General features: G+C 40.4%; 1 protein-coding gene and 1 long non-coding RNA gene across 17 annotated transcripts; both read right to left on the bottom strand.

Annotated features, from left to right (window-relative positions):
* Positions 1-24,118: 24,118 nt before the first annotated feature.
* On the bottom strand, positions 24,119-34,847 carry LOC129095133 (uncharacterized). The gene is made up of 3 exons (XR_008531375.1): positions 34,763-34,847; positions 32,277-32,388; positions 24,119-24,420 (listed from the first exon to the last, which is right to left on the bottom strand). It is a non-coding gene; the product is annotated as an uncharacterized LOC129095133 (long non-coding RNA).
* A 10,690-nt stretch (positions 34,848-45,537) lies between these two features.
* On the bottom strand, positions 45,538-138,677 carry adgrl2a (adhesion G protein-coupled receptor L2a). Of its 16 annotated transcripts, none has more exons than XM_054603394.1 (24): positions 138,240-138,677; positions 117,460-117,644; positions 99,069-99,282; positions 88,290-88,399; positions 80,685-81,485; positions 69,604-69,900; positions 68,829-68,932; positions 68,066-68,251; positions 67,444-67,482; positions 65,289-65,472; positions 64,454-64,576; positions 63,838-64,043; positions 63,019-63,192; positions 61,977-62,186; positions 61,004-61,224; positions 60,340-60,406; positions 56,330-56,421; positions 53,766-53,934; positions 53,418-53,546; positions 52,462-52,558; positions 50,726-50,854; positions 50,000-50,017; positions 48,761-48,799; positions 47,991-48,080 (listed from the first exon to the last, which is right to left on the bottom strand). In XM_054603394.1, exons 2-23 carry the CDS (start codon positions 117,533-117,535, stop codon positions 48,762-48,764), a joined length of 3,684 nt encoding a protein of 1,227 aa, XP_054459369.1. In that variant the 5' UTR covers positions 117,536-117,644; positions 138,240-138,677; the 3' UTR covers positions 47,991-48,080; position 48,761. The 16 variants fall into 16 exon arrangements, with proteins under 16 accessions (XP_054459360.1, XP_054459361.1, XP_054459364.1 ...); XM_054603395.1 differs by having other exon boundaries at positions 48,051-48,080; positions 48,747-48,799; XM_054603385.1 differs by lacking the exon at positions 48,761-48,799 and having other exon boundaries at positions 45,538-48,080.
* Positions 138,678-144,179: the final 5,502 nt, after the last annotated feature.

Below are 144,179 nucleotides of genomic sequence, written 5' to 3'. Positions count from 1 at the left end.
AACAACAGGCATCTCATAGTAAAGCAGAAATGATGATCATCCTCTCCTTGGCCAAGCACTCTTGAGCATGTGCTTTTACAGCGCTTGTGTGACTGTGAAAATATACTATTTAATGTTGCAGGCATGCTGTAATGAAAGGAGCCCTCTTGAAAATCAACATCTCATTCAGGGACAGCAAAAAAACACATGACGTGATTCAAGGCTAGTCAGGGTTGCTCAGAAATACAGGGTGGGAGTAAAAATAGGGTCTTTAGTAGCAGCCTTATATCCTATGTGGCATGGCTGTTTCCATGGACTTGGAGAGTATTTTCAGTTAAACTTTGACTGCAGTTGAAGTTATATTATGTGGGTTTTACAGCGCCAGCCTTGCTCAGCTGTCTGGTTAATATTATCATCAAACACTTTTTCTTCCAAAGATGGAATACACACTATGTCTGGTGCGAATCTCTCTGTCTGTTTTGACAGAATGTTGGAGAGGTTAAAGCTAACAAAACTAACAAGCAGGTTTTCTCAACAAACGGCACCCTGCCTGTGTGTGTGTGTGTGTGTGTGTGTGCTTTCATGCTTCTGAGCAGCTATACACGCATACACCTGTGATTGTGAACGTTTGTATTCATCCTCCCACAAGGCATGTGCAGTGCTGGAGGTGTTTCTATACAAAAATGATCCCGCTTTTCCAGTATCAATAGCAACTTCAATATCAGCTGCTATTAAGTTAGATTTCCCACGTCTCCTGCTCAGCACAATTTTGGATAGATTAAAAAGCAACGCAGAAGGTGCCCAATAAATCATGTGCAGTGCAATGCAATGACTCAGGCTTTTGGGTGCCAGAACCTGCGTGCAGGATATGAAGAAAAAAAACTAATGCGCTTGATAGAAGTTAGTTTAGCTTCTACAGCCCCAGCAGTCGCTTCCCCGCAAAGAAACAATTAAAGCAGGCAGGAACATGAAGAAAATAAGAAGCGCTTTACTTACTAGATAGTCACTGCAGGGGTGGTAGGTGTAATGTGGTTAGATAACCCGTTAGTATCAAGTGAGGTGGTGGTCAGTCTGTCCATGGATAACAAGAAAGCAGGAGACAAGAGAATTGTGTGCTTTTGCATGCGTGTGTGGGAGTCCAAGTGGGTGTGTGTGCGAAACAATTAATCCAACTTTCTTTCTAGTTATATTGCATTAAGGTTCATCAATTTTGTATTTTAAAACCTCCTTAAATCAGGGAAATAAAGAGTCATAAATGAGTACTTAGTGAGGACTTGGTGAACTAAATTGGCTCGAAATATGTGTGGGTGTGTGTTTTTGTGCGACTGAGTGTCTAAGGGAGAACAATTGCGTGTGAGTGTGTGCTTACTGCTGTCGGGTGCACAGCAGGTGACGATAAGGAACCATGACAAATACCCACACTCACAACCATTTTCAATCTGAATAGTAGTCATATACTGTACATTTCAGCGACTAGTCGGGTGCTTACACTGGCATCCATCATTGACATAACAGGTGGCCTGGAGCTGACCAGGACAGACTTGTGAATATCAAACTCAAATGTGTCACAAATAAGCATTGGATTTTACATTCCCCTCTGCCCAAACTCAGCATTGGGCTGCAGCTTTTTTTGCTGCAAGGCTGAAACCACTATTCAGATTGATTGCAATGTGAAAGGACTCCTAGAATGACTATTTGCAATTCTAGGATGACTGCAAAATACTCTGTGAAACTGTGGAAAACCTCAGTTCCACCTCCTTCGCTATGTAGCAGTTAGATATATTATGAGCAGTCGCTGGGCCAGAAGATAACCGGTACCCCCACCCCCAGCCTCTTTTAGGAGAGAAAAACTTCTTCTCTCCTAAAAGAGCTGCCATAAATATCAACTTGATTTACACTAAAATGTACACCTGTGGCATTCTAAAGGGCATTTAGTGAGACAGACTAACGGCCCAATGAAGTGTTCATGAATCTCCCCATCTCCCCCATGGATGGAGGGGGATGGAAATTCATGGTAAACTTTATACGAGTGGAACAGCCATAGAGTGGCTGTATATCCAGAACTGCCATATGACATTACACTTTCCCATATGTTTGGTGCTGTTTCTAGTCTGGAATCCCGCCGTGTGGTGTACTTTTGACCTCCTCCTCCATAAAGGCCCATGTTAGTGAGGAGAACTGCGTATGTGTAAGTGTAACTGTATGCGAACAGTGGATCCATCTGGTGTGTGTGTGTGTGTGTGTGTGTGTGTGTGTGTGTGTGTGTGTGTGTGTGTGTGTGTGTGTGTGTGTGTGTGTGTGTGTGTGTGTGTGTGTGTGTGTGTGTGTGTGTGTGTGTGTGTGTGTGTGTGTGTGCAAATGCTTTCTATATATGTTATTATTATTAGAGCTAAAACAATAATCAGACTTTTAAATGACTTTCCAGGCCAAGCTCTGTCATTGAAATAAGTCACTTTAAAATATATTTTGTTTTATTTTGCATATGAAACAATTAATCAAATAATTCAGAAAATAATCAATGAATATGATAAGGATTTTCAGATAAAGCCCTTTTATATGTTACATTCTTGAATAAGTCTAACAAGTCGTAAAATGTGCACTTATAAGAAACCCATTTCCCGGGATGACACATTCAGGTTGTGATTCAGCCTAATTGACCTGACGCTGCATCACTAAACCATTGTTTTAATATAGAGATGATGTTGAAATATGCATGGCAGGTAGTTTGGTCTGCTCTATAAAGACAGGTATAGACGTCGCAATAAAGCAGAGTGATTGTAAACAAGACGATATACAAAAGTATTTTATCCATGTAGACAGTTCTCAGCAAACATTTCTCTACGCACCATATTTTATCCTGTATGTGCTCCAATGATGCACAAAGCAGCTGTCTTGAAAAGATGTCTAACACGAAACTGAGTTTTATACCGTGCAGTGCCGTGTGTCTGTGCATGCGCATCTCACCGTCTATTTGTCTACTGAATGTTTTGCTCTCTCTTCTCAGGAGGCTCGGCAGACATTTGGTAGGCATATTCACCATTAAAAAACAGGACCACAGGGGACACTAGCTAAAGATAGGTACCAGGAAACAGCCTCAGCAATCCAAAGCATATGTGGTTTGATATTCCATTTGATAAGTTTCTACATCCTGAGCTAAATAATTTCATATGCTTAGGGAACACTGAGAGATTCATTTCTGTGGAACCCAAAGGAAGATATGTGTACTGGTCATAAGTAGCACCACATGATTTCTCTATTACATCCAGTATACTGTGGGCCAGATTTTACATTATGATCATGTTGGTACAAAAATGTAATATTCATTGACGTTATGAAAGCGCTTATTTATTTATTTTTCATCTAGTTTCAGGCAAAAACTGCAAATCATAATACACAAAGGCCGGAGCAGAATCTGTTTAGAATTGGTTAAAAACTCAATTAAATGTGCAGGACTTTGTCAGTCATGTTATACTGATACGGATACACTTGGCTCAAATTCAGCTACAGCTCTTTCACTCTCAATGCAGTACAGCACATGCATTCAAAATTGTTTATATGAGTGCATTTCAGCCGCAGGAGACTATATTAAAGCAGATGTGGCCAACATGGCTGACCCGGTATGATCAGAGGTAAACCTGCTCTACTTCTTGCTCTTTAGAAAGACACAATAATGAATATATGTGTATATGTAAATGCAATATACTAAATAACTGTATATATCATTACTAATGGTTCAAGTTATGATAACCACAAGTATTGTTTGTGAATTCTCTGATGTTCAAGAGATTTTCCTTACTTTATATCTGTTTGTTTTGTAATGATTTTGAATGGCAATGAGTCACAAACATCATGTGACCTGGGTTTCCAATTTTAACTCAAAATTGCAGCACAGTCTCCCTAGAGAGAGTAAGAGAAAATCAGTAGGCTTACCAGCGACAATATGTTTACATCAAACCCGGAGTTTAAAACATTATTGACGTTTTTTTTTCATGGCTTAATCAAACTTGAGCCATAAGTATAATAATAATACATTTTAATTCTATAGCGCTTTAAAAAGGTACTCAAAGGCACTTTACATGGTAAAGACAGATACAATAAAAGCAATAACAATGTAAACAAGGCAGACAGATGAGAAACAGTAATAAACAAAACAACAAAAACATTTTTACCATACATACGTGTGTGTGTGACCTTATCAAGTTTTTCAAAAGATTGCACTTACTCAGACATATCCAGGTGGCTTGAATGCCACTACTGCAAATACTGTAAGAGGGATGGTTATAAAAATAATAATTTTGAACAGATAGTCCTAAAATGAGTCTCTGACTGCATGTAAGCAGCACAACTAAGAACTTAGAGTTATATTATCCAGAGGTGACAGAGATTTTGGTGTTCATAAAATGACTACTAACCGTGAAATCTGTGTGGATAAGTTTACTTGTTTGAAGAAAAGCAAAGAAGACTGTGTATCTATGTTGTTAGATCGCGATGCAGTGTCTGAAGACTTAACTAATTAACGAAGGTATAGATGGTGTTTGACCAATGCATAATTGCACATTCCTCAAAATGAGACTGCAGATGGAATGCACATTTCATTCTTGCAGCTGTAGAGTAACAGCTTCAGGTATTTAATCAATGCAAAGGACCTTATACATTTCACAAGCAGCTTTGAACACACTGTAAAAATGACATATTACTCCACAGATTCTTTCTTAATTACATTACAAATTGAAATGGATTTGTACTAGATGAAAAAATGTAGCAAGATAAAAGAAGAAAAACTAACAGTATAAAAGGCTTTTTTTTTTGTAGTTTTGGAGAGGTCTGTGTTTGTGCCTCCGCAAGATCCCAAAACAGGAAAATCGTTTTTGCAGTTTTCATCAATTTCATGCCAAAGTACGACTGAATTGCCTGTTCTGTATAAACAAAAACTCAGATGCACCACTCCAACAACTTAAGCTACTGCAGCCCACACACACTTAAACGCACCAACACACACACCAGTACAAATGTATCGGCAATCGGCAGTTCATGGGCTGCCAATGGCCGGTTGGAAAATTTTAACACATCGCTCATCCCTACTGGGCAGCAGAGTCCTTGCGGTTTAGACAAGGGGGCAATTGATCCTTCGCTAAGCTCCGCCTCAATATACCTTCAGTAACCTGCGTACCATAGAAGTGCTAACGTTAGTTAATGACGTGCTAACGTACTCTGCTAATGTTAGCTCCACAGGCCTTTACCTAGCAAGGTAAAGTTTCAGAAACCTAAAAAAAGTACAATAAAACAAGCCTGAAAATGAAAAATTCTGAAACAGTTGCATGAGAGTCTACTCGGCCGTAAAGTTGCTGGACCCTGGTTGGGGATGGGGGATGCAACACTATGATTGGCCAGTCTGCATTCAAGAAGTGGGACTTAGAAAATGGTTAACTGTGGTTTGTATTAATTTAATCAAACATTACAGCAGTGGTTGATGCAGACATTCCGAGCAGAGATCTGCACTCTATTAGATATCTTTACTAGTTTATATTTGGTTTAGTGTTTCTTTCTTCTGTTGGAAAGTGAAGGCCAATATACATCTTACTATAGTCTAATATGCACCAGCATATTGTTTTCTGATTATCAGAAAGCACAAGGTGTCTCTAACCGAGTTCCTTCACGTACAAGTACAGTGTCATGTAGAAAACAAGTGTTGAATCTCTTGCATTACTTAATACATATGCGATGTTTGAACAATTACAGAGCAAAGTTCTTTGGATACGCTGTTTAATTGACATTGTATACAGTGCAAAGTTCTAAAGATGACACCATGGTATTGTTATTCACAGAGCTGCCTGCCAAGACCAAGATAGTCTGTCAAGCTCTTTGGCAATTGCCAGTGTGTAGCAGAGACATGTGTGGCTGAGGCTGGGTTTCACCACGCCGGCTGTCTGGGAAACCACTTCCAGAAAGACGTTGTGAGTGTCTCAGCGTGTATACCTTCCCTATCCTGCTGCCATTCCACAGTAAATGGCTATTTATCATGGCAGGGATGGATTTGACAGCATACCTACCTCTTGAATTCAACAGCATTCTCTGGCACTGCACAAGGTAAATAACGCCCTCTATTCAGATGGAATCAACCTTATGAGGGTACAACTTTTGGGTGGCAGATTGGTCTATAGGTAGCAAGGCTGTCTAACAACTAAAAGGATGTTGGCTCAATCTCTGGCACTGACAGGGGGATTTTATTCCAGGGCTAGGATGACAACTGGTTGGTGTTTGCTTCTATACTATACATATATGAGACTTGCCGAGGCTGCTGAAATGCTTTTAAGCCAGCGAGCAACAGACTCCTCAAAGAGGGTAGCGTTACAGCTGACCCTGAGCCGTTTACCTTCTCTGTACTACTTTATTTCAGTGTCTCATTCGTTATTTTTTTGAATGTTCAATTAGTGCTTATACCACATAAAGTGTTGCTTTACAGCTGACCCTGAGCCTTGATTATCAGGAGTCGGAACATTAACACTTACCAATAGCCTTTTATTAACATGTGACTGATCATTAACAATAGATGCATTTTTTTATTTTGTTAATTTTGTTTTGTTTTACAAAATACTTATATTTTGCATATATCTTATTAATAATTTACTATTGATTAAGCAAAACACAATGATACGAAATAAGAAAAGGTAGAAATCTTAATTTTATTAAAAATGACTGGCCTTAAACTTAACCCATTATAATACATTCTATAGATTTGATTATGCATTAGTGCTGAGATGCTGTAGAATAAACCACTTACTGTAAGTAATGTGTTGTAAATTGTCAAAACCCAGCAGATGTGTAAGAGAATAAATTACATCTTTCAAATGAAGGTTCAAAGATGTACTCATTGTATACAGTCTTTTTCTTTATTCAATAAAATAAAAAATAAAAAAATTCTAACCCTATACAATTCTTCATTAGCTACATTATGCATGATTAATAGTAGTTACCTTGTCATTCAAACTTTTACTTTAGGTCCATCAGTCATGTTGGACTTGAAGGATTCCTGGACCTTTAGTTCAATCAGAGCTGCAGCTTTAGTTTCAAAGATGTGTCCAGTGACACATCTAGAGAGACCAGACAGCCAGCAACGGCACGTTCCGCCACGGCTTTATTTGGACCGGAGAACTGCTCTCCTTTTATTCTTTTCCTCCTCATTTCTCATTCCTCTTTCCGTACTCTCGCGTTGGGCTCATTCCCCAGACTTATTAGAATGGCTTTGACCTCATTATTCTGCATAGACCCAGCTGCTTTCTGCTTTTTAATATCAGCAAAAGCTACAAAGAATGAAACGTGTGTGTCGGTGTATATGTCTGTGTGTTTGTGTGTGTGTAGGAGGTGAGTATTGGTCATCAAAATGTGTCCGAGTCCCACAAGCTGTGAGTCAGATAGAAATGAGAAAAGAGGAAAGAAGAGGAGGTGCACTGGCCATCAGGGAAGTGTGGGCAGACCTGGGGAGACAGGAAGATGCAGGTGTTTGGCTGGTTTCTGTGGAGCAGGTGTGGTTTTGTGTGTGCGTGTGTGTGTGCATTCTGGCGTAAGGGTAATGCTAGCCAGCAAAATATTGAAATAAGCACTGACACCACTCAGATTGTGAAGAATAATTTTGACAAGGGACTGCAAATGATTTCCGCATTAGTGTCCCTCCTCAAAAAACAACACCTGCACACCTCCGGCTTCGCAGGCTACATCACACACAGAGGAGATGGATGTGGATGGCCCTGCTCCACTCGCTCTCTCTTATCACACACACACAGATGCACAAAGAATCATCCTTAACACACACCCATACTTCGGTGGAGGTGGCATGGAGAATGTAGATGAAAAAAAACAGAGTTGATAGATTAAAAGGATCTTTGATGTAACGTTCTTTTAAATGTATAAATTAGAGCCTTTTTGTCTCGTTATGAAATAATAAAAAATGTGTCAAAATGTAAATGAACAAAGACATTAAATATGAACACAAAATGCATATAGGATAGCCTGAACGTAAGAATAGGTGCTAGAGTGTTGTTATACCGTTTACCTTCTCTGCGCTAGTTTATTTATTATCTTTTATTATTAATTATCTTTAATAATCTCTATTTTAAATTCATGCTTATACCACATTTTCTTAGACATTTATCTTCAGTAAAATTTTGGGAAATAATAAGCCAACAGATTCACTACAGCACTCTCATTGACAAAAAAACTGGAAGTTAGGAGCCCTGAGGTAAAGTAGTTTAATACCCTTCAATAAAGATAGAAGCTGACCAGGTTTGTCCCCTGCCAAGCAAAACAGTGAACACCTTTCCCCAACAGTGGGGCTGCTGAGAAAATGAATAACCGCCCTCAGTCTAACGGTGCAACTTCAAACAGGATCAAGAGTCAATAACTTGAGGTCAGAATCAAAATTAAAAACTAAGTCACAATAATTCCAGTTGAATAATTTATCAATTTCAAATGAGAACACACAGATTCAAGGAAGAACACGCAATCATGTCAGTGCTCGTGCTATAAATAGGCATTTTTTCTTGCTGTAGCAGCTGAGCCCATTCAAAAACCATGGATATTCGGCGGTCCCAGGAGGTAGGGAGAGAGAGAGAGAGAGAGAGAGAGAGAGAGAGAGAAAAAGAGGTGTCCCTGGATCACAACATTAGAAATAGACAGTGGTTACCATGTAGTCTTGGTCGTGGTACCCAGCAGTAAACATCTGTGCCATTACGGGTGTGAGCTCCAAAGGATGAGGCCTGGAAAGAATCCGAACAGGCAATTAGACAACCTCAGGCCAGCTGCTCTCCATCCCTGCAGCAGCGGGGCCTTCTTCTCTTGGAGCTAATTACATAACAAAGACAGTCTTTAATCAGGTCTTGCCTATCCCCTCCCCTACCCCCCACTCCCCCAACAGCTTCCTTCCTCCTCCTCTTCTGTCCTCTATCTCCCCTTCTCATCCTCTCGCAGACTGCAGTTTCTGGCAATCTGTGAGATGAGCAAGAAAAAGAATAAAGGAGGGAAAAGGCCAGTGGTTGCTCTTACTCATGCTCAGCCACACTGCTGTCCAACTTTGCTGGCTTGTTATGGTCAGCCTGCTGACCTCTCATGTTCACGGCGACCCGAATCCTAAATTAATTGAAAAAAAAAATCCCCAACAAAAAAAAATTGTGTTGGCTGGTTCAAACAGCATAGAGTTTTGAACGGATGAGATCTGTTTATTTGTGCTACTCCATCGAAGAGGATGCAATTATAATCTATCTGCTTTTGGTCGGTGCCTTCATTTAATTATTTTACACTTTGATAGAAAAATATGTGTTCACACGTGAAAAAACATGAAATGATTTTACATTTGGTGTAAAATCTATGTGTTGTGCTCAAACGTGTATTCACTTATCAAATCTCTGAGTGTGTCAAATAAAATGAACATTTTCCACATATTTGGTTTGATCTTAAATATAAAAAGGAGATTATTGCAGATATTATTTTCATTTCTACAGATACAGCAGTCTTTGAGGTCACAAACATTGAGGAGGTAAAGCCAAAATCATCAAAGTTTGAGGAGTTAGAGATGTTTTTACTTTAATATGAGTGAGTTGTCTCGTTGAAAATACTCCCTCCCTCTGTTTCTACCTCTAGCTCTGCCACTCAGATATGTTTTGTTTATTCTCACCATTAAAAAACTCAAGTGGCTATGAACAAAAAAGGGTGGGTTTGATAACGATTCATTTCCATTCATCCCTCTTACTGGTAAAGGTCATTTTTTGTTCCAACCCCACAGATAAAGTGGATAACATGCTGGTACAGACTAGATTTTGATTTGTTAAAGTTCCTGAAGAATAAGTGAAAAATAAAGTAATTATAGAAGTCCTTGATTATTTTTCTATCTTCTTTTTACTGCAGATATAATGCACTAAAGAAATATCCATAATATAATAATAAATGAAAAAAGATTAGCCATTTATCGATTGATTCATAAATGAATCCATCCTCCTGACCCTTATCAGGTTCAGGGTTTTGGTAACAAGAGGGACACTTCTAACTTCTGTTTCCATAAAACTTAACAAAAGAACATAACGATGTTTGAGATTTACTTTAAAGAATTTGCCGAACAGCATCACAGAACTCTTAACTTACTTTGTCATCTTTTCATTAGAAAACATCAATAACCAATACGCATGTCTAGAGAACCTGAGTGTAAGGAAAGGACATTAACATATACAGCACTTATGCACAATGTTTAGATACTTGTACTTCAATATTTTGATTTTATTCTATGCAATACTTTTTCTTCACCACAATTAATAGGCAAATATATTTTTGCTCCATTACATTTATGTGACAGCTAAAGTTGCTTTTCAGTTTTAACACACTGACAACATACTGTATGATGTATATAAAATAGCGCCACAATGACGTTCTACATAATTAAAATGTTGTACATCTTATTAGTTATTAAAATTAATAATGCTATATATGATTTAAAAGTATAACACTGTATTCTGCTAGTGAGTATTTCTACTTCTGATACTTTAAGTACATTTTGTTGCTCATACATGTAGCTATACTTTTATTGACTTTTATTTGTAAGAGTGGTGCTGCTACTTTAACTTTAATAAATGATCTGCATTCCTATTCCAAATATTTTTATGGCCTTTTGCACCATACAACACATGTAAAGATATTGTAAAGGAGGGCAAGTCCGTCCCATTATCCCAAGTTAAGTCCTGAAGAAGGCAATCCTAACCCAAAGTACATACATATTGTGCGCTAACATGGTTGAGAATCCGAACTCCACTAAATGGCATCACTGGGCATCTGTATCAGATTCCGTCTTGGTTCTCTCTTTTTGTCACAACAGGAGCTCTTTTCCTCTTGTGTCGTCAAAGCACAGCTTTACTAAGTCAGGGATGAAACATCCATCACAGTTAATGTTCTTAAGGAAACTCTGGGTTATCCTAATTATCGCAAACACAGACTAGCACAATTTACTCGTTTAATCAAATCGTGTGCTTTGTTTAATTAGCTGGATATGTGCAGAGAGAGGGAGAGAGTTTTGGGAGGGAGGGAGAGAGAGACTGAGAGAGCCAGAGAGAGAGAGAGAAGGCTATGCACGTACAAACATTCTTTGCCTGAGGACAGAGGGAATTAGAAAGAAAATTACCAAGCCATTGTAGAATTTGCACTCAAAGCACAAAAAATTTGAGACATTTCACAAAAACTCCTGCATCGACCAATTCAAGGTACAACTCAATGTGCTCAACAACCAGGAATCGACAGTTAACACAAAATGGTTGACATCATGACACCATTAGAGTGTATTCCTTTGTCTGCCATAACCGCATCATTTCACAAATTATTAATAAAACTGGTTTAACTTGCATCTCAAATGTATTGACGCCTGTTCATATTTTCTTTTGATATTATTTGTTGGGTTACCTTTCTGAAAAGGCCTCATCTTTCAACAAACTGTAATGCTTATAATTTCCATGAAGATGGGCTAATGTCGATGTCAGAGGTTAATTGCATCTCAACTTTTTCATATGTGATCCACCTTGACTTTCCACTTGTATTTGCTTTGTTTGACAAATGAAGCTGTGGAAAAGGAGAAATGATTTGCTCCTTTGAAGTCGGAGACAATTTTCAGAAAAAGGTCCACAATCGCATTAGTCTGACATTACTCACTATCATAATTACTCTGTCCTCTCAGAATCGAATATTTAACTCCCTGACCTTTGCTAATAAAACCACTGAGTCTCCATTTAGAATGATTAAAACAAAGGACAAAATCAAGACTATTGCACCCCATAAACCTAACTTCATAATCTAAACTAATGCTGTGAAGCAATTCTATAAATATCTATCTAAAGAATATGATTAAGAATGATTAAAAAAGGCTGGTTAAATTGAAAGTTATCTAGTTTTCAAAAATCCTTTCTTTTGTTTTACAACTTATTTAGAATTTAACAACTCTTAGAATTGTTCAATTCAAGCCAGCAAATGAGGGAGTACTTAGAGGCAGAATGAGCAGGATTTTTTTTAAACATAGAAATTAATCATTAAACATCACTAATGGCCCACTAGAATTGTGTGGAGCTGTGCTCGGAACATTTCAGAGCGTCAACCTCTATAAAAAAAAAGTAACAACCAGGTGCCAGATTGTAAGCACGTATCCAAGAGGAAGGATGAAAATTACAAACAAAGTGCTGAAAAAAACACCAATATAGCGGGTCGAAACTCCATGCGGACAATGCTCGTTCCAAAACAAGAGTGAATGTGAGGTTGACTTTCACTTGCTGGAGAGAAACCTACAGTTGTCAGGTGTGCAGTGGTGTGTCACTGGTGTCGTTCAGCCTGGAAGGAGGGCCAACTTTTAAATGTTGTATTTACTGCATCCGACAAATCCTAATTTAGTCAGTCTTTAAAGAAAACCAGGCTTTTCATTCTATTATATACTGTATGTTTGCATCATTTGAATCAAAGGCAGTATAGTGACCATTATGTCAAACCATATTCTTCACATACATTCAAAAGGTATTTTTAGACTGCATTTATTTCATCCTCATTATTAGATAAAAAAATATCTCACTGTTATCATCATTTACAGAGCAGCTCAGGTATAATACCAGGTATACCTGTCGTGAAGCAATACAAGCCTAGCTTGCAGTTAAATCTAACTTTTTAAAATGAAAGTAAAACAATATTGATCAAAACTACAAGGGCAAGTACCTGTAGTCTGTCCTTAAGTCAAGTGGAAGAGTGTGTTCTTCTCTCTGGGACACAAGTGCAAACATGATCCACTCCTCATCCTGTATTGCATCGCCCGGTCCAGCTGTCTGAATCTAACCTGCTACAGAGTCAAATGAGACCAATTAGGTCTCCCACCAATCAATCGTTCCCAGCAACTGAACCAACATCAAACTCATTGATTGAGAACAAGGCTACGGTCGACGTAAGGTGATCAACCCCTCTCAACTGCTCTCTGCCATATTGATTTTTTGCCACTGCACTCTGGGCAGTTAAATAGATATTGTTAGATAAAGAACAGTAGAAAATACCTACTGTGAAGCGTAACTTCAGAAGGTTTTGACCCAACTTCGAGAAAAGTTACTGTGGAGAGAAACAGAGCTGGGCTGCTCTCGGGAAGCTCTTAGCAGATGAGATCATGTTGCTACATGTAGACCCACACACTGAGAGGAATACAGAATGTTGGCAGTATATTTGTTTCTACACATTCTGCATTTTAAGCAGAACAGCACGGTTGTGATGTGATTTCAGATACGTATCGGAAATCACATCATCTGAATAATAATGTAACATTAAAAATCCATCAACCAAATCAGTGATGATAATGTAGTTTGGTAGTCATAGTAACAGTTGAAACAATCACAAAATGAGCTTACATTAGTTACATTTCTGTCCATACATTTTGTACATTTAATGCATACATAAAAATAGAACAGGAGTAGAACTGACATTAAACTGATTCATGTGGTTCTTTGACTTTTACAAGAGAAAATGGCAATTGTTGTTAGTTGTTATGGTGACAACCCACGTCAGAGGTTGTAAAGTGTTGCAGCTTACTGCAAAGATAGTGGATGCAGCTCCAGTTATGGATGGCTGGCTATACCAACTTTTTTTTGTGTGTTGCAAACGCTTCGGTTTTGTTCTTCAATGTGAGTGGTAGGGAGGAGAACAGGGTGGATTGTTTGTATACCACATGCAGGGTATTTATGAGCAGAGACCAGGGTTTGCATCTGTCCAGTATCTGGTTTGATTGAGGCGACAAAGCACTTTAGACATTATCATACATTATCAACTGTAAACATTCTGCAGATCCATTAAGCATCAACATTTTGGTGTTGTCAAATATGCTAATTAACAACCTTTTTATCATTATGTTAATAGAAAACGTAGTTGAGGCAGCATTATGTTTCAGTCTAAATGTGTTTGCTGTTGCAAGTTAGTAGTATATGAATGACATTTGTAGAGGACACCTTTGTGCTTAGAACATTCATTTTAATGTATGGGTGAAGGAATTGTATGGCACAGAATAATTGAATTATGTGTAGGGGGGATTAAATCAGTTGTTTGTACAGTCTTTCCAGTTTTGTAAAATAGTCCATTTAGCCATGGTTCGCTAGTGGGTAGGAAAATTTGAGGTTGTTGAAATTAGCAAGGATAACAGCAGTCAAAGACAGAGCAGCACATACATTTATAAGTTAAGGTCTGTGTAGAATTGAGTTTGATAAGAGCCAGAGGAAAAAAACAAACAGCTATATGTTTTTTCCTAAAGCTAAAATAAGCTACAAGTAGAGAAGAGGAGGTGGGCGAAGGAGATATGGGAGAAATATATATGGGATTTTTTTATCTCATTTCTAAAGCTTAATACCTTCCAAAAGACACATGTGCAGTATGTTTTTGCCATTTTCAACAAGCTCCACTATGTGTTTTTGTTTTGTTGTTGACGATTAATCTAATTTCTGATTGATAAATAGATTACATATAGCGTAGGAGCCAAACTTCTCCCTAAACTGCTTACTTAGTGGATTCAGAAAGTCATCAGTTACTATGATAACAGGTCTATTGGCCAACAGTGAAAGGGTTAACAGAGGAGTTATTATGTGCACACAAACACAATAAGTAAAGGCTACGATGCAGAGACTATTAAATAATATGCGTGTGTATTAGAATTTCATATACCCAATAACATTTCATTGCATTTTGTATGGCGGTATAAATAATTTCTCCTGCTTCCTGGATGGCAGGTGATTGTATTAAATATGTCTATTGTTACCTTCATAGACTTTCTACCCTCTACTTTAACAAATGTCTATCCCCATTGCTCTTTCACTTCTTTCAAAGGTAATATTTAATAATGCACTCTGAGAATTGTCAACCTTGTCATTCAAAACAATCGCAGTGACTTTCTGCTACCAGGATTTATTTTTTTCTGCTTTGCGTCTGTATGGACTTAGGAAAACAAATCTCTCGCCCTTGTTGCGGCTCAAGGACACACAATGCAGTGTGACCAGTATTATCAAATTGTTACAGAGACAAACCTTGAGAGCCTTAGGCTACAACTGCCTGGAAGGTGTTTTGAATTTTTTATGAAGCGTACCTGAAGCAGAGCGCTGGACTCTGTGATAATGTGACAATCACAGGTGGGCGCATAGTAACTAAGTTTTACTTCGGAGTCAATATAGATGATGTTTATGATTATATAGAATATGCACACCACTTTAAGCCGATGAAAGAAAAACAGCTTTGATTATTATTTCCAGGATTATCACCATTGTGGTTATTTGGCTAATTGTCAAAAAATGTTTCATGAGGCGAGAAAAAGCTAATTTGCAATTATTGTTGGGAGAATTGTGTCACTTTGATAAAATAAATTGGTTAAAGTGACATATTAGAGCATCAAATGTCCAAACTGAGGCAAACTTTTTACAGTATTTTTTTGCTAGTATCTCAAATCTAAAACCAAAGCGTAAAGCAATGGGACATCTGCTTTCAGGAAAATAAGTAGATATACGTCATGGGAACCTTGTGAAAGTTGTTTTCATTGACATTTGTATATGTACATCTATATGCAGAGGAGACACATGTGATCAAACGGCTGGAATCTGATCCCAGGCTAGTTAGGAAGCACATGCTGCTTCAGAGGTGGTAGACTGAAACATCTCTCTTAGTGCACAAAATGCCTGATATCACATCATGCAGATGTGAACAATAAAGTAAACATCTGTAAGAGATATTCCTCCAACCTACATTTCCAGGCTGCAAACAGACTGTCGCTGTTAGACCAAACAAAACCTGAAGAACTTCCTGGCCTTTATTTTCCCATGGACCATTATCTTATTTAAGTGCAATTCCATTTGAGCCTGGAAGCTGTAAAACTGGAGTTAATTTGGATATTCTGGGACTGATCATAGAAGTAGCAGTCAAGTTTTCCTTTAAAATCTATGTCTGCCAGTCCACCAAGGTGGCCTGAGATGCATTGTTCTCACACATAGGTTTGCCTGAAACTGTGTGATGACCACATTATAACAGATAAACCAGATGAAGCACTCAAAGACAACATTATCTGTAATAACAGGAGGAAAAGTGTTGGACTAACAAGTATCAGATAAACGGGTGGCATAATCCTCTGTCTAAGCCAAAGTTAAATCCTCTGTTAAAATAATCCCCTAAAATTGTACTAAGCACACTTTTCTGATAGATTACGCCTCCTTATTCTTCAAAGTCACAGTGACAATAAGTAGCAGAGCATTCGTACAGATATTGTCTCAGTTCTGTTATCAGTCACATTGGACGTGCAAGTTATTTAGTCCCACCCTGTATTCTTTGACACTTCAGTGGATCTGTATTTTTGGGGGGGGTTCAGTAACGGTTGGGCTCCATTGTTTCTTCTTTTGCATGTTAAATGATTAGATGTCCAAACATCAAATCACACAGATAATGAGGTCTCCTTTTCCTTAAATCCTAAAGAAAACGGTCCCCCCTCCGCGAAAAAAAAAGCATTAGTTGTTGCAGCATGAAGCCCAATAAAGACATAATGTTTACGTTTAAGTGAAAAATACGTTACCCCTCGAAACATAATTCACATTGCAGTTTCATTGTATGGGAATGTAATGTCTAGGAGACAGGGCTGAAATTATGTATTTTGTCATTTAACTTTAGGATTGCATGCCTACAACATTGTCAGACTCACGATGAGCATGATTCAATTTGATGCAGCAGAAACAGATATATTGTATATTTAATTCAAACTCTACTGTAGTACTTGCTAATGTAGCCTCGAGATGCTTTTAGCCTAAAGCAGAGATAAGAGGTGGACTACAGAGGTCGGATATCTATTTTTTTATCCACATTCCCAGATTCTTTAATTTTCTAACTTGTAGTCTTGAATTCCAACCAGCGTAGTCAATTTACCAGACTTCACACAGCTCTAACAAGAGCCTCAAAAGGCTTTATACAACTTTCTTCACATATGCAGTGCTCCCAAAGACCTGTAAACTGACTTTGATACACTAATATATATATATACACTATCGGCACACTGCAGGGTCAAGAGCTGATTGATTACCCTATTTTGAATCTAACGAAAGCAAAATCCTCTTGTTGAAACCACAGTGTTGTTATAATTATAAACACTAATTCCAGTTTTTAAGCAGCAGGGAATACATTGTAACTCACTCGCATGTGCTACCTTTTGTTTTTCTAACTTCTCTATCTGGGACAGAATTAACTTCGTTAGCTGGCAAGGGGTGTTGCATGTACGAGAACCTATTAAATCTCTTGCTATGTGGCTGAACAAATACTGCATATAAAATTGACGACCCAGACCTAGTGGAAACAGAGCCAAAGAGTTAAATGAATCACGGTGAATGGATTGAAAAAACGGTCTCAGGGATAACGGTCAAAGTATTGAACTCTATCTCTTTCTCAGAGATTTCCTTGCTGGTAGTGCTTGAATACAGTCATGACACATATGAAAATAGTTTCCATGTCCAGAAGATGATGAGTTGAATTGAGGTCATATTCTTGGCCATGTCATCAATGTGTAAATGCACAGTGGCTTCTCACAACGGTATAATTCCCCTTTTTGTAGATAAGGAATTAAATAAATCGTTGGCCAAAGAGATAAATGAATTTGGATGATAGGAACAATTTATCTTCACTGCTTCACTGCACTTATTTACCAAATCTTTGCTTTTACAAAGGCCTGCAATGCTGGCTTTAACCAAGAAGGACATGTCAGTATGGCTTCTGCGGCAGCCGCGGTCATCAGTCATCTCAGCTGGATTTAAATACTCCAGAGAGACCCATACATCTGAAACGGTTGAGGGCAGAGGCTTATGGTGCCCTACAACTACTGTGCTATTTATGCACAGAATAGGGAGTGATCTCATGTCTGATGGCTGCATTTCCATTCACACAACCTTTACACATTTTCTGAAAAAGTTGGAAAAACCAAATTACGGCGAGAAACATACATTATACGATTGAACTACATATTAATTTATATCATTGTGAAAAAAATGTAGTTTCATAACAGGACTGGTCTTTTAACACTCTCCTCACTCAGTCGTCTAATTTGTCCTGACGTATGGGCGGTGGATCATTTTACTCACTTAATTAAATGATTAGAAACAGGCACTGGAACTGGCAGTGAAGACTATTCTGGCATCCTGATGTAGAAATACACCCAGATGAAACATATAGAAGAAATGTGGACTGATACAAGTTGTTTAAACATTTAAATACATTTGTTTATACAGTATACTGTATTGTTTTGTTACATAATATTAAATGCTGCACCATGGTAGTGTTGTCATTGTTAAAGCCCCTGAAAACATAGTATCAAATCTTAGATCTCCATTACCTTAAGTATTTGTAACTGACCAGGTACTTATCAAAGATAAAGTTTGGAATAACTGTCCATTGCTATTTATAGCTGATAACGCCGTCCCCAACAGCTTCATCATGGAAGCGTTAACTCTGTCAGTAGATTTGCCTTTCTTTGCACTTTAGCGTTTTTAGCACTGTTAGCTGCTAGCTAACAGAAAGCTAACTGTTAGCTTTCTTTTACTATGTCTCTTGTGTGCACTTTACCCTATGCTGCTGTAATCCTGCAAATGTCCCCGCTGCAGGACTAATAAAGGATTATCTTATCTTATCTTATCTTATCTTATCTTAAGCAACAGGCTCAGCTGTCACTATGCTGAGAGACGTGTGAAGGCACTAGATATGCTATGAATCTCTAAAATACTGGTTAATTCTGATTGGTGCACAGTATGTGACATCCCTTAAAACAATAAGAAAGGCACAAAAAACAACGCAATTACGAATGAATCTGTCATGTGATATAACTAAATGTGTTCTTGTCGGCCATAGTGAGAAGCTGATTGAGAAAATGTTCAGGGCCTTTAAATATACATTGTTAACTGTAAACGGATACAGTGCCTCAGTCGTCTTCACAAAGGGTTCAGCTCACTGATGTGTGCCCTTGATGATACAAGTGTGTGTCCGATGCAGAACTTGAAAGAACAAGCACATGCCAGGGCGTGTTAGCCTTATCAAAGATCTATTGATCACTTTGTGTGAACATTTTTCAGCCAAGAACGGCAGCTTGCCAGGGCTTCACCTCCTTCTGCTGACAACACAACTTTAGCAGCACCACCTCCTCCTAAATGGATGAAAATCGGTCTTCTTTTTTTCTTTTACAGTCGACCAGGCTCCCTACATTCTCCACCATAAATCCTGCCCGTCTTTTCTGCACCCATTTGTTCAGAGGCCTCCCTGCAGCAGTGCTGGCAGGGGCCCCAGTCCTGAGGGTTCGATTGGCCTCACCAGACAGATGGCCTTCGTGCTGCAGTGGCAAAGTTCTTAGCAGAGCCTTAAGCTTTCATCAACAAGGCCTTGACTGATGAAGACACTCATCATTCCAGGTTCAGGGCCATTAGTCTAAGTTTGTGTCATTTATCTTATCCTTGAAATGCCTGCATATTTTACATGATGTCTTGTGTTTTCATACTCAGAAAATTAACTGTTCTTGGCAACTGCAGATGATCTTGCGAGTGAGATCATCAACTCTTACCGGATTGCAGCCAAATCCTCTACCTATTTATATGTTAAACATTAAGCAGAACTCTGTGTTTTCACTAAAAAGCACTTACTCGATTAAAACACTCTCTTTCCAGTTTAAGCAGCCTTTCATCTGATTTTACCACATGTTTCTTGTGCTGCAGCGAAGACAGAAACTGAAACATGCCGTTCAATAAAAAAGCTTTTTCTGGCTTTAATGATAAAAGCAGTTTATTTCCTACACACATCCACAGGGTATTTACTTCAGTGTGTATTTACGATGTATGTGCTGTTCTGTCAACATGGCACAAATAAGATAACGGAGTGATTTGTGTAAAAATCAAGATGTTTTTTGTGATCCAACTAAATAGACACCTCTGAGACAAGGAATTTAAATTATTTCCTACTTGTTTTAGCCATAATCCTCACTTCTCTACATCCTTCAAGAATTCACAAATCAGTCACCTACAGTGGTCTATGTCCTTTAAGATGTTGAAAAGCCAGCATACCATTTTTGGATTTGTGGCTTTTCCTGCTCAATTGAGTCAACTATTGTCAAGACAAAGTAGATTAGAGTGAAGCCTGACATTAATCTTGTTGAATGTCTGCAAAAGGAGAGAGGCAAACGACGTCAGGTCAAAAGGTGAGATTAGTTGTTGGTTTCTGTGGGAGGAGAGAGGGATTTTGTGAAATTTTAAAAGTGCAGGTTTAGGGCATGTTCAGTAAGTCGTCTGACCTGCACACAAATCTAAATCATCATTCAGCTCATGTTTTAGCTGTCAGACTCACTAGGGTTTTAGATACAACAGCCATACCATACTGATATAACATGCAACCAAGAATTACAGCACAGAGTAGACCCCTCACATAAAAAATAGATTCAAAGAATAAAACCAAAAGCCTTGCAACCCCATACCATGAACTCATTTAGGAAACAGAGAAGCTCCAAAAATCAGTGAGACTTTGGAGTTGTCAATCTGTGACTACAACATAATTATCCAAAGATTACAAAGCCAAGAGTCAAGAGTTGATCATCGGGGGTTATGGGCTAATTTCAGTCATCGACTGATGACTATCTTTCTAGATAGATAAAGAAAACAACACGCCTCTCTTGATCATTCTCAAACTTTTGGCAGAAGTTGAAAGTCTCAGTGAAAACTGCGGACTCCTCTTAATCACTGGGTGGTTTGCATAGGGATGCCAGTGTTTACAGAGAGGAGTCTGATGAAAAACCTTTGATTGCATGATGTGCATCCAAATACTCAGTCAATGTTTTGGCACTTCACTATAACTCCAACTTTTTAGCATCCAATGAATGTGAAAAATAAACTCTAAAATCATGAGGGATTCCTTTCTTACTGTCCTGATTAGTGGTAGACAAACGCAAGAGCTTAAACCAAACAGAACCTTTTGCGATAAAAAAATAAATAATCACGTGAGTCGAGTTGGCAAGTTGTTTATCTTCCACTTCCTTTTGTACCATGACATCACTGGAAGAGACGCTAACAAACGGAGTCTTTGCCCAAAAACCCTTATTACTTTCAAAATCAGATATGAACATAACACTAAACATTTCCAAAAAATCCTCACTTTAAGGTGATGTACAACATTTATATTTTAATTGATAAACAGTGCATTGACTGTTAACTGCCTGTTCACAAAGTTTAAAGGCAGATATATAAAAGCTGAAGGCACAGTCCATGTATAAAGATTGAAAAGGTGGTCACACATCTTAAAAAGTTGCTGCACCTCAGGGAGTGAGAAAAGAAGGGCTGGCTGCACAGCGGAGCCACCAAAGCTCTGCAGTGCTGAATCAAGAAACAACTTTGTGTTTATTGGAGGTGGAAGTTTAGTATGACCTGTATACAACATAACAATTCCAATAATAGGCAATAAAAAGGAGAAATAGCGTAATTAGTTTAATTACTCAGACCTCGCAATTTGTCACAATTGTTTGCCTTTTCGGTTTACTTGAAATACAAACTCGTAATCATGCACACTTTTATTTTCATTTTATTGTAGTATTGTTTTGTATTGGAGTTAATGATTCTATCAAATCCCTCTGTGTTTTGTTGTGTAGATGTGTTCTTTAAATTAAACTAGAGAGAAGCATGTCTTATTAACTTGAGGACACTAATGGGTTTTATCGGTCCACCACACTTCTGCAGCATTTATTCTAATTTCCCTTTGTTTTTTTATTTGTGTACATTGTGCACCTTGCAGCATATGAGCAAATAAACAAATGGGATGTACAGGTGAATTCACCATTAACAAAGGCTCAACAATAAGCTGACTTGCGACAGTGCACTTAAGGGTAGCAGACCTTACAGTTAAAACACCTCATGTGATCATAATAACTAGCTAGCTAGCTATTTCCCAAGTGAACTGCTACTAATAGAGGAAACAATCAAGAAAGTAAATGCAATTTAATTTACCTAGTGTTCTTGTGTCAAGAGGAGAGAAAGAGAGATTGAAAAAAAAAACCAGTGATAACTTAAGGGTGAATACAACTACATCTATAAAGTCAGTGATTGGGCCCCTTATATTTGCTAATGACAACAAGTACTAATTAAGTCGATTGGCATCACCCATTTTGCAATAGTTATTAATAAATTAATGCTGTGTAAACAAAGTGGCATCAAATACAGACTTAGTTGATTAGACATAGTGTTGAGAAAGTATTTTTACTGTTTCATCATAAAAGATAAAGTTTAGCTTACTAGGTATTACATTTATTCTAAATAATGAATGTGACAAAACAGTGATGACAATGTCTTAAATTGAGTGAAATAGATTGTGAAATTATTCTAAATTTCCAATTCTCAGCAGAGACACCTCAATAGCAACTGTTACAAGATATTCTTTAATGCATGAGTGCTCCTATTCTCCAAAATGGAATATAAAGTGGTTCGAATGCCTGAACACACCATTTGCTGTTAGCCAAATCAGACACTCCTCCCAATACATGGACATTTACAGGTCACCTCCTGATCAGCCTCCATCGTCATTAATGATCCCTTCAGCTGAAATATCATTTCAAGACTTTGACAGTGTGTGCACCAATTTTCAACACGTTATTAGGGGGGCTGTCGAAACAGAAACATAGTTCCCCAAAAGCAAATGCCACTGCAAGTCATGTTAGACTTGTGAGGCCCAAATGACTGGGTGAGTAAAAGTGGAAGGACTGCAGGAGAGAGTCATTATTTTAAAGCTGCTGGATATGAGCCCAGATATTCTGAATTGGTGCCTAACAGGAGATTAGGACAGAACCTATCAAGGTCTTGTCATTTCACAGAACTTTTTTATGAGACTTTGTACTGTATGGTGAGTGATGAGCAACTTTTGCTGTGGGCTGACTGGATGTCAGACTAAACCATATTATGTCCTAGCTTGACAAGCACCTGCCAGCATACAGATGTTGCTGGCAACGGTTTAGGGTTTCAACATCAACACTTAGATTTAGAAGATGACCAACTCTGACAAAAAGTGCAAAATTCTAGAGTGATGTGCCATCATTAACAGCACCTTACAGCTTTTAGTGCTTTCAGAAAAATCCTTTTAAAAACATTTTCAGACACATTCCATAAACTGTAAAAGCAGTGGACGTAGCAACTGGGAGGTCACCCATTGTTGCCTGATGCTGTTTTGAAGCCTTGAGGTCGGCATTTTGTCTGTAGCCATCTTTGCTTTTGGCCGTGGAGGGGTCCAGAGGGCGCACGAGGTAGAACGAGGTAGAACTTGCTGCAATGCAACCATGCAGTCATCTGGCTGAACTGCTCAAAAGACTTCCCACCAGGAATGTGGCTTATACTTCTGTGATAACATGTCTCTGGTTTGCAAACCTCAACTGGAAATAATGTATTTTCTATGCATTAAATGAGCTTCTTTAGATGTTCTCATGTTAATGTTAATCATACTAGAGACACTTTAACGTTTTTACCATCAAGGTACAATCACCATAAACATGTTGGCTCAAGTACTTGCATTATATGTTCCTTATTCATTAAATATAAACTATTTGACAGCCATGGTTAACTGTTATAATGTAGGTTAATATTTTACAAAATACATTACCACTTTAAAAATAAATTATGTAAATAAACTGCACAACAGTGAATAAATTATTTAATATTACATTAAAAGGTTGTTAACACAGTAGTGCACATGATAATACAATCATATACATACAATAATATGGCCCTCTAGAAGGGGCCACTCTGCATACCAAATACTTTTGAAACTTTAACATTCTGCTGCTTGCTTACACTAAATTTGGAATAGAGGACTCTTACTTTAAACAGAGAATACTTCATATTTCTATTTTACGTCAGCAAGTGATTCCAATTCTACTTCCACCTCTGTGAGAATTACACTAGATAATTCACAAGAACAGAAAAAAAAAAATATTTGACCATAAAAGTCTGTCAAATCTGTGATCCATGGGAAGTGGAAACTCGAGGCACACAGAAGCTGAACAAACAGTCCTCCCTTTGACGAGGAAAACACAGCTTTGAGTTTGATATGAATTATAATCCCTACCGTACTCCGTCCCTATTTTCAAGACAGATCCACCAATATTCACACACATGGATGGATCCAACATTGAACAAAATGAGACACAACAGAAACCATGATGATTATGTTGTTTTCCCCCCCATCACATTGAATAACATCCTTCATGCCTCCATTTCAGCTCTCAAATGTCTCCACTCCAAGTTTCTCCCCGTCAAAGTCATACATCCATTGCTCTTCTCATGTGTGATGGACACTGTTTACCATGGCCATGATAAACTATTTCCTCATAAACGATTTTGTCACGGCCTTCTGCTGGCTGTCATGTGGGATTCCGCCTGCAGACTAAAACAACCATAATTCACTGGGTGTATTTACCTCCTCAGAGGACAGAAGCTTGACAGATGATAAATGGCCACTGCTGACAATCATCAACACATACCGCCCTGTGTTTGCCTTGAGTATAAGTGGCGCCAGGACATGGAAATAAGACTTTGACATATCTATGGGGAGAGCAACATGGAGAGAGGGGAAAGAAATAGAGAACAAGAAAAGAGAAACTGTGGAGACTATTAGCGACTGCATGAAATCTCTGATATGTATATTGAGCATGTTTGTTTCTCTGTTTCCTCTTGTGTTGACTGTGTAATATTTCCCTACTGTGAATGGATTGATGCTGTACATGCAGACCCAGCAGGGGAGAAGCGCAGCTGTAAATTGAAGAGGTTTTTCTTCCTTCTGCTGCTTCTGTGCGGCATAGTCTTTCAGCATATGAGCGCATGACTCAGAAGATAACACAGTCAGGATGATGAATGTGTGCCTCCTTACAGCATATTTTCAAATAAAGACGTTTCCACATGGCCTAATGACATGTAGCAAAGTCACCTGCTGCACTGCCAGTGAAATATGTTGTGTTTGTTCTCTGTATGTGCGCTTGTTGACAGTGTGCATGCATACAGTAGCTGACTCTGTGTGTGTGTGTGTGTGTGTGTGTGTGTGTGTGTGTGTGTGTGTGTGTGTGTGTGTGTGTGTGTGTGTGTGTGTGTGTGTGTGTGTGTGTGTGTGTGTGTGTGTGTGTGTGTGACAGGGTGGGCTGATGGTTACAGAGACTCCCCTGTAACAGAAAGCTCTCTAATCTCTAAACAGTAATTGTGTCCATCAACTTCCATGCATTCTCGAGGAAAAACTCCAATTCTGAATGTAACCTCTTCAACATCAGCTAGAAGTTACTTAAACTAAAAGCTTTATCAAATTCAAACAGATACATACAGATTCAAGGGTTTTGACTATGTGGCGTATTCACACATAAGAGAAGTGGCAAAGTAAAGTATGCTCAAAGCAGACAATATGCATACTAAATACTCTCAATCTTGTGTCGGGTGTTGATGCACACTACTCTCCCACAATGAAATGCACAAAGGAAATGAAGGAGCATCTCACAGCAGAAAATATTTCTATTCATTGGTTTTATTTCAAGTTTCAGTTTAATTGACATCCTGTTTGTAAAAAAGTGGTAGAGTCTGTATACTATATGTTAAAACAGTATAATATATGGTTTGCGTCTGGACAAACATGCTCACAATGACAATGCTAGCATGCTGATATCTAGCAGGTATAATGTTCACCATGGTCACCATATTAAACAGAAAGTCTGCATTCCAAATTGCATAATTTTTTACAAAGTAGGTAATGTTGCATGCAGAATGCCTTCAATTGGGACATACAACCTTCCTAATAAAAATGCACCTTGAGCTTTGACCCTCTTGCTCATACATCCACTGCGCAGAGGATTGTGGGTCAAAATACCCAGAATGCATGACAAGATACAGTAGGACATTCTGATATTTTCCTTATTTTGCATTTGAATGTAATGGGACATACTAAATCTATAAAAAAGTATGGTAGTGTGGGTATTGGAATGGTACATCTGAGGCTGATAAGTCAGTTTTGCAGGTATTTAGTTATAAACGAAAGCATTGGACAAATTAGAATACTGACCTGATGGTGGAAATTGAGATATCATTAATGTTATGTGGGTTCATCCTAACGTGAACATTCTTCCAATAGTTGTTGAGACATTTCACTTGACACCACAAATGGCAATTTCATGGTGGTGCCTGAGGAAAAGTCAATGGATCACCAAAGTCAGCTGGTATTATCCTCCAGGGACCAAGAATTTCTGCTCAAAATTCCATGCCAATTCTTCCCATAATTTAGATATTTCAGTCTGGAATTATGTGGTGGACGGACTGAAAAAACTGACATTGCCATCCCTAGAGCCATTCTGCTACTATAGCTTGGCTAATGACAGTAAAAAGAAGTTATCTTTGTGTCACAGTGGTTTCTAACTAAGTGATTCAAACTGTAACCACCGATAGTTAAAGCAAAAGAAGCACTATCGGCCATTCTATACTCATGACAAAAATATGTAGTTAGTTCTACTTTTTTGTCTGAAAAGGCTTCTTTTAAAAACACAACAACGTGTTTATTTTTCTACCAGTAAACATGGCTGTGCAACATGTCTTGAATCCCTCCTGCACATGAAACAAGGATAATTCCTAATCATGAAGCCTTTCATCCAGGTAAAGTACACCCCTGAACACAATATTAATTAGCACCAGGTCTTTGATCTTCTTCTAACAAGTAAGTGTGCAGTGCTGTGGCTTGAATAAAAAGTGTAGAAAAACACCACTTTTTATGGATTGAGGTCTTATTCAGCTGTCTCATTGAAACTGCAGCTTCCCTCCATGTTGTTTTGAAGATGCATCTCGGACAGACTAATGTGGCCTAGGGTGGCATTTAGTGTTTTGCAACGAAAAAAAAAAAGACAATTATAGTTTTCATCTATGCAACACTTCAAAAACACTACTAAAGCTATTGCAGTGTCTTTGTACTCTATCCTCCTTCTTCTTCTTTGTGCAACACATTATCTACTTGTCAGAGAATTAGGAGATTAGTCATGTCAGACCTTGCTTCCTTTGTGGGCTATCTGTGAATTAGGCGCTGTGAAGGACATTTTCAACAGCCAGCAGTGAAAGAATCCTTGGCATATATTTCCCACACACATACTTTGCTTGCTAGTTGGGCACACATGGTGATCCTACAGCTGTTCCCCACCCTCAACCCTGCCAACTATCATTACGATGGATCCGAAACCTAACACTTGGTTGCATTAGGCTTATGCAAGAAAATGTATTCCTTGTTTATTTAAGTCTAACAAATACAGGGCACATAACATGGTGTGATTTCAACTTTCAAACTTTAGAAGAAAAATGCAATTCACCCACTAAATTGAACTTTTCCAACAAATGAAACTCAATCTATCCCTTTAGACAGTTTCAATAGGGTTAAAGTCAACAGCATGACATGCGGAGGCACTTCTGACGAAAGTTAGTGATGCATCTCATACCCAAATAGTTAGAAAAGGGCTCTGAGGATTTAGATCACTGTCAAGATACAGTATATTTGATTTGTTCAATATTACCCCTGTGAAAATCCACAGAACAGGCTGTTTTCAGAATGTCAATGTTGTGTATCACAGCCATCATAATGCTTACATATCCTGCTTCAGGACTCTAAGGTCTCTTCAGAATCCCATGCACATGGGGAAACGGATGATTCCCAGAGATATCCTGAGGATATTGGATTTCCCCGGCAGATGAAACTATTTGTGACCAATATGTCAATTTTCTCCAGTCTGTTTGCGAGGGGCAGGGAAGGCAGGTTGTGACATCTCTCAGCATAAGCAGACACATGTTCTGCTGACCAGCGAAAGCTTCACATCTAGATATGGAGAGGTTGCTCTGTGGCAATTTATTAACATCCTGTCCAGGTGACCGGGTAAGCTCAAGACCAGGCTCACATTTGGAGCAAATTTAACCGTGGCACTGCTCCCTGCCATCAGATTTGCAGCACAAATCCACTACAGTGTTTTAGATATTATGCTAGCTGTGATTAATATGCATGAGATAATTTTTTTTTGAAAGACCGGCTAACGAACTGAAATGCACTCTGCTATCTCGGGTCGGTGTTATATTTGCAAAAATTCAATTCAGTCAGTGGAGATATGAAAGATGTTCCAGATTTCATTAAAGTATTAGAATAATAATTTAAAAAATGCAGACAAAAATAGCTGCCTCCAGATAAATCATCCAAAGATAACATTTCCAGATCGATCAGTGCTGGCAGCGGCCCAGCACACAGTGAGCTTATTTACCACCCACAAGGCATTTCTGTTCAGACTGATGTATATAGGAGCAGGCAGGCAGATGCAGTCATTGTCGGCTCCTCTGTGTCATTCTCTGTTCCTCTGTCTGACTTGAGAAAAAAAGAAAACAGGACTTATTGGCTCCGTAAATGAAACCACTTGCTTGTGACACAAGTGTGCCTTCCAGAATTAGTTTATTGTGCCAAGTTTCATTAAATTCACTTTAAAAGGAAGGGATACTTGCAGTGTTGCCCACTAAGTCACATCACTTAAAATGGTTAATGCTGAAAGGTGACACCTGCTGCTGTGACGTGTCTGTGGACCATTGTCACGGCTCAGCTTTCTGTCAGTGTTCATTTTCAACAAGTTTCTTATTTATTTTAAATGGGGACAGATCACCACCACTTAAAATGAGTTCTTGAGCATGCCACTATTTAGCATAGTAACATAAACATGTTTTATTCAAATGACGAGCGATAAGAGCACGGGAGGAAGCCATATTCCCTTCAGTGCCAGCAGGCAGGCACAGAGACAGATCTAGCCTCGCTGACTAAATTGTGCCTTTTTTCAGAAAATTGGCAAGCTCTGGCTCACTAGAGGCACACTATGGTGTTGTCAATAACAATGACTGCCTGTGGCTTATTTATTTTCTTATCAGCTTTAATCAGTCTGTGTTGACAGTGACATCTGCGCTCAGCAATATCCAAAAGCTACCGGTTCAGATCCATGTACATATTTGTGTTGTTTTGTGTCATATGGCTGTGGTGTATAATTGGAAATTTGTATTTGAAGATACAATTGACCATCTAATTTAGGGTATAGTCACATATGTTCTTAAAGAGCACCAGTTACAGTGTATATGGACAGTGTGTTCTTAGGGGGTTTTCTTGACCCACTGATACAAAAAATACAGGACAAGTTTTTCTATCAAATCCTTTCTATCTTTCATGTTTTGGCCTGTCATTCTCAAACCAATAGGTCACTGTTTGAAAACTTTTTACATCAAGAACATAGTCATCTTAAATCTTAAAGTGGGACTTATTAAATTAAACTATCGAGGGCCATTTAAGAGCAGTTATTTCCTGTGAAACCCCAAATGATAAAAGGTTATTCACTTTAGATTTCATAGCTGACAAATGACTGAAAGTTGAATAAAAAGACTCTGGCCTTTTGCCCTCTGAACAGATAGCTGCTGGTTTTGGACAGCTGTATGACTGACTGAATCTCCACTGAGGAGCACATTTTTCCACTTTTCTGCCCGGCTCAACTGCCGGGTATGCCGAGAGGCGTTTGCCTGTCTAGGGAAGCGACGCTGGACTTGTGAGCAAATGTGTGTGTGCGTGTGTGTGTGTGTGTTTGTGTGTGCGTGTATGGGTCTGTGTAATGTGTGTGTGTGTATCGTCCATGTCTACCTCTCTCACTTGCTGAAACATATCCGTCCAAATTTGACAGCACGGGGGCAGACAGCCATGTTGCAGAATTCTGATCATTTAAATGCTCAGAGGCCCGGTTGAATAGCGGAGTTGTTAAAAAAGAAAGAAAGAAAGACACATGAAGAGAAAGATCGAGAGCAGCCCTCTGCATGCCTCCACATCACATGAGGGACCGCCTGCCACTTTCCTGTGAAAAATAATGCTCACTTGTCAATCTTCCAAGAGCCAGTCAGATAGCCGCAAGTCCCATGGAGACCTATTGAGGTGTATGCTTTGTTTCATCTGGGGCACGCCTCAGAGGAGATCAGGACTGTTGTATCTACGAATTGTCTCCAAAATATAGGGTAGGAAAAGAAGGGCACTTTTGATACAACCCTTGAGCTGATGTGCTATCTAGCTTTGGTATTGTAAACAAAATATTTACTCAATTGCTTGAACAGAAAGAGACAAATAAATGTGATACAGATTTGAAATGAACCTGGGAGCTATGTTAATTTTTCTTTATTTCCTAACGATGCTATTACCACATCTTAAAACTTAAGATACATGGCATTGTCGTTCTGCAGTTGCTGCTTCTTTGTGTAAAACACTCCTTAAACTTCTATTCAATAGCACATTATTGCCCCTAAACCTTTTAAAAAATTAGATTTATCACTGCCCTAATTACTTAAATTACTGTCTGATGATAAATCGACCAGCACACGGTTATGTACACAAAGGTACTGCATTCTTCCAGAAAAAAAGCAATTCTCTATAGTCCATAGCACAAACTATAAAGGTGTCAAGTGATTTATCTATGCGGCAATGCAAATAAAGAAAAACATACCCAGTAGCTTGAGCACGAGGTCTGCATATCTGTCCACACAAACATTTCCATGTCATTTTGAAATACACTTCCTATTACAGTTTCATGATGCGTAGCACTGAAGCAAGCAAAAAAAAAAACTCACTTATATTACTGTTGGAAACATTACTTTACCATAAAGGCTTATTTTATTTTTTCTAAATAAAGTAAAGAACTAATGACAATGCTCTTAACAAGCCCAGAGCAGCCGACCGTGCCTCCAGCCTGCAGCGACCGCATTGAAAGAGATTCTGCCCTGAACATCCCACGAGACGTCTTAAATGAGGAGGTTTATATCAGTGTATCTCGTACGGAGAGAGAGATTGAACGTTTTGCAAATTATTCACAGGGATTATAAATCACAGCGGTGTCAGTGTTTCCAATGATGGGAGAGGATGCTGCCTCATTCCTTAATACAAATGACATGGAAAACAACAGCTGCAGCAATAAAAACCCTCTGCCATAAAATAAGGACAAATAAATGTACAAAAAGGAAAAGCTGTGGCTCATCATTAAGCATGTCTGCGAGTATCTCAATGTCATCTCAATGACTTGATGCCTGTTTTATTGTTGTATTTGCTTGTTTCAGTCTTGTGCATTCAATTGTCTAATTCATTTATCTATTTCATGTCTTCTTTATGTTTATCTTATTGGATTTTAATTGTTATTGTTTCCATGTCTGTATAGTACTTTTACACACTCTTGAGAAGCCCTGTGGTGATGTGAGACCTAAAGTGACTGAGGAAGATTTCAGCAACTTCATATTGGTCAGTCAAAGAAAAATGCACTGCATTATGTGACAGATTCATATTTATCAAGCACCCAGGTGTCTTAAAGTGACAAATTGTAATAATGATGGTGTTTCTATAAAAAGCGTATTCCCAGAAACACTCAGAAAGACATATCGGCTGAATAGTTTCTGGCAGACAGAAGACTGTTTATGTTCAATACAGAGTTTTAGAAAGAAATGTAGGTCTTCTACATGGCTGTCACTTTCTCAGTATAAAAAAATTATTTGCAGCCTTGTCCTTTGTTATGTAGTTCAATGTACACTGTTGTGTTCATTTCTGAATGACAAACTTACAGTAAATGTGACATCAAATCTGTTGCTGCTGTAATGTGAAATGCTTTTACGTCAGCACAGCTCGCTAGTTTCTTCCATTTGTCATTAAAGAGAGAAAAAGAGAAGTGACACAGGATGGTGGAGCAAAAAGTTACTTTTGAGTTAATTAGCTTCTTCCACTACCAACATAATTACCCAACTCATTTTTATTTTTTGCCATCTTTTTTCAGGGATTTTGCCTTCATTGGGCAGCTGACAGTGTAGACAACGGCCTGAAACAGGAGAAGAGGGGAGTGACCCTGGCCAGTGTCAGACCATGGGAGTTGCGGTTGTATGCCTCTTAACCACTAAGGCCACTGGAAGCACCAGTTTTTGGCAAGTTTAAACAGCAAACCTATTTCTCTGTCATCTGGTTTATTTAAACTATCCATGGATTTTACGCTCTACTGGCTCAGTATTGATGCTAAAGTACTATATGTTGCCTTTCTGTCAAAGGACCAGAAATATACTCATAAAAATAGTCAAACATCAAACACAAACTTAGTAAAAGGATAACAAGGACTGATGAAGGAATCTGAGAATCTGGTCATTAAGAAAACCTTGACCATGATGTGTGTGCATACAACAATCTTTCCATTCATTCATTTTCTCTACCTGCTTATGCATGTTCAGGGTTTATCCATTGTGCGTCGATCTCAATCAATGCTGAGCCAGTAGACAGGAAAACACCTAAGATCAGCTGCCGATCCATCGCAGGGGCCAACACCTGAAACAGAAAAAAACCACATTAAAAATCAAATCTACAGGCCATGTATTGATTTCACCAGGACTTCATCCATCATGAATGTTTGTGATACAGTGTCGATAACTGCGACACCTATCACACTATATTTGGATCTTAATTGACCTTAATCCTCAAGTCTGAATCAGAACATAAAAAACTCTAAGAAATAGAGTTACTGTAGTTTTTTTTTTTTTTCTATGACAGCAGTGATAAAATGGCTAATAAATGACTGATGAGAGATGATGTTCTCCAACAGCCACTCCCTCCCAAGGCCAGTGTCACCCCGTGTCTCTCTCCATTTACTGCACTTTGTAATTATGCACAGCGGCAGCAGCGATGGTTAACTACACTAAGGCCAGGTGAGAACGTGTGGTGACTCTTGCTAATGAAGGTGAAACACATTGACACTTCATTTCCACATTAGCCTCCCCCTTTCCTCTCCTCACTTTACTCTGTGTGACCCGAACCTCCCCGCTCATCTGTGTCCTGTAACGGCTTCACACAAGCTTACATGCACGCACTCATGTTTTTATTCATATACTTATAAGAACTGGCTATATTCTTTATCCAGTACGCAAAGACATTTGCAGCCAAAATTCACTGCAAACAACGAATCACATCCTTCAACTGACTATGACTTTCTCTTGAATTTTAAAAACAATTTAACCTTTGCTTTCAGGTTGTGCTGTTGTTGGCTTGTGGCTGCAATGCAGGCTTTTTTTTTTAGCAGCAATGCAACCTAAAGAGGCAAAGCTGCATGCTGTGTGTGATCATGGGATCAATGCTTGAACTTGTGATTTGCTGTGTTTCAACTACAGATATCTGCAGGTTCTAACCCTGACCTTAACCTGATGCTATTTATAATCTTAAAGGGGAAGTTTTTATTTAATGTAATTTTCATACTTTGTGTTTTTTCCTCACCTGGGATCACACTCGCATGGAAGTGTTGTGATACTAGTGTGGATGGATTAAACATGACCTTAAACAAGGTTATATTTGCATCATGTATATATATTTTCTTTTAGATATTTACACTGCAATATTGAGCATTACTATGCTAGAGCGGCTGCGAACGTTAGTTGCAAGATCTCGCAAGAGTGTGTTACTGAGAAAGAGAAAGTTATCTAACAAAGTTAATATTCTACAGATTTGTGTGTTTGAAAAAAGCCATTTTTTGTATCAGAATGTTAGTTAGATATGTGGCTTGTGAAAAATGTGTCCAATATTTACATTGGGGACTGTGGAGCTAGTAAGAAAGACAGCCATAATCTGTACTCACGTAAACCTCTGCCATTGGAGATAATAGACCGCTAATCTCTTAAAGGGGAGGGGCAGTGGAGAAACACTCGTGACCGATGCAGGAAACTGACTCTCAGTGTACCGTCGCGTTTCTGAACTGTCTCTGCTCCAAGTAATGAGTTTGTGTCCTGACTAATCAGCGTCCTGTGAGGAGCTACTGGCAGCTGCAGCGTGGTTTAAGTGTGTGAGGGGACATGGAGAGTCGACTGTTTGTTCAAAACAACAATGGCGGCTTCCAATGAGGTTAGCATAGATGCTGCAAAAGCATCAGTTATATTAAAACCGGAGAGTATTTCTTAATCGAGAGAAGAGCAAAGAATGGCCCGGAAGGTTTTCCTTGATAGAAAAGATGTTTTTCGCCATTCTCCTGACTGACTTCAGCCAGTGTTTGGAGACAGATGACAGATGGATGGTTCATCAAATCAACTGCAAAGTACTTTTTGAAAGTCCCTGCCCTTTTCTAACAGTATCCAATGACAGCTCCTCTGATTGTTCTGTGTAACAAACCATCTGGTGCATCAGGTTAAGTGCTTATGGCAGCAGGACAATATGTGTGGGATTAAATAAATCAATAAACTACAGTGCTCAAGTTTTTTGGATAGCAAACCACATCTAAGGGACAGAGAAATAAGCTTTACTGTATCAGACTTTGGATACATACTTGTTAGCTGAGTAATTAATTGTTTGTTTGCCTTCTCATGGGAACAAATTTATCCTTTAATAAAAAAGATTTCATGAATTGTGTAAGCAAAACCTGCTTGGAGTATTCCACCCAGGTGGCTGTTAAGTGCCAAATCTGAAAGAAACTGAATTGAAGAAGTCTGGTTTTGTACTTGTGTCAATGTGTAAGTTTTGGTTTAGGGTCTAGGATGGAGCAGCACTGCTTTGAGTGAAGCAAAAGGTAGATATTTGTGTGAGTACAAATACAAAACAAGTGAGAATATCTAAAGTATTTACATTAAATACTGCCACAGGAAAATGTAAACTCTAATCTCAAGTAACAAAAGAGTTGACTACACATTGAGAATTTAATGAAGAACTAAAGAAAACCACTTACCACTTCTAAGGTGCTGGCTTGCAGGTTGCCATCTGAGGAAGGGTTGAGTTTTATATGATCCAGAGTTTCAACAGACTTCTTTTTCTCTTCTTTCAAAAAGACACTTCTTCTTCTGATACTTCTTCTTTGGGTTTTTCAGTCAGTTGGTATCCTTGAATTTGCATTACTGCCTCCTACTGGGTTTTATCATCCACTGTTATCCTTTACTCTTGCAGCCATGTAAATAGTCTGGCTGTTTTCAAAAACATCCTTTTTCTCTCCTCCAGTTAGTCTCCACTGTCAGTCACCTCTTTACTCTCGACCTCTCCTCATCTTCGCCCCTGTATTCCTGCAATCAGAGCTCTTTTTTACATCTTTATACTTACTGCTTGAAATCAGGACGTGTTCTACTGTCTCCTTTTCGTGACACTGACTACAATGACGAGTAGGAATACTACTAGTATACGATCCAAGTTGCTGTGACCAATTCTTAATCTACTCATGATTTCTTCTTCTTTCTGTTGGGTCCACCTCTTCTTAACCCTCCTATTTTATTTTGTATTCCATGTAAGTACCTTCCTTTTATTGCACTATCCCAATACTGTGATCTTGATCAACATAGAATCAGAATTGATAGAGAGGCCATTCAACGAACAAACACAGATAAATCATCTTGAGAAGTGCAAAGTGAGGGCACACTGGCTGGTCCTCACATCTGAACTTTTGAATGTAGCACAAACTGTTTGTTGGTCTAAAACTCGTCGATCCTCACAGAGATAGAAAAGGAAAACACACAAACACAGCCAAGTTTGCCATTTGTACCCTCTTTGGGAACAAGCCGTTATATTTGTCAGACTCTGAATTTATGTCCTAAAGTTGAGATGTTATTTGCCCCGTTGGTCAGAACCTTTTCCCGGTGCCAGGTATTGATAACTCCCCATTCACCCATCACATTGAAATGTAAAAATAAAATACAAAGAGTTTCCATAACAACAGTCAATGAGTGCTTACTCTAGAGATAGCTGGATACACAAACGTGGAAACGTTTGCCCTTCTTGTCTCGTTAACATCCATCATACATTTGTACATCACATGAAACGGACAGGATGACATGCAGAAAAGGTGCCAAGAATGCTGAAACACAAAGCTGTGTAACTTTTCTTTTAATCCACTATGACCAGTTCAAATGCTGTAGGAATGAGTTGTTGGAGCGCCCTGTCACCTGCTTGCACTGTTACAAGATTAATTTTTCTAATCCCCGCTAATACTCTCGCTTGCAAACATTTTTAAGTGGCTAGCACACGGCTCGGCTGTTCTAATATTCATTGACTGCTGTCAACATTTTCTAAATGATATAATGGATTCTCCAAATTGACTCCGAGCAGACTCCTGATACCATGTACATGATATTATAAAGGCTGGGGAATTAAGCATGGAGTATATGACCCCAATTAGCGCTTATCTCCGTTACTTCGAGCGCTGCAATCCCGTGAGGCGGATTTTAAACGATCATTGTCAGTCAGTAAGAGACGTCAAGGAACTTTGAGAATGACACCGTCTCACGCCGTCAACTTTATCTTGAGAGATTTGGCTTACTCGTAATAAAAAGTCATTTTTGCATGCAGAGAAATGTGGTGTTACTATGAAAGGATAAGTCAGCAGTTTCTTTTACTGGGTTGTGACTTAATAACACTGAGTTGCTGCTGAGGGTGTTGATTAGATGCAAAGGTGAAAATCTAAGATGCTGGAAAAACTAACAAACCAATATATATTCATGAGGTTAATTACAGGAAGTGCTAAAATGATACCTTTTCATTATCGTGCCCGCTGTCAAATAGCAACTAGCACTGAAAGGTGTCATATTACAAATCAGAGCCAATTATATAGATATTACGAGTCAATACTTTTTCTTAGGTTGGCAGGTTTGTGCTGTTATTGAACTGTTGTGCTTTACAAGTACACTAAATTGTTTTGAGTCTGATGTCAGAGAGTGTTTTTATTTACTGTTTGTTACTTTCACTGTGAATCAGCTTGCATTGGGTGTTATAAGATAAAAATGAGTTGTGGGGACAGCTGTTGGGTAAAGGTGAATACACAGTAATTCATAGTACTGACTGTCAACTGCAGAGCATTTTTCAGTGGCTACCAGGAAAGACAGGATAATAAAAGCGATGTCAGGCATGAAATTATTTATACAATGAATACTAAAGAAAAAAGCCCATTTCATAAATCATGCAATGATAATCATAATTTGTGGGGCACAGTGCTGCTGCTAAAACATTCAGTCAGAAAATTGTGTGTTTGGATCTGAGTTATCAGTCATACTTATTTTTAAAGGAATCTAACTAAATTGCAAAGCAAATTGGACATATTTGTTAAATAAAGTTAAAATTCCGCAAAGAAGGAATCAAATGCTAAAATGTGTTTCTGTTCCTTCATTTCTTTCCTTTTTTTTTAAAGCAATCTCTGATTTCTTGCAGGTGCTACATAAAGCCATTAATCAAATCATGTTTTCATGGAAGGATCACGAAGGTAAATGAAACACACTGATTGCTCACTGATTTACTATTGTGTTTCACGATTGGTGTTGTTATATCACTTTCAGCCAACAAGTGGCTTGTAAACCAGCTCATGCCAAGAATCCCCAACAAGAGCGGCATTTCAATGCTGTATAATCACCTTGCTTATTATTCAGAGTAGTCTATCCACTGTTGATTAATGCCTCGGAGCAAATTTGTACAGAGGGTCCCGTTAATCTACAGTGCCGTTTTAATCAAGTGGACCTTTGTTTTGTCCAGCCGTCTAGTTTGCCCACCAGCCTTGCACTTTCACATGGCCATTATGTATTGATCACAGCAGAGTGAGAAATTCTGCAGAGAAGAAATTCGGTTGTCTTTACTGCTTGTGTCTCTCCATCTTTCCTTCGTTCAGGCGCATTCAGAGTCGTAAATCCTCTGAGCATTTCATCATGCAGTGGCAACAGTGGGCACCCTTGTCAGCCGCCCTGACCCCAGCGGACCTCTGCCAGTATCGACCAAGTGACCCAGTGTACTGTTAAGGGAAAACAACATTTCCTGCAATCGTGGCGAGGTCCCTGAGCAGAGAGAGAGGAGGCGGCAATGTGAGTGACACCGGGTGACAAACACTTTGAACTCAGACAACAGGAAATTAATGCAGGGAGTGCAGCTCAAGGCACAACACATTGTATGCGGCACACTTAAATTGACACGTCTATCCAGATGACACATGTTGATACCATGGCCGTGGCCTCAGTTCAACTTGTGATTCTCTGCATCTGGTTGTCTTCCAGTGCTGCTGGCGCACTGGCCACATAAAGACAGACCCTGCAGATACTGGAGCTGCCCTGAGAATACAAATGTAAGTGACTTAGCTTTTCCATCCCACGACAAATCTCAACATGGCATCAGCAGCTCTACAAACTTAATGCAAAAGGGGTGTTGGCAGTTGTGCGATGAAATGGCCCCATTTAATGCACAGATTGCAATCAGCCGGTGAACAGTCTATGCCCATCAGTCATTACTTTTAAACCAAGTGTGAGTGTGGGCAGTGACAGCATCTGGTTTTTGGCCTCTGGAATTTAGGTGCTTAACCTTGCATGCCTGCTGGGCTAAAAAAGCTGCATGTTAGTCTTCTTCACTTTGTCCCTGCTCAATAAAGACCCACAGTTTTGATATGAATGTTTCATTTTAAACTTAGTCTATCCCACAACAACTACTGAATTTAAAACACAAAAATATGGCCTCCCTATGGTTCTTCCAAATATCTACTGAAGATCTAATTTCACTGATCTGCAAGCCACAGCTGTCAGCCATAACATCAAACTGAGTCGTAATGTGGCTCCTACCTGATATCACCTTCAAGCTGAAAAAGCCCCCAATGTACTCAAGACAAAACAACCATTCAACATCTGTTGGGATCCCTCTGGCTCTGGCTTTAATGCATTTTAACAGTGCATGCGCAGGGAGGAAATATTGTAGGTCCCCACAAGAAAGACAGCACAATGAGCATTTACCATAATGATTGCATTGCACCGTAGGCTCATGCATCCAGTTGCAAAGTCAGGCCAGTGCCTGTCATTTAAATGCTATCCCAGGAAGGACATCTGCAGTGGCGGCCTGACTCGTGCTGTACATAAAGGGTGAAACGAATCAATCAGGCGGCAGCGCTTCCATAATCCATTACACTCAACGTTATTGAAATACATTCAAATTAAAAGTCTATTTCCAGGGTCTCTGCTAGAACATTTAATGGGCACCATTCATAGCATCGAGTGTCAATACTATGATTATCACAAATAAACTCAAAGCAATTTACCCTTCTGTATTAACAGAGAAATGTCTGGGAAGGTGGAAGCAAGCCTGACATTAGACCATCTGATCATTTAAATCTATTTTTGATTGTTGGAGATATGAAACCCCAGCTCAGATATCATTAATTGCTTGTCCTCCCTTTTTCAGTCAACATAATGCGTTTCCCCTCTTCCTATCTGCAATGTGATCCATTGGATCTGAGATGTAATTTACATGATTGGTAAGACATCTTATTGTTATTTGTAAGACATCAGATGGATGAAGTTTAAAGAGGTAATACCAGTAATTTCATCAGCTAAGAAATTTACCGTGGATTGATTTCAGGGCTATGCCTCCAACAATGAAACAATGGCACTGCACGGTTGTTCTCTCCTATAGCAACATCCTACCACGTCCAAAAGGTTTTGCAGTCATATTTTCAGGATAATTTAGCATATGATACGCAAACGATGTTTGATTCAGAATCATACTTACCTTACATACCTTGGATTAGAGAAACTTCTATACATGATATGCATGAAGTATTTAATCCTTACTTTAAGCTGCCTCTGTTTCTATATTTTCCAAATTGGTTATTTAAATAAAATTTGCAGACCTTCAATTAAATCTATATTTACAAATAGTCAAGTGACAGAACAATGCTCTGGTACTCTGGTACCAGTAACTCTGGTACTGCAAGCCATGAGTGAAATTAACTGTTGATATGAATCAAAAAAAGTGCAATGATTCCTTGAAATGCATTCTCATTTTAATAAAAATGAAAACAGATTAGATCTCACAACACTTCACTCATGCTATATTGAAAGTGACCTGCAGTTCAGTACACATTAAATTATACAGCATGAAGTATAATCCTCTCTTTGTGTTCTCAGATGGATTTATCCATCCATGTTTCATGCTTTAGGTAGAGGAATAAATGCATTTGAGCATATGAACTAGATGAATATTCATTAATAAAATTAAACCTGAATGCAAATTATTTCATAACCAAGAGGAACAATAGATGAATCCGTACCGATTCTAAACATTATATCTGCCTGTTTTGACAGGTCTTTCAGTTCCTATCCTCTTTTACGTGAAAAGAGAAGTGGAGCAAGCTGTGGATTTTGGTGTCTTAACCAATTATTTGACTAAGACAAACTACTACACAAATAGGACAATGACAACACAAAGGCAATGGAAGCAGTATGACAGAGATCAGAGACCAGAGTTCTTCGAGATGTATGCTCGCTCACAGTTGCATGGACCCTGTGGGACCACTTGGCCAGGATTAGCATGACAAGGTTCCTCCTGCAAAGGCCCTCCTGAATCCTAATGAGAAACAGAGTCCAACAGAGACATTCATAATATATCTTATATCTTGTCTTCATAGTCTCTTTTCACCTTTGCCACCAGCAAGGAAACTCTGGATCAATATTCAGTTGCATTGCACACCTGTACTCAAGGTTACAACTGTTTTCCCTCTACCTATCAATTATAAACAGTACCGGGCCCATCGCCTCAGATATGGATCCCATTTATGTCCCACTGTGAATGCTTGTGGTTCAGAGGCAAGGTGGTTTGATCCTTTGATTTCATGGCCAAAGTCCAATCAATTGATCTTAACGCCTTAATCATTTTAAATAGAAACTAAAATGCATCATGCATAATGTTTTGCATATATATTGCACCAACAATTACAGTTCACACATTCATGCTTCATTAGACATTATAATAGCATGCAGTTAAAATACTTTTGAGCAAATAATGTATGGTTTATTCCTGAAGTAGGTTGTAGGTATTATTAAATCTCTTTTATTTGGCTAATGTATAAGACAAGATGCATTTTAGCGAGCAGAGGAAACATGAAATGTCTCCTTGATGCTTTGAAAAAGAGACCTTCAAAGAATTTCTTTCAATTCTAAAGTAAAACCAAATGGCCGGCAATAGCTGGTAGTCAACCTATATGGTTGCTTCATTCACATAATCCCCATATAATGTGAGTTGTATTTAATACTTGTATGAATATTTTAAACACGTCCGGCTCTTATGAAGGCCGTCAGTGCAGAGAAAGAACAGGCAGAGGCTCAGAATTGATTATTGATCCTTTGATTTTCCAGATAAAGGACGGTCTCTCTTACATTTCATCTACACTGCAACTGGAACAATGTTCCTGCAAGAAAGAATAACAAACTTCTGTTGTGTCTGATGGTTTTGTTCAAATGTAGATATCTGAAATTGCAGGTCCTCTTCAGCTTGAGAGTTAAAGTGCATTTTCTGTTATCTCTGAACTTGCTTTTTTACAATGACAACAGCGCTTTGAATGTAAAGATGGAGAAATATTCACCCCCTAAGAAGCAAATAGTGTAGGTGAGCGGCCATTAAGTTGTTGCTTCCCCTTCTTGCTGAATGATGAATGGAGATGTTGATGCTGTGTGATACGGCAGCATAATGGATTAGTTTGCATGAGGTTCAGCATACAGTAGGTGCCGTGTGAGTTATCTCTATTGTTCTGCAGAAGCTTGTACACGGCAGGAGATCCTGTAGTTATTGCTCAAGGCTTCCCTCCAGCGAGTGCCAATGAGTTTATCAGACCAAAGTTAGATTTACTGATAAGACAGAGTCTCTCACTGCTGCGAAGGAACCGAACACGAAGTAAAGAAGGCATGGTGCCTATTTACCGAGAAACAATGCGATAACTCGTACCATCGCGTAGGGAAACTGTGTTATAGGCTATTTGATGTTTCTGATGCATCATTTTCTGCACATAGTCAGACATATCTGACTAGAATGAAAGGAATCTATGTCTTTATGTGCGTATGTGCATAGACCTTTGTGTGTCTATTCTCGACGACCGCTCATCTGATCGACTTCACACTTCACACTTGGCGAGTTCACACTTAGCGGGTGTATTGCTGAGGACCCAAGGAAGTGCACTATTGAGTGTGAGCTTTTGAAATCTACAGGACATATTTATAAGTAGTGTGTTATGTTCAGATAGATGGACATACAGACAGACTGACATATTCTCAATAGCCTGAAAGGGATAATTAAACACATTCTTTCTGACTAATTATGTGATCTAAAAATAAATGTTAAGTTATGCAGTCCACTACATTTTCTAAATATTTCCTGTTTCATTTTATTGTGAATCACTGTGTGTCTCTATTAGACAAGACGGAAATGTGTTTGTCTTACAGGATGATTGAAATTGTTTATTTTGGTGTTTGGAGGTAACCAGCCCTGAATTTATAGTAGAGGAATCAATGACTTTTTATTATTTTGTATGTGTGCTACAGTAGCTCGGGGTTTGAATGTTCATTGAGAATTGCAAAGAAAGGGCCGGCACTAAGGGCAAGGTAAGACACGGTGGCTCAAGGATGAATGGATAACTGTTTTGCAGGACTAAGCCTGAAAGTCTGGAGCAACAATTTAAACTAGTTGTAAATGGATGAACAAATTATGCATCAAACTGTATTTATTAAATTTAACTTTTTAAAAAGTTTAAATGCAATAAATAAACTTTATACATCATGTACATTGCCATAAACTGTACCTCGCTCGGTGCTGCTCATGACCTTGTTCTTGTTGTAATTTGAACACCCTGAAGAAGGCAACAGAAAGATGAAATTTAATACTCACAGTCCTCCAAAATACGTTGTTATATTCCTTTGAGTAGTCTAGACTTATATGGTTGATTTATATACTGACACTTCAAAAGTCTACATGCATAACAGGCAAGAGTCTATCCATTAATCGCAATGGAAACACCCTCGTGTTTTTGTTGGGATATTTCTTATTGTGATTACAAGGGCTTCTGCAGGTCTCACCTTCAAACCCAGTCAGAAGAATTAGCTGTTCCCCCTTGAGGTAAATTGGAACTCTGTATACTGGCTGAGAATGGTTTATTTCATCTTTTTTTCTGAGCCAATCGCTCTCATCCCTTTTTCATTTGAAATCCTGCATCTGGTAATTTCATAATTATGGTAGGGAATTATAACGGAGGCAGCTGGAGCTGCAGGTTAATTGGATTTTTCACCTCGACGAGACCAGATCTAAGTCGCCCATGGGCCGCAAATCTGCACATTTGAAGTTGGGGACAGGACAAAAGAGGCTGGGGGAAGAAAAGAGTGAGCCGTTGAAGGGTCCCCTTTGACTTCAAGAGTTTGGAAAGTTACTTTTGCGCTGCCAGTTGCTGTTTGTGGCTTGAGAGGTTTTCCTTTGCTTGTACACAATCGCTTTCATCCACGTTGATGGCATCTATAATTGGCACTGTTTTCCATTCACAGGAGTTACTGCGGAAGTTGCTTTTGCAGCCGCTATTGATAACCTCACAGAAATCCCCAAGGGTTTGAAATTGAACTTCTTACACTTGACTTTCAACAAATACATGAATGTAGACATGCAAATATGTCCAACAACCTCTACAATCTTTAATGAATTATTGCACTATTTGGATTCTGTTTAATAAACATTTATGTTTTCGTTTTTAATGTGTGGATGTAGACTCAAAAAGTCATGCGGTGGTGATGGTGTGCCCATAATTATGATTTAATTAGAGTTGATGAAGCTTGTCATAGTTGATCTTGATGATTAGTTAATTAAATGTTTATTAAATCTGTGTGACTGAAATACAAAGTGCTTTTAGATAAAGTCTCGTTGTTATCTGTCTCCTACAGAGGACGCAGACACATGAGGGACCTTCAGTGCATTCTGGGATTGATCTAAAATATGCTCAAACACGTATAAAATCTTTCATCAACAGGAAAATCTCTTTCATGCAATTGCATCATATCCTACTGAAATTCCTTGGATCCTTAAAATTACTCCTGACTCGACATTCACAAATATCCATGTTTGTTCACATATTAGTCTCATTCCTCTGTTTAGTCAACAACACATCCGTCTTTGGCAGTTTCACCACGATTCTGCTGACAGTATTCTTTACCTCGGTTTCCAGGGGCCGGCTCGCTCCTCTGAGGGAGCAGCCGAGCTCTCAGCCCCTCGGCTCCTGGCCTACTTCTGAATCAATGTTTGACAAAGGGCGAGTCTCTCCCCGAGCAATAGACGGGGAATTAGAGAGGCTGTTGCCTGGTGAGAAGGCCTCACGCAAAGCTAGAGGGTGCCGAGTCCACATTCCCTGTCACAGACAAATAGCCAATCCGAGCTCATATTTCCCAGCCCTTAATAAGGAAAATAAACCTGCTTACCAGCCACGTTTATCCTCGTCTAAGGTCACAGTGTTAGGATAAACAAACTGTGGTTAGAGACAGGGGTGAGGAAAGGGCTGGCAATTATTTGTTTGTCTATATTTCAGGAGAGTGACTACCTACTCGGGGTGTAGAAATGTTAGATTCTGCTGGTGATGTGGACTTCATAATATAATTAATTTATATATATATTTTTTTCTATTTCAGGTTAACAGAAAATGAAGGTGAGAAGGGACAATTGTAATTTGTGCTCTAAGCAACAATGGACAAAGATAATGATAATACAGCTTTTCGCCAATGACACATTTCCTTTAGTGTTTACTGCAGTAAAGGTTTTGAAGTTCAACTCATCATACTGCAAACACAAAAACAGGTTTGTCTATGTCCTCTCAGCGCACGTTAACTTAGATGTTAAATGTTAAATGTTGTGTCTCTTTATAATTTTCTTTAGTTCTGATTTACAAAACAACTTGTTACTAACTATTTTTTATCATTTGTAATTATAAAAAGAGGATTCTTTTAGAAAACGAATTGCATATACAAACTTTTGTGCTCTCACACAGATAGAATGGTGCTTCACGTTTAACTATTCAGAATGGAAATCAATATGATTTTTCCCCCCATTATTATGCACGTCATTATGTCTGCCATTTCAACAGTCAACAACCACCTCAACACCTGATTCCTAACTGACATTCAAAGGGTCTGTACAAGAGATCACAAAAAAAGAAGATAATTCTTCTCTGACAATTTGTAGCCTCAGATAATTGCACATAATGTCACGTAATTGTGGAAAAAGTCAAAACAACACGCAGCCCACACAGCATTATGTGCAACGGCTCTGACATAAAGTGCAGTTTTGATAAGTTCTGAGTCATTTCCTTCAATGCCAAATGGTAAACAGTGCAATTTCCAGCTACCCTGCTGAGAGCTGTCACTCCGCCTCAACTGGTGTTATATTAAAATGCTTCGTAAATTAGCATTACCTGAGGCATAAACCGTACAGGAAGTGACTGTGGGCTTCAGCAGCAGACATTAATTAGAGCAAATACGTGTCATACTCGGACATATTATGTGTAATATATTTATACAGCCGCAGCCAAGTGTAACACTGACCCCTTGTTAGGTCCATGGACACATTTCCACTCCCACAAAGGCATTAAAGCCAACGTCTTACAAGATTTCTGTAGCGCCGGGCTTTTTAATGGTGCCAGGACTAGTGCTCATTCAATAATATACTAAGTGGACAATGCTGTGAACCAGTGTCATTTCCCAACCTTTATTAGTGTTACAACCACACAGAGGAACATTTACAATGCAATTTTCCTACCTGAGTATCTCATCTTTGAATCACATGGAAAGATTTGGCTTCTCTAACACATACGGTGAAATGAGCTCTCTCTACTCTGCAGCGCTTTGAGAAAAAGCAGAACAAAAAAATCAAATAAATGTTTACCTTTCAAGGTGCTCTGGACTTACTTATAACCTGAGTCAAAAGCAGATTTTGTCCATGGCAAAATAATAAAAACCTGTTTTTTCATATAGTACCAAAAACACAAAGCATTAAAAAGCAACTGGCAATTGACAAAAAATCTCACATTTATTTTATTTGTTATACAAGTGTTGAACTTTACATCAGTCTTAAGTGATGAGCCCCTTGGTAACATGTTTACATAAAAAACATGAGCTACAGTACAGCATGTATACCAGTGCTGGAAAATATTCACACATTTCCCATTTTTTTTTTGGAAAGATTTTAATAAATAAAATGTCCAAACCCAGGCGGAAGAACTACATTTATGAAATAAACTTTATTGTCAAAAGTCCTTGCCCATCACTCTGCCATGACTGTTAAAAATATCTATTTCATTCAGAATTACACAAAAAAAATGTGCAATGCATAAAATCACTTTTACTGGGATTTTGCATTCCCATTCTACTGAAGTTAATGCCACTTTGGCAAAATCATGTAGCCATATTTCAATGGGCGATCAATGGAACTCAGAAAGCTAAAAACACTGTTCACAAGTGGAAAAAAGTGATAATGCATCTTTGTAATTTGTTGAATCCTCCTTTCTTTTACGTTCAAACATACTACCATGAATGAAGTGTTGGAACCATAAACACACTGTATAACATATGTGCAACTTCTACACAATAGTTTCTCAAACGTTAAATTTTGCAATTAAAAGGTTTATTCATATTAACGTTTTCCAATGATTTATTATTTTACACTAGCAATACAACAAAATATATATTTTAGCCATTTTCCTTGACAACAGTTCAATGTACAGTTGAGAAAATATAAGGCCAGGGGCTTGATTGCTAGTGGTTATACAATCCAAACTTCAAGGTGGCGGAGAGCGACGCTGGGCAACCAGGACCTTATATTCCTTTTCTGACAGTCTGATCGGGAACATTTTACAAACAGAGTCCACAGTCCACATCCTGGTCCAGGGGTGTTGTTTTGTTTACAATAATAATAAAAAAAACAGGCTTCACAAGGATGTTGGGAAGTGTATGTACAACCTTTTAACCGGGAAATTGCTGATATGATGGAGCCAGTAATGTTTTTTTTTTTTTTGTCTTTTTATTTTTATTTTCGTACCTTAAATTTTTCTCAATTATTCAACAGCAGCAGCACATTTAAATACATAGTTGGCTTGTCTCTTAAAATTGAAATTTGACTCTGCATTTTATGTACAGTCTCATTAAAACCTTGCACTGCCATCGCTGTGCATCAAGTCTGTTTGTTCGCAGGGAAGGTAGGAAGAGTGGCATGTCTGGAGGGAAAGGAGATTACAATGCAGCTGGAGGAGGAGGGTTTGTAAATGGCTAGTGTGTATGACGGGGCTTCTCAGCTCTCTTCAAAAATAAAACAATCACTTCCCTTCCCTTCACTGGTGTGTCCTCCAAGAGGTCGGGGTTGTAAAAGGGCAGGAAGAGGTTTGGGGATGATTTAAATAGCCTACATTTAAAGGCTTGTCACTAACTGCATCTGTCCTTCCCGTACATCGCCTTCAGGGATGCAGCCATCTTTAGTGATAGGAATAATGTAACCATCACTGCCCCCTCGCCCTATCTGGTAATAGGCCTGGAGCTGGTGGCCAGCCCCTAAGTTAGGCATGCTCTTGTAGTAAACGTCCTCATTCTCACTCCCCTTGCAGGGGGACAGGTCCTCCACCACGTCGGGGCTGCTCTCGGGCAATGGAGAGTCCCTCAGATTAGGCATACTAGTGTACAAGGAGTCTCTGTTTGGGGACTGCAGACTATCGTCGGGGTTGGTGGGTGTCAGCTCGCTGACAAAGGTTTCAACTCCCCCATCGGTCCTCACCTTCTTCTGGGGTGTGTACAGAAGCGAGTGAGTCCGCTGGGGGATGAGCGGCGCCTCCAACTCCTGCTGATGGTGCAGCTCAAGACCCACCGTGTCGCCCACAAGCACCAAAGACGAAGCGTCGGCTACGATCGCGTCGTCTTCGCTGCTGCTGCCCACCATCGTCACCTTGGGCGGAGCCCGCTCCGTGTGGTGGTGATGGTGGTACTTCGGGGGCTGCTGGTGGTGGGGTGGATGATGTAAACTGTGGTGCTGCTGCTGTTGCTGATGGTGGCTTTTGTTACAGGCACGCAGGTTGTTGTGTACTAGCTCAGAGATGATCATTTTCTCGAAGGCAGCATCGTCCAGACTGAGGCCGCAGTCCACTACCTGCACGCTGTCGCCAAAATCCCCATTGCGGAGTGAGTAGCTATTGTTAAAGTTACCATTTAGCGGTAGAGTATCCATTGCACTTGTATCCCTCACCACATGGTTCAGTGAGTGCCCTGGAAAGAGGGGGACATGTAAGGGGACGTTACGTTAGTCAGCAGCAATAACCATGATATCAAAGAGCAAAAGTGAGTTTAATGCTGTTTAGGATGCAGTTTCACATCGAAACTCAAGTCAAATTAAGCCATGCTATAAATCTGTTAGTTAGGCACAATTCCTAATATATATGTATATATATTTATATTTATATATACATATATATTTATATACATTTATGTGCATGCATTATTTCCAATGAGAAATCATTTTACTTTCTCACATATACATTTTGACTGTCCCTTTTAAAAATTGCTTCATAATAAGCAGAGCATTGTGAGTTTTAATCTGCCACAAAAGTGACAAAGCAACAAAAAAGATCCCAAACAACATTAAGACACAAACTTGAACAGTAATCACCATCACAACACACCGGGCAAACGAAGATGTCCACAAGTATGAAGCCACAAACGGGCAAGCTACAACACTTACAGGTTGTCTAGCAACTAATAGGTTGGATGTGCCGAGGGGGGGGAAAAAAAAAGACAGAGATGGGAAAAGATGACATAGACCGAGCGGGGAAGTAGTCATGTATCAACATGGGACAGCCATCTTTGTTCTCACTACAAGGGGAGCCCACAAGCAGCACTCCACCATCACCACACACAGCAGGTGAAAAGACTCACTTTAGACAACTCACATCATGTCTGTCTGCTCAGGCTTACTGGTCTAAGAGCAGCTGATGTACAAAAGAAAGTAAAATGATTTATTGTAACATGAAGAAGAATCACTCAAAAACACAACAAAACGTAAAGTAAAAGTCTTAACTGCAAATTAGCAAGAGCAAGGGTTCAGCAAATGAAACAAACAAGCATTAAATAGCTTTTACTTTGTGAATTAGCCAACAGCTACTTTTTTGTGGATGAAGATTTATTTTTAAACACTTTTTTGTGCTTGTGTTGGTACACTTTCTGTCTATTAGTTGGCAGCTTGTGTACCCAAAGCTCGCAAAGGTCAGAGCTTGCCAGCAGCCCAGCACTTGGCATCCGTCACAGTGACAGTTCCCAGTGAGACCCTGGTCACTAGCAGAACAGCTCAAGAATAACACAGCCACTGCAGAGGTCATGTTAGGAATTTCTCAAAGCATGGAGGTCATGGAAAACAGCAAGAGGAGAAAGGAGATAAAGGAAAACTGTGCTCTGCTATGGCTTACATGCCTCCTTGAAGAACACAGATGTAAAACATTAAGATGAAGACTAATAGGAGATTTCACAGCAAGGTTTGTCTTTGTCTAAAATAAGGGGGGAGTAATTGTGATTGTAGGAGGCATGTTCAAAGTGCAGCTTTCACAGAGCCTATTGGAAATTACGGGAAATGACAAGAACGATGTGGAAGAAAAGGAGAAAGGGGAAAATTAAACAGCTGCTGCCATGACATCCATGTGTTTGTGCCTTCCAGGAGGCAATTTAGTGTCCAGACAGGTGCTGCCTGGATAGGTGTGAGGGGAATACTCCTGGACACTGAGACTAGTGAATGCCACAGGAGGACAGACATTTTGGGAGAAAAGAAAAGAAAGAAAAGAAGAAAAGAAAATGAAACCTGTATAATAAATGCTTCTTTCTGCCAGAGAAAAGCGACACATTTTTTTGGTCGGATAAAATCCCAAATTAAGCAGAAGAGAGAGAAGCAGAGTAGTGGGCATTTGCGATAAAGCTGTCAGATCTGGAAGATTTCTTCAAATAACAAGATAAATCTTTTATTTCTCTTTCAGATTAGAGTAGAATTTTGGTGGATAATTTTGTGAACCACTTGCTCACTGAGTGTGTGTTAATGGCCTAAAGTAAACCAAGTGATTGTGCCAGGGTTTTGGTTGTTTTTTAAATAAGCATGCTGAAAAAAATTTACATTTGATAGGCAAAGTTAAGTTTTACTCCCATACTTGTCTCTCTGAAGGTCACTAGAGGGAAGCACAGGGGAAAAGCACAAAACATGACAAAAGATGCCATTTTAGTTTCAAAACAGAATAGCACAGAAAATCGCTTTAACAGTGATACGCTAAAATGCCATGTGCAATTGAGATATAGTGACTTAACTTTTTTTTTTGAGAATATCAGATATTACCAAATATATCTATACACAGAAAATGTAATGCCAAAGTTGCATTAAGTAGATCTGCATTTAAGCAGCATAGATTCTGATTGCACTGGAACACGCTTTAACGGGAAAGCTCCCTCTAAAAACACACACAAAATAACAAAGCACCCGACAAATTCAGGAGCATAAATCTTAATAATCATGCAGTTTAAACTACAGCTTTAGGTCAACACCACTGTTTACATTATCTCAAGGCAGAACATGTAATATCTCTTCCCCATCTTAATCATTATGTCCCGCTCAGAGTTTGGATAAGAGAAATACGAGAACACAGAGGGTGGGTCTAGACAAGCCACAATAATCTCTGTTCTACATGAAAACATGTGCGCACAGTATGTACTGTATCGAGTGTTTGGGAGACAATGATTCAGACGGAAAGGCGATACTGCAGAACATCCTGCTTTTTCATTTGGCCTCTGTATACTCAACTAAAGAGACAAAGAGGGAGATAAAGAAGGGTGGCAAAGAGAAGAAAAGCCTGAATGCAGGTGAAAGTATTAAGTAAGCACACCTGGCGAGTTAAACACTGGAGCCGTGGGGGTGTTACACACGACTGTCTCAGCCAGTAAGGTGTTATAAGGGTTGTTAGTGCCTTGTGGTCGAAGAAGAGGATTTGTTAGTAGATAATTCCCGGTCATTCCTGGAGTGGCAAGACAGAAGAGGAGTTAAGTGTGGCGCAGTCAGTCGACAGTGATTGAAAGTTTCATGGAGAGGAAAAAAATGAAATTTTCAGTAGGTTTGTTTTTGGAGGCGTGTAGTGTCACACAGGGTGTCCGGCAAAATCGGAAACTAGGGTGTTTGTTTTGAAGTTGGGAACGCAGATTTAAGTTTGAGAAGCAAAAAACTAGCTACTTATGCACATTTTGACATTTAGCAACCATTAGGTATATATTTCTTTCAACGTTTCACGTTAATGTATTATGTGCTTTGCAGGTCGTTTCTTACCCATTAATTTAAAAAAACATTTCAATCCATTGTGCTCATTACTGTATTTTCACAAGGCCTATTTACTTAATATTTATAGCACAAACCATGGGCAAGGCTTTGACTGTTTGAACCAGGTCCAAATATAAAATACCCCCTACGTTTTTATTTTTATTGCAAAAACTTTATTGAGGTAAACATTTGGCCATATCCTTACAGACCTCGTGTTACTTTCAGGTTTTTTCACCCCCTGTGTTTTAAGGATCTGAGGTATTTCCACTGCCATTTATCACCTGTGTTAAATGCCATCTGTCATGTTGGGAAGTCTCCAGGGATGTTTTTAATGACAGGGAAGTGCTTCCAGGAGATAAAGCCCTCCTTTAGTGCACTGACACTCCAGGCTAACTAGGCTACTACACCCCGGAGTGATCAATATCCAACCTTTACATTAACATATCCAGGAAACTGTACTGTAGGGGATTAAAAGAACAGCCCTACTTTTAAATGGTTACAGTTAAAGTCACAACCTGCTTTAAAGTCCTGGTTGTAATGTTTTCCTCGTGTGAAGTGGTAGCAAAAAAAGAAAGGGAAGGCAGAGAGCGGCAGAGACAGGAGTCGGTGGAGGAGGGAGGAGGGAGGAGGGAGGGGAGTTAAACCACCGCGGTGTAAACCCTCTCTTCCCTTGCATGCTTGGAAAGCCATTTCAGAGGCAGCAGAAAGCCTAACATCACACTAAGCACTCCAGGTCAGTCAGAGTTGAACATCATCTTCTCATCATCATGTTTGTGCTCAAGCTAAATAATAAATGGCAGTTTTTTTTACCCTCCCTGCCTCATAAATCCCCCTGTAAAGTAACAGAGGTCACCTTACATGCCAGGCAACAAATGGCCTCTCTCTGCGTGTTAAGATTTTCCTGAAATCATTTTTTTTTTTTTTCTTGCCTTTTTAGTTTTGTCTACGTTTCCCCTGAGTTTGGTTATGAACTTAAGACAGCAAGCACTTAAAAAACAAACAAAAAAAACAAAACGCTCCTCTAGTCTTGCCCCAATTTGAGACTGACGTTAGCAGCCAGAATGAAAGAGCGCAGAGTATTTGAGGACGGGTTTCTGTAATCCTTTGTTGGCAGAACAGGGAGACTATACTAAAGGTCTACACCTTTTTTAAAATTTTTTTACCTTACTGCTCTGTCTTTTAAAACTGACGGCGTTTATTACGATCTTTACTGCGGTATGATATCATTGGAACTTGCAGGAGGTATTTTTAGCCGGATGATGAAATGTGTGCATAGGTGTGCATGTGGAGAGACATGAGGTGTGAACTGACCTTGGTTAAGGGTGGAGGTGCTGTTGATGTCACCTGAGATAAAGGAGGACTCGGATTGCTTTCTTACGGTGTCATTCCACATTCTCCTGATACGACTCTGTCAGGTCAACAAGGGACAGCCATTAGGACTCTAAACAAGCCCGCTCACTTCTCAGGTCAACTGTCATTGATTTTCTTTGTACATACTACTGACTTTTCCACTCCTCACATGCATACTAGTATGCAGTGAGGCAAGGGCACCACTAATGCTCACATTCTCTGTACGTCTTTCAAAACTAATAACTGTGACTGAACTTATGAGCAATTTCAGCTCCAGCCACAAGTACCTTGAATAAGGCGGGTAAAGTATAAAAGGGATGTTTCTTTATAAGCGCAATACATCTGGAGGTATTGTCTAAAAAGGACTTTTAGCCTTTAATAAGAAAGGGATAAAGGAAATATCTTTGTTTCTTTTTTTTGTTGTTGCTATTTCGGCTCTCCTTGCAGTAAAATGTGCCTGCAATGCTCTTTAAACAGTGCAGTACTATTTCCCATGCACATGACGTTAGTGAGAAAAAAGATAAAAGCAAGTGCTAAAGGGGGCAGAACAGAAGAAAGGTACTCATGCAGTACAGCAGATGCTGCTTGTAAAATGTGGCATTGTGTTTGTGTCACTTTATCTACCTCTGAAGCTAAAATGCACAATGTGCATTTTTTTGGGTGATGCTAATGATCACAGTACATTCACATAAGCAATATTTTTTAACCTTTTGGGATCATAACTGTAAATGAGCTGTATGGTGAGAGTGTGTGTGTGTGTGTGTGTGTGTGTGTGTGTGTGTGTGTGTGTGTGTGTGTGTGTGTGTGTGTGTGTGTGTGTGTGTGTGTGTGTGTGTGTGTGTGTGTGCAGGAAACACTGTGCTGGTCTATGTTCTGACACTCGGCGAGTCTCGGACTGTATGGAGCTGCTGGTCTACCTGTGTACCAGACGAGTAGCGAGCGCTGGTCCGTGTGGTGGAAGTCTTTGCAGAACCGTGTGAGCTCTCGGTTGGCAGCCCTCCGCAGCAGTACGTGTGGCGGAAGCACTTGCTGTACTCTTTGCGGACCTGCGTGAACAAACAGTTCAAACTTTACCAACAGTACGTTGTTGACTTTACATATGACTTAGCCAAGATCTTGAAGCAAGCAGTGTTTGTTCTTTATATCAGCATGTGGTGTTCTGTGTATTCGGCATTCTGGTGCAAAGGTCTGTTCAAATTCAGGAACGTTTCACCTTGAAAGATGAATCACTCGTCTTTGAGCACTGCGGATGACGAGAAACTTACTTTTTTTTGGAGAAGACAGTGGAAGATGAAGATGAACATTCCCTGGAAGGAGTTGAATATGGTGAAAAGGTATGCCATGACAATCGAGGACTCATTGATGAAGAAGAGACCGAAGGACCAGGTGAGACCCAGCAGACACAGCAAAGCGAAGGCACCCATGGCCCAGGATCTGAAGGACAGCAAAAAAAACAAAAAACAAAAAACAAAAGGAGAGGACGAATCCAGCATGAGAGGCATTTAGTGATCAGACAGGATGATGAGTGGGATTTGCAATAACCATAACTAGGAAAAACTAGGAAAAAAAGCTGTAAACCAGGTGGGAGGAAAACAATAAAATGACAAACGACACCTATGCCATCCTCAAAAACCCTTTCCCTTCCGTCCACACACACTCTCAGCCTAAACTCGAAATGCAGTCCCTGCCTTCAAACAGACAAGAAGGAAGCAAAACCTTGATCTGGTTTTCTGTAAATAACTTATGTGTTAGGACATACAGACCAGCATAATCAGAAAGCACAGCGTGTTTAAAAATAAGCAGAAACAAATCATTTGATGGCATCATATACTAAATATTTATTTAGTGAGTGTGTTATCAGAGCTGGAGAAGTAGGCAGATGTGGAAAGAGTTCAAGGAAAATAGGAGATTCCCCGCCTCGTGTGTGAAGGTCCTGTGGAGCCTTCAGACACCAGCAGCGGTCACAGGTCAGCGCTCAAACACACAACAACAACAACACTGGATTTCAAGATGATGGACACGGTGAAAGTGAACAGTCACAAGGACAGTGGATGAATACGCTTTGAGGCTGGAGTTTGGGAGAGGATGAACCGGCGGATACATGAAAAAGAAAGACAGAAAAGGAAGGACAGAATAAACGAGGAGAGAGGTTCAACTACAAGCTGAAGAGGAGACTTCTGGGCAACGTGTCCTTACTTGATAAACCGTTTATTATCTTCATAGCTAGAGAGCATGATAAGCAGGAAGAGAGAAACACAATTAGATCAGAGCGCATCACAGTGTGCGTTAGTCGGCATTTGAGTACGATATCTTCAACTTTGATCCAAGAGATATCACGGGAGGCAAAGAGGCCGACAGAGTTGTATTTCTTGCTGTTGATGATTCAATTACAAAAGTCAGAGCCCATTGTCTGCGGTTGAATTTGCATTGATGCTATTGGATGCGTGGGTGGTGACGTGTGGGTGAAATAAATTATCTGAGGTATATAGTAGAAGCTTACCCAGGCAAATCTGTATTATAGTAGCCGTCACAAACGCGATAATTACTGGTGAGGATCGCAGGACAGAGAGAGGAGGAGAGCGACAGGAGAAGAGAAAGGACAGGGTGTGCGTTAACTTTGCCTTCACATGCAACATGCAATGACACTGGTGCTAAACTGACTTTCAGACAAAACGAAAAAAACAAAAGAAAAAAACCCACAAGGACCAGCTATTAATACACTATGTCGTTCTGCAGTATAAACATAAGAGGAATCATTTCATCCAAGTACAAATGCACACCATGTTGAGAGCCACCACGTTTAGTAAATGTGTTCTGTTGTGGTTTCCTTGATAAGGGAGTAGTCTCTCTCAAACAAACCCAGAAGTCTAAAAACAAAGTTTTCTGTTTCTCCCAGATTGCATTTTTACCACAGTGCTGTAATGTTGCACACATTCATTAAGGAAAAAAAATAAAATAACAAACACTGGATGAAAATAGCAACACCGCTGCTCCTATACAGAGTGGTTGAAGTTGAAGTATGAAATACATTTTCTGCAGACTGACATGGGGCTGTGCTATGGTGAGCAACAAAACCATATAACCCCAAATGGAAGAGGCCCTGAATTTCAGCCTGCAATAAAGAGCAATAAATATTGTTTTCACTGAAGTGCAAAAAAAAAACAAAAAAAAAAAAAAAAAACAGTCCGTGCTTCAGAAAAACTTCCAAAAGCAGAAAACGTCATAATTGCTGAGGCGAGTCAGAAGGCCGTAGCTCGAAGGGGATGGTGAGGTGGTGGTCGGGTGGTGGCGGTTGTGTAGGGAAGGAAATATTTCTGACGCTGAGATCTATAAAAAAAGGTCTGACATGTTCCAGAGGCAAACACGCATGGCAGCTGTTCCACTGCACCCCACCCTAGCAGAACTAACAGCGCATAGTTAAGTTGCAGCCGTAAAGTGATGAGTGTGTGTGTGTCATGGCTAGATGACAAAGTATGTGTAGTCATCATGACAGCTATGGCATGCCAAAAGTATCATTACCAAACTTTGCAAATTTCAAATCTTTGGATTAAAAAAAAAAAACCATTCCTCTGTTGGATTCTTCTGATCTGGATTATTTCGGACTGAAAAAAAAAAAAATGATTGTATTCTAATGCCACCTGCTAGTACAGCACCGGAATTTGGTTTGGAGGTGGGGAAGGTAAAGCCATTTAAAATGAAACACTAAAAAATTATTATCTCAAGAGTAAAAGAGCCTTAGTTTTCCTGTGGCTGGTGGCAGAATGGCACCAGTGTTAAATAGCTGATAAGCAGGAGAATGAGGAGCTTCAGCATACGACCCTTTACTTACTTTATATTCTCCAGTCGGCTGGAGTCTGGTTTCAGGGTGGTAGAGTGCTTCACCATTTTGTACATAGTGATGACCAGGAAGATGAGATTGAGCTGTCAAAACAGAGTAATGGCAGTGTTAATACATGGAGATGTATGACGCAAGATATAGCAGGCACAGAGAAAAAAAACTGTTAATTTGTCTGTAAGTATTAAAAGAGGAGAGCCTTCAAATCTCTGCATGTCCACAGACTAATCCAATAAACATCTATCGTTCCAGCCAGGCTCAGACGGGGCCGACTGGCGCCAAATTTAGTGTCATTCTATATCAATAAGAGCATGGAAATGCATTAAAATCTATCACAGCAAAAAAAAAAAAAGAGAAAGAAAGAAACAGCCACACAGCAGCAGTCTGGCAAAGTCTGAAGGGAATGAAATGAAGCAGGAGAAATAAGAGACCCTCTTGTTGTACAAAACAACTGCATATCATTTTATGCACATAGTGAAATATTATAAGGTGTAACCAGCTGCAAAAGGCTTGAGGGAACATGGTACATTTTGTTCAATTTTTGTGTGTGGACAGATGAAAAGAGAGAGAGAGAGAGAGAGAGAGAGAGAGAGAGAGAGGGAGATGGAGCTTGCTTGTTTTAATGTATTACATCTTAAGGGAGTCAGTGGCACATATCAGGTTGAGACAAGGATACCATGTGCTGTGTTTCAGAGCGCATTTATTCGCTACCTTAAAAATCAATACCGGGATATAGAGACACAAAGGCTGGATGGGCCAGCAAGGAGCCGCTCCAAATAATTTACTTCAAAAACATTTATTTTGGGGGCGAAGTAGTCCCTGACACAGCACGTACATGCACTCACAGCAGAGGAACCAGACCCTGTTTTGTACCGCAAGCCATGCATGTATAAATAATGCCAAGGAATATCCAAGAAATCCAAGTGTGTATCGCTAATAGTGCGTATCAAAGACTCAGAAACACGGAAAAAATACAGCAGCTACAATACCAGTGGCACGCAAATACATTTGCAAATACCAAAGCTTTTTTTTTTTTTTTTTTTTTTTTCAGGTGAGCCTTATAAACAGTGGATTTCAGCGGTATCTTGTTGTCTTTAGAACAGCAAAACGTTGGCAGGAGAAAAAAAGCAGATGCTTTGCCAGTATGAGAGCATGAAATAAATGAATGACCTTTGTGTGCTGGACTCAGACCATTCACTCTTGAACATAAATTGTCCGTGTTCTGGTGCACGCTGCTATCAAAAGACTGCCTGTGATCAATAGATCACCTCTCCACATGCAATCAACTCACAGAGCTGCTCACAATAACCCAGGCAGTAAAAGGAGAAGGACGAAGGGGGAGAGGGGGGGAGAGGAAAAAAGAATGGAAAAAAAAAAAATCCTGAATTGTGAACCTTTCTTTTATATCACAGACGGCACTGAAACTATGTTTTGTTTCGAAGCTATCAGCCATTATTTCTATCAGATGCCTGCATGAGTCAGACAGTGGGGGAGGGGAGGACGGACGGGAGGGCGAGGACTTTTGAAAAAGCCTTTCACACAGCCTGGAGTGGTGACATGGATCCAATGAGACAGAGGAGAGGGCGACAGTACTTTAAAGTAACCCAGCAGCACGGCACATGTTCCCTCCCCCACCGACATGCTCTCGCAGCCCTTCCTCGGGGAACCCCCTGCTAGAGCTAAGTTGCCTTGCTTCTATCCTTCACTCTGTCTCTGAATCATCACTGCAAGCCATGCAGAAGCACCTTGCCACACTGGGACCGAGGAGAAAGCTTTTTTTTTTTTTTTTTTTTTTTTTTTTGTACCGAAATGGACTGTGTGTGTACACACTGAACTCTAAATGAACTGCTGGGGATAAAATATTAAAGGTGCAGATGGAGCTGTCCTGATGATAAGAACTGCTCCCGACGTGTCATGATCCGAGAGGCCTTGTGTTGAAGCCATCTCAAGCATACTAATGGCTCCCCCCCACCACTCATTACTTCCATGTTCCCCTTTCATGGAGCTAATACCCCCTGTGCCCAGAGACAGGGAAACCTCTGCCAAAGAACAAGAATCTAAATGCCTTTCACCAGCTTTTGTTTGCAGTCAGTATTCAGGGCCTGTTTCAGCCAGGAGCAAAATAAAAATAAAAAATACAAACAGGAAAGAAGAAGAAAAAGGGGAAAATAAACAAAAGGATGAGAAAAAAGCATGACCACCCTAGGTCAAAACCGATGTTATTTGGCACAAACGTGGCTCGGGTGGCGGGTGGGGATAGAGACATGAGCCAAAGCAGAACTGTTTTCTCTCCTTTTTCTTTTGCTCGTGTGCCTTTTCTCCTCCTCTCCCTCTCCCTCATTGACAAGGACAAAGCCAATTTGTAGAGAAACCAGGGTCACGAATGGTGTAGACAAACCTCGCTCCTGCATTCTCCCCTGAGATGCTCCTTTCCACAGTACTTTGTCTTTTTGAGTCAATTGTTGCACGGAATCAGAGGAGCAGTGTGCTGCGATGCCCGAGCCAGTGCTGCAAAACCTCATTCCTGTCACACATTAGCTCTGCTACAATACATTAGCTCCTCACAGGGTCATGATTCTATCTCTCCGGTCATCACCACCGGGATCCTGATCATCATTTCCACTGCAGATGCATTTTTCATGCAAATCATTATGGAGGCAACACACGATTGGAAAACAATGAGGGCCCAATTTAGGGGGAAGAAAACACATTCCTGCGTGGCTGACAGAGCATTTGTTGAGACGGGGAGAAAGGTATGTTTGTTCTAATACAATGTTAGCGTTCCCTCAATTATAAGCTCACACATTCAAAGCAGGGTGCAGAGAGAGAAAAAAAAATCAATGAAAACAAAATAGAAACAGACATTTCACAATTTAGTCAAAGACATTCCAATCCAACATCTTTGCACTTCCTTCTCCATTTTTTAAAATGCTACATGGAGTGGCAATGTCTCTTTTTGACAAAACTGTGAAATGCAGTCCAGTGAGCAGATTCGTCTTTCATCTATTCTGTTCCAACTAGACAAAGAGCTGTACTATGGCTTTACTTTGAAAGCTGCTAGCCGTCTGCCGATAGTGTGCAGAGACTTGCTGGAATTTGACATGGGTGCCCCCTCTCCCCGGTATATTTTCAGTGTCAGTTTGATGTTCAACAGAGGTCACTGCATCTGTAGATACAGTACCAACCATTATGCTGGATAATGAACACAGCGCTGAACAAATACCACCCGTCCGCCCTGCACAGCAGCAAGACAAGTTTGCAGAGCTTCCTCTTCCCTTCGTGTGCACGAGGGCAAAGCAATACGCGGCGCGGCGGGCTGAGAGGATATATCTGAGGAATACCACCTGCTATTTCCTTTTTTTGCACGGGTAGGGAAGACTCCCTGAGGTCTCATTCTTCTGAGCCTCTCTGATGGAGCGGGAGATAATAATGTCATGACCAGTAAATAATTGCATGTCTCAATGGGACATATGTCATTATGATATGCTATGTGTCCTTCACCCCTGACGGTCCTTGACCAAACAGAGAAGTGCCTTTGCTTTTCTTCTCCTCCCCAACAATGTCACCTGCTATTTACTGTAGGCAGAAATAAACACATGGAGGCTGTTGCAGAGGAGGGACAAAATGGAGCTACAGTATGGGCTGTAAAATGCACACCTTAAGGCCATGTTTTATCATATTTTGTTGTTCCTTCATATCATAAAAAGTCTAAATGGAGGGCCATGAGGTGATGCCCATAATGTGAGACTTCAAGGGAATTGTGAGGAAGCGAGGTTAAAGTGGACTAACAAATCCTGATCCTTGTCAGTTGGTAAGAGGCAGAGAGGATTGTCGGATGCCTCGAAATCTGTCAAAATTAAGCTGTCATCACTGCGGAGCAAAAATCCTGCTGACTTTTTCTTTCAGTTCAACCATCTCTCTCCTTCATCTCTCTCATCTCACCCTCTCAGCCCCTTCCTCACTCTGTCGAGTCGCAGTATTCAAAGAAAAATCAAACAGCTTACCATGATGATAAAGGTGACAGGTCCTATAAAACTCCATATGAAGTGATTGTCCACACTAAGCCAGCACCTGTAATGAATAACAAGCACACATTTAAACTTGGGGCAGCATACACTCGAAAAAACAACATCACCCTGTGGCCAAATATTAATGCAAAAAAAAAGTGTGTAATTTCTATTCAATATTTAGCTTGGAGCGCTTTAAAACACTGCTGTCACAATTAAAACAGTCGTTCAAAACACAGTCAAGACCCACAGTAGCCCCTCTTGATAGCTGGGTCTTAGCTGAGATGTGGCCATTAATCTACGTAAAAGCCTTTTTCGGCACAGTGCTCTTCTCTTTAAGAGGGCATTTACAAACAAGAGGTCACAGGAGGGTCTTTAAGCAGAAAAGCATTAATGTAGCCGCGGCCCCCCCTGAAACCACAGTGTTGAGTCTGTTAGCCACTTTCAAATGACATAAAAAATTGAACAGCTGCCCATCCCTGGCAAAGGAGCTCAAATGTTTCAGTATCTCCGGGGATGCGCATAAAGGCCCGGCAGAAATGATGAGGAGATTTCTTTTCAAAAGCTGCCACATACAGTCACAGCAGGTAAGCCCGCACAGTGTAGCATCCAGCGTGTCTGCTCTGCATTTCCAAGGATTTGTTCAGAAAGCTGCACTTACGCTTTCTTGGTCCCGTAGCTCCTGTAGTCGATAGCTGCGGAGACACCGACCACAATGGCGGGGAAGAGGTAACCGGACATGTAGTAGTACTTTCTCCGTGAGTATTCGCTCTCAAAGACCTCCACGAGCATGAGGTAAAGCTGGACCCCCTCGAGACACATCCAGGTGAAGGAGGCCAGGAAGAAGAAGTGGAGGATCCCCGCAATGATGGCGCATCCAATCTGAGTGATGACAGTAACTGATTTAAACCATCCGAGAATAAATATAGAAGTAAAAACAAGAATAATTGATAACTGTGCGATAACAGTTTCTATAAAACTGGAAGATTTTTTTTTTTTTAGATTAACTTGTAGTACAAAAATGATTTAAACATGACAAGAGGAATCTCCATAGCACTTTCTTTATTGAAAATTGTATTTCATATACCCTATCTTTTATTAAAACCCTCTGAAAAGACACCGCTGCTGCCTCAGCCATTCAGTGAAATTGATGAAAAAAGTAATGAATATTCATTCACCACATGGGCTCTGACTAGGCAGAGGTTTTAGCTTTCCATCAGTGCGGCAGAAATTTAAATACCATTTGTATTGTAAGGGTAGAGTTAGTAGATTTAATCATAAAGCTCAGCTATACGCAGGAAAACGTTTTTGTTCTTCTAGAGACAATGAATGTGAAAAAAAAAAAGATAGAGATGGTATGGATGCAGGGTCAGCCATGACACAGTAGCTTTAAGTGAAAGAGGAAAAAAGAGCTGTCAAGTGGAAGACATGGCCCCTTAGTAATCTATATTAATGGTGCCGTCCCACTCATGTCATGTCAGGGACAAGCAGAGAAGGTTAGAAATAAACAATGCTTAAAGTCTCATCCATTTCACTCTGAAAGGGTCTTTTGTTTTGTTTCGGGGGTGAACGGAGATAAAGTGAGAGAGAATAAATCAAACTCAAATCAATAGGGTGCAATTGTTCCAGCTTACCCTGGGTTCCGTCATATCGATACCAATTAGGAATATTAACTCTGCGATGAAGAGATTGATGCACAGGTTCTTGTGGATGGTGTTGCGATCACTCTGCAGGCCCCGGAAGAAGCAGAAGGTGAAGATGCTGATCATGAGGCAGACGAGGGACACCACGATCCCGACTCGAGTGATGACAGTCAGGAGCAGTTCATGCACTCTGTCGTTAACCTGGAAGAAATAAAAGATAAACAGCGAATTTAAAAATATGTTTGAGAGAAGAAAAAAAAAAGACACCACCATGTTCTTTTTTCAGCTCTGTGAGGAATGTGTGAAACATTTTATGTTTTAAATCTTGGGACCTAATTAGAATAACTAAACTCCTTCACATATTCCTTTAATGAGCGATTAACAACTACTTGGGAAAGTAACATAAAAAACGAATAAAACCTAATTCATGTCACTTTAAAATTATCATTTGTGCTTCGATAAGAAAATATATAAATCTTCTACCACCGAGACTGAAAAGGGAGCAAACGCCTCCTACTGTATGTGTACGAAACAGGTTCCAACCCCAAAAGGGACCAAAGATATATCTAAGGGGGCCAAAAAATAAATTATGTTTATTATTTTTTCTTCTTTGTACTGTATACTTTCACCAGTTCAGGGCTTTAAAAATAATTCTGAGAAGCAAAAATCCCTGATTGGCTGAACTGGTCACAGCTCATGTTTATATTGAGGCCATTATCTGAGATGGAGGCTCACAAGTGCACATTGTTACATTTTAGGGAATCGCAAGCAAAAAAATTGAGGTTTCGTATTTACTGAGGGTAAGAATGCAATGTGTGTTTTACAAAATGAAGCCTCTAATAAAGAAAGTCGTCTAAACCCTCTGAACCACGATGTGATTGCTGTGATCTTGTAAGATTGCTATTTAAACCAAGAAACAAGGATGTTAGAGGTTTTGGGTTTGCTTATGAAATAGGAAAAAGTCTACAAATACTACAGGTGAGTTTGAAAGAAAACTGGATGATGTAAAAAAAAAAAAATAGAGGTAACATACTGAGATTTCACGGTGCGCCATGAGGATGGCAAAGTTGGTGAGATGGCTGCAGGAGCATGTGGTGTGTGTTTTATTGGAGTCCAGGAGTTTGCAGCCTTGGGTGGACCAGTAGCCCATCATACTCCTCTCAGAGTAATTCCAGAAGGAGCAATTGGCGTTGAAGTAGTGCTCCATCTGCAGATAACAAGAGATATGGTTAAGTGTCCAAATAATTGACTGCCTGAAATTGAAGTACATGTAGAACACAAGGCCATTTACCCCCTACTCATAGAAAGCCTTTTTCCGCACTGATATGGATGAGGGTTTTTCACTTTACAGCTGTTATGAAGCAATTCATATGTTGTATATCATTTGGCACATGCTTGCCAAGTCAACCGAAGCATAGTTGAGGCCTTAATAACAGAGAGGCATAATTGTTTGACGGCATGTCTTCGGAATTGCACAGTTTCTCTGATAAAGAATGGAGTCACGCATTGGCCCTCTGGGAACCTCTAGTGACAACTTTAAAAGACGAAAGATAATTGGTGCTCCAGTAATTTCATCCTAGATTGTACGGCTAATCTAGGAGTTAATTTACCCCACTATAAAAGAAAATGGGTATCATTTATATCCCAATGTTGATTAAAGAATTAGTTTTCATTAAGAATTCACTTAGGTTCTAAAGACTCCTTTAATTTGATGTTCAATGACTTAAATAAACTGCCGACTGACCTAGCCAGACATTTACAATTCAAATTGTACATCTCTGTCTACTCTGGATGTTCCCTCCTGGTGTTTTTTTAATATGACCTCTCCATTCACTCTAGCAGGGAGACTCACATCGATGTGCTCCAGGGTAAAAATCACTGGGTCATTGATGAATACACGGCTGGACTCCTTGTTGAGCGAGGCGGCGATGATGTCAGAGTTGACGGCCACGGACACGTTGCGGCCGTAAGCCTCGTTTGCCATCTTGATGGTGGCGTTTTCTGCGCTGAGGAACTGGCCCAGATTTTTGTAGAGCACAAAGACCAGCTTGGCGACTCCTGTAGAAAGTGAAAGACGAAGACCATAATAAAAAAAAAAAAAATCAAGCTTCCAGAACAATTAAAACAATGCATGAAGATAAAAACTGTGGTGACAAAAAAAGTGGACTAAATATATTTTAAACACTCAAACAATTTATTCCAATGTAATTCCATTAAAAAAGTTCAACAAAGGAACTGCAAGAATGAGTGAAAGATGAGTGAGAGATAAAGACTTGACTTTGAAAGACTGCTTTCAAAATCCTTTCATTTTTCAGCCAGATTCACACAGCTTGGAGTTTTTGAGATAAACAGAAACAAGAATAGGAGTAAAAGTCAAACGCACACATTGAATAAGCACTTCATTTTCTTTTAGAGAAGGCAGAACTGCGTGGCCAATTTTTTCTTTTGGTATGTTTAAGAGAGCTTACCATTCCGACTGTGGAGCTTGACAGTGTTGGCAGACAGCTGGATTGAGATACCGCTTTTGCTGGATTGTGGGAATTTAAAATCCTGGACCTGGCCATCGGTGCTGAGTACATACACATCCAGAACTGCCAGGTGCAGAAAGAAAGAGGATGGGTTGATGGTTAAATGATGAGAAAATTAGATATTGGTTATTACAGACTGTTTGACTTAGACACAAGGGCATACAAACGAAACAGTGGAGAGCATTGAAAGCTTTCTTCCTGATATTTCTATATAAATCTTAGCACGGACCGAAGGACATTTCAATGTCTCAAATACTACATCTACACAGAGAAAAACGTCAGTCACAGAGTGACCATTTCATCCTTGAGAGACTCTTACTAGTGTAAATAAAACAGAACTGTAAGAAACAACTAAGGAGAAGCCTTCCTTATATGGTCTAACAGCAGAAGAAAATGAGAGACGGAGGCTGTGGATAAACAATGTGCTTTTCATGACTCCACAGCAGGCTAATGTTCACATTAATGTATAGAGTTACAAGGTCTAGACGCATACATTTATAAACTAAGCGTGCGCAATCAGAGAATCCAGTCTATTTAATTGTCTGATATTCATCACTTTGTCAGTAAGCGACTCGTTAAACCTAATATGCGTTGTTTTTCTTTTCCCCCGAGGTTTAAACGCTTATTATGAAAACAAAGTCCCTTTTTATGTGGCGGCCTTGTTTTCCTATCACAAGAGTTACCCTCTCAATGAATTGAAAGTAATCGAATTAAATGAGCTCGCATCCATCAAGAACCCATGTCATTTGCTTACCACAAACTCTTGTTTACTTACTTATATTGTCGGCAGGAACTTTGACGATTGCCGGTTCCATGAGGTTGTCGGCAAGGACAAAGGCACCTTCCTCCAGAGTGTCTAATAACATGGTGGCCGCGTGCGTTTGCTCCGTGCTGTTCATGTCTTGCCACGACTTCAAGGCCTCTGGTCGCAGAAGGTTATCTACCGTGTCCACAATGGCCTGTGTCAAAGCAGACAAACAAATACACAGACAAACACAAACAAAGCTGTTTGGGTTAAAAAAGAAAACTAAATGTTTGCAAGCATAAGCAGAGACATGCAGACACTGAAATGGATTAAAGGTTGTGCTGTGGCATCACATCTGTGAGCATTCAAATTAAAGTGATGAAAAAAAAGAAGAATCTAAAGGGACATTTAGTCTTTGGTTGTATATATGATAAGCTTAATTATAGGCTTTTACAGAATAAGAAAGCAATTGTATTGATTCAGTTTGTTTTTTTCAAGGACGCTGCATCAGGGCAGACACTGCATTAGGTCTGTCTAATAGCAGGATGTTAAGAAATGGCCAGATTAAAGTCAAACTGCAAAACAATGTCCTCAATTAGAATTCTCTATTTGCAACGCAAACTTAACTTTTGACCTGCAGTCAACGTGTCCTCAAGTTCAAATACATAACTGTGCAAAAAGTCATTAAGTCACTCTGCAAAAATCCCTTAAAAAAGGAAAAGGAAATATGTACAAAATGAAGCAAAACAATTACATGTCAAATAGTTGAATTGAATTGTATCCTTCGCGCAAACATTTTTCCAGCCACATGAACAGCTCAGGACAGACGGAGGAGAAATTGGACGTTGGCTCCAGACGACGCAGAGTTGTCTTCAGGAAATAATCAGATCAATGTGTCTAATCTGGTAATCAATGCCGGCGACGGCTGGTGGAAAGGTTGGGGGGCAGCTATAGTGATGTTGCGTCAAGTATGGCAGATGTCAGATACTGCTGACTCAACAATCCCTATCCCAAATCCTCTCATGCTGTCATTAGTCAAATAAATGCTGACATTAACATAGACACAACCTCTCTGACACTGTGTCTCCTATGGCAACAGATTTACTTTGACATTATGACGTGACATTAAAAACCAAATGGTGATGAGATGATTTTGGGGAGGTGGTGAAAGCACAAATGTGTATATCTTCCCTTTTCCTCCTTTCTTTTATGAGCGTACGGCTGTTGACTGGCTAATTAGCTCGATCCATTTTAATACCCTCCCGAAGGAGAGATTTGGATGGAGGGGGGTGACTTTGTTGGCAGGTGGAGGACACTGATCCCCCTAATGGTTGAGGGATATATATATGACCAAAATACTTTTGATGTATGAACCCAACCAGCTTTCAAGGAAAGAAAGAAAAAAAATAGTTTGACTTGACTAACCCTATTAACCAGGTAGAGCTGAAAAATTGCACCTTTAATTTATGGAACAAATGACTTCTGTGGCCTCAAACGGATGTCCTTGTTAAACAAGAGCCACAATTGTCACGGTGAAAGGCCAGGTGATCGTCCTTGAAAATTAAGAAAACGATTTGAATAAAATCATTCTCCGTGAACCTTGGAAGTAGGTAAAGTTGTGCCAGAAGCCCTTGCTCTGCTTCTACAATAATTCACAAGTGAACTGTGCTTGGTGCAATATTCTGGAGGGTTTTTATACTGAATGGAGCTCGCGTATAAAAGCAAAACATATAACAATGCAGGAAATCCTTCAGCAAATGAATGATGAGAGGGACGTGGGAACAGGTTGTTTGTTCGAGTCGTGGTGTTATGCATCCAGACGTGCAAATCTTGAGTAAACACTTAGAGAACATACAATAGGGAGAAACAGAATGAAAAACAAAATACACCTACACCTCTGTCAACGCATAGAGGGGGTGGGAAATAAACACAGAGACGCATCCATGTAAGGGAGCCACCTCGGTAATTGGACGTGACTTCTCTTTGACTTTATAAAAGCACTTTGTGTACGATTGTGTCAGTGTGTAAGGCATTTACTAAAAAAAGCAGGAAGCACAGGGAGGAGGGAGTACATGACAGTGCAGAGGGTACATGCTGCTGAACGTGGACTGGGGCATATACAGTAGCACAGGAATGGAGGAGGGGACGGCAGCAAGCAGAACGGGCAGAGGCATTGCTCCTGTACCTTCATGTACGCCCTGCATGTCCTTTCTCGTTTTTGAAGCTTTTTTTTTTTTTAATTAGAAAAGAAAAAGAACAGATAAAAAATAGAGACACATCATTTGCACAAGTTCATGAGCTTTGAGTAAAAGGCTTCGTGGAAACAAGGCCCTGACTGAGAAATACAAAGTTACTGCTGAATGACTTATCGAGTCGCTCCTCATCTCATGTACCTCTGACCTGGAGGTTGAAGTGTAAAAGTGCTTAAGCTCACCTTTTTGACATGCTGTATTTTCCCCTCAGATACTCCTTATCATAATACTACAAATGTACCATTAATACAGATCTCTGAAACATGCCAATCTGACATAACATAATGCTTTTTTTTCTTTTCTTTTTTTTTTTATCTTGTCTGTCTGTCAGCTTTCCTGAACTTGAAAAGAAAAAGGAATGAAAGGCAGGCTACATTTTAAAAAATAAAAACAGCAATATCTACTACCTATCATACTACTGCATTATTTTGGACCACACTGTAATCCATTCTGCATTTGTCATTATTAACTTGTGAGTGCAGAGTGAGAATTGGTGAGAGAATGATTTCAGTATTTCTGTAACATATAGTGTCTTAAGTGTTACAGGATTTCTACCTTGTTGAAGCTCCGCCCTGCTGAATCCTTCTCGCTGGGCCTGAGCTCCTGCAGCTGAGCATCCAGGATGTCCACCAGCTGCTCCATCAGGCGCACCGAGGAGCTGACGTCACCGGCAAAGATGGGGCCTTTGGTGTGCTTGGCTAGCTCGTTGGCCAAGTTAGCTGCATTTTCACCGCTGCGGATCTTCGGGGAGGGGGGAGAGTGAATAATGTTCACAAGAATGCAGACTTGGAGGGTTTCTTTATAGCTCCGTTTCTCACATCAAATCACACTTGAGTGAGTTCTTGAAATGGCAGTTATGAAAAGGGGGTTTAATGTTTTTATTCACGTAGGAGAAGTTGCCATGATGGCAGTTTTTTTTATTGTGTGCCAAGTTTAAAAAGAAAGTGCACACAGAGCTGCCTGCTATTACTAATTTATCCCCCTTTCATGTCATATTTGTGCTTTACTTCTGCTCATTTTGGCATAATTTTACTTTAACAATCATTTTGCAATTTTTTTGGCTGATACACCTGCAATTTTAACACACGCTTCACATGTGCAAATTTTTTGTTGCTTTCTTAAAAACCCACATATCAAATAACTAATTTCCAGACCTGTTTTATAGCTGATAAATGCAACTTTCTAGCACATATCACAGATCTTTCCAGCCATCTTAGTAACAAGGATGTATTTCCATTATTTTGTTTATCCCCCTCTGTTTATTTTAAGAACCACATTCCCCTTACAAGAAAAACAATGAGGCAGAGCGCATACAAACCTTTTGTGCTACTTGGTTGACCCAGTGGGAGGTACAGTTGCTGAGATCAGGGCCTTTTGGGTGCCAGGCCCCAGTGGAAAGGACACATGAATAAGAGGCTGTGCCTGACAGGGAAAACAAGAAGAGAATAGTCAACTTTAATCAAGTCAAATCAAATCAAATTATAAAATGAAGCCAGAGAATGTTGGCTTCTGTGTACACACAGAAATATCAGCCCTGAAGGATATTTTTCTAAAGCTAATACTGTCTGAATGCCGTCAAAGGGCAAATTCAATTGAAATCATTGAATACAGTAAACTCCAAACATGTAAAGTCATCAGTTTTGTTCCTGCACAATTATTTCGGAGAATATTTTTCAACAGCCCTCCCCTGTTTTTGCAACAATCCTTTCCCCCGTTCTAATTATCCCTGTGCCTGATGAACTCTGAGCTCTAACGCGATTTCACACACAATCAAATGAGGGATTCGCGTCTCCAAGCGAGCTGGAGGAGAAGCAGCTGAGCCTGCTCCTCTGCAAAGCAGCCGTTACAGATCGCTAAAGCATGTTTTCGACCTAGAACGGCACAGCTAAAAACCTAACACCGTTACAAACAGTCTTACACCGATTCCCCAAACACCTACTTCAACTGATGCTCTTTACAGATTAAAAAGTTGTATGCAAGATTATCAGACACATCTCACAAACTCTTAACAAGGGACGCTCTCTTGGGACGCCTCGGGTCATATTGAAAGCAGAAAAGCACACGGCCCAGCGGTGAGAGGGAGCCATGTTTACCTCGTGTTCCCTTGGGGCAAGGTCGCTCCACGAGCATGCCCCTCTGGGTCTGAGGCCACACTATGTCTCTTTTCTCGGTGGCCTCGCAGAAGCGCTCGGGTAGAGGGAAGGACTCGAGGGGCGGAGGGGAAGTAGTCTGAGGAATCACGGGAGGCAGCTTGGGCGCTCCCCTGCTGCCCTCCTTGAGCCCTGTTGTGGTGGTAGTGTTGGCCACACCCCAGTGCGCTGTGGTTGTTGTGGTGGTGGTTGTAGTTTTCGGAGGCTGAGGCGACGTGGTGACTTCTGACAGTGGTGGAGCTGTGAAGAGACAAGAGGGTGCAGAGGCATCATAGTCCGTGCAGTCAAGTGAGAAAAAAAACGTTATCGGCTCCATGATTTATGGAATTTGATTCTCTCAAGGACACATTTATATTTATTACCAGTCTTTATGGAAACATGATGCAGTTTGACCTGTGGTTGCTGTGGGAGGTCAGCTAATTAGTTAGGCAGCCCTGGGGTGCATTATGTGGACTATATAAAGTATTTTGCTTTGGCAGGTATTCAGACCTTGACCTTCTAGTGGGCAGATGCCCTCATGTACCACTAAACCATAATATTCTCCCCTGTAACTAACATTCATATCTTTTTTTTTCCTTCAACTTGTTCAACAATGTCATGCTTATAAATCCAAGTATCCTGTTGTGTAAATTGCTGCTAAGTGCTTTGTGCAACAAGCGTATTTGCATTCCCGGTGACTATGGCTTATCCAAGGCACTCAGTCTGCAGCGAACAAGACAATAATTACAGTAACATCCTCCTGCCTGGCAATCATTCTTGCCTGGGAGATTTTGTGGCATGGCTGATTAAATTTCACTAACACAGAACCTGTATATGTAGCCACGGTGCCTGAACATTCATTTTACAGTTCTTTCTTGCTACAACTCATACTCTGATAAAGCAGGTGTGCAGTAACTCATACAATGCCCCGGGCAAAAACAATATGTTTCAGTCCTGGGAATGAGAAAATAGTGCACTCCTTATATTTAACATGAGCCACTGAGGAAAAACTACGAAGACATTTTTCATGTGATATGCCAGAGAAGTGTAGGTAGCACTGCAATTACATTTCATAAAAGTTGAACACAAGAGAATGTCATAGATGAAATGTTGACAAACACTAACTATTTGACATAAATCTGCTCCACATCTACAAGTACAAAACCAACAAAAGATGACCCCCCTCTGTTGGTTGAATTCAAAAGGATGAGCTATATCAATCGAAAGAGCTCCGATTGGAATGCAACGTGCACACTGAATCTAATCGCATTTGAGTTCTTTGATTTCCTCCATTAGGCTGCCTGTAGAGCATGCAGAGAATGTGAAGAGGTGCGGTTACACTGCTTGAGCTGAGCACAGTCGTCCTCAGCGGAACAACCGACATTGGAGAGACAGAGCGGAAGAGAGAGCGAAAAAAAGAGAGCAGGGAGTCTCGGGCTGGACAAGGGGGAATGGAGGTGTAGAGAGAGAGAGAGAGTTAGTGAGGGAGGGAGGGATGATGGAGGCGCACATAGAAGACGATGACAGGAAGATTCAGGAACAATGAGGCTGAGCTGGAGACAGTTTCTGTCTTCCAGTGGATTGGAGGAGAGGCAGCCAGACCCCAGGCAGCAACACCTCCATATCTATTGCCTCCATTGGATAATGGGTCTTGCTGATATCTCTCACACACACACACAGCATACACACCACCACTACTATCACCATAGGCCCCACGGTGTGGATGAGAGGCTTCGGCACAGTCGAGCTGAAGGGAAATCACCTTTGAGGTTGGCTGCTACCTGTGGCGAATTAGGCTGTATTGACCAGACGAGATGACTCTGTGCTCCCTCCTGTTGGGGGCTTTAGAACTACACACACACACACACACACACACACACACACACACACACACAGACACAGACACAGACACACACACACACAGACAGACAGACAGAGTGGTGATATGAAGGCGTACACAGCTGACTGGCTGTTTTGACACTGAGATGAAGGCAGATTTGGCTGGCTGGCTTCACCTCAGCCTCCTTTGCTCTTGTCCCTCCTCCCCTACCTTTATCCTTTTACTCAACACAGTGAAATTCTGGGCTGCACGGCCTGTCACAGCAGTTGAGAGACAACCTGTGCTTAGTGTCCTTTCAGCACTAGCGTTTAGCTGGCTGGGAGAAATGCCTGTCTCTATTCTGCACCAATACCGTTTTATTGCTATACCCCTTTTCATGACTCACTGAGAGGACTCAGAGGTGAAAGCAATAGGGACAAAAGAAAAAAAAAATGCTTTTATATTACAGCATGTAATGTTGAAGCCCAGTGTAAAGAAAATGAATGTTTCGACATATTGTGTAAATAACTACCGTTGTTTCTCTTTAAACATCTGGGTCTGGGTTGCTTGGCAAACTTCCAGAAGATTCCCAAGAATCTGTGGGGCCCTTTATAGGTTTCTCTTTTCCTAAGTATGAAAGATGATAAGATAAGATCCCAGTCTCTGTGAATGGGGAGTTTGGAATGACGACAGAAATAAAATGAAAATGAATCGCTTCTCGACAGCATGATTTAAGATAAAAGGCCCGCGACTCCGGACGATAAATCAAAGAGGCATCTGCTGTAATCCAAGCACATTCCTTTACATACTGTATCTTGTCCACACCCCTCACTCAAGAGGGCCGCTTGTCATGGCTCGCTGGGATGTAGAGCTCCATGCTCTAGTTACGACATACAACAACATGTCCTACAATTAGACGTCTTTGAAGTTTTTATTTGTTTTTTCTGCTGCCATCAGCGCGGATGATTAATGTTGGTTAATACGAGGATAGAACTAATGCGTTTGGCTCTCCTAAAGCCTTCCATTGGAGAGGGATTGCCCCGTAGCAAACCGGACGGGTTTTGCTTCGGGAAAGTGGTGTGGGGTGGATTTACCGAGCCAGTGTCTGTGCTGCATGAGGCAGAACAAAGCTGTGTTGGTCACTGCTAAAAAATATTTTTCTCAGTGAGCACAACATAAAGCTTTATGTTAAAGAGCTTCATTAACAAGAACTATTGTGTAAGGGACATAAGTTAAAAAGGGTTCAAATAATCCATGTCTATGATGCAAACTAATCCTCTTTCCTGTGTGAAAAAGAGGCTAATGTTAATGTAGGCTACACTTCCCAGGGATATTCGTGCATAAACAATGCAGCCCTCTCTGACCACTGCTGTTCCTGTGTACATAGCGTGTCAGCCCGTAATCCTGCCAGCAACACAATAATCTTATTACCTTTATGCCATAGCTTGGTTTAATTTGATCCGATGCGAGCAGGGAGGAATTAACCCAAAGGTATTAAAAAGGACACTCCTCTCAGGCAGTCACTTCTTCACAGAGATGTCTAAGTGGATAAGTTTATAAGCAGCCACTGTGAGGGATGGGTATCGATCTGTTGGTAGTGCTGCAGCAGCCTTTTCCATACCTTTTGTGATTCATAGCATGGACCAAATATTTCTGTTTTCCACCGTGGCAACACACGCCTCCTACCGCTGAATGCCTTCCCCCGTGCAATATTCATTTGATTACGACAAAAGAAAGCAAATCCCATGTTTGGGCTATATAGCAAAAAACCAGGACAGGATCCTTGATTATTATGTCTCCGCTGCACTCAGCCCAGGGGGAACCTTCAATTAGCTGTCACAGAGTGTGAACGCATAGAGTGATATTCTCCAAAGTACAGCCAATAGTCGGGACAGACTTATTCATAACCTCTTTGTGTGATGCGACGCCCACACTTTGTTGCACTTGAATGTGTTTCAGTGGTTGTGTTATTACCGCTGGGGTTATAGGTTCTGAGATTGATGACAGACAATGAGACAGGAATCCAGGGGAGGAAAAGGCGAGAGGAGCACGGCTTGCAGTGTGTTGTCAGAGCATATGCACACGCGCACACACACACACACACACACACACACACACACACACACACACACACACACACACACACACACACACACACACACACACACACACACACACACACACACACACACACACACACACACACACACACACACACACACACACACACACACGACTTTACCAGGACTCAGTAGTCATGTCGGGGTGACAAATGAAAACCGACGGCGTGTGTGTCTTTTATATTATGCTTAATGGCTTCACTTTCAGTAGGCACCGTATGGTTGTTCATCAGGGTAATGTTTCATACACATTACCAGGTGCTGTTTATCTTGTGAGGGAGGGGGGGGGAAGAGGAAGGGAACAACACATTTTGCATTTGTTTCAGCTAATTTGCCACGTAAAAGAAGTTAAAAGAATTAATAGATCTCACCTGTCCCCTGCTCCTGTCATGGAATAATCTCTTAATGATGGGAAGCGAGGCTGCTTTAGGAGATTTACCTCTCTGTTCCCATTTTGTAGGAGCCTAACTCCTTCCTATGGTTAAAAAAAATAATGTCTTTTGTAAACTGTGAAAAGTTGCTTCTGGGTGGCTATCACCTCCTAATGGAAGAGGTATAGCGAAAGTTAACAAGCCAGTTGAAACTAAAACAATGAAAAGTCTGTTTTGGCCATCAGAAGGGGGGCGGCACGCTCAGGGGACCAAGAGAATCTAGTGGATGGAAAATAAATGAATAACTCATCAGCTTTCAAGTCATTCAGCACCGAGCACAGGTTAATAAGTGTAAGTGTAATGAGGTGTTGAACCGCGAAAAAACGAAGAGTAAATTATTTCCTCTGCTAATGCTGTCGCTGAAATATCTCAATTTCAGACATGCATTTCACTCAGCCCTGTCTGGATGCAGCCAGAGAGTTCATATGGAAATAGAGCTATTCTTAAGTATGAAATAGTGTGATGATTTATAATACTTTTGCGAAGCATTTTGATATCTACCAATAATAACAATAATACACAAAGGAAATTGGATTACACGTCTTTCGGTCGGCGCTGCATTTGTAGCTGTGCAGTGGAACACGGTGTATGATTGCTTGTGTGCCAGCAGTAAATATGAAGAAAGCTGAGTGAAAATTCATATAATTTCCCATGAGTCATGTCCATGAGAGGGTGTGTACAGTATAAGCCCATGTCTTAGGGAACAAAACCTAATAGCTGGCTTATGTTATTTACTGCTGTCGCCAATATTTCTCTTTCCCTCAATACAAACACATTGATTCATATGGACAAAAGGTAGGCAGGCATGCAGAGTGCACTCCCACACTGGCTCGCACGCTTGCACAGACAAGCTTATAAACACATGTACACATTCATATACACCCTCACACACACAGAATGACACCAAAGTATAGAGAACAGACACAGCAGCTGCCAGACTACAGCCTGCTTTTTTTCCCCCTCCTTGCAGCTTTCTCTGTACTGTACGTGCCTCAAATTTCAAGCATTAACTCTAAGTGTGCCGAGCGGACGGATATTTAATTCCTTGCGCACAGGAGGATGTGTCTATTTCAGAGGTGCTCGTATACACACGCATACGGATAAAGCACGCGAGCACACACACACACACGTCAACACAGCTGTGTAACACAAAAAAGCATGCACAGCCACATAAACACAGATTAGAGAAACACACAGACACAACAATCAGGTCTGTGTGAAATAAATCTCCTCAAAGGCGTGTGTCAGGGAGTGATGGGGGACCATTGTGATGTCTAAGTAATAATTCTTTTAATACGCCTTGTTTCACAGTCAGACTGTAATCAAACAAGAGACTGTGGATCCCCTTGGCTATTGGAGCTCAGTGCACCCATAATCACAACCCCTCCTCTCTCTTTTATGTAAAACAACTCTTTGTGACATTCTAAATCATAACCCCGGGTTTGCTGTTGCCCACATACTTGTATGCTGTCAGCGCTACGTTGTACAGTAGTTGTACAGCAGTTGTACATCAGCGGGTAGGACTTTCCAGGAGAAGTGGTGACTAGCAGCTTGGGAATATGAGAAAACATTTTCTCGAGGTGTGCTATTGGATAACGGGTGAAATGTTCCTCCTGGTTGGGCAACAACTGGCCTTCGTGTCTTACGAGGAGCGGCAGAGATCGTGTTCAGATTTCAGAAGAAACAGGTGACCTCCTGACCTCATGTGCTGAATGGCCACCAGACACCGCGCTGGTTAGGTAATATCCCACGATGTAATATCAGATATGTTGCGAACAGGACTGTAAATCCCCGCCGTGGGACTTCCCCCTCCTTTTTTTATCACCCCAGTTAAATTCACCCTTATATCGTAACCAAGAAGGAGACCAGTGGGTCACGAAGTGGACCGAATAAGGTCACAGTGTATCATAAAATGGTGGTTAAAAAGCTACATGGGAGGAATAAAGAAGGGAAGCTTGCATATAGGGAGATCCTGTAGTCTTTAAACAGAGAAACACTCCCCAATAGGGCCCCTTCCAACCCAGAAATTCCATATTATCAGTAAGATGGACACATTTCTGGGATTTAGCGACACCTTTAAGTACTAGAGACAAGATAAGGGACATGCCGAGTTAACCCGACATGGCTACCAACCCACAGGTTTAAGGCTATAGGTCACCTCTGGGGATTTTGCGAGGCTGTTTTCTGCAGATTGTTGTGTACAGCGAGGTGTTTGATTTGGTCTGGTCTTGGCTGGCCAGGCTTGTGTAGTCAGTCAACATCAGTGTGATCCTGACAACAGCCAACAGGAGTTTAGTTCAACAGGAGAGGATGTGAGAAGGAACCAGAGAGAAGTCGCTTGTAACAACGGCTTACACTTAAATAGGTAGTTAACCTGTGCAATCCGCACTTAGGCAGAATAAGCTACATGCTAAATTGTTCAATGGAATAATGTCTCTTAAATCTAAACACTGTTATAAAGTGTTCCCCCACTGGGAAAATATTTCTGAAAGTCATCACTGGGGAGAGTGTGATCCCTGATCTTCCCTGATCTTCATGTACGTGAAGGCCATCTTTGTCCTGTTGCCGTGTGTGTACGGTTTCCCAGAAGGCACAGCAAAGGATTTACTCAAATCCTGTCATTTAGCGTGCAAGGCTCTCGTCGGGCATGATTTGAACAGTCTTTAGCCTGACTTCTGGAGGGAAGCCAAACAGACGCATATATGTGCAGACACGCACGCACACAAATGCAAATATCCAGATTTAAGGCACGGTTCATGGATGATCGTGGAGGAGGACTACGGGGAAGAAACAGTGGGAGACGAGAGGCAGAAGAAAAATCAGAGACAGACTGAAACAGCAAGACTGAACGCAACAGAGAGATAATGAAAGAGAGAGACAATAAGATGGAAGCAGATGGGGGGGGGAGAACCACAAGAATATGACAGGAGGACAGAAAAACAAAAACAAAAAGCGTGATTTTCCACATCAATACAGTCTCCTTTCACACCGCTGCGTCCACTTGGGCAGCTGACAGGGGGTCGGCGAGAGGGAATGTGGGGGGGGGTTATTGTTAAGGCAAACAAACAAATTGGCCGTTTTTAACACATCCTGATCCTTCCTCCTGCACCGCTGCTGAGCACGTAGGAGGGGAAAAAAGTCTCTGCCATTTTACCCGAGCACCTCGGATGGCTGTGAAAGCTTGATGTTGACGTTAAAAGTATCCACGTCTTTTCCTCCTCTCTCCGTTTTCCCTGCTTTCTCTCGGAAAAAAATGTTGCGGCGCACAAGTTGACCTCTGTGTAAGCACAGCACAAGACAGGAATGAATCATAGTGGTGCTTATTAGTGAGATGTATATTCATCAGACTATAAGAGGTAGGCTCTCTGGGGTGACTGCTAATGCATGTGACTTACAAGCATCTGTAACAGCTGAGCATTTTCTGCATTGCAAAGCACTTCCATAACACACAAACTACAGGGCATTGTTTTGACCACATGCAGAGCTGTGTAAGCTAATTGGCAAGTCGCGTCCGTGGTCCCTACCTTACAATTTCAAACAAATTGGGTCATTCCCTTCCTTACGACCCCCACTCGTAAATGTATAATTTGAGGGTGCAGCAAAGACTGAAATTGTATGCAAATGTATTGACGTTTCAACAATTAAAGAGGAGGTCTTGATTTGTGTGGGTGTTAACTGCAGCGCCGGGGGCTTTTATACAGAAGTTATTCAGAATCTAATTTTACGACGGGGGATAAATAAAAGGTTTCCGAGGCTCACCTGTGTCCCATTGAGGCGGTGAATAGAGTCTGTTTGTGCATACTTCTGCTAAGAAATGTATTTGGATATGCTTACTCAGTGGTTTGAGGCCGAATATCAGAGCTCGGCATGAATAAACGGTCCATAGAAACGGCTGCATAATGAGTTTTCTCTGGGAATACCTAATTTAAATCAATTTAATCATCTCACTTACAAGATGCGACAAAGGAATATATATTTTTACGAGTTTTTTAGATCTAAGAAGGAAAACAGGCATGGAGCCATTGTTAAATGAGTGGATTATGGGGCTGCTGGTCAAAGCCAAGAGTGGGACTTACTGACCCATTTAATGTCCACTTCAAGTGGAGCCGCATGTTGGATGTGACTCCATTCACTCCCCCATAATCCTACAAGAGATGATCTTGCCTCGATTGGATTTGACAAGAACTCAACTGTCTGTCACACAGGGTCCCAACATCACTTTGATGTGATTGCATTCCATGACGGAGCGAATCATGTAACCGAGTTGTTTGTGCACTTCAGAAAAACTTGGGGAAAAAGGGAGAAGGATGTGCGGTCGACACTTTGCATGCTTTGAAATTGTCTTGAAGAAGAAAAATCTGTGGTTGAATTAAAAGATAGTTGGGTTGTTGTTTTTTTTTTTGAAGAAAAAAAAGCTAAATTACAATTTAACAACTAGCACAGCTCTAGCGTCTACATTATTAATAAGCTGTGTTCTGTTGTACAAACACGTTGCTAAGCTTCACATGTGCTTGCGATTATTTGGGCAAATCTGAAATGTTCTTTTCATTTTATTTTGCCTAGTGCCGCTCAAAACACGTACCTTCAACTTTTTACACTCGAAAAGCATTCTGATGGGTTGTTTCGTTGCCCAGTGAAGCAGGCACTGAAACGAGCATCAAGATATAACAGAGAAGGCATCTAGTGACAGCCAGGAAAAAGCGCCATCATTTATGTGTCGACATCGGCCATGTGGGAGGACAAGTTTATTGACATCTTGATGATCATCCTGGACCATTCTCCCTCGCATTCATCGACTGCAACTCAACATACATTAGTCAGCAGCAGAGCCGGCCTCATGTCTCATTTGTCAAAAAAAACATGGAACATGGACCTTGTTGACGTTAAAAATAAAGATGTGTGAATACAGAAGCCCTGAGGAGCAAATGCAGTACGTCAGGCAGTGTATGTTTCTAAACATAATCTAAAGGAAGGGGAATAGGTTCCTTTGGGTGCTTGGGGGGGGGGGGGTCTGACTGTGTGAATTAACACTTAAAAACACTTTCTTAAGGTGTGCTTTCTCTCTCACACACGTACACACACACCAAATTACAGTAATGATGTCTTATTTTAGGGCGGATCCTGTTCAAGCCTAATTTCTGTATCAGTAATCAGTGTCCATTCAGCAAATGAATAAATCAATTGAGCATGCAGCCTGTCTATACACAGATAATTCTAAGAATCCGTGGAAGCTACGCTGAAAATAAATGCTGTTGTGGAGGCTGTTGCTTGACTGCTTAACAATCAGTTTACCGTGTATAAACACACGATTACATGTGAAGACATGCTCCAATTTTAGATATTTATTAGATGTCACAAAAGGTGATATCATGACCATTTATAAAGCAGCTGTCTGCAAGTGCAGGGAACTGCTTAGAATCAGCTCATTTGTATTCTCCCTCGGTGACATTATGTTTTGTGCATGAATAAAAAAAGGAAACACCTTGGCTGTAGCGTGTTCCTCAACTGCTCCAAATTTACTTGTGATATGCAAATATTTAATTAAAAAAATCTGCCTCGTATCTGTTTTATTGGCAGTGGAGATACTTCAAACAAGTTATTCAGAGTTGGAAAAAACATTTTTTATCTTGTTCTCCATAATTGTTGCAGTATTCTACTCAATGCCACCTCTGCATATTGATTTTGCTTTCCAACCTGGATCCTGTTCTTTGTTATAGTAAAGCGTGCCTTGTTCCGGCTACATTGACGCTGTTCCACTGTCTGAACCCGATTTAGCAGCCCGTGTCCTATCAATACCAAGGTGGATGAGCAAACGCGTAATAAATATTGAGCTCTCGGATAATCTGTGGAAAAGTTGCTTGACCTCCGTGGCTCATCACTGACTGCGATGAGCATTACGTGGACTTAGGACTCTGGGTGTGGAGGGGATTAGGATAATTACTGTTATTATATTCTCCGGGTAAGGACTATCGCAGGCCTAGGCTAGCCTTCCCTCAGCTCTTGACAGCTAAATTAAAAACATACGCTGCTGATGTGACCCTGGATGATTGATCCTTCTCCCTTGTGTCTACCATCTTTCTCTCTTAGACAGAACCTTGAATCCTTACACTCCGCTTACAGAGTGTGGAGTACTTCTTTTTTTTTTTTTTTTTTTTTTAATGACCAATGGAGATTTGGAGTTTCAGTATCACTTGGGGAATGATCTAACCTTGCCCCGGGCAAGACTTTGCACCTGTCCGGGCATGTATGTTTCCAGAGGTGAAAGTATATCTCTCTCTTCCTGTCATACTCTCTCTAAAAAAAGGGATATGCTAGCAGGGGTCCCTCGAGCCTTAGCACCAGGGACTCAGGGAACGCCAGGATGGTAAACCTCCTCAAATCCCCTGGATACTGATCCCTTATGATATGGTAACTGGCTTCGAGGTGTTGTTTACCACAGAGCCCCACTCACTTCACCCCCCCCGAGATGCTTTCCTACACTCCAAAGCTTCCGTAACATATCTAGCACATATTAGATTCTAAATTAAAAATCAGTCAGCTGTGACACTTGATACATAGACGGGGAATACCAGAGGAGTATCAAAGCGCACTTGACAGCGACTAAAATCACCATTTCAGCGATGCAATTTGACAATATTGTCTGGAAAACAAATGATCGGGGCGCTGGGTTCTTACCATGTGCTGGATCAGGTGGGCCAAACTCCAGGTTGTATCTCAGAATGTAAAAATTATTCCACACATAGAGCTGGTTATCTCGCGGATTGTAATCCACAGCTGCAATGTACTGATACTGGTTGGGAAAGTGGATATCAACGTATTCCCCACGGTTCTGTTTGGTATTGTAAATGTAGTCGATCAGGCTCTTGCTGACCTCGCTTTCATTGTCTTCATAGGTGGAGCGGACCACATACAGTACTCCACAAACCATGAAGGCATTGGAGGCTGAGCGCTTATCATAGGTGGTGTCCCAGGTAGCCTCGAATCGTAGCGTGTAGGGGTTCAACTGGCTGATTACGATCATGCCGTTGTTCTGCTCGGTGGCGTAGATCACCCACAGCCCGTTCTCATCTACTGCCAGGTCAATGTCTGTTTTGCCGCCCCACTTGTAGGGCGAAGTGTCGTGGTAGTTGGCGTTATTGATGATCGCCTCACCACTTTTGATTCGAGTCCGCAGGTCAAACTTCACAATGTTGCGGGTGCGCTCCTTGTTGAAAAACACGGCGCCATCGTAGACCACAAATCCTGTCCCATCCACCCGGTGGGGCAGCTTGTAGGTGATGGTTTGCCGGGCATTTTGGAAGTCATCCAGGGAGGAATACTCAATGAGAGTGTCTGTCCTATAAGGAGTCCAAGGCATGAAGTAGATTTTGTCGGCAGCTTGCAGCGGGTCTTTGCACCAGGCACCAGCTTGTTGCTCCGCTTCAAATAGAAAGGAAGGATCACCGACAGCTTTCAGAGTCCCAGGACAAAGAAAAACTAGCAATGGGAGAAGAGTAGAATAAGAAACAGACACAGGTTAACATGTGAAAATTAAAGCATACAAAAAGATATGCAATGTCCATATTATCTCTAATGTCTTCATTTTGTTTTACAGGTTGTCCACGAGGGAGTAAGGACAGACACACATTAAAGAGTGGCCAAAACACAACTAACATCTATAGCCATGTTCACAAGCAGAATAAGGATTTTGGTTTTGTGCATAGAAAGAAAAAAAGGAATAGGAAAGTTATTAAGCATAATGTTTAAATATATAAAGTAGTCTGAAACAAAAAGAAGCTGGGCCTCATAGACATTTACTGTAGGGAGTAGAACACAAATGAGGGGAAATAGAACAGAAACAAAACTTAACAAAACAATTGGTCCTGTGAACAAAACAAAAAATGCAGCCAACTAAAATCACTTGGCAACAGACGGGAGAGGTTATGAGAGAGCAGGAGTCAGCACAGTCTGCAAAATGTTTGCGTGTACTTAGATGTGTCTCAGTTACACCACCTATTCTACGGTATATACCCGAGAGGCTTGTCATTACGAAGTGGTGCAAATGTCACAACCATTAAAACTTTAAAAAAAACTTTCAGTAGGGGTCTCTTGAGGTGTTTTTGGCTGGTGTAGGAGGCATAAGAATCAAAAGAGAAAAGAGCAGCAAGTGGCCAGGTGAGAATAATGGGGAGAAGAGTGAACAAGGGGGAGGCGGGGGGGGAGGGCTCGGAGAGAAAAAAGGGACAGTAGAAAGCAATAGCTTGAGAAAAAGGGCCAAGAAACACTGTTACCATGGCATGCTATGGAAAAGGGTTTGGAAGCCAGGCAATATGAGATTCTGCTGAGTCGCAAAAGCACCCAGGGAGAATGAGGAGAGGAAGCCCCTTATGGACTGCAGCCAACACGCCCCCATTTACATCTTTTGGCTGCTTGTGTGTCGTCTTTTTTATGGCCAGCCCCACTTCCCTTGTTGCGCTACACTGGCCGTTAACATTACAGCTAGGGGGGTTCTGACGATAACGTCTGCGATGGGTTTATAGGGGCCACCATGGGAAAATAGGTAGTTTACAACCAGATGCCACAAAACAAGGAGCTAGGGTTTGGATCGTGTCTGTTATTTACCTTTTTGCTCCACTTCTATTTTAAGCGTTGGAAGAGAGAATGAAAGGGGTGCAAGGGGAAAAAAAGAGATTAATATGAATTAACTGTCATAGCTATGTTTACATAAGCAGAAACACGTTATGAGACATGGACAAAGACGGGCAGACCTATTCAGAGAAAGTAGGAAAGTGGTTAGAAAGGCGTCACACACACACAGCCCTCAAGGTCCTGTCTTAAAAAAGGGGCTGGATTAGAACATTGAAAATGATAAATTACACATTTGGTTTATGGCACAGTGGTGGATGGATTTTGTCTTTGACCGACTGGCAACTGCCTGCAAGTATGAGCTATTGCAATGTCATAACTTCTGACATTTATAAATTAAATAAATATATTATTTATTTTTATTTGTTAAATAAGCCGGACATTTTCTGATATTCACAATGAAAAATTACAAACAAATAAAGAAAATGATTATCCTTTAGTCATAGAAAATATTGATTATAAGTAACCTGTATAAACTGAAAATAAAATGATTGAAAGAAAGAAAGACAGACTCAAAGCCTCTCTTTGGATACTACAGTAAAGTGTAATTTATTGCATCATTTTATTAATTTATGTTCATTATAATTGACGATGTTGCTTTCAAACTGGGGTCTATGTTAATCCATCCACCACCATTAACCAAACCTTTTCTAAATTGTATTGTTTAAAAAATAAAAAATAAAGTGAAATAACTAGCAGTACACTTTGCTATATTTAAAAAATACATTTTGATTTAAATACAATCAGGATGCCATTTAACCATTTACGATAATATAACACTGACTAATGCCTACAACAATCTTGGTGTAACACTGTCGTCATACTTTTACAATTTTGAATCTATATGTACACAGAAAAAGAAATGTGGCCTTATCAACGGAGGCTGGTAATCAGTGTAAGTCAATGGATCAAAATACGTTAAAATAGCTTATGTGCACTCACTGTTGAAGCATGTATTTAATTCCACTATACAACGCTACAGTTCATTTGTTAGTTGTGTTTGCCTCTGCTAGAAACTAGCCAACATGTGCACATTCAGACTAGTAACCAGTGCTAAAAAGTATTAATCAGTCCATTGATCTGAGGCGTTTACGGCTGATTTGCAAAATATATCATATCAAGACTCAAAAAGTCAAATGTATTCCAAATGCATTGGCATAAAATGAAAATCACCAGCTTAGTTTTAACTGCAACAACAAGACTGAAGATATTTAAAAACATATTTTCAACAAATGTACAAGAATTTTGTGGAAAAGACGTTTATCAGGTTAGCCTAAAGCCTAGGTCAGACTACAAGACCGTCTTTTCAAATTGGGACAGTTGAGACAAACAATTGGTCCTCCTGCTGTTCAATAAGCAGGTTGTTGATCAAATGTGACAGGACAATGATGGGCGTCACAGAAAAAAATATTCAGACATTCAATGACACTTCATGTGTCAAGAAAAGCTTGGGAAAGAAAAAAAAAAAGAAAAATGCAAAACCATTTCTTATTAATAGATGGCACTGAGGCTAAGGGCTGTCTTCGACCAAAGAAATTCTAAGTCGACTAAAACTCTATTTTGTCGACTAATTGATTAATTCATTTAATTTCCCCCACAAATAATCACACAAATTAAACTACATTAAATCTTGTGTTTACCAGAAATTAGCTCATAGGTTTCTTAGACATCACAACAGTCATTGAGCATGAAAAGATAATAAGGAACGTATTATCCTCAGTCGAGCCCAAAACAATCAATAGTTGACTTATCGACTAAGAGGGGGCAGCCCTACTGAAGCTACAGTTTACATTTAAACAGGAAATTTAATTGTTAAAAAATGTATTTGACTTTAAAAGTAATTTCTATTAACATGGACTTATTCAGACATATTGCTATCAAATATTATTTTAAATGTATTTTTTCAACAAAATAGCAACCTTTTTTTAAATAATGGAGATCTTAATCTCCAAAGCACAGACTGCATGCGTCAGGTCTTTTGCCCTTGATCTAAACCTGTATGGGTTTTTCACTTTCTCAGATTTCAGTCTCAGATGGCCTCACAATACAAAAGCTCAACCACAGCGAGCTTGTAAAGATCAATGTTGAAACATAAAATGTACACGTTTTGGGCCAGGGGAACAATGGGATAATGTAAGCAATCGAAATGAAGTTCCCCTTGATTCCTGCAACTAGTCAGTTCCAATTAGAGCAGGTTGATATTACAGTTTGAATCGGTTATAATTGTTGAGTCTGACCAAGGCTTCTGTGGCAACAAAAAAAAAGCAGTGGAAACTAGAGATTCAGAAGGATCCATAAATGAATGCACAGTATCTGTAGAAGAAATTCAAATGTGTTGCAACTAACTAAGAAACACTGATAGGAGGCAAACAAATGAACAACAATTGACTTCTCAGTGTCAGCCACATAGAACAGAGGAGACGAAAAGAGGACAGGGAGAGACAGCTGAAGAAAACCTGGAAAGAAAAGGAGAACACGTGACCAGATGACGTTAGTAGAAGTGTAAAAGATAGAAATAGCAATCAGTGTGATCAGAAATCAGTCAGTGGATGAAGAGAGTGAATCAGATAGCCGAGGAAGTTTCCTGCAGATTGCACAGGGGAAGGGAAGAGAGTCAGTCACTTCAAATATAGCAACATTAAAACAAACAAACAAACATGAGACACATGCCAACCCACACTAACCCCAAAGATGATTAACTTCCTCCACTAGACATTGTAGACTTTCTAAATCATATTCTAATGACTATTGAAGATCAGGTGCACCGTCTTTATATGAATGGATGTCTGCTGTCAACCGCAGACTCCGCTAGTGGCTGCAGTGTTTAATACAAATTAAAGCATAATGTAAGCTACACTGAAAATGAAAAACAACTGAACACAAAAAACGAAAACACCAAAGGGGACCCGAAAATCATGCTGTTACAACTTAACTTCAATTTTCATAATCTGGCCATCACTGTCACACGGAGCTGGGGGGTTACTGACATTAGAATGTGATGAAAAATGGAAATAGTAGCATTAAGGACTGTTTATGCCCACTGGCAGCGTCTCTACATTTTTGCAAGGGTAGAATAGGAATGGAAACCTTTTTTTCTTTTTCTTTTTCCTGGTAATTTTTTTTCCAAATGGCTTGCACAGAGCAGTCTTAATGAAGAACCGTCTCTGCTTTTATGTTGCCTGATTCAAGCAATTACTAGAGCCAACTCAGAGGGTGACTCAGTGCCAGGTGAAGGCAAAATTTACATCCTTGGCTGGAACATGAAGATAATGTTGCTAATGAGGGCAGTTCATGACAAGAACCAAATTATGAAGCCAAAAGGATGAAAATGGTGGAAATGTAGGCAACTTGTTGCAAAGGCCACTTGCACAGGAGGGAAAAATCCCAAATTGCTTGTGTGATTATGGAAAGGCTTGAACAATACAATGCATTAATGAAGTACAACATTATATTCAATCAGTCATAGAGACAGAAAACAACTGTTTGTCATATTATGTTATTCAACGGCTGGCCATATTTCGTGGCGCAGACAGACTTTGAGGGTCAGCAGTTACAAGTCAGAATGAGGACACTTGTCCCGTCTTTGATCAGCTTAATGGAGATTTAATATGTTGTCTTGCAAAACAACTTCTCAAATCTTGTATCCCAGTAAATCCAGGGGATCCTAAGCTCCTGAACCACTGCAATGTTTTTAAATCACAAATCTTGGTATTTGGCACATGATCTATTCCTACTGAAAACTAGAAAACTGTAGTAAGGTCTTTGCTATCCCATGTGATAACTGTAGGAAGGGGTTTGCTCTGGTGTGGAAAAGCTCAGTAAATCTTCCCCTATGACTGCCTTTTTCTGCTTCAGTCTGACTCTACAAAATGATCTAGGGTATGTGGATTGTATTTCGGGAAGGAGACAGAGGATTGGTAAGAGGGAAAAACAAAACACGAAACTTGCCTATAAATCACAATCTATCACAGTTTACAACAGTTTGAGTGGGAAAGGCTGAACTGGGCTTGTGTGGACTGGGTCAGACTGGGAGAACACTAAGCACTTACCAGGGCAGTTGCGATAGGATACATTCTGTGATCTTGGTCCTATTCTGGTTGGGCATGGACCTTGAGAAGCAAAAAGATGGGGCTACAGACATGCATTGTTTGAAACTCCTTAGTGTGAAGTGAGGACCTGTTTGGATTTTTTGTTAGAAAGACTTTGCTGGGACTGAGAGTCCTTGGGCAGAAGTTCATTTTTCACCACATTACACCAGTCTGGACTGTTTCCTTGGTGCAAGTAGGAGGCAAAAGAAACATTGGGTGTACATGAGTGCACCTTGAGGCTATTCCTACTATTAAGTTTTGAGGTAACACAGCAAGACATGAAATCAATACTTCACTTAACTATGAGGTGTGTATAAAAAAAATAAAAAAATAAAAAAAGAAAACCTGTTAGCCATTTTAGGTAAAAGCTACATGACTTGGCTTTGGCTCAATAAGGTGGACTCAAATACTCATTATTGCCGATTCCATTTTTAATTACATGTCCTCAAAGCCTTAGAGAGGTTAACCTTTCAGTTGTAATGAGTTTCACCATCTAATGGTGTTAACTAATGTATTCTGATTCAACACTGAGGGGAAAGGTATACTGTTAATGAGCAATGTAAGAGAAATGTGTTAATTTAAAAAAAATACTATAGAATAAAGACACTTTATTTATATTTGGGCTTAACTTCCCTTTAGAGTTGATTCAAAAGTGAAACACATCTAAAGACAACAGTGTTCAAAATAGTCATTTGAATCTACAAGAGCTGCCAAACACTTCTTCTCACCACTTCCGCTGTAATTATTTCAGTTCCACCTGATTAGTGATTCTGGCAATTCATCTAAATCTTTGTCATTAATCAGTTTGTAAAGGTTACCAGGGGGAACTTCCTTCACAAATTGCAAATGATCAGCATCTTAAAGGACGAAGGGGGATTTTAATTCAAAGGGCAATCTAAAGATTGTTTGGGAGCAATGAATATTTTAGCATCCACAGAGGAGACAAAATGTTAACACTATCTCTTTAGATGAAATATTACCTTGTTGACTTACGAGTGGAGCCATTCTGTTCTGTTACATAATGAAACATCTGTTAACATACTTCAACACCTGTTGTATGGATGTATATTAAGCCATCAAGGTGAGCTGTGTTTTGCACCCGATAGACTTCTCCGTACAAGACTAGAGTAATGAAACACTCGCTTTGCCATCACGGAGAGTCAGCATGACTTCCTCTACCCTCGCTCTATTCTGCTACCTCATAACCAGGCTCGTCGGTCGGCTGGAAACACGGTGCGCACATCAATAATAAAGGCAGTACAGAAAGAGGACCGAAGGGGTTTTACAGGTCATATTTCATGAAAGGTTCATGGAGTGACACAGATGGAAGAAGAGACAGAGGAAAATGGTGCTAGAAGGTGTTGCACAGAAAGATAGCAGACTGTCTGGACAAGGCAGGAGGAAGAAATGAGACAGGATATGATATGATACAGGAGAGGGAGAGAGAGAGAGAGAGAGAGAGAGAGAGAGAGAGAGAGAGAGAGAGAGAGAGAGAGAGGGTGGGAGTGTTGGGGGGGGGGATGGAGGAGGGAGGGTTTTCAATACATGACAGAAGGGTCAAACTTACTGTAGGGCACACACTCATACTGGACCTCCAGGTACTTGTAGGTCCCTGGGCAGGGGTCAGGGAAGACATCTGAACCTGTGATCACAATGCACTGGGTCCGATTGTTGCATCTGGAAACGAACAAACGGGAACAAATTCAGCAAAAACAACCGACATTCATCCACACTAGTGTTTTCAAACACAGTAAATAGTAAAGGGAATTAAACATGTGCTCTTTGCCCAACGAATAAATACTTCAGTTACCACCAACTCCATTGCTTTTCACTCAGTGCTTGTGTTGGGTTTTCTTCGCTATGTGTTTGGTGTAAAAGAGGTCCTTTGTGCGCTGTGCTATTGCGTGTGTCTTTTTCAAGAGCTTGGATAATATGTCTGAATGTGCGTTGGCCAATGAAAAAAATACAAAAAAAGTCATTTTTCACCCTTTGCAATAATGCAATATTACATAACTAGTCAATAACTGGCCAAAATATTATTACATTCCTGGTTTTCGGAATGAATCTTGCAGTTACACCCAGTTTTCTGCTCCATCTGTTCAACATTAACATTGTCCCTGCAAGTTGTGATCAAATTGAATCAGAACTGGCTACTGCAGATGTGTGTGTGTGTGTGTGTGTGTGTGTGTGTGTGTGTGTGTGTGTGTGTGTGTGTGTGTGTGTGTGTGTGTGTGTGTGTGTGTGTGTGTGTGTGTGTGTGTTTGTGTCTTTGAATAAAACTAAATATAGAAATTAAATGAACACAAACTGCACAAATCAATGAAACAAATGTTGGTGGAAAAGAGATGATGACTTATTCACACTACAATTTCAAAGGGACCTCATGTGATTTGGGGATTTGACCCCCCACATCGGTGTTTGGTGGGAAGCATTTTCACATAATAAACAAAGTCTGTGTTTCACTCAAATGTCCTTTCTTATTGATTTGAGCTTGCTCCTTTACTGAATGGGTCTACACATGCTGAGCAGCGAGATGAGGCTCTTGAATTTGCACTCAAAATGCCATCAAGATCACATTAATGATTTTTTACTGCAGCCTCAATCCGGAAGAGCAGAAAAAAGTTAGATAACCAGAATGAGCTGTGTGTTTTGCAAATGTTTTTTTTTCACTTTTAAGAGGGACAATTTATATATAATTATTATAAACGACATTGATGACCTAAGGTTTTATTGGCTATCAGAGATATACATTTTATTTTTTACATTTCCCCAGCCATGCGTAGCAGTGTCAAAAGTTAATTTCGGTCACTGCCTTTAACATCTGGAGAGCAGACATTCTAATTGAGCTTGTGGTGTGCTCTGAAGCCCGGGGAATTGCAGGTGACCGCCCTTTTGCTGTACTGAAATCATGATAATGACATCTATACTCCCAGCAAGCCCACTTTGCTACCAAGGGGACCAAAAATTCTATTGGCAACGTGAGGAGACAGATCAATAACTCTCTTCTGCTGATTTAGCAGGGACCAGAGATAATATTTGTTTCTTCTTATCACAGACCAGTGAGCCCATTTACAGCAGATCATTGGAAAATGTATTACTGGTTGCATTGAATTGTGCTTTGGGTTTTGCCTTTGCGTTGGGCCGCTGAGGTAATCACCGCTCTGTGTCCAAATGTTATTAATATAATATTAGGTAGCGCAGTGGAGAGTAGCTTACTGTTGTGATGTATAGCATTGTACAGACGCAGCGAGGGGTTGAAATTGTTTAGCTTTTTAGATTTCAAACAACCACATTTTAGCTGCATGCCATGAAGGCATGCAGTGCATTATGGTTTATGACACCAAAAAAAAAAAAAAAATTACTCAGCAACTTAAACAAACTGCTCCTGTGTTCAAATAAAAACCCACTAAATCACAATAACGGCAAAAAAAACTAAATTAGCCATTACTTTTGTGTCCTTTTTTAAAAGCACAAAAGCAATTTATCTCCTACTTTCTGTTTTTTTTTTTTTTTACCCCAATCAGCATGTATGCCAATAAAATAGTTCATGCATTTTTTGAAATACATTTAATAGAGACATTTTTTTAATTTCATAAAAATTAATTTTCACAGAGCCATAATGACACAATTTGTGTCAATATCTGCGTGTGCGCATCTGTGTTTACTGATGGTCTCGAGGGGCATTCCACTTTATTAATGACCCTCACGTGTGATAACAGATGAAAATATCAGCATATTGTATTTGTTTTTATGGAAATTAATTCCATGAATTACTGTTTTTGAATTAAAACATGCACCTCATGCTGGGCCCATAATACGCCCCTTGTTTTTGTGGGTAATATTTCATGACTGCAGCACTTTCCATATATTATATGGTCACTTTGATGATTCTGTCCCCTTGCTCATACATAAACATATCATGCAGGAGCAATATAAATTACAGTGCTTTATCTAACAGATTCCAATGAGACTGGGAAATGACTGCCTGGTTTATATTAGGCATATGAAACAGAATGATGTCAAAAATACATTTCATGACACTAATGAGACATAGGCCTGCCATTGTTTCTCAGGCAGATGTATTAAAGAAGAGGACATAAGCACTGGGGGAAAAAACACCTCATATTTCTTTAGAAACAATGTTGACATAAGTGTTGATAGTTCTTTCTGATATATTGCCCTAATTTTAGAGCTGTGGAGCAGAAGCGCCCTGTTCTATGCGATTGTGTAACTCTGATTCCCTCTCATCTGTGAAACCTTGAGCATCTCCTGAGACCAATTGGAAAAGCCCTAATGACTCCTCCTATGCACAGTCCTAGGCCTCAATTTTAGAGAGAGCATGTAATTGAAATTCCTCCCATAAAAAGTTCGGCACATGGGCCTGCCAGGGCACAGGTCTCAAAGTGCACACTAATTAAATACATGTAAAATATGATATCTCTGACTATCTTTTGATAGTCTGAGGCTATATAGTAATTAATCATGTACATAATGAATATTAAGTCAAAGAAAGATTTTCTCATCTTTCCTCCAGAGTTAATCGTTCTATTTCAATAAATACCTCGACTGTTCAACAGTATCTTACTAAAGAAAAAGTGTAGAGAGTATTGATTTCATCTTGTAATGCAAGAGAAATAATGATTATCCATTTGGAAAAGGAGATCCATATTAAGTAAGGTAAAGTAAGGAAAGTTACCATTTTAGCATTGACATTCCCTAGTTGTTTGGTAATATTTCTGTATTAGCTTCCATCAAGAAATGCACAATGCCTTATTTTTTTAAATTTGGAAAAAATTGGTAAAACATTGTCTAATGCAGATGTGGCATGATTTAACAAAGGCTTGTCCAGTATGAGGTTTGGTTTACAGAGCTCCACACCCTGAATATGACTTAAGGTTTAATTTCCACATTGGCTAAAATCCTGAAGCTGTATCTACCGATCAATTGCTTTATAATATATTCATTTAAAAACAAACATCAAAATGTTCAGCGTCAAAAACAGTTGTGATATCATTTATTCTTGAAGTGAAACTAAAATGAGAGCAGAATGGAGCTACTTTCTGCTTTGATTGCCTCCATTTCCCCGACCAGCCTGTTAATCACACTGAAGTATTCCAAATGTAATCCCATCACATCTATGACCTTTTGGGAGAGGCAGACATCAGTACAATTAGAGTGTCACAGAAAGATGCTGCTTGGATTTGATGCAAATCTCCTTTAAAAATGAGCACTCCCTGCTGACAGTGGGAAAGGGTGCGATAAGATGCCAACAAGGTGTAACTGATAGCACTCCTGATACCGTGTATCCACATGCATTTGAACCTTTTCCACTGCCATCATAAAGCACGTCAGAGGGATAATTGGACATGGATATAATGTGCTAAAAGAATAATACACTCACTTGAAAATAAAAATAAATTCTACAAACTCTATTTCCACTAACAAACCATACCACAAACACATTAAAGACTGTAATCTAGATCTTTTTTCCACTAATCCATCTCCAAGAACAGAAACAATGTCATTTCAATCAATGCTGAGGTTTTCAGTAAATCAGCAAAAGCTTGCAACTCGGCTTTGCTTAGACGTTCAACTCAAACCTGTATAAATTGAAGTTTAAAGTATATTTAATTTACAAATTTACTCATATGCAATTTTAACAATATATATATATTAGCTCAGCACAAAAAAATATGAAATGCAGAAATGCCAAAGACATGTTTGAGGTAAATGTAGGAACACTGTCAGCTTTACATAGTTTGCCCACCAGAAAAGTCAGTAAAATGCTTAATACAAATCATGTTTACAATTGACAAACATGAACATGCAACCATTTCATTTTTAAAACTCTCTGATCAATGTTTTTTGTAGGCAAAGGACTAAGCCTGCCAAGTTTACCGAGCTTGATCACACATATTAATATTGTTGCGAAAAAATCATTTTGAATGGTCTTGTCTTTATGCCTTTCAATGCACTGCTTTTTATATTGAACCACTACGGACAGTCTTGGAGGTCTCTCACGATGTGACACGTCATGTGCTGCTCATGTGACAAGGCTCGTTCAGACTAAAGACAAGATGCTTCTAAATTTCCAAATCATCGAATGTTCTGCCCCCACTTCTCAATTTTCTATCCCTCAACTCTCCAGCGCTCAGGAAGCTTAAGCAGCCATTTGTAATTCAGAATATAAAAAACAGCATCATCAGTGAAAACAACGTCTGTGTAACTGGAGGAGAAAAGCGACATGAGTGAGGGGAGCACATTACAGAAAAAGGCACAATCCACTTCCTGGTGCTCCCAGTTTGAATTTCAATCAAATTAGCGTCTCTTAAACTCAAAGTGACCCGTCTAGCTCCATTTCATCTGAAATGCTGATGAGGTTCATGGCACAATTATCAAGGCAGACATCTCTCTCAAAAGGCAAGCCTGTTTATAGCAGACAGGCCGTTGAAAAATTAAATCATTTCCAGGGCCACAAAGTGGCAGCGAAAGAAACAATCTGTTGCAACCAGTACACAAAACAGACACACAAGCAGAACCGCTAGATGTATAATCACCTCCAATATCAGTATATTTAGACGATTTTCTAAGGGGGTGGCCCAATAATGTTTCAGGAAATAGGTCGTTAGAAATTAACCATTAGCATCCTGCTTTCAACTTGAGGTCTGACCCAATATCTGGGTGAGACATCCCAAAAACTTGTAATTACTGTCATATGCGTGTGTTTATGCTATATTTACTGGAGCTCCCAATGGTGCTCAACGGGGGGATTCCAGGCTCCTACAGACTCCGGAGGAAGTCTGTCTGACTCTCATCCGTCCATCTTACCTATTGATTTTTAAACCAGCCGAGGTATATTGCCATGCCACTAAAGTCAATGTAAAAACTATTGTGACATTCTGCAGGTCTAAATGTGACCTTTATAAGACGGCAGACTGCAATTTCAGCCCACCCACGCATGAAGCCAAAGCTACACAGGAACACAGGCTTAAAAACAACATTGATGTTCTGGAGTGGCCGAGTCACAGTCCAGATCAAGAACTTGTGACTGGACCTGCAACCCGGCAGAGCTTGAGCAGTTTAATGAAGAAGAATGTGGAAGAAGGCAGTGTACAGATGTGCAAAACTGATAGAGACATGAGACAGCAGTGGCTGCTAAAGGAACACTTTGTAATATGTTTTCACTTTGATATGAAAGAGTATTTTTTTATTTATTTTTTTTACATCTACTTTATTTCATAATTTTAAACAGTAAAACATGGCAACTTTGAAGGGGGGGGGGCTTAATACATTTATACACCATATGTGGCTTTTGTAAACAAAAGCAGAATGCAATGCTGAAGGGAACATTTTATAGTGATTTAAGATGTAATATTCATCAAACTGTATGTACCATGACATATTAATATTTACAGATTGTTAGTTTTTGAAGAGTTTCATTTAAAACATATGTGGGGGAAAAACAATCTCGCAACTCACAGACATTATTAACACTATTAATATTGTCAAATATGGGTGGGCCTTATGCCCAAAAAATGTCATAGTACATGTAGTTTTATATTGCAATATTGTTTATGATTTAGTACATTTTCTGGAAACTCAAATGCCTTTAATGATAAATTAACTAGACAGACTTGTTTGTTATGGGCAAATACAAATCTAGGCTCATTATCACATTGACGCAAAAAAATTAAATACAAATCTTATTTGATCATAAATTAGTCCTGCATATTGCCTTTACCCACATTGGTCTAAAACATCCAGAAGGTAAAAAAAAATGGTGTGGTTAAAAAATTGGTTTAACTGTTGACAGTATATACTCTCGTATTGCCCAACCATTTTGTCTTAGTCAATAATATAACATGATATAACATGTGTGTCAGTAGCCTACCAAAATCCATTCACCACTATTTAATATGCACCAAAAAAGTTTAAATTTGTATTATTTTATTCCATAAATGTTATTTGTTGGTATAAACAGTTAAGCTAATAAGGACCACTGATGACAGTTAAAACACTTTTAAATTTAACACATAATCACAGAGAGCAGCTTCATGGTTCATGAACTTGTGTACAGCCTGAGCTTAATCTGGATCCTTATGAAATCTTAATCTGCCGCGCTCTAAATAAACACTAACAGAGAGAGAGAACAAGGCAGTGTGCTGTCAGGCGGCAGCAATGGAGCTCCTCGGAGAGCCTCGCTAGCAGTCGTGTCACCGATATAAATAGCGTAAGAAGCATCACTTACTCTCCAGAACTGCCTCACATTTATTGACAATTGCATACTAATATCACTGGGTCACTTCAACATCACAAGTCAGTTGTTAACAACCCTATTAACGTAATAATGTTTGTGAAAATATGTCACATTCAAGCTGAGGATATCATTAGAAGATACAAACTTTCAAATTCCCAATGGTGAATGGTAATGATCATTTTAATGATAATAATGAACTAACTAGCCGTCCTCTAATCCCACAAATTAATTTCACATCGTCTGTTACAGAGCTATCAGCTTTGATCATTCTTGTCAATGATATGCTCCTTGGAAAACCCATGATCCACAGGCACAGCAGGACCCAGCCATGTTATGTTACTGTAATCAATGACCTTGTTATCGAATACTTCAGATGAAGCTCATTAGTCAAGGAGAAATCAATGGATGTAAGCCACTTATTCATACTGTATATCTTAATATGTTCTTTTTGTGACAATGATTAGTCGAGATGCGTCATTGTCATCTCCACTGCTCCTCAAGCTACTAGATTTAAATGGTAAGTAAGCGCCAGATGGACACCTAAAATGTATTACAAAACAATACATTTAAATTACAGTTTTAATCTAGAAGATGTGTGGCAAGAATGTGTTGTGGCTGTGATCATTATCATTATCATCAGTGCAGATGAGGAAATGTAATTATTAAGAACTAAAAATCCTGAAAAGGAGAACATAAAAAATCACCTCGCTGAATATTATTATCAATGAATTAATTATTTTAAACTGTACTGCCATGCAGTTTCACATCTGCTGGGGAGGTGTCCACGTGAAAAATTCCTGCACAGATTATCACCCACTTGAGTCGACTAATTGCTTGCAGCTGAATGTTCTAATTGAGCCACAACCGTCCTAGGGCTATTTTCATAAAATCATTGTGCTCATGAATATAATATGCCAGGCAGATATAAAAACAACTTGGAGTGCCAACAGGATCTATCAAACTCAGTGATGCCTCAATCCAATTCTCCACACTTCAGGACCACATTAATTTCGGATGTTTAAAAGTGAACACTGTTTTCCACACAAGTGCTAATGTGATTTTTCCCACACACTTAAATTTGTAGGCCAGGGTAATTATGGGAACAAATAAATTTGGCTCTTCAATCATTCCTTGATGGAGACTGTACAGTTGGAAATACTTTTTTTTTCTTTTTTTTTACATACACAGTGTGTGTGCAGTGGGTTGCCCCACATATGGAACATTTCAGCTGGGTTTAGCCTCAGCAGGGGTCAGAGAGCAGACCAGAGTCCTGACTCGCGGAGAAGTGAAGGGCTCAGACCTTGAAACAAACATTGCATTCCAAATAGGCAGACTAAAAAATAAATAAAAAAATCACCACATTTCTTGTTTGAGGATAATTATTTTTGGCAGCAGAGGCACTACATTTGCTTCTTATTTTAGTCCATTCCTGTAAATAAATGGACAAGAGACTAATTAGTCCCATATGCAATCTCGGGCATTTCTCAAGCTGTCCTTATTTCTATTTTCATGACAGTAGTCTGCTTTAAGTTTCTGCACTGATTACGCAAACACTGCTTTTATGATGAAGACCGACATAGGAATTAAACTGGCTTCATTCCACGTAAATAACATACATCTGCTCTCACACTTTTCATGGTGATATATCTCACAAGACAGTCACACTGACAAAGAAATTATCTATGTATGCCACTTTATGTAAATATCTGCCCCTCACTTTTTTTTTTACAGCAGTTGATGTCTTTTGGATTTCTTTCTGTGGAATCGGATGTGAACTATTCTGAGGTTCTTTTTGTGTGATTTTTGAACCCACGCACCTGACAGAGAACGTTTGTATCACACGAAACTTACTTTTGAACACACACATTTCTCCGTATGCTCCGAGTACAATAGCACAGCAGTGATATTGAAATGCTAAAAACACATTTAAAATAACATCTTAACTACGTCCTCTGGCAACATAAGGATGTGCATATGAGGAAAGAGCCTCTTCAGAGCCTTTCTACGAGACTGTTTGGGATTCGTTGTCAGGTGGCTCCTGCTGGGTCAGTATTTGTGCTTCAGTGGACTGTTTCTGTACGAGCGAGGCTGAGGGCAGCGCAATACACAGGGCCACAAGCGGGGAGCAGGCAGGCTGCAGCTTTTTCAAGACAGACAACGTGAGTCAGCTATCTGACTTCATCATATAGGGCTTGACAATAAACCCCCTGAATACAAGGGCTCCACTGTTTTATTTCATATTTTTTTTATTTCCCAAGGCGACTTGCCAGAGTTGCTGACGGTCTCATACCGTCCAATTTCTCTCTCTGTGACACTCATATGTCATTCCATCCCCTGCACTTTGGCTCAGATGGCATCCCTATGTGACAACTGGTCTCATGTATACAGTGTTACCACTGGAACCCTGCTGAGTTGCTTCGTGGGTATGTTTTCCAGAAATAAATCATCCTTCTTTGCACATGAGTGATAGCTACAGAGACACTGGCTTTAAAATGTGGGACATCCCTGTGGTCAGTGATCAATCTGTAAAGTCGGGCCTGTCAAGGGCCTGCCCTTAATCTGACCAACAGGATTTACCAAAGAGCAAATATAGAAGAGCAGTTTGATGAAGTTAAAGAAATGCCAGGGGTGAAAGAAGTACTCAGATCATTTACTTGAGTAAAAGTAGCAATACAACACTATAAAGGTACTCAATTAAAAGTATCAATTGTTAACAATTAAGTCGAGTCAAGGTACAGAAGTTTTATCCACATAATGAACTTTAAGTATCAAATATAAAAGTAGTCTTTATGCCGATTTCTTTGTTTAAATATTGTTGTTTTTTTATCATTAGATATTATGATTTATGGATCACCATGTAAGCAGTGTTTTAATGTTGTAGTTGGTCAGGGTGAAGCACGTTTTTACAAATGTATACACTGCTGTCTAGTTTAATCTTGTGCCGATCATATACTTTGTATGTAAAATCTACCATTGCTGTTAAATAATGTAGTGTAGAAAAAGTAGAATACTTGTTACTGAATTGCAGTAGAGTACAATTGTACCCTACCAACATTATTTGAGTAAATTAGTTATTTTTCACCACAAAAGATAATATCCTAATAAAGCACGTTTTGGACTAAACTGTTCTTTCAACATCACTGCAATAAGTAAACTTTTTATCTCACACACACACACACACACACACACACACACACACACACACACACACACACACACACACACACACACACACACACACACACACACACACACACACACACACACACACACACACACACACTAAATGGATTTTGCTAAGAGAAAGTGGCTCAGCTTCACTAATAAGGCAAAGCAAAGCTAACAGTGATAGACTGATGTTAGCATACTTAATCTTAAAAGCACATTTGCAAGGTAATGTATTCAACAGAGTAATTTACAATAGACAGAATAATTACCTCCTGCAAGCCGGATCAGATCGGCCATTTGTCAGTCATGTCGAATCAGGAAAGACTTTGTTTTTGTGAATGTTGTTGAAAGGTTAATTTGTTATGTTCATATTTTTGAAATGTGAATTTGGTGTCTATTGTGACTCTATAGCTGTGGTTTCCTGACTTTTTTTATCTGTTCTCTTCTATTTATCAGCCCTGCTTCACCTCCCAAGTTTCTAATTCTCTTTTGTTCAGGTTCAGCTGTCTTAGTAGACGCTAACATTAATGCCTTGTCGTTTATTCATGCTGACAGGCTACTGTTGCCTTTTTCCATTTCTTTTTTTTTTTTTAACTCCACACTTACATTCACTTTTGCTATTTTCAATGGAGTAAATCGATCCGACGGCAGCCGTGTTTTTATCCATGGAGGAAGATTTTACTCCAAAGGCAAGGGATGCAGAGGATTTTTTTTTTTTAAGCACTGGAAAAATGGATGCCAACAGGGACAACCAGACAAAATGAAATGGTTGACAGTGGTCCAAGTCTGGTTGCTCAGGGCAACTAGGAAACCGTTACTGTTGAGCCATGTCAATTATTTTCTAAGGGCTTTGTAACTTTGGCAGACACCTCACTTTGTGATATTGTGTTTTAGACGGCACAGATGTGTTTGCAGTTTTACCTTTGTGACATGATCTTGTAGGCATCTGGAAGATAGCAGTTGACGTTCTCCATCTGGAAAGGGTCGGCGTCACAGATCTTGTCATCTGTTCGGCCATAGTTGGCACTTTCGATCATTATGACATCACTTCCGGGACACCGCAGATCGATGGGGTAACCCTCACAAGACAGCTCTCTCCGCACTAAGCCAAATGGCAGGGCGGCTCGACTAAACCCTGAGGGAGAAGAGAGGGGAAAGCAGAAAAGCTCTATCAGTACAAATCGAAAGGAGATGTGTAGTTGAGCTGACACAGACGAAGACGGCATGAAAGGCAGAAGACACGGGATATCAGAGCTGGATATACATAAAAGCAGCATGTTGTGCATGTTCCATTCCTTTTTATTCAAAAGGCTGCAACTGTTTAGCAAGATGAATCACGCCGATATGTGGATAGTGAACCTTGGGTTGGACTACTAGCCTGACATACATCAGAATATTGAGTGAACATTTCAGATCTCAACCGCACCAGTGAGCTAATGGTGTTAGTATGTCATCCCCATGCCTGACTGGTCCCGGAGAAAATCGATAATTGTCATTAAAGTCTAGTTTGTCGGCTAAAATGTCTGGAGCATTGTAACCCCTTACGACTGTCTATGTACAGTTAGCATACTTAGACAACACTAATGATACAAAAAAAACACATTTTTTATTTTTCATCCTGCTGTCCTGTGTTTCATTTGAGTACGGGAACACACAGCCATCACACAGTCAACCACTGGAGACTTGTGGTTTACTTGCAAAGCTCTTTTTTTTCTACCTAAAATCAAAACAAAAAAAAGTACAAGGATTTGTACAACATGAGTGTAATTGAATCCACTTTGCAGTGCTGACAATCGAAGGGCGGGCTATCGACACACTGGTGGAAAAAAAGGTTTTCGTGTGTGTGTGTGTGTGTGTGTGTGTGTGTGTGTGTGTGTGTGTGTGTGTGTGTGTGTGTGTGTGTGTGTGTGTGTGTGTCAGTGAGGGTGTGGGGGTTGGACACGGTACATAAATCATTATTGTGGCTTTCTGGTTGAGAAAAAAAACCCCAAAAAAACAAAGGTCGTACTGAAACTAAAAGTGAACTATACATAAACTATAGCAATCCAAACATGGGATATATTTGGTCGGAGCGGCTTTTATAGGGCTGTGACATGTCAAGTAATCGAGGAGAGCGGTACAGAGCTTAAACAGATTGCCAGCTGCCCCTCCGTGGACTCTGACAAACCACTGGCAGCACTGAATAATAACTACAGCCTCCTTCTGTGCCGTGTAGACTACGTCCCCTCTTTGAGCCTTTTTAAATAATGGTGTCGCTACCTGCAACTTGGTTGATGACTGTGTTGTTAGTGCTTCCAAAGCCTCTATCTCCCTAATGAGGTTTAGTTCACAGTCACAGGATAAAGAAGTAGAAGACAAAGAAGAAAAAAGAGCTGTTACTACTTTTCATGCACTTATTTCTTTGGCACCTGGAAACGTGGGACCGATCCATATATGCAGTTGTTTATAATTACAAAGCGCTTCTTCCTTTCATGAGTCATCTTGCGAGAGATTCTTTGTGTGGCAACGGTCTTCTTAAAGCCACAGACTTCAGCTCTGCTAAATTAACCTGGTTCATTTTACCCTATTGGATGCTTCATCAATTAGCTACCAATATAATTATCTTAGTCTGATTAAATGCAATGCTATAATGACAGGAGATTAGCATTCTTTATTGTGTCTCTTTCCAGGAACTACTACTGTGGTATTTCACAAAGGAAGATAAATGTCAGTTTGTATTGTCTGATCGTCCGTTTGTGCACCAATCAGGTGATAGTCCTTCTCTTTCCCCGGGTAAACAAAGGATATATCTGTATGGAGGAGGGCAGCTTGCCTATCTAACCTCTGTAAGACTTTATTTGTATGGGAGCATACAATCATCGGGGAAGGATCTTTTCTCCTCTACTTGCTCTTTTTGACAGCAAACTTTCTCATGTGACCAATAGGCATGGAAAAGTAAAGGCTTTCAGATATGATAGGTTTCAGCCATATTTCATTTCTGCTGCCCCTTTTCTCTCTGGAGTCAAAAATAAACGCTTAAGGTGATAAACAATTTATCAGAGAGGTTGGCTTAAGGAGAAAAAAAAAGCCCAAGTGGGAAAAAATGAAAACACTGCATGTTAGGAACCGGACCTGACAGCCAATCTTGAGGTTATGTCAATGCACTTCAGCACAGCTCCATCAAAAGTCAGCAATACAATGTGTAGCAACTATAAGAACCAATGTAAAACACCAGTCAATGCCACATTACAATGTCTATACTCAAGACATTAGTTTATAATGGAGATGTGTGCGTGTGTGTGTGTGTATATATATATTTGGATAAAAAGCGTCTGCTAAATGACTGTAATGTGTGTGTGTATATATATATATATATATATATATATATATATATATATATTACACTGAAATGTAGTTCGTCTTACTTCAGAGGTCAAATAGACTTCACATGGATCAATTGGGCAGCAGTTACATATGGCTGGGTGGGATGCATTACATGCCTCTGGCCTATTTTGTGGATGGAAGTGAACTGGTTCTTTGGCCATGTGCAAGATCTCGGAGTTTGATCTCCAAATCCGCAGCCAAAACCACTGATGCGCTTGTGTCCCAGGAACACTGTTAGAACACTTAAATCTGCAGAGCCTCTACAGTCTCAGCTTCTGGTTTTATGATTTAGACATGAGCAGACTCTCTGCTTAAGGAGAAAAACACGGACTGGAGCAATGAGGAGGTAAATGTGTGCTCAAGAATACTGTAGGACTCCTACTGAAATGCACTAAGGAACTTTTCAACCATGCTGATAACAGGCCCTGCAATAAGGCTACATTTTCGTGTTCAAATCTCTGGACATAAAACAAAATTGCTGTCCTCTAAAGCATACTTTATTTGCCAGCTGGGTTTGTGCATCATGGACCGAAAGCATGCTCGTAAACAACCTCCAAAAGCCTCTCTCCATTGATTAGGCCCGAGGCTGAACTACTTTTCACTCTGGTGTCGGATGGTATTTTCGGTACATGGGGAGATGAGTGACACAGACAAATCTATACAGGGACACCCAGCCCAGCGAACAATAAAAGGCAAGACTACAATGTGTCGACAATGTCTACAATTAAATCAGCAATGCTTGGATGTCTTCTCTAACATTTTGGTTAATTATTCAAATACATTTTTGAAGATTCCTCAGCAAATATCTTCTCCATGCTGTGATCTAGGAAAATATATCTTCAACTATAATATTCGTCTCCAGAGGTATCCATTGGTTTAAAGAGGATCAAGAAGAAATATTTTAACTACTTCAAATCAAAATCTACTCCTGCTATAATTGTTTTAAATAAGTTATTTTAAACTGTACAGTATAATGGAGGGTGTATGTGACTACTTCAAATAAATCCTCTTTTCACGAGGGTATTATGAAGACACCAAAAACACCATCGATCATGTTCTGGCGCGACAATGCATTGTAATTACAACAGAATAATGTGATCACAGTGAATTTAGCGTAAGAAAAGTCCAACGCTTGCCATCTCACTTAAATAAATGTATTAATTATTCACATGAGCAAGAAAAGTAATCATTGTTTTTCTCATGGGGTCATTAGCATAACGAGTCAGGGAATGCGTGATCTGAACATTATTTACTTTCCATATGGTAACAGTAAACCATATCAAGAATATCAATCTGTGGTGGGTGTTTGCTTTCCTTTCTCCTTTGCATTCTTTTCTGATAAGTCTTCTCAAGTCACAACTATAAGGATTTGAATAGTTTATTGGAGCACTTGTTGCTATATTGCGTTTCAGGGGCCTTTTTTTTATTTATTTTTTTTACTTTTCGACAATTGGGTAAAGGCTGCCGAGCAAACAAAATGGCGCCACACGTAGTGCACACAACTGGTGCAAAAACCGAACCCCATGACTGACACTGAGAGGAGTTTTTACTCTTAGGATGTCATCCAGACACTCTTGGATTCAAAGGGAAACTCAGCTGCCTCCTCTTCACAGGTAGCACACACTTCAGATAACTGCTCGAAATATGAGATGTTATTTTACAAGCTTTGATGTACTTTCACTCTGTGATAGTGCATCCAATGACAAGGGCTGGAAAAGAGAGGTGCTTATCAATTGAACGGCTTAAAAGTAGGAGTTTTACATTCTATGCACTAATTAAACACCAGGGAGCAAAGGATCAAGGCATAGCCAATCAAATATGTGTAAAACTCAATCTTGTGACCATGGCAACATGGTGCAGCACAGACATTACGGGTCAGATCCTTATCATATTCATGCAGACACTAATCAGGCATTCTGGTCACCCATCCCTCCCACCACTACCACCACTAGAAAAGCATTTGAATTCCACTACAGCTATGTAGCAAACATTGAGCTGAGCAATGATCAGTACCATTGCATAATTGAAGAAAAAGCACAAAAGCAGTCATGGCCCTATTTTTTTCCCTCTATCCACCCACAGACTCAAATGACATTTCAAGAAAAATACTGTCGTGATTTAAAAACCTACATGTTGTAATTTGAATTAAAGCCAGTTTTGGTTTTGTCCACTAATAAAACAGCTGCTTGGTTTGCTCCGAAGCACATGATCATTCAACCTTTTGACACATGCTTATTGTACATGCTGTTATCACATGGTAGTAATTGACATTGATTGGTGCACTGGGCCTCTATTTCCATGGGTTATAGCACTTTATTACACCAATGAGGAATCCTCTATGTAAAGCTTCCCGGACTGGCATTTACTACCTTGTGTAACCTTTGCAATAAGATAAGGACCATACAGAGTCTGCAGCTGGAGAACTGCGAGAAACTCCCGTACTTAAAGTGGACCCATTATGTCCCGTCTCTTCGGTACCATAATGTTTTAATTCATTTCTTTCTCCGCAGATGAGTCAAATCAATTGGAAAGTGACCATCTGGTAGAATATGAGTGTCACTGAAGCAGAGGCAATGAACAAAATGTCTTCCTATTTCACACAAACGAGGAGTCATTAAGATCTTCATCAGCCATGTAGAGACCTTCTCCCATGTGGTCCCATGAAACTGGACATTACCATGATCAAACCCAAAGGGGGCAAACACACTACAGACAAAAAAAAAATGATTAGATTATACACAGCTAAAATGCAGCATCTGAAACAGTCGTGCGTATAATCAGGGCAACAAACTTAAGAATTTCTCAGTTATTTAAAAGTATTCCACTATTGCCCGGCACTGATTATGCAGCATTAATGACACAGGAACTATTCTGCTTTTCCTCAGGACTCTCTGGCCTCCAGGAAATGGTTTTCATATTAAAATGACCCTTCGTAACTTGAGTTAAACACGCTTCCAGAGTTAGTCCAGGGGCAGAGCAGAGGCTGATCAAAAGGCCCATTCAGCCACTCACGCTGCCGTCATTGTGGCCAGAGCACAAAAGAGGTTTCCAGATTATTTTGATGTGAAACCAGATAATTCTTCTGTGGAGAGCCAATGAGAATTGTGACGAGGACGCTCCTGACGCTTGTCGTCTACCCTTAACGCAGCCCTTTGATTTTCCTCGCTGTTCTGATGAGAGCTAAACAGCTGCTTGTAAATGAGCTAGCATTTCTGCTTGGCCCGCCATTATTCTGCACTCGTGAGCAGACAAGGTCGCTTGCTGGGTGGATTTGGGGTGAAAGAAAAGTGTGGCCTATAGCATTAGCTTGGAGCCACAGGAAACGCAGCTTGATTCCAGCTGCCACCCCATCTTTTCCCCCCTTCTCTCTATGGCACAAGCAAAGGAAGTCTGTGAAGGAAAGGAGACCTTTAAGTCAAGACTCTTCCAACAGTGCTGATTCTATAATCCAGAGATATCCTTTACAACAGCATGTATTCTTAAGGAGTCAGGTCCACACAGAGGAGGAGAAGAAAGAAAATACCGCATATATCCTGCAAACAGCAGGCTATGAGGTAGATTGATGACTTTGTGTGGCCTTTCTGAAAAAGAAGCACACTACTGGTTTGATGGATATTGTTCTTTTCAATTTCTAAACTTTAACTCAAGACGATGTTTTTTGGGGGGTTTTTTCCTCTGTGTCTGTTGAAAGCTGATGTCATCTTTTTGGCATGGCTAACAGCAGTTATGTAGAGGGTTTTTTCTCCTCTGTAATTCAGCGCATAACATCTGTAGATTATTAAACTCTTTGACAACTGATGTTGAAACTATGACTTACGTGCCACAGATTAGCTCATATATTTATATCGGAGATGATCAGCGAGAACTCAAAGTTATTCTGTCGGGGGGGAGAAATATATATTTCTCGTTCTTATTTCATGCATCCAACAGCATGGTGCACAGTGTAAGATTTAAAAAAAAAAAGCACAAAGCGATGGTTGTTTTGCCTAAAGAAATAATTTATAGAAAAAATTATCATAAACCATTAAAAAAAAACCCATAAAAACACAGATCCCATATCACACTATGTAATGTGAAAATATGTAGAATACTAGTTAATAGTGAGAGATATTGGAAGAAGAAGAAGAAGAAGAAGAAGAGAAGAAGAGAGCAGCAGGAGAACAGCAGGAGAACGCATTCCAACCTCATTTGTATTCTCCACCATGCAATTCACTCCAGTTCATTTACATCTCCGCTACTTCCATAGCAACAGCAGGGGGGCTATCAGGAGCATCTTTGATATAGGTACATGACTCTGAAAAATATCATGTCATTTCTCTCTGAATAGACGCCATGAAAAAAGACCAAGATTTTTTCCAACCTTTTGGTGTTAAAGTGGGCTCCTTTAAGCAGAAATGTACCCTGTCAGAGACTCTTTTTACATTAACTCTATTCCTCATCCTCAACCAGCACTTGTAGACACATAAGCCTGTACAGGAAATGCCATCACTGCGCAGAACAGAAATGTGATCCTGTAGCTTAGTCCTTGATGATTTTACTGCGTTACAAAAATAAAAAACATGGACAACAGCAAAGACTGCTAGCCAAGAAAGCTTTATGTTTTTTTTTCCCCTTCTAATCCGAAAGAATTCGAACAAATACAAGGCATCAAGTGTTGCCGCCAGACAAAATGATAATGCACTGCACCAGCAGGAAAATACAGCCTCATCAAATTCCATGTACACTTGTATGTAAATCAACCTTAAGGCCTAATTAAGCTCTATGGGGCTCATCAAGGTCATAAATCCCCTTTTTTTCATAATGCATTATTGACTTCACATCATCTGCACATGTCGGCTGACTGCACTCGCACAAGAACACAATGTCATCTCACTGTCTAATATCGGATAGCCCTGGGGCCGGGCGGCGCATGGGTGTATTTGTGTAAGAGAGAAAGGGGAGTGCTTTTTTTAGGTCACACAAAAAGCAAGGACATCTTCTGGTAATGAAATGGCTGCGATGACCATCAAACAGTAGATTTTGTCCTTAACAAATGGTCACTGGTAGCCTTACATTGCAATACATTTTAAGATTACAATGATAGGTCAAGGATTTATGCCAATTTTTTTTATGAAAGTGTTAAGGTAAATTTGGTTTCATTTTTAAAAGAAAATCAGGAAGAAAACATCCTCTAAACCGACAGTCAATTAAGAAATGATATAGAATGGAATCTTATGGTTTAAGGTGCGCAAATTGAAATTGAGCCGACTACTCTTTAAATGTGTTTTGATTAGTAGTGGCCTGATCCTATGAGTCATTCCTGAGGAGAGTTGATAAAGTGCAGTTCCTGCTAAGAGTCACGGTGCCTTTTAGCGACAGCAAGCTCTTTGGACCTCATTACTCAGCCTTATCAGTGATACAATTTCAGAAGATATCAATGATCCAGAGTTTAAAAGTGATAAGGATGTGAGTCATTTCATTTTCCCCCAAAGACCTTTCCGACTGGATTTGCTATGTTTTTGTCACTTTTTCCTCTGGTCTATATTATTTCCACAGTTCCCATTACACATTATGAAAAAAAATAGACTCTGATACATTGGGTAACCCAGACTTCCTTCTCTGCTCCGATGAAGCGTTTGATGCTCCTCGATTCAATAAGGAAACATTTCCCAACGGGTCACCAGTGGCAGTACACACAAATGAGAAGGGTCCATCTGCTTGGTTTGCATTCCCAAAGTGTACTTCCTCAAGCAGACCACAGCAGTGGTTCCTCTTCCCGAGACTCATGTGTATGCATTTGTGCCACATTATTCAGCGAGTGCTTCAACTGACCCCCACCTGGCATTTAAATTCCCTGACCAACCGGGTAGTCATGCCCTGATGACACGACTGCTGCTCCAACTGAATTCTTTATGCAGCTCTTATTCAGACTAGACCGTCTTCTTGCCAGCTTCCAGGCTAGGTGGATTATTATGTGACACAACGTTATTTTTACTTAGATGAAATAGCCTCCTCGGCTTTTGTCTCCTCACTGGAATCACTCAAGGTTATGCACATTTTCTGCACACTTATGGAGTAATTATCTGATAAATGCAACACAAAGGAAACAATAGTATATATGTTTATATGTATTTTTTTTTTTTTTTACGAAATAATTCTGTTTTCTTCAACGGACTATTATCATTAGATTTCCTGTGGTTCAAGTATTCCATCTCATGATACTTGGAGAGAAAGCTGGCCAAGCGAAAATTGAATTTTACTCTTGTTTCAATTCATCAAGGATGTTGTGGCTGCTATTCATTATAATCCAGAGGCTGAATATTATCTTGATGACCTTCCATCTCATATGCATTTTTCCCTTCAGTGAACTGATTGTTATAACATGCAAAAGAAGGTTCCCCCCCAACATTTTTTTTATAAGAAACTTTCAGATTTGGATTAACCTCATTTGAATCAATTCCACAGGCTAAGCCTGCTTCACTCCTCCATCTGTTTCCAGCCCTCACATGTCACAGCAGGAGCACTTTGAAGTTCTCATTTAAGGATTTATCAGATGTCTCTCATGCTTATCGGCCTTAATTATTGCTTGTTAGCTGTTTTAAAATAATTTGGGGACTTGTGGTGTGTGTGTGTGTGTGTGTGTGTGTGTGTGTGTGTGTGTGTGTGTGTGTGTGTGTGTGTGTGTGTGTGTGTGTGTGTGTGTGTGTGTGTGTGTGTGATGGAAAATAAGGGTACAAGAGCAACTATTAAGCAAGAGGCAATGGTCCAGTTTGGCTGAGTCAGTATTTTAAGACGCCTTAATATACTAAGAGGGTTTGATTCAAAATGACCTATCATTTGATATTGATTTGTAACGTCTCAACAGTTGAAATCCATCTCTAACTATTGACTAATGGCTATTTTCTTCAGTCCATTATTTACTTGAGAGGGGGAGCAGAGGCACACACCCTTGACATACAGACAAGCTCAGTGGTCATAATGACTTAGGAGGTCAAAAGGCGATCTCTGTTATGTTTGAAAGCAAGTAAATCTGCACTTCATGACCTCTTTGGTCCAAATGACAACCTACAAATACGGGGCTATGAGCTTAAACAATTGTATTATTGTCTCACAGCATATTATAGCAGCCTGGCTTTGGTCAAGCAGGTTTTAGACGAGCTTCACAACAAAGGAAAGCCTATAAGAAGTTTGTGAAGAAGGAGAAAACGCTGAATGTAATAGGGAAACTCTGTAAGTTAACAAGCTTCATAAATGGGCACTCAGAGTTCCTTCAAAAGGCCCTGGTTCTAAATCTTTTTTATTTATGGGCGTAGTTTCACCACCCCTCGTTTACAGGAGCCTCTTCAGGATTTATAGCTGCTCTAAATCAGGACTGAAAGCAGGAGGACAAAGAGGATTCCACTAAGGGCAAGCAGGGATATCTTGAATCTGACTCTCAAGCGTGAACTGGAAAATCTGTGAAATCTTAAGCCTTTGAATATATTATGTTTCCTTAACAGAGTCCGTCATTACCAGCTCTAGAATCCGTTTTCATAGCATGGCATCCAAACCATAACCGCTCTTTCCTGTGCTTCAGTGAGCATGCCTTTCAACAGAATCCTCACAATGAAAACATGATTACATTCCCCCTGAACACCTGTAGATTGTTGTTGTTGTTTACATTGGGTATTTCAGCTGATATGGAATGGAAAACTCACCGGCATCAGTCAATGGTTTGATAAATAGCAGTTCGCACAGTCCACTTCAATGAACACATCCCTTGGTTGCTCTTGTTGCTCAAATAATACAGTGCAGAGGGACTAAATTGCTCACATTGATAAAAAAAGAAACATGTAATTCACAGTATGACACAGCATGCGCAGTAAGTTTATTGAAAACAGTTGTCAACAGTCTCTAATCCACAGAAAAAGCTGAGACCTACATAGGTTACTTGTTAATATTGCAAGGCTGCCCTCCATGTGACCTGAACGCTGCAGTCTAATCACCCTAAACTTCCACGGTATTACAGAAGCAAACAGGAAATCAAGCAACATTTGCTTTGCCCTTTGACCGGCTGAGCTGGCTCATTGCGATGTGAAATACCATCTACAGTGGATAATCAAAAACAGTCTCCTCATCTGCCCCTTCCAGACTTCATGAGCAGTCCTTGCGTGAGGTCTGTCTGCAGTCCTTGATGTCCAGTACACAGGCTCCATCGACATAAAAACATTACGTTTCCCATAATTACCTAGACCGTGGCAGCTCCACCTAAGTCTATTTTTTTCCCCACACCAGTTTTTGTAACAAACCGCTAATTTCTTGTATTTATCATCGAGTGGCTGGCTGGCTCTCTCTGGGTGCGTTTCCGCCAAAGCAGTGCGCAGTGAACGGCTCTAGTTCGGTCAGCTTACAGCACCCGTCGCCAGAACTCCGCTGCTTCCCGAGGCTGTGAACTTGGTGCTCAGTGCGCCCTCACTCTCTGCAGGGTGAACCGAGGGGGGCCCCTGTTCCCGGCACGGCGGGTAACTGGGGCGGAATGTCCTCAGTCGGCTTCTGCGTCGATTTTGGCAACCAACCCCGATCACGAAACACGGACCCCCCTCTCGTTAGAATACTTTGTGAGTATGACTACTTTTCATAACGTGTTGATGCTTTGATTATGATGACGTTGAAGTCCTGCATTGAAAACGTTACTTAAGTAAACTTACAAAAGTATTAAAGTACCAAAAGTAAAAGTATACTTATTATGCAAAATGGCCCATTTCAAATGATGGGCCTGTAACATGGTAGTGCAGGTCCAGGGTGTACGCTGCCTTCGCCCAATGTTAGCTTGGTCCTCAGAGGGAAATATTGTACTTTTAACTTTTAAATTCTGCATTTTAAAATGCTACTTCTGCCGAGGTAGATGTAGCCTGAGAGACAGACAACCATTCAAGCTTAAGTTCACACCTACAGGAAATTTAGGGTTGTTGATTAACCTAAGCTGCATGTCTTTAGACTGTAGGAGAGAGAGAACCACACTGCCACGGGAAACCATGCAAACTCCCAAAAATTGTACTTAAGTACAGTACTTGAGTAGCCAAAATACACTTAGTTACATTCTATCACTTCAAGAAACAAGAGCATAGATTTGTTTGAAAGTGCACAAAATTCTCCATAAAACTAGTCTACGGATTTTCTCTCAAAGTGCACCAGATTGATGCCTGTAACTTTAAAATTGAAAAAAAATAAAAAATTGCTGGGTAGCATGCCCCCAGAATCCCCTAGGGGGTCTGATCTACACCCACCACAATTCTAAAAAAAAAAATCTCTGGGAAACTCTGTTGCCATATGGGTATTTTCTGCTACAACAGGTAACAAATAAAGAACACAGACAAAGGAGCAGACAAAAACTTTAAAACTGGAGGCATATCTCTGACAAATTGAAGCCTGCTTATACAGATATGCCCACATACTGGTAGTCACATCTGCCACGGCCCGATCAGAGACAGCCAACAAAAGCACAACACAACAAATGTTCCATGAATAATAGGTCTTTGGTTATAGACCACTGCACTGGAGATTGATAAGTCATGTTTATTTTTTCTGTGTTTGGGATTCAGAGAGGAGACTCGATGGGTTATCAGAACATAGTTTGTAGATTGTTTGGGATATACTTGTTAGGGGCCCACATATTTCTACCTGAGCAAGAACAAAGTGAGACAAAGCATGACGGTAAAGCACAGGGCAGATAGGGACATGTGGGTAAGATGACTAATCTAGGATGCCTGAGATCCCACCCAGAGCGGGCCTTCTGAGACCCGTGTGAATGCCCATTATCCACAAAGATCACCACCGAGAATGATGCGAGAAGGTAAGTTTCACAGTGAGTCTGAGGCTCGGTCACGCTGAACCTCTCTCCTAGACAAGTCTGAAACCCAATTAAGGACCATGTTAGAGGTTGAGCACCATGTCGAGCAACACGGTGCTGTTGTTTTGTGTGAGGAGTCCCGGGCTGCAAGACTCATGACTTAATTAAACAAATGGCCACAACCTTGCAAAAGAACAACACATACAGCTCAGGAACCTTGAAATAAGTGAGAAGTTAAGGGATAGATAGCCTCAGAAAACACTATTTACAGTGTCCGTGCCATGACCAACACATGGAGAAGAGCACTCGGAGTTTAAACAAGGCACAGTGTCTCTGCTGTCTGAAGTGCTGCATCCGTGTCACGGCTGAGATCCCACCAGGAGTTATGGACGGCGACAGCCCACAACAAACTAATGATGCTTCCCAAGGTTATCTCTGCATAAATAACCATTAAGAAGAATGCTGATGCAGCAACCCTAACCCACAGACACCTAGCTAAGGCTACTAGGATGGAGTTAAAAAAAACCTTTGGCAAGGGCAGTGAGTTAATAATTATGAGCTTCATACATTCTGGGTTAGTGGAGCATCTTTTAAACGGCCTCAGAGCCAGGTGAAGGGAGGGACTTTGTTTGGGCAGGAGGGAGGAGGGTGGCATTATGTCAAGAGCTCCTCCATGCTCTTGCATGACAAACACCAACCTGGAGCCATCAGCGACAAAGCCCTAATCCAGAAAATCCCTCCTTCCTTTGCTGAAAATCCTAATGAGGATTTGAAGTGCACGGCAGGGAGGAGACCCGGGGGCTGTGGTTACACCTTGCCACTGCTTGCTCTCCCAGTTATTGTCTCCTTATCTCCTTATAGGCCATGCCTGGCTGGCGATGAAAGAGACATGACAGCATGGTGGGCCTTGGTACACAGGCCCCACGCCTGCCTGGCTCCACGGGAAGCCAGATTCCACAGTCTACCGCAAACAAGCAGGATGACATCAAGTGGGAGTTGGATAGACAAAACCGACAGAAGTTGTTGACTAAAGACACATGAGACAAAGGAGAGATTCACCCCTTTAGCCTCAACTGTTTTAGTGCCGTCTCCAAAAAAAGTCTTAACAGGCAATTACGTGTTTCATATAGTAATTACCTAAGAAATGATTTGTTTCTTTTAACAAATTAGCTATGGGCCAGCCTTTTCAAAGTACCTTTAATATCAAATTAAGTGGTCAGGGAACAGAAGTGTGGCGCCGCAGCGGGGTACTATTCTTTTCCACGGACACAACTCTGGCACAAATTAGTCCTTCAAAGAACAGGCCTACAGCCTGCGGTTCTACACATTGACACTTGACAGATACTATTTTTGATTTTTTTTTTTTTTTTTTTTTTTTTTTTTTTTCCATTCAACATGCACAACTAAGCTGCTGAGAAAGAGGCACCTAGTGGAAAGAATTAAAAGCAGATTATTGGTAAGCACAGATATAGTATCTTTGCCCCTGAATAATAGGCTTATGATATCCGGATGTTTACCTGATTGGATTTACCTGCTAGATACTAATCTGCATTCCATGACCGCTATCAGCCTGGCCTAATACAGTTAAGTATGCAATGAGTGCAGGAAGGCTCTCGGAGTGCAACACAAATGAAGGAATGGCCATTTTCAGGACTTTCTTTAAATATGCTTTCGTGGTTACTAGAAAAGGCTAGTGAGAGCAAATCGCTGGTGGCACAGGGCTGGGAGGCGCTGGATCCTGTTCTTGTAAGTTCTGTCTCACAATAAGCCCTGGGCTTTTACTTCCAGTAATTACATTTCAGAACACCTTGATTGTCTATTTCACTCCATTCACTTTGAGATGAAGGCTTTAAGTCTCTTCTCTTTTCCTTTCACATTGTACAAAAAGGGGACTTTTAAAGGTGCCCTTCCCTGTTGCCCTTGAGAAATCTCAAGTACTTCAAACATTTCAAGCTTTGAGGAGAAACAATAGTGTGGTTTCAAGGTGTGCGGAGGGAACAAGAAATTCTCTGTGTCAGACTTGTTGAAGCAAGTTCTGCTACTGAAACGCAGCTTTTATATCATGGCCAACTTTTTGTAGCCTTAACCTCCCCGTAATAGACAAAACAATTATTGTTACACAATGTCAAAATAACCGTTTTAACATTCCTTGTCTTTCATGTTCACTCCCATAGATCATAGTCGTTTACTTCATGTGAAGTTTGCACGCTGTAACACGCGCACTGCCAAATGATAAAGATGCTCATCACATTTTATTGATCACTGACCATTTCAAAACCGTAAAGTTGTTCACAAGTAGGTGAAGTGCATCAACACCAATGTAACAACAGACACATTTTCTACTGGTATATTGTTGGCACTCAGTCTAGCATGTTGCAAACATTGCCCTCGCCGCTCCAGACACAGAATCCCTGCTCTGCTCTCTGATTCTGTCTCAGCGTAATTCTAACAATCTTCTGGAAGGCTTTTGAAGAGAGCGTGTGGCTGAGCTAGGTGTGAATTGTTATTCTGTCGCTGATGCATTCAAATCCCTTCAACCCCACCAGACTTGACTAAATTATTTCAGAAGACATGTGAGCCAATTTGACCATGTGTTGCAAGGGGTAATCACCTTGGTTTTTACATTTTGCAAAAAAACATTATTACTTCATAAATTACACCTTCATCTCATTTTTGGTGGGTTGCTATGGTGACATCCACAGAGGACACTGGTAGGACAAAAGGAAATAAACCTGCAGCTTCAAAGAAGATCACTCTGAATGCCGGAGGGCAAACTTGTGTTGATGCAAAACAATATCAAAGCAGGTCAGAGGAAAGCATTCTGATTAAAGTGATAGAGAAAGATGTCTGGTACCCCATCACCTACCTCTCATCTACCATAAAGTGCTAATCTGTGTTGAAAATGACTCAATAAAGGAATTTTTGTACCATCAATTTGAGAACCTGCGAGATTTAAAAAAGAAAGGTTGAAATCGATGCAGCAAAGGCCAATGCATCCTGTCCTTTAGTCCCTAGTAAGCTACAATAGATAACTGGCTCCAACCCATTCCCTAATGCAACTCATTATATATTTTTGTTAAACCCTCCCTGCATGCTAAATACCCATGTCACTCAAACTGCAATCCCACAAATTGTGATGCAGACTTAACTTTCTTAAAAAAAATGTCAAGAAAAGAGTCTCAAAAATAGAAATCCTTTCAAATCCTTTGAAAATCTCCCTCCAGAGCAACAGAACACATGATGCAACTGTTTTAACAGGCTGAGCAGTGCTCCATGTGATGAGTAAAGTGAACTTAATAAGTCAAATTGGTGCCTCTTAAATTACATTGATGCCAAATTGTAGAATGTACACTTGATGACCCTTTAAAACTGGGAAAATGATTGAATTGTGTGTTTTAACCAAAGCCCAGATGATATTGAGTCTCATATCGTTGTGTCTATACTAATCTTGATATTGATTACAGTATCTATGGCACATCAAGGCCATCCTGGGTTTTTGTAGGATTACAGACATACTGCAAGAGTGCTGGCTTAAATTAATAAAACTACCTGTATATAACAAATAATTATTATAGTTCTAGCAGTTATAGAAAAAATAATGATGAAAGTTTTAGCATGAATTAATTAATTTTAATAATACTGCCATAAAGAGAAGCTGCTCACAAAAGGGATGGAAAAAACAAACAAGTGATATCTCCAGTAATGCATTGTTAATTCTATATCCATATCATTCGGTTCAAAAGCTCTAGGCCCCCAGGGCTCCATTGATATATATATAATAATATGCCATATATGCTATGTGTATGTATATGGAGCATCATTAAAATGGTAAGCCAAATCAATTTTAGAAACTAATGTCACTAGGCTGCTGGGGTTGTGGATGCATACAAGCGTTCTTTTTTCAGAAGTGCATAAAATAAGGCAAATGGGAGATGAAAGACTTGGAATGACAGTAAGTCAGCTCACAGTATTGTGTCGATGTGGAACAGTGGCAGTGATATGTGGAGGATGGGACATGTATTATATAGAAGGAGAACAGAGAGGATCACAATCCCCCACAGTTAGAGCTTCCATCTTGGCTGTGAATATCTCTTCCTTCAAATACAAAAACAAAACGAGCAGGAAACAAAACCAAACTTAAGGCTATTTACAGCATTCCACTAAACCATTTAATTCAATTATAAAAATGCATTAAAAAGATATTAGGAGTAGACGCAGTTTAATGAAGCATGTTTACTTGGGGATATTGTTTGTAATGAACTGTTTCTGGACTGATCTCTGTGGTTGGCATGGGGAATGGGAGGGAGATAAGGGTGGAGTGGAACCAACAAGAGGAAAAAAAGGTGAATGACAAATGACATTATTTTGTCACGTTTACTGCTTCTTTTCTTCTCATTTAGAATAAGACTTTCTTCATGCACTTCCTATACCTGTACTCTATGCATTCATTGCTTCCTTCCTCTGTTTCCCTCTGGATAACATGTCAACTGCCAGCAAGGAGTCTCATAAAATATCCAAATACCACATTTCTACTGCATGGTACGACACGGTTCTACTCAACTTAACTCGCTTGGAATCGGAACCTTTTTTTAGTTTTCATTGAGCAAAAATTGCGGATAATAACAAGTACTTTTTTTAGTAACAACTCGGCTGAGGTTTCAAGCGAACTGAGCCAATACTTGAATGTGGAGTTAAAACACTGAGGACCACAGATTAGTCTGGCACATGACATCCTTCACAAATCAAGCTACGGTCAATTAACGGTTCACTTACTTGACCCAGATTTTAACATCAGCAAGCAAAATGATGGCGTACAATAAGATGTACAATTGGCCAAGTGCAGATGTTTCTGTTTGGAATGGATTCAGCGAGCGTTGAGTTTAAGAAGATATTAAAGCAGTTGCACACAGTGTCACACTACTTCGATTAGCTATGGATTCCACCTGCACTGAGCGGGTTCTATCTACAGTGGACAACGAAAATAGAGCAAAGGACCTGGCACCAAGATTAACCTTATCGCATACTATTTGGCAGATGCTGACGGACCAAGCATTAGGAGTTGGTTCGCCACTGCAACCGGAGAGACAGAAACTCTCGGGGGTGGTGATTTTCTTTCCTGTCTTGAAATTGCTAGTGATTATCTTTGAATAAGGTTTCTGAAATGATACATCAAAGTTCCGATTTACAGGATATGGAATACATATGATTATGTACAGCCACTTTTATGTGTTTTTCTTAATCCACTTAAGCCTATTGAGACCAGCAATTATTTTATGAAAGATCAAATCCGAGCCAGATGATACATAAGAAACACGTATGGTGTGACTCACTCCAGTGTGTATAATGATAACATAACATGATAAATCAATACCTTCCTTACTTGAATCAATAAACATGCATTACTGCATGTTTTAAAAATGAGTAAATCAGGTATACTGAACAGTTGGCGAGAGCTTCAACAGTTGGCATCAACAAACCCAATCTGCAGCGACACTTTTGATACATTGCACTGCGAAGATGCCAAATTACTTTATTCTAAATCAAATCTTCAAACACCTAAAAGTAATGCACCTCTATTCAAACACCACCATTTACAGGATACAGTTTATGAGATACGGTTTGGATGCATAAATCTCATCATTACGAGACAGCTGAGGGTGATTTAATCAAAGCTAAATGCACTATGATTAAAACACGTTCAAGCTTTATATTTTTCTGTGAAATCTGCGTGCGTCTGCCATGAGACGGAACATCTTAGCTGGGAATCTACAAATGGATCCAGCTCCGATGCCACTGGGAACAACTGGCGCTTTCAAGCAGAAAATCTCAGACAAATCACAATTTACCAACTAATGAAACCACTCAAGATTATCCCCCATCCGCCTGTGCCCACTGTCCTCAGAGCAGCATTACTTACACAAGCACCGCCTGCACTCAGAGGAGCAGCTTTGGCTTGAGTCACAATTGCACTGCTCATGCTGTATTCCTTATTAAGACAATAGAAAAAAAAAAAACATTCTAGCACTAGCTGTTAATAGTCTGCAACAAAGCTCATTCTAAATATGCTATAAGAACACTTGAAAGAGAACATATCAGTACGTTTTCAGAGAACACAAGGACAACTGTTTCATATGTACTTACCCTCTGTGGACTGCACTTGGGCCAGTGTGATGAGAAACCAGCAGAAGGTGTGTAGTTTCAGCAGGGAGCATGCCATGGCGCCCGGCGTTGATGGTTTGTGGTAGGTTCGTGTGTGACTAAAAAGGTTCTGATTAAAAAAGTCCAAGCCAACTGGTCTCAGAGATGCTCATCATTGATCCTCTCACCTGTGGAGCAGACCAAGAGAGTTGTTCAGTTCGGGGATGAAATTTATTCCATGTGGTAAACTCTGTCCCTGTGTGATTTCACAGAGGAATTCACCCTGTCACACTCTCGCCACGAGGCACTTGATGCTGCATTTACATTCCGCTGCAGAAATGTGACAAACCTTAAGCTGTGAAATGCTGCAAACCCTCGGAAAGCCACTAAAATAAGCCCAGAGGGTCAATAATCCTGAGAAGGGAAATCCCTTAATGGCTTCTGAATGCTAACCATTTTCACAGGCAGGGAGGGGTGGGACCAGCGTAGTCATCAAACAGATAAGACCCGCCCAAATGCATCTCCTCGTGATGCTAACCTTGTCAGGGCTGTGACAAATTATATTTCCTGTACCTTTAACAAAGAACATACTTATACCTTTAGTGCATTTCTAAATATTTCACTTATGTATAAATACACTTCCACAACACAACTCAACGCATCATTAAGGATTTAAAAGTGATGTTGAGCATGTGCTGAGACTTCTCATTTCCAAAGTTCACTGTTTCGTGGAACAAACTCTTCCTGCAGATGAAATTTGCAAAAATCAGCCCTGCAGTTAAATTCTGTCAGTTGCACCAGGAACCGACCAACTGTAAATTGACACGGAATAAAAACTCTACAACCACAAAGGAAATGTTAAATTAACTAGCAGTAACATTAAATGCTAAAAATATCAATTGCAATTGCTTTGTGAACATTAGCCAAAAAGCTTTTCATCCTGCTACAGTCATACTGGTTTGCATTAGCTTGGTCCTTGTCTGAGTAATAAATGGAAAAACTATTTTATAATAAAGGTGGATGTATGCTTAGTCTCGTGTGGTAAAACACTGTTATTTTTAGAATGTCTATAATTAGTTGCCTTCCAGTGCTTTTTAAGTAAAAATGTCTTACCACTTGCATTTCCCTCTCACTTCAGCAGAGGTTCAAATGTAACAGTACTTCTATTTGACTCATGCTCTGTGACTCTTTCCACCCCCGCGCCTTAGCCAAACAAACAAATAAAGAAACACTACCGAGCAAATGGTCATTTCTCTCTGTTGTGACTGACCACAAACCACCTTATCTCGCCTTCACTACCACTCCCTCCCCCTCCCTCCCTCTCCCTTACATCTCTACAAACCAGAATACCTCTCTCCCCCAGCTCATCCATACCTGTCCCTCTAGTGCTAGTTTGTCTGAATGTTTGTTTTTGCTCTCTTTCGCTACAAAAGCAAATGGCCTCCTCCCTGTCATGGATACAGTGCTGGAGCTGTGTCGGGTGAAACCTAATGCCTACCTGCGCGCCCAGGCATGCGTTTCACACGACTAACGGCTCCCTTTTGTCTGTGTGTTTACACTGCTGGGCTAAGCTCACTCCTCTCACTCCTGTGAACCATTAGCACATTCACCATGGGATATGGCATCACTCTGGCAACAAGACACACAGGACCCCATTAGAAACTGTTCTTTCTTTCTTTCTTTCTTTCTTTCTTTCTTTCTTTCTTTCTTTCTTTCTTTCTTTCTTTCTTTCTTTCTTTCTTTTAGCACATTCAAAAAACAACATGCCATTTTCTTGTGTGTATACAGCCCGCAATTGTTTGTCAAGATGCAAGGGACAGTGTGCTTCCCATCAACCTAGCAGCAAACGAAGACAACTCAACTGAAAAGACAGAGTGAAATTCTGTTTGTCATGTACAGTCAGAGCTGCACAAATCAGCTTCGGCTGGCTCCTCCACTCTGGAGAATATCCGCGGCCTGAAGAGTCTTTGATCTGTTTTGTCTGAGTTCTCAGACAGCGCAATAATTCATCGCCGAGAAAACATGCGGAGCGCACACATTAGCCAACAAAGTTGTAATTAAGCCTGCCATAATCAGCTCATCTAGTATGACATTACGTCTCACCTGAGACCTCTAATTTTGGAGCCATTTAAAAGAGGTTAACAAGAGCAGAGAACACGCAGCCACAGTGTATTTAGTTTCTATGGAATAATATGCAGTCATGAGACTCGACAAAGGAAAGTTAATCACGGAGACCAAACATATTGGATTCTATTGGATTCCAACAAAACCCTAACCCTGGTCTATGAGCTGAGCAGTGCATGTGGCACCAATTAAGTTTAACAGGCAAATGGCTCCAACTAATCAATCTGCACTCAAAGTCCATACATGTAGAACGAGGCCTTAAGCAGATTGTGTCCACAGTAAAGCTCTATGTAGTGAGCATACACTGTAGGCTTAAGGAGCTTCATCCGGACAAACCAAGTCCAACTGCTTTGACCACTAAGACAGACAATACTTGGATCACACAATCATTTACATGGGAGCGATAATAATCTTATTCAATTATCATATTCAAATAATTTACTGTGAAAACTCTGCTTAAAGTAACAGTTTGTCTAAAACGTTTTCATGGCGCACAATAACCCAATATCCCCCGGTAATAAGTTTACACAAGTTGCATGATATCTAACTTTATGTACAGGCCAACAGAAAATAGTAATATAAAAGGAAAATGAAGAGACATCTTTGGTGATTATTGTTTTAAAGCTTTCACAAAGCAGATTCCCACAGGCACTGCCACTTGAGGTATTCGGCATTAAATGAACGTTGCTGTCGCTCAGAGATATTGGTTTTATTTTCCCCACTATCCCTTGCCTCGTCACTATTTTATCAAAATATGGTTTCCTTTTTGCATCTGGTTCACTCCGTGACCTCTGTGGTGCGTGCACAGAATCGAAACCCAGCGACTCTAGGATACACCTGCCAAGTGCAAATTCAAAGACTGATGCTATGCCTGCTTGGCTTACGACCTTGACGCAATGCCATGTGACAAACCCAATTCAGATTCATTTAGTGGAGTAACTGTTGTATACATCAAACTCGTTTAACACTTAAAAGTCTGGTAATACCATATATTGTACATGAGTACAACAAGAATGACATTGTTGTTAAAAGTGTGCATTTCCATATATTCGTGTCTCCTTGGTGGCTAGCCGGTTGTGTTAACATATGTAAAACAAACTATAAGAAGTCTCAGCCTTAGATAAAAGCATTGAATCAATAGGATTATTCTTGCTTCCCTGTCATCATTGCTTAGTGTAAAAAGGAGGCGGCGTGCTAAACAGACCTCCTGTGTCAGAATGCCAAGACAAAGTGCCTTTACACATAGTTTTGCCTCCAAGGCAGTCGAGACCCCCTGCCATGAAAGCAAACGCAGAATGTAGATCCCTCGTACATGGGTGTACTGTAAATCGATGATAACAGTCCTATACTTTAATGTATTTTGTATCCTGCTGTGAGTGTTTAACATGCTGAGGTACCAAAGGCGCAGACTGAAGGGAGACTGCCGTTCTCATTAAACGTGCTGAGGTCTTCCCTCTCGGTTGGGGGTTTCTTTTTTTCTCTCCGCCTTGAAACAGGAACCGACTGCGATCATACCCCGGCTGTTTTCTTAAATAAATAGCCCTCGACTTGGGTGTGATCTCAGAGCAGGTTTTCGCTTCTGCAAGAAAGAGTTGACGTACTGGGGTTTGGATTTTTTTTTTTTTTTTTTTTTTTTTTGGGGGGGGAATGGATGGATGGATGGATGATGAAGAGCATCATGATCAACATTGCTGCTTCTAATGCAACAGACATATGATAAAATATTTTTTTTTGTGATTGCTAAGCAGAGATTGCTAAAGTTTTAGCTAAGGCTAAATATGAAATAATTGCAGACATGTGTTTAAGTACTCTGAGAAATGGAGAAGCCACAGATAAGTCCCAGAGGCTTTAAAAAAAACGTGTGCTTCATAGATTCCCAATACAACAGAATGCTTTATAATCAACAACTGAGTGACAAAAAGGTGAATTAAAGGATCCCAGTTGGCCTTCTTAAGAAAATAAATGAAATAAAAGGCTTAGTAACTGGAAGGAAGGGGGTTATTAGACTGGAGGGGAGGGGGCTGATTGAAAAGGACAGTTTGAAATTTGAATGCAGCGGGGGTCTGAAAACAAGAGGCAGATGTCAAAGAATGCCGGGCTCCTCAGACAAAGCTCCTGGTTGTCCCTCTCTGGCTGTTAGAGGGCCACAGGAGAATAGAAGAAGAGTTGGGCCTTTCTATAAAACGAGGTCTGGGAGAATAAGGGGGGGGGGGGACCAAGAATAAAGAACCTGAGTGGGGGAGGGCAGGGGGGGTCGAGATACAATGAGAGATTGACAGCTTGCAAGTCTTGCTTGACCCTTGAATTAGCCCCTGAGCTTTCAACAAACCTCAAGAAAGAGTTGGGATGTTAATTGTCACGGAACATCACAGGATGCGATGGAAGGGAAATATGGGGCCGGAGACTCACTGAAATGTAAATCAGGACCAACAGACCACCACATGTTGAATGGAGGGAACACATTTGGTTTCTATTGGGTGTTCCCAACAGTATCCTCATACATGAATTCATACATACTATAAGACTCCTCTTATCTCTGTTTCTCTTTCCCACTTTGAGGGGGAAAAACTGAAATACCTGGGGACACGGGGCTCTGTCACAGAACACTCAGTCTCAGCTGTGGAGGAAATATATTCCCAAAAGAGATTGTGTTCCTGCTTTGACACTGCTGAAGATGTACAATTTGCAAGCGTAAATCTGAAAATTCGCACTCCAGAGGGGAGAGATCGGGCTGGTGATCGGATGAGTCGGGAGCCCCGCTGAGTCAGATGTGGGGCAGGGAGGAACCAGAGGCTGACCCCTGTGCTGAGGGAATGATTGAGAGCAGCACAGGGCCAGAGGAGCTGAATGACACCCAACCAAACACTGTGTGACTGCCGGGGCCCCCAACGCAGGCCCTGACCCTGACAGGAGCTCAGCCAGAGAAATACCAGGTCAAACGCTGCGCAACAAGACTGCTTGGCAAGTTGTGTGTGTGTGTGTGTGTGTGTGTGTGTGTGTAGGTGTGTGTGAGGGGATGGGGTTAGGGGGTAAAGGAGGGAGAGAGGGAAAACAAAGCAAGGCATTTTGTTTTTGTTTTTTAGGGCTGTCCTCGTCCAAAGATCGGAATCTTTTAGTTGATTTAATCAGCAGATCTGTAAAACTGAGTTTATCTGCAGAGAATGTCACAAAAACACCACTTTAAACCTTGTGTTTACCAAGGATGTGCTCATTAGTTTCTTAAAACATAAGTCATTCAGCATAGGAAAAAAAACACGAAACGACTCATTGACTACAAAAATCTTCGTCGACCAAAACAACGCATTGAGAGCGATGTTTAATGGCGTTTAGCCGGTAATAATAGATGTCTTCTTCACAGTACATTTTGTTTGTACTGCCTCTGGCGTTTTGGAGAATATTGCCAGTGAGAATACTTCAACTCTTTTAATGCTGTTGTATAACATTGTATAAGATCACCATGAGCAAATAACAATATCTCAAAAAGTTCAAACATATTATGGCAGGAGATCTTTTAATACGAAATGACTTCCCTTGTAGTTACACTGTATTGCAGGCTTACAGTTTCTTATCAATTTCAGGTATTACCTACCACATTCATAATCTTAAGAGTAAATGAAAACAATTGCTTATGAATATGTGGATCACAATGTTTGGATGAAATGAATAATAACCGAGCTCTCTTGCACGCAAGACTTCCCAAGAAAATAGAGTAGCATGCGAGAGAGCCTGAGCATGTGACATAAGCGTGGCTCTTGTCATGCTCATTGCTCTTAGTGTTTGCACCATAAATCATTTTTATGAGCCACTCAATTAATCGATTAGAGTATCCCCCACTGGTCAGGACATATGGCTACTAAATACAGCAATCATGGGCCAAATGTTGGAACACTCCAGCTCATCAATATATTTATGCAGACAAAAATGGAAGCATCACCAAAAAAATCTATTTCAGGTGCAGATTTAAATGTGAAAAACTCATGTCCATCAGTGAGTATTCCCTAATTAAAAAAAGCCAAAATATAATGTGTGTTTATTGTGAGTTTAACATGATATTTTTCTCTATCCCTGGGCGCTACACTGCCCTCTGCCTGAATATATATTAAATCCATATTCTCATAATCACTTTAGCAATGCAACAGAAATCCTATTAGTGCTGAAAGATACCTACACCTGTCTGTCCACATGGATTACAGCCAGATGATTTGCCACGGTAAAAGTTTTAATCCAGGTTCCATACATTTTTAGTTGTAATTTTGATGTTTTACTGGGAAGTGAAGTGGATTATCTCAAATGAAATTTCAAAATGTCATTTCCACTCGCTGATAGCACGAAACTATTCCTTTCAGGTCTGTTGAGATAAGAATGATTCAGCCAGGGCCGTTAAACGGTGTCTTTGCCAAATGGTCCTCCGCTTAGGAATTAATAGGCTGACATTAATACAGCTAGATAAATAGGAAGGTCAGGAATGGAAGCCCTGCCATTATATAGGCATCTCATGGTGATAGTACCTGCCAATCAAGTCCAATAAGTCCTTGACACGGAACGATTCACCTTGGAATACACAGAGCGCATGCAGTATGTAGTGTATACTCTCCTGTCCAGAAACCCAACCCAATTATTACGTGCACAAAAATACTTTGCAGGGTTTTTTGGTCCGAAAGCAATTTTGGACACCAGTAAAAGAAACATTTGTTGTGTGATCCGGTTTGCCGTGACTAAACGAGTCAAAATAAATCAGGGATTACATAAACTGAGCTCAGCAGTTGGCCGAGACACTCGCCCAAACTCATCTTCTCTATTTCAGAATGAGGGCGATCATTGTGGCGTTCATGCAAAAAATTATACAATGTGGCCGAGCAAAGTCAAGCAGTGGGACAAAAATAAAACAGCTGAAGAGTGTCAAGAAAAAAAAACAATGTCCGAGTCTTGCAACTGAACTACGGTGAACAAATAAACAGTTGAGGTCAGAGATTTGCTCATTGTGGTCACATTCCCTGAAGAACTGTTATTGAGTACGGCAGCTTATGTCACGGGTTTATTTTTAGTGTTGCCTCTCATCTAAAACAACATGTTTGTTTGCAGAAATAGGGGCAGAGCCCTTTTGGATGCACAGGGCCTGGTTTTAGCCTATGATAATAAGGTGCCGTATTTACTCGGATACGCACCAGTAAGCAGCTTTGGTGACCCCCCCCCCTCACGCCTGCAAAATGAGCAGCTTAATGGTTAAAAAAACCCTGCTTCATCTTTCTATTAAGGACCTCACCATCAATAATGCACTGTGATAGTGAGGCGTTATTAAATAGGATGATTAATTTTTAAGGCAGTGGGCAGCAACACAAAACATGAAGAAGGTAACGGAGAAGATGACTTGTGAGAGACACGTCCAAAATGGGAGCGGAGCGGGAAGGAAAAGAATAAGCCATTTTATCCGTGTATTTACTCGTTTTAGTGATGAGAAACAACAGAGAAACTGAGCGATTATCTCTGGGACAAAAGAAACTGGGGGAATATATTTAAGCTTCACCTAGAATAAATCTATCATGAAGTAAATTAATGATTTACATTGAATGTATAATCCTGCTATTGTATCACAGCCTGTTTTGCACAATCCTCAATGTCTAAAAGCTCCAAAATCCCTCTCTTCTTTGTTTGCTTTGCTACATCTCCTCCTTAGTGACTGGGTATATTTAACACTGGCTTAATGCTAGCTTTTACCTGGATTCACCTCATCACTGCACTTGAGCACCCGTAATGTATTTTTCCTCTGAGTACACAACTGTTAAAGAAAGCTTCAAAAAGACTTTCCTTCTTTGAACTATTCTTAAAATCAAAAAAATGCACAAGCTTGGAAAGCAGTATTTAGATTTTCTAGTGTTAATTCTTTCAGATTACAGGCATTGTGCATAACGTGGCCGACCTTGGCTCCGTGTCTAATTGAGGCTTTTAACCTTTCTGTGGCTCAGAGGAAGGACAAACACAGCCAAAATAAGGGACACCGCATAATCGGAGTTTTCACCAAAATAGAAAAACAGCACAAGGACCTTACCCTTCCAGCAGAAGCAACACTCCACAAATTATTTCAGCAGTGGAGTGGGTCTACTGTAGCCTACTTCACCGTAGCACGTTTCTATCCCAGCGCTGCCGCATCTATTAGTCCACCTAAACAAGGTGGAGAACTGTGTCTCGTCAGGTAGCTCAGACAAAAGAAGAGGGTGTAGTCTGTTTACTGAATGTAATTATTCAATCACTATACTGCCCTGACAGGTTATGGCACTTGTTCAACCTGATGACGTTGCATTAGTGGGGTTTTTTAATTTTTTCAAAGACAGAAAAGGTGTGTTAAAGGCATTTAGCTCTTGGTTAGTAATGATGGCTTCACACGCTCGGCTGCACAATAACGTGAAACCTATTCTGAATGAAAAAATGTAAAAAAAAAAATGTAAAAAAGAGAGAGAAAAAAAAAAGGTGTGAGGCGATTAACAGTTAATACCATATTAACCCGGCAACATGAAAAAAACAGAGTAATATAAGTTGTTTTGAGATTGCGGGCTGCATCATTAGATGTCCTGCTGCAGCTCCAGTGCCACTACTCCTTGCCCTCTCCCCACTCTTGGCTGTGAAAGAGAGAGGACGGTTTGGGGGCTGAGCCTTCTCCGCTGAGTTCATTAGCATAACATCAGCCCTGTGTCAGGGATTGTGATGCAAACAAGCCCAGATTGGCTCATTCCAACCCCCCCTTTAATAACTAAGGTGGTATAGGATCTCTCTCTCTCTCTCTCTCTCTCCTGCCTGCTCACTGTACAATGGAGCTGCCTCTTTGGGACTAGAGAGAGAGAGAGAGAGAGAGAGAGAGAGAGAGTAGACTTTTAAAAGAATTTCAACTTCAATGTGGATGTTAGAGACGTTATCAAGCGAACACTTGGCTTACATTCAATAGATTAGAGGGAAAGCTGCTGTATGATGCCTTTGCCCAAATATAAACATATGGCATACAACAGGAGAAAGATGATTAAAACAATAGTTTAAACATTTTAATGCTTTGTTATATTTAAAGAATATGCCCAACTTCCGACTGACCACCATTCAGGCTTGACGTGATTTTTTTTCTTTTTTTTTTTTATAAATTATGTAAATGTGTCTCTGGTTTATGCTATCGTCCCCCTGCCACCCACAGTAGGACAGAAGATACAGCAATCACTGCTTCTGCACCTTGTGTATGTTTAATATGTGTTTGCTCTTTTGTGATAACAAAGAGGGAGGAAGCGGGGGGAGGGGGGGGGGGGGGGGGGCAAACAGGGTTTTCTTTTTTGTTCTTTTCTCTCTCTGGATAGCTGGACCAAAGTCAAGGAATCTAAAGAAACAAGGAGAGTGAGAGACAGAGAGAGAGGGAGAGAGAGAGAGAGAGCCAGCAGACAGATACAGGAGACTGTCAAGCAGACTGCGATAAAACATTCACTAGGAAATTATCTCCCTGTCATAAGGCCCTCCTGTTTTGAATACCAAAGGGATTCAAATTCGCAAACAAACTCTGAAAGGTTGACCAATTTCTTTCTCTGCCGAGCGATAGCGAATTGCAGTACGGGTCGCACCTTTGAACCGCCGCGCTGGAGGTAGTGTGAAGCAGAGATGTTAATCTCTGCATAGGTAATCCACTGAAGTGTAATTGCTACAGCTCTAAGTTACACAAAATAATGACAGGAGAATAAGACTCACTATGAATATGAAGTGAGGGTGATAACACAGTCCCCATGGTGGGAGAGAAGGCAGTACGGCACCTCGACGAGGGCTCTAGCTGGGGAGGAGAATTCTCCTCTGAACGACAACAAGCAGCTCTGTGAGGTTGGTTTGAATCCATTCAGAGCCATGAAGATGACATATTATGTTTTATTTGACACAAATAGCTAGTAGGTGATATCACAGAATACCTCTCTATTTCTTTACCTTGCCCTTGACCTCTTTCTGTTAACATAATCGCAAATTATTGTCTTTGTGTATAAGCTGTGATGATCTGACGAGTGCGAATCATCGCGAAAGAGACGCATAAGAAAGAGATGCACTTTCAAGAGTTTTACATTCTACATAATTAATATTGTCTCGTTAAATTGCAGTTCAATCTAATGCCTTAAAACACACTTCCTTTGTATTCACACATGCAGTCAGAGTTGAACATTTTGCCATTACTGCCCTTTGCCGCATCTATTATTACAAAACTATTCAACCTAACTTTTCATGAAAAGCTTCTAACGGTGAGCATCTTATGTGTTTTACTAATGCATACATGTAATGGTTCACTGATATGAAAAGATATACGTAACGAATATCGGCTTGATTTGCATTCTTCAAAGTCTATCAAAATGTGACTTAACAAAGGAGAAAGCGTGCGAGTAACAGAAACAGGTTAAAAGCAGTTATCCACTTTAACATCAAAAGGAGAAGTTTGCGTCTAGCGAATAAATATTCAGCCCTGTCCTGTGAATATTTTCCATCTCCTTCATCCTTCTATGTATTCTACACCAAAATATCATCATCATTAATTAGCACTTTTTGTTTGGGGCTATCGCTGCATGCTCCAGTTGTAGAATCGTGTTATGGAAGCTTCATTACACATTTCTGTCTTGGCACAGAACCGTTTAACTTCTGTTAAAGTTGAAATATCAAGAATGCAGCTGAGAGAGTCTTGTGGCGGCGACTTCACAATATTGTCCCCGAGTAATGTCTGCACAGCCCTCCCCCTTTGCTACACTGCTTCCATTATGCACAGGAGCATACAAGCCTTTTCAGGTGAGAGAATAAAAGATCCCTCTTTTTGGCCCTCGCGGTAAAGTGAGTAGGCGTTGCAGTGTCTGCAACATTCACCATCTCTCGCTGATTGTTAGATTCAGCTGGTAGCTACATTTCAACACCGCAATTTACAGAGAAAAAGTTCCTGGGGTTCATCTTCGGAAAATATATTTCATGATAAATATGTTAGCACCTTCACCGCTATGCTACATAGGTGTTATCCGGCAAAACATGGCAAACTTCACCATCCTTTAGGCAGGTCCTGGCCTCTACCCCCGGGGCCTGCTGCACCTATTTCTGATGGTAATGGCTACAGGAGCCACATCCTGTCAGCTCACTCCAGACTCACTAGTAATCAGCTCGGGCTGATGAATGACGGAAATGCCACTGGCTCCACTTTTTGCGACGACAAAAAAATGCACCCATTTCTGCCCACCCCCATTTGACTGTCCTCTTTACACAGCTTTTCTCCTATTTCCATCAACTACTACAGAAAAGCACTCATCGCATTGGTTCAGCTGCTGATCCTGATGCTAAAAATGAAACATGTGTTGCCGGGCACAGATGCAGTACTCGAGAATTTGTGCAGCTTGCTCAGAGCTTTCTGTCTGGTCATCGTTTAACCTTGCTTTGATTGTATCACTGGGGGGAAAAACACACATGAATGGATTAATGCTCCTATTTGTTGTTTCTTATGAGAGCATAAACAGGTATATAGTAATTTAAGATTAAAAATGTTACATTTGCTGGCCGGTTTTTCGATTTGTGTGTCGGCCAATCAGTGCCGTCTACATCAAAATAAGGAAGGTTCTGTAAAAACTAATTTGTGTTTTATAGACTGTTTTTATGTCGTTGCAGGCAGATACATAGAAAAAAAATGTTTAAATGACATATACACTTCCCCAGTCCGAGCTAATCAGAAAACTTTGTCTACTTGTTAATAGAAGGGTCTCGTTGTAACGGTGCCGATTTCTCACATGAAGTTATTATAAATAATTGAGACACAAAAGCTGACCAACTAAAAAAATCCTGTCCAGAGAAAACTACGTGTCTCATAATTTAACTCTTTCAGATAAACAGTTTTCCTTTAAGGACTGGGGGGAAAAAAATCTCCTTCTTCGCTAAATAAACCATTTCAAATCGACAGGTTTAGCTAATAAATGCGTTAGCACCAAGCGGAAAACAAGGCTGGTTTTCTTAAACGAGAAGTCGAAGAGATACGCCATCTTCATGGGACAGCGACGCAATAATAATTTCAATATAATTTACATCCTCACCGTTGTGTTTGTTAATTAAAAATAATAACCATCATAATATTAGCGTTGATATGCTGGAATCTATAATGAAGCTTACACTCAACTGGATTGTCATTTTGTGGCTATTTCCATTTTTTTTTCTCGCTTCTCCACATCTACGTGTCACGCGTCCAAGCGACAGCACACCAGGTGTGAAGTAGAAGCTGCAGTTCTCACACTCGTCTGAATAACCAAATCCGGTTTGCTGGGGATTGAGTAGCAGAATTAGACAAACAGGTCGGTCTAATGGATAAAGCAGTCAGGGTATGTGTGATTTATGGCAGACTTCACACCAGCCGAATCGCCTCACACCTTATTTAGAAGGAGGCATGATTAATTATTAGGGCAGCCTGTATATGTATTTTTCCCCGTGTAGAGACTCAATCCTACAGACACACTGAGCTGTCAATATTAAGCATTCCAATTTTCATTATAAATAACTGAATAATTTGACGTCTCCATCTACACACACGCACACACACACACACACACACGCACATTCAGGGGCTCAACTTATCTGCAGTATTTAAGATGTTCATTACCTAACCCCCCCGGCAGTAGAGGAGGAGTTGGATCCAACAGGCAGCAGAGAATGCCAGGCCTGGCACAGCTGTACAAGCAAAGCTGTAAAGAGACGTCAGCGGCCACTGTCGCTCAATCTTCCCCTATGTTAATCCCACGCTATCTGCAGTCACGTCAGCCCCACTCCTCGTGTTCCTGCATTGCTATTCACATTCCTAAGTTCAATTTGGCAGGAAAGTGGACATGTTGCATCACTTCTGCTGGCTGAAAAAAATAAAATAATTCCTCTCGGCATTGTTCCCCTCCAGTAATCTTTTTTTCTGAGACAGCGTGATGATCCAATAATCATTTTTTTTTTTCTGCGAGATATTTCTCGCCTCTTGTTTTCTCTTTCAGGTATTCACTGAACTAATTAAAGTGCGTGCAGCAAAAAAAAATGTTTATTAATTCCTGTACTGAATCCTACTAGCTAGCTCTGTGACTTCTAACAGCGGCGTAGAGAATATGAGTGCATACGAGTTTTAAAAGCCTTTAATGCCACTGAATCTCTTCTTAGCTGATCAGATCATCTTCTGAATGGCCTCAATACACAAGCAGGGCGGTGTGTGTACAGAGGAGTCAGCTCCATTTATCTTTATACATCATTTACAATATTAGGGAGAGACAACCTTCTGTCATACCAAACCCCCCCCTAGACTGTTACTGTAGCTGGACAAATGCGCTGAAGAAATGAACACTCGAGTGGTGGTCAGGTTTTACTCGGCCAGCGCTCTTAAACCCCGCTATGTTTCACAGATAGGAACCGAACCAAAACCCGGGGCCCTCAGGGCAGAGATATTATTTTAACATCTCTTTTTTCGGGACTGACATTTTGTCCCCCTGTTTTCAAATGCTTTCCCAAGAAGCTCCTCTCCAGTTGACCCAAGCGGAGACCAATCGCCTCTGGCTTGTCACGGAGAGGAGAGTGATGCGGTTCTATGGGCAGCAGAGAGGGAGGCTCTGTACTGAGACAGCAGCAGGTGCAGCCGTGACAGTTGCCGTGTTGTTGCTAGCCCCACACTGTAGTCAAGATGAGGTTCACAGATGTAGCCACTCAGTGCAGTGGTTTATTGGCTGCCTGAAACAATGCATCTCTGTCAAGAACAACTCCTCCTAAGGCCATTTCAGTCTAAGAGTGCTCTGTATGAAACAAGGCGTAGAAAAACCTCATTCTGACACACAAGGTCAGTTCTGCTCCACAGCAGCACAATCAAAGTTCCCCTCGCTCTGCCAAAAAACAAAACAAAATCCAACCTGGTGCAATCATGCCGAAATATGGGGGTTTGAGCCATATTTTCATGTAAGGGTGGTTTGTTCAACTAAACCGTAATAATACTTAGAATGATCAGCGTTACGATAATAATATTAATAGTTGTGTGTAAACTCTTCACAAATTATTTATTTAAAATGATCCAATAATTCTAGTAATTTATATTTAGCACACATTTTTGAACTAATTATTGCTACAAGCATTGTCACTGCTTTCAAATTAATTATTACCAAGCAATCCCGCCCGCGCATGTTTCTTAAGTCAACCAAGCACCACCCAAGGCTGCACTTTACCCCCAGGTGCATTTCCTGCAAGACATGCATTCCAATCATGCGACACGTTCAATATATCTCGCCTACAGAAAATTAATGGCATCCATTTTTTGTTTTCTTAGTGTGGAGAGAAAGCCAACCTGGTTCCTTTTCTTCAATTCAGACCCCTGGAAGTAGTCCGCTGCGTCCCATCCAAGGTAGTGTTTTGTTGAATCTCAGAGTTAGGGAGATCTGAGATAATATGACTATTGTTTTCCTGTAAAGCACCCAGTCTCTGCTTGTTCAATTACTGGAAGGAGCCTCAACGAGGGCGGTTAAATCATTTGCAGAGACATTATCTACGCACAGAGAGAAAGATAGAAAGAGAGAGAGAGAGAGGGGGGAGAGAAGGAGGGAGGAAGGGAGGGAGTGAGAGAGAGAGAGAGAGGAGAGAGAGCAGACATAGGGGCCAAACTTCAGTCTGTAGAGGAAACAGAAACATTTTTTTTTTTTTGTGGACCACACATGGAGGGTACTTCGAGGATAAAAGCAGCAGGATTCATGATTCACTGCAGGAAATTAATAGACTAATACAGTTCTCTCTGTTTCACTGCCAAAGAACACATAATAACATAAAATTGTTTTCATTACAGGTGATGATGGATATCTATGCAGATTATGAGACGTACACAGAATTTATGAGCGAGCGACCCCAAAGTTCATTCTTCCTCACATATGTCGCCTGCAAACACAACCGGCTCACAAGCGCTCGTCAGTCAGCGTGAGCAATCATTAAGAGATAATTTGATTGTTTTTTCAACCCTCGGCTGTGTTTGATGTCTCTGGCATGGTAGCAATTGAACAGACAATTATTTTGTTGATTAGCTTAGTTTTTAGCAAGTTACCATGCCTGTGATATTCCTCTGAAACTCCCAGACCAGACGCTCAACTCCATCTGACTTGGCAACTACATTACAAGAACAAAGCTTCCACACTCCTCAACTAAATACTGTACAATAAAATATCCTTCATCAAAGCCTCAGCCTTCAGAACCAACCCGATAACCAAATAAGCATATAGAGTGAAAACTGCTGCGATGCATACTCTAAAAAAAAAAGTGAGGACAAACATTAGATGTAATATGCATCTGGCAGGATTTCAACTGCAAAGTAGCCAGTACACAGTGCTTTGGAGTGCATTTACTTGCATGTTTCATATTTTATTTTTTTTCTTACAGTTTGACTTAAATCTTTGGTGCATTTGATCGTTCAAAATCAAGGTTGCTTTGAAAACTGCATTCCAACGTAAAGAATTCATTATATGTGAGCGTCGACTGAAGCGTTCTGAACGAAGGCGCTCTCAGTGTATCGACATGCACACACATAAGAAGGACTAGCGAATCATAAACAGCTCTAATTGAACCTTTTTTATACTTTTGGCGTTTTTTTTATAGTTTTAATTTGTTTTTGCGTCATACACCTTTAGCATTCGGTATTCTGGGAGAGTATCGTTGTCCTCTTAACTGCTCAATAGTACGTAACTCAACACAAAGGTGTATGGAAATTATTTGAAATACAAAAATCAGCTACATCTCAAGTACAGCTTAAATAAAAAATAAACAAATAAAATCTGAAATGCCATTTGAACAAAAGCTAAATTATATTCTAATGTTGAACACTGCTTACCACTTTTGCACTTCAGTCAAAATATATATTGAAGCACAACCACAGCCTAATTTTTGAAGAAAAATAAATAAATATAAAAAGGCACAAGGAATAAAAACGTATCTCACTTGCATTGAGTCACAATTGTCAAGGACAACAGCAGCCTATATGGAGGAAATATATTGCTCTGGTGTGTTTACCCACACCATCCCTAAATAACAGCCCTGTCTTGTTGGAAAAAGGGGCTTTTAAGCGTGGAAGTGCTTCGCTCTCCTATAATCCAGCCGAGACATTACTCCTTCCCCTGGCAGACGTCCGCAGATCCCCCTCTCACCCAGCCAGGCCCTGCTCTCGGCTGCTATGGCAGAGCCGCAATAACTGCTGTTTGCTCAGAGCCTTGCCTCCCAGGTTCTCCTCTGTCACACAGAAATTGAATATTTTCCCAAATAGTGTTGCAGCTGTGCACAGATAAGGACAAGTCCTGTTCACATAGCATAAAGAATGAGAAGAGGTCATTGTGTGTGTGTGTGTGTGTGTGTGTGTGTGTGTGTGTGTGTGTGTGTGTGTGTGTGTGTGTGTGTGTGTGTGTGTGTGTGTGTGTGTGTGTGTGTCGGTTGCTTATATTTGACAAGTCTTAATTGTCTTGATTATAAAAAAAGAAAACTAATTAAATGAGAGCAAAAAAACTATCATGTTGTGTATAAAATATAAATATAAAAATAATTATAACATTTTTTAATAATTACAAATATGTTTGCAATTTCCTTAATATCTTTGAATTATCCAAGTGATTCAAACTACTTATAACTTCTGTGACAGCACTAATTTAAATCTTTGAAATAATAATAATGTATAAATAAAAATCTCACTAGAGAGAGGTATTGACAGACGTATTGGGAGTGACCTAAATACACACAGCTAATAGCACACAGCATAGCTTATCGGAAACCCAGGTAGTGTTTTCAACAGGATGTAAAATACACGATCATCATTCACTAACCAGGCCAATATGTTGCACCCAATCGTTTTATGACCAGAGGACAGTTTTTAACGACCCAGTTTTGCACTTTGCACTTCCTTTTCTTCTAAATACCTCTCAGAGACACACAAAATGGGTGACGCACAAAAACAGAGATGCCAGATAGGCTCAGGGAGGCTGCCACTTAAGATCTGCACAGAGAGCTGTGCGAGCGCCATCTGCTAATATCCATGTTGCTTCTTGTCACCAGAGTTTGAATTGACCCTTACGTTCCGCGCCCATGTCTCTCCAGTGTAATGTTCTGCTAGGAAATTATTTAGGCAAGCAGAAAGTTTCACCTGCCATTTTCAGGGGGCACCAAATCCCCCCCCCCGCCCGTCACACCAGAGGCCTTTGGCAAGTGGAAACAAATGTTTCACAAAATGGCAGGGAGGGGAACACGCTGGCGCGCAGCATTTTACTGATTGCCAATCGTAAAATAAAATCAGTCATGAAAGAGGAGGTTTCTTTGGCCCACCGAAGGCCTGCGCGCTACATCAAATTTGCCATAGCTTTCTTTTACAGCCTTGTTTCTTCCCTCTAATAGGGAGCAGTTATCTGCACAGTATGACTCCATGTAGGTGGTTTAGCAACAGCAACGATTGCGTCTGAAAACACAAACCCACAATTTACACGCCAAATAAGCAATGGGATGTAAATCCAAATGATTTAACTCCCTGCAATCCTCTACTTCTGATGCATTCACAGCCTCAATCATTTGCTTGATTTTGTTACGGAGTGGCTAAGGTGGTGTTCACCATGAATAAAGGCACGACATCCCTCGTGCAACGCTAGCACAGACAATCCATTCAGCCACAGCGCAACCTTTACATCAGTCATATGAAGTTGCCAATCGCTGCTCAGACAAAGACGACAACGAGCAGATATCCCAGCTTGTGAGAGCGCGCGACACAAAAACAAAGTGAGCAAATGTATCATTGGGCAGTACACGAACACTCTTATTGAATTAAATCAATAACAAATTACCTTAATAAAGCCGGGGTGGAAGTGCCTGGCTGGTTGCAATCATTTAAAAATCTGTAGAGGCTGTGAAATCTGCGATATGATCTGTTTAGTGCACCAGTCAGATATCCGTAGTTCTGGGGTTGAAAAAAATACGGCAGCAGTAAATGAAGCAACAGTCGGAAATGTCACAAATTTTCATGGGTTCAACCCCACTCACCCAATCACACTCCCTGAGTCTTTAGTCTCGTGTGCTGCGAGAGTGTCACATAAAGAAAAATGAGTGATATCTAGCACTTTGTCTGCACCAATCCCATATAGAAGTGTGCTGGGCTGTATTGATCTGCGAGTAGAGATGAACGCCGAAGCAAAGAGGGGCAATCTGGTGCTCTGGCAGATCAAGAGCAGCTGCAGTTCTTTGAAACCGGACGCACTTCCACTGAAACAGGGCTATAGCCCGAGAAAAGGTGCTCTCTCGCAGGCTGGACTCAGCGGTGAGATGCTCATAATGGCGTGCTCGAAGCTGAAGATATCAAACAACGAGACACCCAGAAGAAAATTTCCATTTTTAATCCGCGTTCTCAAGTAGTTTGTATTATTTCCAATGAGCACCTTGTTTTTACAGGCGCTGACAAACAAAAAAACATTGCTACTCTATTAATTAAAATTTACGGTTTAAGAATTTTTATTTGACGCTGTTTTTTCCCCCTCTATAACCAAATGTTTCCCACCACAACATTACACTCTAATGCGAGTTGCTGTACAATTATCCTGTTGTGTGAAAGCCTTGGCATATTCTCTCACACCAACGCACAAACAAATACAAGTGAGATTATGTTATACACCACATGTCACACGGACCTTCTTACAAGAAAGGGGGGAGATACACAAGACTTTTAGTTTTACCAGCTCACACACTCACTCACTCTCAAGCCTTTCAGGCTCAGCCAAAAACCAGTGGCAGAAAATACGACTCCTTCCATTGTGTAAGGGCTCTGGCCACTTTGATATGCTAATTTCTTCCTTCAGAACAGCTGGAAAATGCACTTGCATTAATTCAAACATTTCTTTATGCACAAACACGTGAAAACGGAGTACCCCAATGAAGAGGCTTGGATAAGAAGCGTTGCTATTGGAGCCCGATTCAAACGTGTGTTGGCTTATTTCTTACACATTCCTGAAAACTCAAATGGGCTGCCTTTGTACTTAGCTGAATGTCACTTTGTTATGTATGGGGGGGGGGAGATAAAGCCACTTCATCCTCAGCACACCGTTCTTTTGTTTTCCATCTTCTGAAGAAAATAGACTTAGAACAGGTTGTTCCTATTCAATTAGGGTTGTATTAAAATGCATATTTGATTATTTATTTTTAACTCAATTTTTGCAGTAACTGTATATTCCTCTGTGAACAGCTATCATGAATGCGTTCTACTGGGGGTGTGTGTGTGTGTGTGTGTGTGTGTGTGTGTGTGTGTGTGTGTGTGTGTGTTTAAGACAGATGAGACACATTCATGGACTCTAATCGAGGCACGGATTCGTAGCTGCCTTAAAAGTCTTAAAATCAGGAAAAGACAACACAAAACAAAACAAACAAACAAAAACAAACAAACAAAAACAAAAAAAGGCTTTAGGGCACGCTTTGGGCTGAGGCTAAATCTAACCCAGTTTGCTGATCGATCACTGAGGGTTGCTGCTGCTGCCGTGGCCCGGGCCGCCATGCACCGGGCCGCCACGCACCGCCGGCTGCTCCGCGGTGCGTTTTCTCGGGCCAGGAGAGGCACGCACGCCGCATGTGCGCTCCGGCTGCCTTCTCCTTAACACATGGTTGACAAGACGCGTTCGAATCGGTAGGCCTAAATAATACATGTGCAGTGAAAGGATCTAATTTTACAGCCTCGCTGTGCCGACTGGGGTTGAGTTAAGTCTAAGCAGCAGTCACACATTCAACACGATTTTTTTTTTTGTTGCATGTTTTCGTTTTTTTTGTTTTTTTTTAATGTCTCCCTTTGATTGAGTTCCATGACATTCCCACACGCTCTGTCTTTAGCCCAAAGTAATTATTACATTGGTAACCTGTTTTTTTTTTTTTTCCCCCATTCTTTTCTTTTCTTTTCTTTTCTTTCTTTGGACAAATATCCTAACCCCAATTATAATGGATTAGCCTGTGAATGCTTAAGAATCACAACGACATCGCTTCTCAGGTCACAGCTTCCAGCATAAATCCCCCCCCTCCCCTATTCAAACCAGTCCACCAAACCAGTAGTGGATTTAAAAAAAAAAGCCTGGGTGACTAGCACTACCAACAAACTACACTTCAACTCTGGAGGTATACATCCCAATTAAATGGCGCTTTTACATGTTCTGGATCACATGAACGCGCTGCTCCCCCACTTTTTTTTTTTTTTTTTTTTTTTTTTTTTTTTTTTTTTGGAATAGTTTCCATTCAAGCCAAACTCGGGAGCCGATAATCAATCCACATCTGGTTATGTTTTCATGAATTTTTTCAATTAACCACGGTACCTCTCGGACCCTTTAAATGACTACAAACAGAGGTGTCCTGCTTTTAAACTATGCAGCTCCTAATAGAATGAATCCGACATTTCCTACTTTTAAAAAAAGTAGCTAAACACACCGTGAGACTTGAGTTATGAATTGCTATTATTTCAAAATCAGTCACAAACACACAAAAAGTCAAGGCTCAGAAGTGACCGAGCAATGAAAGAAAAAAAGTTCTCTCTCACACTCACACACCAACTTGTCATAATAGCCCAGTCTACTGCTTAAGGTGTGATTAATACAAGTAGTGATGAGCCCGTAGGGTGCAAAATGAAACAATAAAAAATAAACTATTCTTACCTTTCTTGAAAAGCAGTGGAGCCACAAACAGGCAGAAATGAAGATCAGTTGGGGGGGGGGGGGGATGTGAATTGTCAACAACAACAACAAACAAAAACAAAAAAAATCAAATAAGAAAAATGTCAGATTGTGGAAAGACTGAAGTCTGATGGGAACTCCTCTGCAGCGAAGAGAGCGCGTCTGCGGGTCTGAGGCATGCTCGCTCCCGTGTCTCTGGGACGGAGGCTGGCTATCAGGCGGCAGGTCCCCCCGTCAGCCCGTACATTCCCCCGCAGAAGACGCACGCTTCCATGGGCAAGCAAGGTGTTGCTCTGCGCTCAGTCCCGACTCATCGACACCTCGTGTGCCTCTGAGCGGCTCATCTACTCTCAGCTCTCTCTCTATATCTCTCTCTCTCTATCTCTCTCTCTCTCTCTGTGTGTCCCCGTTGTGCGTCGTTCAGTCCCGGAGCAGCGGCAAAACGAACAAGGGGACCCAGAAAAACTACCAAAAAAAAAAATCAAAAAGACAAGAGTGACTGAGAGGGGACAGAGTGTGTGGGGGGGGGGGGGGCTTTCAGTGTCTGTTGAAGCGGAGGAGAAAGCGATATACCGACGCTGCTCTGGTGCTCTCCTCTGAACGAGACTGTGAAGAACCGGGGCAAGTTTTCAGCGGCTCGCCTCTGCAGAAAGATCCCGCTCACAGTGTTGAGACACTTGGTGGAAGCGGCGCGGAGGAGCGGGCTTTCCAGTAAACAGCGCCAGTGCAGTGGAGAGAGCGGGCTGCCGTCTGCAGGAGCTGTCTGAGCGGAGGACTGCGCCAAAACCTGGCATGGAGTCCACATCCGAGTGGACTGGGAGTCTGGTTCTGTGCAGGAGACCGATCACATCAACTTATTATCATGCCCGACAGGAATCAGCTCACTTCTTTTTTTTTTTTTTTTTTTCCTTTCCCTAAGAGGAGCTTCAGCTACGTCATTCATAAAGGAATGAGGTTATCAATATATCCCCTCCTTCATTTTTGTCCCTTTTTTTTTTTTTCTGCTTAGAGACGCAACACTGCCTTCCTTTTGGGCATGAGAGGCCCACACTCTGTCACAGTAGGCAGTCCAGCCTATTCAACCAATGACAGAGGACTTATTTTACTGTAATACTACCGGGCATCAAAAGAAACATAGAAATACAGACAGCCCCCCCCCTCTCTCTCTTTTTCCAACTGGCCCCACAGGATAACACACTGGGCCGGCAGCAGTGGTCAAGCCGCTGATGGTGCTGCTGGTGTGTGTAGCCGAGCAGTTTTTTCATATTGAGAGTCTTTCCTCAATTGTGGGTGGGTTTTTTTTTTCTTCTTCCCTCTTTCCCACTTTTCTTCTTCATGATTCATGACACCATTCAGCAGTCAAGGGGATTTTCTGTCAGGCCGCCGTTTCTTTGACCCCTTTGACTCATTACTCTAAGCTGCAAGTTATGTTGGTGGTCCACCATTCATATTCGCCGTAATGCAGGCGATTACAGTTTGAGCCGCACAAGATGTCTACTGGACTACATTCCCAGTTGTAATATATGATTTTTTTTTTTTCATTTTGATTAAAACCCTCAAAAAGAGTCAAAATATTTTTCTCCAAGTTCGAAAATCTAATTTTCAAGGCCACTGCTGCTTTTCATATTTTCATCAGGGCCTCTATCTTCAAATCAGAATATGTAAAACTAAGCAAAACATGCTGGCTTCTCTCTGCATTTGGTGACGACTTGGAGCGTGTTGTGATCTGGTTGAGGAATTCTGTCCAGAAACATTATCGGGCTGGACGTGGGTACACACCTGGCTTCAATAAAAACTGTCCTTCACCCACTATGTGGAAATGTGGAGTTGAGTCATGCTTGCCAGGTGAAGGTGAAAGCAGCAGAGGGGCAGACTTATGTTTTCATAAGCATAATTTTACATAATAATACAGACTTCTTTTTTTTTTTTTTTGTTGCAAGGGACAAAAAAGAGAAAACAGATGTAATGAAAGGTCACCCAGTGGCAGGCATCCATATCTGGAGAAATGTTTATTTATAAGCCAATACTAAAAACACATGTGACGTCTCTATGGCTGCAGTGTTGAACAGCTTAAACTGCTATTTTGCATGAATTCATTTGAATCTGCTTCCTCAGATTGTCAACAGAGGGCATTATACTTGTATTGCTATTCTTCTGAATGAGCATAAATCATTGAACTGTAAAATTCACAGGCAGATTAAATAGAAACAGGTGAAGACAGAGACATCAGTTTGAATCACACAGTAATTACAATTATTTTACTAATTATAGGGCCACCTTGTGTGTGTGACCCCAGCTTGTGCAGTCATTTTTTTTGACAAGTCACAGCGGTTGCTCATAAATTGTTTACGTGAAAGTGTTTATGATAAACTGTGACATAATCATGTCTTGCAAATGCGGCACAATATTGCATGTAATCACTCACCAAATGGTGCATGATAAATGCTGGCTCTTGTGCGCAGCTACCAAAACAAAACAATAAAAAAAAAGATACGAAGGTGAGAAACAAGGACGGCAGCATTTTAAGTAAATACATACTCAAAAAAAAACTGAAAATGTAGGTGTATGTGTGGTGGTTAGTAAAGATGTAAGCGCAGTGTTTTTCTGTTTTCATATCAGTTGAAAATGATGGCAGATGCTTTGGACAGACCTCAGTCATCCATGGTGAGAGCAAACATGTCCCCCCCCCGTTTCCCATGTGGCTCTGAGCCTGCCTCTTAACCTTCAATTGTTCATCTAACAATGCTTATTGGTTCCTTCCCAAAATATTTGCACATGATTGACATTTCAGGCACACATGACCAGTCACAGGACTGCTTCTGACCCCCAATCAGTCATCCTCTCGCTTAATGATGGACAGAGATTTGGCCAGGTTATCTGCTACAGAGCACAATTAACAAAGCCACGTCAAACCCTCGATCACTCAATTATTTGTTCATTAGGTGTTTTTGACCTTTATTTTGAAGTTCTAACACATTTTACTGGGCTTGACCTACACATACACCAACAGAGTTTGCTTGTGTCATGTACTTGTGCTATCAACGTGACCAAAATAATCTAAATGTGTTGAACCGCTGTAATTGAGACATCACTTAAGCTTTCAGTTTACTAAATGGTACGGTGCAAAGCTCAGAGAATCAGCTTTAGGACACCGAAAGGCGGTTGCATTTCTTATTTTCTTCTTGTCACATCTCCCCCAGCCACCGGAGCAAAAGTTCAAAGTGAAGCTTCAAGTATGTGAACTGGGAACTAGTGATGTTTCTTTCCCCGCTTCGTTTGCATGAAATCCAGCAGTTTGATCTGTTCCAAACCAAGTGAAACTCCACCAAATCACAACTACGCCGACTCTCTCCGTATTCGCTCATCAATTTAGTCAAGCTGGCTGTGGTGGTCTCCTTGGATATCAAACTCTTAGAGCAGACTCATAATCAAAGAAGGCCTCGCTACACAGTGGAAACTCGGTTAATATTTATGTAGCCATGGGCAACAATGCAGCGTGGAGCTTTGACTTCACTGCTGATGCACCTCGAGAGTGGCCCTGTTTCGGCACTGGTTGAACTGGGCCCAGAGCTTATTTAGGAAAGCAACAGGGCTTGCATATGCTTTTAAAAAAAAAAAGTTTGAATACTTACAAAGCTTTTCTGAAAGTGGTGCATGAGGAAGTTGAATTTCAAACTGTGGCTGATGTGGTAATAAATAATTAAAAATTCTTGTACTTAAATTTGGTTCTTTGTCTTGCTTGTAAATATGAATTTTGATAAGACCTTACCATGAATATGTTTGTTGTTGTTGTATTACAGATTTCCTGTTAAAGTAATATCTTAAGATAGCTACACAATCTATTATCATCAATCCTCATTATATTCACAAGTATGTGAAACTGGACAGATTGCAGGTTGATACAGACATTATTTTGGTTTCACTTTTCTGCTGGGATTAATTAAAAATGTATGAATTACCATATGTTAATGAAAACCTGTTTTTGTGTGTTTTTAACTTGCTTGCTGACTACTGGGGTCATCTTTTGAGTGTTTTTTTCAAGGCTCAAATTTTGAGTTAGATACAATATCATTTTTACAAAAGCAAGCTCCTGTCCCAAAATCAATAATGGATACAAAAGTAAGATTCTGTTGGTCCCTCTCCCTTTTTTCTAATAAAACAGACTTAAGAAAGGCGGTCCAGGCAATCATCCTCTGTCCAAACGTGAATCAACCAAGTAAAATATTATCAAATCAAGTCCCAATGAGTGATCTCATCATTCTGCTCAAATTTCAGTTATTTAATCACTCCGTCTGTCCAAAAAATGCTGCTATAGCCGGTCCCCCTTAAAGCGCCCAGGACTTTATAATTGACCCAGCAGACAGGAAGCAATTAAAAAGAAGTCAAACACATGAGGGGCTTTGAGATCAAATTTGAAAAAAGCAAGGTCCAGTGTGGGCATGTTGGGCTCTGGCTTGCACAACTGTCAAATAAGTTGAGTGTTAAAAGACCACACTACATAAACAAGTCCTTTAAAGAAAATGTAAACATTAAATGTTCTTCTAAACTGTGTTCTATCATCAAAGTTTTTCAGAAATACACTCTCTGGTACAAAACAGCCTTTTGCTCTTTCTGAGGTTTGATGAATGAGACGCATGTTGGTTTAAACAACTATAGGGTAGTGACGGATATAGGTGAAGAATCTCTATTCAAATGTTTTGTATGGAAACCTAGCCGAGTGGAAACAGATGTGCCTCACTTTTGACCTATAAAAAAATGATATATGGTCACAAGTAATAAGGTTCAGCAGAGGCCAACGGTTCCAATTTGCTTCACTTTGCCGTGTTGTGCTCTGTGTTGTGTAAATGTGGACATGTTTTTCAAACAGAAAATTTGGCATTTTCACTGTAAACCAAGTGACTGCTCTGTATACTTCCAAACGACCGAGTTGAAAGAAAGATCCATTTATTCACGATTGCAACACGTTTAAAACCAAGGTTTTCTGTCAAGCACAATGTTATCACAATTATAATTCATCAAGTTGATATATTATAATTCGAAAACAGAGTTGTTCGGGAACAGAGAACATCTGTGATGTTTTTTCACTTTCACATTTTTCAGGGAACTCTTAAAATAATAAGCTAACATTTATTTTTGCCTCGTTGTTATTTTTCAATTGTCTCCCCCAGGTTTATAGTTAATATATCCCCATAATATTCCCACAGTGCTGAGGAAAGTGTAGGACTCCAGATGTGATATGCCAGTTGCAATAATGCATCAATCAGATGCAATAAAAAGAAAAAAGTATGTCTGGTTCTTCAGTTTAGCAAAAATAAGGCTTCATAGTATGATTAACTATCACATTATTTCAAAAGAGCCCTACATTAACTCGTAGAGCCCTACTAATGACTTCCTGACGGAACAAAACAACAACTATACAGCGATCAAATCAAAAGTGACCTTCATATGCCTTCCGAAAGAACAAGTGAGTCTCAAAAGCACTGATGAGGAGGAGTAGCAGGTCAGTGTGAAGAAGACAATGCTTCAAAATCGGCCGGCACCTGGACAGACAATAATAGAAATCAACTTTATTAGTGAAGTGTGCAGAGGATAATCTGTCTGCGTTAATACCCTCCAGTACAAGAGGAAAACGCCTTCAATTGTTCTCTCTAATGAAGATGAATACTATACTGCAAAGACAGAGGGAAATATGTGACCTCACCAGTCCCTTTAGAGGTCAATAATCTTTTACAATAATTGCCTGAAATTTTAATTGAAGCAAAATCTTGCTTAAGCATTCATCATAGTGGACGGACAGTCCTCCCTTCAATTTTGCATTCCGATTAATTCCACTAATTTAAAAGTAACTGCTTTGTGCCAGTATAAAGGAACACAATTATAAGTTTTAAATACATATAGCTTATTTCCATAACACATTACTGT

This window comes from Anoplopoma fimbria, chromosome 8 (genome assembly GCF_027596085.1).
Source record: "Anoplopoma fimbria isolate UVic2021 breed Golden Eagle Sablefish chromosome 8, Afim_UVic_2022, whole genome shotgun sequence".
In the NCBI taxonomy this organism is placed as follows: Eukaryota; Metazoa; Chordata; class Actinopteri; order Perciformes; family Anoplopomatidae; genus Anoplopoma; species Anoplopoma fimbria.
The sequence above is the reverse complement of the archived record's forward strand: the minus strand, read 5'-3'. Positions and strand labels throughout refer to the sequence as shown.

Excerpts from the sequence above, each read along its gene's own strand:
- adgrl2a (XM_054603385.1), bottom strand. The coding sequence starts at position 117,535 with ATGGCATGCTCCCTGCTGAAACTACACACCTTCTGCTGGTTTCTCATC. Across the intron at positions 56,422-60,339 it reads CTGTCACCTTTATCATCATG|CTCAATCTCATCTTCCTGGT; the intron begins GTAAGCTGTTTG and ends CTGTTTTGACAG. Across the intron at positions 53,547-53,765 it reads ACTGTCTTCTCCAAAAAAAA|GTCCGCAAAGAGTACAGCAA; the intron begins GTAAGTTTCTCG and ends TTGTTCACGCAG.